Raw genomic sequence first — 135,220 nt, forward strand, 5'->3', positions numbered from 1 at the left:
GAGTAAACCAATAAAGTTTAATCTAATGTCATAAGCCACCAAAATATGCAAGAAAAGCCAAAATTGAGCAATAACGACATTTCACACATAAACATGACAAATGTAGTAAAACGTTATTAAAACCAAGTAAAAAGATAGAAAAACTATGAAAAACTAACTAGAAAACTCCTAAAAATAGCGACATAAATGACACTTATCACCATGCATAAATTATGTCTCATAATTTAAAGTGATCACTCGTGTTGGAAAACTGACCATAATCTAAATTTAAATAAACGATTGGATGTGATAATTAAATTAGGTCATCCGGGTTTAATAATTACCCGTTATGGAAACCTGAAGTTTCATTTGATAATATGTTGACGCTCTCTTAATGTTAGATATATGAAATAAATTGAAGGGCAAGACATAACATTGAGATTGAGCTATATTTGGATTGTGATTTATAATAATTTGTGTTAATGAAAATTTCAAGAGTTAATAGGTTTTTATTTATTTATATATACGAAAGAGTAATGGGTGACCAGAAATTCACCAGAATAACTTATACATTATTGTCAACTATTAGGTGACCAGAATCTCACCAAATACACTCTTTAAGTCTTTAAAGATCCAAAAGATCACCACCTAGTAGAATTACAAGCAAGTGATATATGCTTGTATAACAATTCTTTTGATTGGGGCTATTATATGTCAGCACACAAGAAATAGGAAAAGAAGGAAAAACGCACCACAAAACAATTAATAAGAATAGGCAACATGTAAAATTGCAACAGTAGTAAAATTGTTACTTTTGATAGTATAAGGCAACAATTCATATCTGTTACTTTGAAATAAACCATTAATACTAGATTGCATTGCAACATTTATTAAAGTGTTGTTATAGACTATATAAGACAACAATTGCTTAAAGTGTTGCCTTTCTATCATCTATGGCAAAATTCATAAAAACTGTTGCATGAAAAGATAACAAAACATTCATAAACACTAGTGTCACATGTAATAATTTTCTCGTGACAAGCATACACTTATGCCACGATTTTTGCTACAACAACAAAAAAAATCTAATAGCTAGATTTGCTCATGCCATTGAAATGGAGGAAATTATAGCATACAATAACTTTACTAAATATATATTTACATGACAATTAAATTAGATATCATGAATTAGCCATGTTACTTCGTTTTGCTTTAATTCTAACCTTGAAGATATTTGAAATACCATAAGCACTGATTGATACAAAGTATAATTTTAAATATAATACAAGTTAGAGATCGAATATATTTGAAATATGATCTACTTCTAATAAACACTTAATTTTTTTATACAAATATGCTTTATTTTTTTCCAGTGCAATAACGCCAACAATACAAGAATATATCAGTAGTTATTAGTAGAAATATTTTAAAAGACACCAAAGAAATGCATTAGTTTTATAAAAATCTCGACCCCTATAATTAGAATAAAATAAAGTAAAACCCATAATAAGATGCACGATAATTTTTTATTTTTTTTTAATTTTTCCTTATATATGATTTGCTTCTAATACATTAAATTTATGTTATAAAATTAAGCTTAAATTTTTAGTTTTGTTTGGTGCAATGCGAATGAGTACATATCACTAATCACTAGTTACTACTCACTACTCGTAGTAGAAAAAATAAAAATTAAAGACTTAAGAAATGCACTAATTTTATAAAAATATTAGTCCTTGTAATGTATAGTTATACTCCGTATTAAAACAACATAATTAGAGGCACGTTAATTTTACAAAAAATCCAAGTCCCAAATTCCCTCCCCCACTTCTCAGTTCTCACTAATCATCTACCATGTATAACCGCTACACTGATTTCCCCTCCATCGCCACTGACTCCGCGCCCATGCTGCCTCCATTGAAGATCGGCGACTTCCCTTCTCCATCGCTGTAGAATTCCACTTAAGTAAGTCAACTCCTTCTTTATCTCTTCCATTTCAACAATTGAGCAAGGTTAGGGTTTCAATGATTTTTACCTAGTTTGTATCTTTAATCTTCAAATGACCTCTCACCGACATTTGCCGCCGACCAAATATAATCCTCTTCGTCCCTCTCTCCACATCAGAAAAAGTAATTACAACCAACAGAATATTATGAATTGAACATTAAAAATGATGAAGAATCGAAGTGAAATTCGATGATTTGAAATGAAATTGGGAAATTAGGGTTGATATCAGGAGGTATTTGGGGGAAATTGGGAAAAAAAGGCTCAAACCATATCTCAGTTTGTCAGTTTCACGCCTTTCACAATAAAGTCAGTTTTTTAATTTTCAAATTTCCAATGTTTCATCCATATTCATTCTACTTTTTTCAATATTTAGTTTATATTATCTAGTCGTTAGATTAATTGATTATATAGCTTATGTATGGTTGAATTAGTTTTAAATTTAGTTTTTTGAAGTGATTAGTCGAATTAGTTGTTAGATTTATTGAAAAATGTTTGGATTTCAATTAGTTTGGTAACATTTTGAACCAATGAGGAGCATTATGTCATTTTGTTGGTTGAATTGATATAGAAATCATGAAACTCATTGTAAATGGAGGGTTATGTATTGTAGGGTCTGAATTTGTTATAGCTAATTGAAATTAAGCGTGTTGTTTAGTGGAGGATCCATGCATGTAAAGTGTTAGTTTATTTTACAAGTAAGATACTATATATAATAAGCCTATAATAAATTTTTATTATCGTTGTATACTTGTATTCGTGGAAATGTCATCAATATATGCATTTAGGGACAAGTGAAGCTCTTTGATAATATAAATCCAAGGTTTATATTTATTCAATATAAATAGACTTCGGCTTTATATTATTAAATTGTACTATGGAGTGGTCGACACTCGACAAGGAATTCGACTTTTCTGGTTGTGTCTAATTCTGATAACTGTATAGCCTTTGTAGGTTAATTATTATAACTATGGAGGTATTACATGTCGTTTGATTAGTATAAAATGTGTACCATAAGACCTCTTTGTGGTACGTATTGAAATTTTTGCTAGTATTGGTTTAGCTATTAAAAGTCTCACTTGTCTGATTTTTCATGGTTTATGATTGGGTAAATTCGATGTTGGTCCAACAAGAATCCTAGAAGAATTGTTAAAGTGGGGTTAATTCAAGCTTTATGTTATGTGAAATACTTATGGGTTGTCGTTTGCTTTGATACATTAGTTTTTTTTTAGTTATTGTGTTGACACTTGACAATTACTTTGATACTTAAGTTTATTTTTAGTTCTTGTGTTGACAATAACTTTGATACATAAGTTTATTTTTAATTCTTGTGTTGACAATTACCTTGGGCCTCTTCCTGGCTTGTGCTAAAAATCAAAGGCATTATGCAATGTATACAAAAAAAAAAAAAAAAAAAAAAAAGGGAAAAAAAAAATTAAAAATTTCATTTATTAGTTTACTATTGCAGTTCCAAGATGATTATTGCTTTAGTTGCTCTTTTTTTTTTCCATTTTTTTTCTTGTTGCTAAGTTAGCGAGAAATGGGAGATTCAAATGATAGCAATAGGGGGATGATCAAATTGGAGCTACATTATCTGAAGAATATAATGTAGATGACATTTTAATCGATTACCTGAACAAGTGTTGTTTGAGTTGTTGATGAGTCCCATATAGAAATCAATGACAAATCTCAACTTTATTCTTAAGTTGAAGGTGGCAGGTCAACTCCTAGTTCTAAACAAAGTTGTTGATATTATTCTTCCTGTCCAAACAAGTTGATGATGTTGATATCCCTTTGCCTTCCCTTATTTCCTTTTAAATTTTTTCAGATTTGATTACAATTGGAGGTGCAACTTAAGTTCCAAAAGTTGATGTTATAACTTTAACTAGAGTGAAAGCCTAGTCCTTTGATTACCTTGGCTCTTTTTCTTTGATTATGTGATTGAGGTAAAATAGTGTGTACGTGGGAGTTGATTGGTAGATGTTCATTTTGGTTCATTTTTTCTGTCGTGGTTTAATTAAAAGTTGTTGAGAGACTTTTTTGCTGATAATTAATTAAATAATGTTATACCGTCTAATTTTATTAAATTTAGTTCCCATTGGTTGAAATTTGCTTATGGGAAAAAAATTATTTACATAGCTTAGGGTTGAGAAAATTAAGACTTATTCCATTATACACTTGCCTTTTGTGTTGGTACATGCTTGTTATATGGTTCTCATTTTTTATTATTATCATTATTTTCTTGTAGGAACGAGAACTGTTGGTTTAATGAGTAAAATAGATCAAACCATCTCAAAACCTAAAGCTCTTGCTCTTGTTGCAATCCAAGCTGTGTGTTATTGACTAAAAATTACTGTTGATATCCCTCCATGAGTTGCGTTAACTTGTTTCCATTGTTAATAGGTACCACTTTTGGAACAGCTAGATTCAAGAACCTATTAGAAACTTTTTGGCGAGCTGAAGCTGATAGCCTAAAGTCAATCTTATTTGGGCTCCTCAAGACTAGCTTTGGTACGTAGTTGAGCAGCATAAATAAGTTGAGTATTTGGCTGCATAAATACACAACCGCATAACAATTGGCTTCTAAGTCTTCTTGGTATACTCTTTCATCCATTGGTTATGTTCTATCTACAAAGCAACAGAGTTTCTTAAATTGATATTCCCTTACCTTATGTGCACAAGTTCTTTGTTGATGCAGCTGCTGGTTGCTGTTGGTGCTCGTCATTACTGGTGTTGCCGCTCGTTGTTTCTGTTGCTGCTATGCTCAGTTGCTAGTTGCTTGTTACCTTGTTGCTATTCTAATGTGTATTAACTTTTTTTTTTTGGTACACATGCTACTAATTATATTACTGTTGTGATGTAAACATTACAGTCATTTAATAAATTAAATTTTAATATTTTATTTGCATATACTAGTGTATGTATATCATTAAATTTTTGAAAGGCATCTTATTACTTGCAATAATTATATTAAAAAAAAAAAAGTAGTCAATTCATTTTAGTTTGTTTGATTCGTACTGAATAAGTAATAATTCTAAGCTGTTGCCCTTAAGCTATTTGGCAACACTTTTGCATTATTACTAGCATATAAAACAAGTGAAAAGGTTGTTACATATTATGACATAAGGTTATAATTTTTAATTCTCCTAAGGTGGTAACAATTTTCAGTTGTTGCCTTTGTAAAAGTGTTGCCTTAGGTATCGTTATACCTTGACTTTAAAAACTGTTGCCTTTGAACTAAAATGTGTTGCCTTATAAATTGACAACGGGGGCATAAACTACACTTCATATGTGTTGCCTTAGCTACAAGGCAACACTTTTTTATTAATAGGCAAATGATTTTTCACTGTTACCTTTGCTTTATTTTGTTGTAGTGACGTACAACTGCACCACACATGTCTCCCCATTGACATTGATCTCTAGAAGAGAACATATTATGGAAAATGTAATAATAAATACACATGCAATGTAAAGTTAATAAAGAAATGATTCTTCATTGAATTATTCTCCAAAAGAGATAAAACTTGTTTAATACAAATCTTATAAGAGTTAAATTTTGATTGTGATCCTCCGAATGAAATGAATTTTAACGCTAAGTTGGTATAGAATTAGACGCCCCTATAAATGTGATATTTTACCAACTTAGGGGAAGAAGAATTAGCAAAAGTTGGAAAAAAATCAAAAAAAAAATAAATAAATAAAATAAAATTGATGATCCCCATAAAGGTAGTTTGAAAAGTTATATGCCAACTTTTGTCAATATATTATCAATATATGTTGCACATCTATGATTTGATTTGTATTCAGTTATGACTCATGTCGCATAGCGTTGAAGATACATTTTGGTCATATTATGTGTATATATTAAGATAAAATCTTGCCAATTATACTTGAATCACTACACCTGAAGTGTAAGTTGTATGATCGGTTCCAAAACAAAGATATGTCCAAAATAAAGATATGATATATGGCAAGATAGTGCAGTTAACATTTTTAATAGTGTAATAGTATATAAATACCATAGTGTATGAAATACCCCAAAAGTGGTATAGATATCTGAATTATTACAATAGATGGCCTATGATGTAAGAAAATTTATGATGGTACCAATGAGAAATATATTCAGATATCATTGTCAAAATAGCATGCAAATTAAAATTGTATCTTGAGGAATTATATGATGATACCAGTATATGATGGAACCGATAAATAATACGCATATGCATGATAGAATGGACTAGTGAATAAGGGATCTAAAATATATGTCTATTTTGATGTCGACATAATGATAATCATCAAAAGTTTATCATGGACCAGAAGTCCATGGAATATGGATTTTTAAATCCACATTGTATAGTGTCTTGCATTACTTTGAGTCTTATGTTCATGTGCATGTGTGAGCTATAGGTTAATGGATTACTTATTGCATGCGTAGGAAGTTGTTAGTTGCATTACTCATTGTATATTTTTCTTAACATCTTATCATGATTTTTATATCTCATATTGCATGCACTAGTTTCTATGCAATAATTGTGTTATATTTGAATTTTTGTCAAGATAGTATAGTAAGACGAATTTACAACTTTGATGGAAAATTAGAAAGAGATATTTATATTCCAGTGGCTGGGCTTATAATTGTGATACAATTATATATGACGTCGATCTAATAACATGTAAGAAAAGTTCCCAAAGAACTTATATATGACATATTTAAATATCCAGCCCTACAAATTTTATATTTTAATATTACAATTATTATCAAACTTCTGAAAAGTCTATGTGACTAAATCATTGACATCTCAACTTGAAGTTTGAGCATGTGAGAGTTAGTGAAAGTTACTAATTGTATTCGCAAGAGAAATATTCATATTTTAATATTACAATTATTATCAAACTTCTGAAAAGTCTATGTGACTAAATCATTGACATCTCAACTTGAAGTTTGAGCATGTGAGAGTTAGTGAAAGTTACTATTTGTATTCGCAAGAGAAATATCGTGTAGATTATAAAACGTCTAAATAATAACAAGTAGTTATGCATGAGAATGTTTTATAATGGCCCGAAAGAACCATAATTAAACTATTTAATTACTAATTCACATAAGATAGAACAACAACATTGATAATATGATGATATCACGTGTTGCCATCAAATCATTATTAATTAATCTTTGATCAAATATTGATCTTAGTTTTACTATACTTGATATGACCTCCGGAAGAAGGCAATGTTTCAAGCAATTTTAAACAGATGTGTTGGCATGATGTAGAGATAAACACATGTATTATAATCGCAAGTATGGAGAATTGAAGACATTTCACATATTCACGTGAAGACTTGAAGGAGCAAATTCAATTTAGGAGGACCGAAGATCAAGGAATGGTATTATGCTACATATGAGGAAATACGACCACATTGGATTTATTGCTCTAGAAGATCTCATGTTATGTATTCATCAGGAGGAGAAAGTACGCACTGCACTCTATTTTCCTTGACCACGGTTTTGTCCCACATTGGGTTTTCCTTGTAAGGTTTTTAATGAGACAACATCTTGAGTGTAATCCCCCGTAATTTTGTGAAATTTAAAATTATATTTTAACATATTATGTGAATATTTAATTATGATTATTTATTTACATAGTTTATTTTACTATGATTTAAGCAAATAAATTTAATGTTTATAAAGTTAATAAAATTATTTCACTACCGATATTTTAATCATGAATTATTATGCAAGCCCAACTCATTAATTACTAAGCCTATTCTTTTATTAAAACCCACTCACTTTAAGCCCAAGTAACAATCCTAGTTTTATTAGAACTAGGAAACTCAAAACCGCACTTCTTATTATTTAAACCCACCTAAAATTTTCCACCTTTTCACTCCAAAAATCTCACATTTAAGTGTTGCATGCTTCTACTGCCTTCCTTCTTGTTCCTCCTATTTCACGATCAACAAAAAAAAAAAAACGCTGCTGCTACACCAGCCACCGAGCACTACCACCACCGGCGTCCGCCTGCTGCCGCGCCGCCCAGCACACCTCCAGCAACCCCCGTGCTGTTCTTCTTCTTCTCTTTTTCCTTCTCCCTTCCTTCTTATTTTTCCCCTAATCCTTCATTGTTTTGATAATTATTTTTATGATATTGTTAATTGATATTAATGGTTTAATCATGTGATAATTTATCTTAAATTATGAGTTTTATGAATCTTATTATACACTTTAAAATTTCAGAAATTTTGTTCATAAAATTAGAATGTTAGTTTTCATGTTTTGGGGTTTTAAACTATGTTTCTTAACAAGTTATATAATTAAAGCATGATTATATTGTAATTTACTATGACCATGATGATGTTTAATTCAAAAACAAATTTTCAGTTTTCTGTAATCAACTTCTGATCTCCGTTCTTAATTTTTTTTTATCACGTTTAGATTCTAACTCGTCCGATTTTTACAATAAAATAGTGTTTTTCGTGTGTAAACAACGTTTTAATCACGTTTGGTAGTGGGTACCACACTCTCGTGGCCAAATTCAGCCTCTAAATATGATTTTCGGGCAGTTTTTGATTTTTAATGAAGGTTTAATATTTAAAATAAATTTTCAGATTATTAAAGTTTTAATCTTGGGTTTAAATTGTATTGATTTCATGTGTTTCAGGTCTTTAATTTCATTAAACAAAGGTTGTGGTTATTTTATGATTATAAAGTTTGAAACTTTAAAGTTTAATTGCAAGAATAAATTTTCAGATTTTTGGTTATTGTTTTTGGAGTCTTTAATTACATTGAATTGAGAAATTTTTGGGTTTAAAGTCTACTAACTTTCTATATAATTTATGTAGTGATAAAGATTTCTATATTTTCAAGATTTCATGTGTAAAATAAATTTTCAAATTTTTATAAAGCTCTAAACAAGCTGTAATTTCATGAATAAGTATGTATTTTAAGGTTTTTATGTAGGAAACTTAAAGAAGTATATATAAGCTTTTAATTCTAGTAAAAGGGAAGGTTTTAAAGTGTTGTTTAATTGAGTTTTGAAGGTTTTAAAGTAAGTTAGTATTGTTGTAAATTTAATTGGTTGGGTATTGATTGGACTATTGTTGTTTGGTTTAGTAGAGGACTTCGTAGAAGGTGATTTCTAGTTCCTAAAGTGGCCAATCAACTCATTTACTCAAGGTACGTACAAGGATACGAAAACCTTGACTTTAGAAGCATGTTTAAGGACTTGGAAAACTTAGAATCATGTTAGGAAACTTGTAGATTGGATGAAATTGTTTGGTACTGAGTTTGATTGATGATTAATGTGATGATTGGTTTGTTTCGTGTATGAGAAATGCATATTGATTTTTCTTGTAAGTGTTATTTATGCAATAACTTGCAAGATGAGCTAAGAGGCTAAGGTACATAAATATGTGGAATGAATTATCTTATTACTCGTTCATGTTTATGAATTGGAATATAATGGATAAAGGGAGAATTAAAGTCTTATGAGACGAGGTTGATGATTTGAGGTGCCTTATGCACTTAAGGTGTTTATACACCGAGTTAGTTAAAGGATTTAATAATATATATTGTTTGTCACTAATATATCAAGAATTGAATTGGAAATCTGAATTGTTTGAATGATTGATGTATGATTGGTTGTATTGTTTTGCATTTGAGTCATCACCAAATTTAAACTTGTAAATCACGTAAAGTGCAAAATGGATGAGCAATAAAACTCTGGATTTGTGCACATCTAGAGTATTGACAATCAGGGGTTGGGGTTTACGGGGTATTAGCCGTGTACTTTCTAGAGGCCGTCTGATCTACGAGTCTCTTGTTTACAAATGCTTTTTAAAACTATAAGGAGTTAGATGAGATCTCATACTAGCTATGGCCACGGAGTCGCGCCTTTCTGCCATTGGATGTTTATTGATGTTTCCGAAAGGAGGCATGGGGTTTTTCTTTTATTGATGTTCCGAAAAAGAGCATGGGGAGACAACCTTGTCTATTGCTAAATCCAATCAATGAATGAAATGAAATGAATTATTGCTAGTAATTAGTGAAGTCTTGGTAATGACAACAGTTGAGGAATGTGTTTGAGTCAATAACTAAATTGTGTGTGTTGATTGTTTATTAGTAGCATGCTAGGAATTCTTTGTTATACTTCGTAGTTTGTATGTACTCAGCGTTGCTGATTGCGTGCTTTTGTGTGTCTTTTTCCTGGTCATGGCCTTCGCCTTTTCAATGACCCTGTAATGATCCAATTTTTACACTTGTAATATTGGGGAGCAGATTAATCACAGGTTTTTACATAATCAGATCTTGCATCAAGGTGGTGGGATTTTGAGTGGAGTGTTGGATATTTCCACAGTTTATTTCATTTCATAAGTTTGGATTTAATTTAACTCTGGTTGGATTTATTTACTACATTTATTGGGTTATGAATAAGGGCCTTAATGGTTCCAACTTGTAAGACTAAATTTGGTTTTGATTATTGGTTTTGAAACTTATTGATAACTGAGTTAGTTTTTCCGCTGCTAAATTCTGAACTAGCCTTAACGTTTGAACACGTGGTGGTAGCACGTCAGTAATTCTCTCGCAGATTGTTAAAGGTATTTACAGGTTTTTAAGAGAGAATTATTGGGGTGTTACATTAAGTGTATTACGAAGAATGTTGTACTCTTTTTCCTTTATTAGGTTTTTATCCCACAGGGTTTTTCCTAATAAGGTTTTAACGAGGCACAGTCTTCGATAATGGACATCCAAGGGGGAGTTGTTATGAAATATATTTGTGGATGCCCATTATACCCTTGTATCATTCCGGAACTTTCTAGATTTTAGGGTTTATTATTCTCCAAGAAAATTCTATTAATTGTACTGTATATATTGATGTATACCTCCATCATATGAAATACAAGTAGAATACACATTTTATTCTCTCTCAATCTCTGATGTTTCACCTTTATTTCACAACATTGATGTCATTATTATTTAAATATTAATGTTATTACTGTTGTTTATTTTATTTTATTTTTTTGAAGAAAGTTGATATTATTATTATTATTATTATTATTATTATTATTATTATTATTATTATTATTATTATTATTATTATTATTAGATTTGTTAATTAGTGTTTTTATTGTTATTTATTTTCATTATTTTTTTTTGAAGAAAGTTGATATTGTTGTTATTATTATTATTAGTGTTTTTTTTACATGAACTTAATTAATATGGATATTACCATTCAAAATTGATTAGCAAAACTCTTGGGATAACTAATCAACTTAAATTTAAATTCATTATCAAAATTTTATACATTTTATTTTTTAGATAATGGTTATGTAATAAGAATTGTAATTATAAATTAATACTTTACCCTATTACTGTAATTAGTTACTTTTTTTTTTTTTTTGAAGACTGAAATTAGTTACTAACATTAATGATACTTTATAAATTTTTTTAAAGCAACTAATATTATCACTAGAGGTGTTAATCGAGTTTAGCAACTCCAGGTTGAGCAACTAATATTAATAGTAATGTTTATATATTGCCTATTTCTATAAGATTCGATAGTAATGTTTATATATTAAAAAATATATATATTAACCCATTATGTATAATGTTGAGATCCTATTTAAGGCTTGGGTTATTCAACATTGGCTCAATTTAATAAGTTTGGGCCCAAGTTTGTTTGGGCTTGAATTTCATAACAATATCTAGCCCTTTTTATTTTAGCTATATATAAGGTTACGAGAAAAACCCAGTCTTTTTTGTAATTACCAAGATTGTGGTTATACACTACAAAAACCCAGTTTTCTTGGTAATTACCAAGATTGTGGTTGGACATTAAACTTAGTTTTCTTGGTCAAAACACGTCTCTAGTTGCCTAAACTCGAGTTGAAAAAGCTATAACTCGACTCGATAAGCTCGTGAGTTAAAAAATATTTTATGTGTCCTCTAGCACATTCTAAAATTTTATGTGTTTCTTTTTATTATTATTATTATTATTATTATTATTATTATTATTATTATTATTATTATTATTATTAGGGTATTTTGATTTTTACCACCTTCAAATAACCAAATAATTGAATTTACCACCTCCAAAAAAAAAAAGATTTACTTTACCACCTCATAAAAAAATTAAACATCAGTTTTACCACCAATCACCTCCAACTAACGGATTCCGTCCAAAAATCCGTTAGTGGGGCCTACCTTGCACACGTGTCGCCATTTTATTGGTTAAGTTTTAAAAAAATAAATAAAAAAACAAAATAAAAAATAAAAAATCCCCATCAAGCAACCGATGGTTGCTGCCACCGTCGGGACCCCCACCGCCGGACCGGCTACAACCAGCCCCACCACCTAACCGTTACAACCAGCCCCCACCACCTAACCGCTACCAGCCACCGTCGGGACCCACAACCACCACACCGATTTCGACCTCAAAACCCTAGCCACCACCTAACAGCTACGACCAACCCCACCACCTAACCGCTACCACCGCACCGCACACCACAGCCGCGCCGATTTCGACCCCCTTTCCACCAATTTCCGACCTCAAAACCCTAGTCAACACCTAATAGCTACGACCAACCCACCACCTAATCGCTACCACCGCACCGCACACCACAGCCGCGTCGATTTCGACCCCCTTTCCACCAATTTCCGACCTCAAAACCCTAGTCAACACCTAATAGCTACGACCAACCCACCACCTAATCGCTACCACCGCACCGCACACCACAGCCGCACCGATTTCTACCCCTTTCCACCAATTTCCGACCTCAAAACCCTAGCCACCACCTAACAGCTACGACCAACCCCACCACCATCCAAACCCAGACCAGAAACAACCGCCACCCAGACGCGAAACCACCCCGACTCAAAACCACCACCACCCACCAGAAACCACGCCAGCCAGACGCGAAACCATCGCGACTCGAAACCGCCACCACCCAGACGCGAAACCCACACGAAATTCCGACCAACCGAGGTAGTTGATTTCGTTGCTGGTTGGTTGACATGGAAGATCGGGGAAGATGAAGAAGAAACGTCAAAAATGTGGGTCCTACTAACGGATTCATGGACGGAATCTGGTAGTTGGTGGTAAATTCGATTTTTTGGAAATTTTGGTGGTGGTAAAGTAAATCTTTTTTTTTTTGGAGGTGGTAAATTCAATTATTTGGTTATTTGAAGGTGGTAAAAATCAAAATACCCTTATTATTATTATTATTATTATTATTATTATTATTATTATTATTATTATTATTATTATTATTATTATTATTATTATTATTATTATTATTATTATTGTTGTTGTTTCGGGGTTTTCTGATGTCCTGCGGGAGAGTTACAATTCCGAGACTGGAACCGGACGCCTGTACCTGCAAAACAAACGGATGCTCCGGATGATTGGAGATCCGCCTCCGACGGTCAAGTTAGTACTTGATTAAGGAGTAATTAATGCTGAAATTAAAGTGATTGAGTCTCTCTAGGTGAGAGAGTTTAATGTGTGTAATCTGCGTAATCTCCCTTAATGAGGATTAAGGGAGGTATTTATAACCTCGGGAAACGTGCCAATCTAGGTTTAGGTTAACCTTGGGCTGATTGGGCTTCCCTCGGAAGTTGGGCCTGGGTGGCCGACTTCTCCATTAGGCATGGAGTATGCCACGTGTCATGACATAATAGGTCCAAGGCGGACGAATAAGCGTGTGCCACGTGGCAAGCCCTGAGAGGTCCAATTGGGGAACACTTGGCAGGACCTGATTGGCCCACGTGGCGCATTCCGATTGGTGGGAGCAAAATCCCCTAATCATTTGCCCCTCACAGGTGGCACGTGACTGGTCACGTGTTACCTGTGACAGGTATCGCCCTGTAACAGGCGACGGCCTGCTACAGGTGTCACTCGGCGAGAGGCCGAGAGATTCTCCCGCCAAAATTTTGAATTCTGGAAGTGACCCTTCGCCTTCTCACTTCGCCTATATAAAGGAGTGTTGACTTCGGTCATTTTCACACTTGAAAACTTTGTGAGAGAACATTCGGACCCCTGAACTTGCTCTGACATTTTGGACCCTTTCTACCTACCGCCTGCTCTGACAAGCCGACTGCAAAGGATTTTCAGAACTTCATCAATTGTCACTCGTTCAGGTAACCGTCGGTTCTCTTACTCTTAATTTTCTCTTTACTTTATTCTTTTTTGAAATGGCACCACGGAAGCACACGACACGACCTAGGTTAGTGATCAGCCGGTCACCGGGGACGGCTGAATCTAGGACTAGGAGTGCCGCCTTCCCTTTTCTGGACCCATCTTTGCCCTTTATACAAAGTCCAACTGTATCTGTGTCTATGCAGAGCATGATGGCCAGAACAAAAAAGACTGCCAGGATCTCAAACTCAGACGGCTCCTCCCACAGGGTGCCGATTAGTGAAACATCTGACCAGGTGCCAGATGTGGAAGTGAAACAAAGCGTCTTGAAAGCCGGCAGTTCTGAGGGAGGAGTCAAAGTGACCCCTTCCCATTTTACAGTTGACAATTCTACATTCTCTCCTGCTCCTTTTAAAGGAGAGGAGGCGGGCCCCTCCGGGAGAGGGGAGGAGTCGTCCTCTTCGGACTCGTCAGAGGACGATTCCGAGTCTAGCTCTTCTGGCCATGCTTCTCTGGACACAGAAGAGAAAAACAGTCGCCTACAAGAGGCGAGGCTTTCTCACGCAGTTGAGAAGGGGGACGATTGGGCGGAGCCATCCGCCTCTCACCGAGAGTAAAATACCCCCTACTACTGCACGGTACCTCGGGGCCGGATCACAGCCATGAAAGAGAAAGTGGAGAGCTTTATCGCAAAACACACAATGGGCCCCGACTTTTTAGTGTTCGTGCCGGATCCAGAAGACACAGTCGTCTGGCCGGCTGGGAACAGTTATGATGGCGCCTGCTTTGGCTGCTACGAGGCGGCCATCAAGGCTGGGCTGCGCTTCCCACTACATCCAGCTGTTCAGCGGATCTTGGATGGGTATGAGTTGGGGTTATGGCAGTTAGCCCCGAACTCCTGGGTCAACGTACTCGGCTATGTGGCCGAGTGCGAACTGCACGGGGTAGAGCCGAACTTCGAGGCTTTCGCCCACATGAACTACCTCAGCCGGACCCCTAAGGCAGGCGGTACCGGCTGGTATCAATTGACGAGCCACAGGGGCTACCTCATGACGAGAGGTAAAGCAAACAAATGGAAGGACTGGCGGAGCACCTTCCTTATCATTGAGAGTTCAGACACAGAGCTGAACAAGCGCTTCAACAGGTGGAACAGGAATGCGCCCCTTCTTGCAGGCGGCCGCAGCATGCCGCCTGTTCCCCCCAAGGCTAAGAAAGAGATCCTAGATAAAGGACTCTTCAAAGTGGATTCGAGGGTGAACTCTACTTCAGGGGTACGAGAGCAAGTACCCTGCACTGCGTCCCGAGCTTCAAATGGCTCTACGACGAGTACTTTTTGGCCGCCTGTGGCCTCAGCAGTCGGTGCTCAAGAGGTAGCCGGCCTGTCGAATACTTTGTTGTTCCATGCATTTCTTGTTATGACTTTTATTAACTTTGCTATTTGTTTTTGCAGCGGACGCCATGAGCAAAATTACCGCCTCCAAGATTGCGGCGGCCATGTTGCGGGCCTCCATCATGCAACAGTCTTCAACCGACTCCCCCAACAAGGGGGCACCCTTGGTGGGCTTCGAACCTTTCACCCTCTTTTTGGAGTTGTGTTTATGCATATACTGACTCTTTTCTTCTTTTTTAGACGGGCGCTCCAAGAGCTTCTTCTTCCCAACAGCCGGACCCCAAGGCCCGGAGGACGACTGTTGCGAGCTCTCCTGGTTCTGCTAGGAAACATGCGGCGGCTGAGAAACAGCCGACCACTTCTTCTAAAACTCCAGCTGGGCCACCTAGAAGTATGAAATTATCCTTGTAAATTTTAGACTTGTTCCCTTCTTTACTAGATCTAATCCGTTTGTTTATGCTTGATGCAGCCGGCCCTCAGGAGCCTGACTTGGTCGAGGTGGCCAAGTCTATGATCAAGGTCGTTCCTCCAGCTGAAAGGGAGGCGGTCAGGGGTGTCGGCACCCTTGACCTAGACGGGATTGCAGGGGTCCTTGCTGAGGTATACTTAGCATATTTTTGAGTATTTGAATTCCAGGACGCCTGTTTTCTTTTTTGTTTGGAAACTGACGCCTGTTCCCCTTTTTACTTAGGCCCTGCTCCGAGTGAACGGCCTTCGCAAGCCGCTTGACCGGAAGAACAAAGAGGTAAAGGCTGCAAAAGCTATGGCCGCCTCTGACTGTGATAAGGCAATGTTTCAAATTGCCCAAAATGAAGTTCTGACCATTGATATTCTTTATTATCAGGCGCAGGCTACCGCCGCTATCCGGGCTCAGTTAGAGGCGGCCCAGAAGAGGAATAGCGAGCTGGAGGCGACCATCAACAACCTCAAGGCCGAGCTGAGACCTCTTCGCCAAAAGATGTCCTCATACGAAACCTTGGAGAAATCCTTGGCGAGCGTAAAGGAACTGTTGAGTCCCTTAGGTTTTGATTGATAGTTTTGAATGATGACAAACAGCTAAGGGAAACAGGTCTTTGAAAGTGTTCAATACAGTTGGGGGAACCAGCTAAAATAGAACACTGTTTCCCTAGATAAGTTATTACTTATATGAGATATTTGTTGAACTAACTTATCTTTATACAGGGAACAGTTAGATGATGAATGAGCTATGCACTGGTAGGAAACCAGTATAAACTGTTTTCTCAAACTGCTTTTATGAAAGGCAGTTACTTATTTAGTATTGTACATTAACTTTGTTGAATGTGCAGTATCTAAGTTGATTTCTAAGACTGGAAGCTTGAAAGAATTTTCGATCAACTTAAAGGAAGGTCCTTTGGTCAATAATTGAGTTCATTCATGGAAGCTTTCAAGACTTAACGAATGCATGAAGGAAGACTACACTCAAAGAGTTATTTAGGAACTTCATGTAAATGCTCCGTAGTATAACTTATATAATTGAGTATATAAAGTGCTTTTAGTATATTAAATATCGTTATGAAATTTGGTACAAGGTTTGGAACAAATTTCATAACATATTCAATTCAGGGAACCAGGCCAGGGAACCAGGTTAACTGAACAGATTATTCAAGCTGCCGTTTTTACAAAGATTTTATAAAAAGATATTTTCCGAAAAATATTGATTTAAAATATATCCAAGCAGCTAAGAATAAAGATGATATTTTTGGTTAGCTAAAAACTAGGAAGTATTTTATCTTAAATTGATTTTATCTTGTGATCAAATCAATTAAGATAAATACTTACCATAAATCGTATATATCTTATATGCATGATTTAAGGTAACTAGGGTTTAGCTAACTAACCTATAAAATACATCTTATTCTGAATAATCAGATACGGCTCTCACGCATTTTAATAGAGTTTTATTTTTGAGAGCTAAAAGCACTAATTCAATTATTAAGTGATACACAAGAGCATAATAGTGTTTTAACGTTTTTCTCTATTTGACTTTTGAGAGTTAGATCATTAGAGAGTTCTTGATCTTGTATTAAGTCTTTGACAGAGGGGTTGAAGACTTGGTGAGTGTTTGTGAGTTCAAACACACTAGGAACTTACGAGGGTAAGTTTAGAGCACATTCGGAGTAGAGTGTGGGGTTTACTGGTTCCCGGAGTAGGGAAACAGTAGAGTGTTCTTTGTCTTTATTTTTCGGAGTAGATTAATAAAGGACTTAGGATAGGAGGACGTAGGCCAGAGTTGGCTGAACCTCGTTAAATCTGTGGTGTTCTTTATTGCTTTGTTTTATTCCGCTGCATAAGGGAACCAGCACAACTGGTTCCTTACACATAATCCGAAAAGAAGCAAAAATCGCTAACGATTACTTAACACTCAATTCACCCCCCCCCCCCCCTCTTGAGTGCCCATTGAACCTTCAATTGGTATCAGAACCTAAGCTTCTCGAAAGAGTAACATCTAGAGGAGTTAAGAATGAGTACTCAAGAATTAAGTGCAATTGGTTATGACAACAAGACACCAAAGTTTAATGGAAATAATTATGCTTGGTGGAAGAACAGGATCCAGAATGTTATCATGGGTATTGATTATGAATGCTGGCTCGTAGTTAAAAATGGTCCTAATATCATTCTCAAGACAGAAGCTGATGGGAAACAGGTTCCCAAGAAGGATAGCGAATTGGTCACTGCTGATTACAAGTTGCTGGAGAAAAATGCTAAGGCAATGTCAATTCTACAACAAGCAATAGGTGAGACCGAAACAAATCGTATCTCTGGTTGCAGTAGTGCTAAGGAGATATGGGACACCCTTGAACTTGCGTTTGAGGGAACCAGTGAGGTAAAACGATCTAAAATTGATTTAATCATGTCTAAATACGAATTGTTTGCCATGAATAAAAATGAAAAAATCAATGATTGCTTTCGTAGGTTTATGACTATTGTTAATGATCTTAGATCACTTGGTAAAAAATTTTCTGATGAGGATCTTGTGAGAAAAATTTTGCGTAGTTTAACAGATACATGGACAACTAAGGTAACAGCAGTATATGAAGCAAAGGATCTGTCAACCTTGTCTTTGGAACAGCTTATTGGTTCCCTTATGACTCATGAGATGCTGATTGACTCTAAGTCTGACAAGGAACCAGCCAGAGGCATGGCACTGAAGGGAACAGTAGAAGAAGAAGAAGATGAGATCAGCATGATTGCAAAAAGATTTGAAAGATCTCTTCGTGATCAAAAGAGGAATTTCAAAGGTAAGAGTTTCAAAAATACAAAAAAATCTAACTCTTCCTCACCCTCAGGTTGCTTCAAGTGTGGTGAGAAAGGACACATCATTCGTGATTGTCCAAAATGGAAGGACAAGCAATCTCAATCTGGAGATAAGAGGGCTTTCAAGAATGCCATGATAGCATCTATGTGGGGAGAATCTGACTCAGGATCTGATGAAGAGGAAGATACACCTAGTTCTGATGTTTGCTTAACTGCTTTCACAAACATCAAGGAGAACAGCACTGGTCCGGGAACCAGAGGGGGAACCAGTACATTCAAGAAATGCTTGATGGCTAAGAAGGATGTACTACAAAAACATAAGGTAAACCTTGAACAAATTAGAATAGATATGCATGAATATGATAGAGAAAATATGCTCGCTTGTATAGATTCTTTATTGGATGAATGCTATAAATTAGGTGAAACTTATATAACTGGCAAAAGAGAATTAAAAGAAAAACGTAATGAATGTAAAATTGCTATTGCTAGTTGTGATCACCTAGAGATGGTTTGCCATAACTTGAAAAATCAAGTTGCTGAACTAGAAGTTGAATTGGACAAGTGCAAGGTAGAACTAGGAAGGGCAAGATCTTCTGAACTTGACTATCCGAGTGATGGTGAAGAAGATTTGATCTCCTGGTTCCCCAGAGACTTATCAACTACTAGTGAAGTCCTTGATTTTTCAACAGTCATAAGTAAAGCAAATTCTTGCAATAGAACTTCTCTGTTGAAGGCCTTTGAAACATTGGCTTTCAACTTAGAAAATTCTCACAAAGAAATTGCTTCACTTAAAGCTGTTCAGCCCCCTGGTTCTCCTACTGGAACCAGCATTGATGTCAGCAGTATGATTAATGAATATGAAAGTACTATCTGTAAGTTACATGCTGAATTTAATCAACTAAAAAGTGAAAATCAATCAGTAGTTATTGACATGTCTAATGACCCTATGGTTTTAGATCTTAACTTACAACTTGCAACTTTAAAAAGTAACTTTGAGTTTTTGAAAGAGAAAAACGAGTTGTTAGTTAAGACACTTGAAACAAAAGAAAGGGAATTGCATGACAGTCATAGACATGTGGATAAGCTACTGAATGCACAAAGAACCTTGGACCATCTGACTTCATCAGGAGGAAACAAAGGAAAATTTGGACTTGGTTATACTAGACAGAGAACCAGGACTAACTGGTCTCCCAGAGAAACCACCTGGATCAAAGAATATCAGCGAGGTAAGTATGTCATGACTAAAGAGATGCACGTGTGTTTTCATTGTGGTAAGAATGGACATAAGATACATGAATGTCCAGCTAAGAAAATTAGTGCTAATAAGAACAACAAGAGTGTAATGTATGTGTGGAGAAGAAAGGATCAACAAGATGTTAATGTTGTTGAAAAGGGACCCAAGTGTGTTTGGGTTCCTAAAACTAATGTTTGATTTACTCTTGCAGGCTAGAGTGAAGGGAGACACCTATTGGTATTTGGACAGTGGTTGCTCAAGACACATGTCCGGGGATAAAGATCAATTCCTTTCACTAGTGGCCTTTGATGGAGGAAGTGTCACCTTTGGGGATAACAGCAAGGGAACCATCACTGGTTTAGGTAAGGTTGGTAAGACACTTTCTAACGCAATAAATGATGTTTATTATGTTGAAGGCTTGCAACATAATCTCTTGAGTATTTCTCAATTATGTGACAAAGGTAATAGAGTTGAGTTTCAAGCCAACCTATGTCACATAGTTAACTCACAAACAGGAGAACTTGTATGTGAGGGAACCAGGAAGCATGATGTCTACATCACCTTCTTAGATAAAATCCCTCAAGACAAGTCCATCTGTTTGAGAGCTGTTTCTGACAATAATCAATGGATTTGGCATAAGAGGTTTGGACATGCTAGCCTAACACTTCTAAACAAACTTAAAGCACATGACTTAGTGGTAGGTCTTCCTAACATTAAGTATGAAGCTGATAAAGTTTATTCTGAATGTGTAAGGGGGAAACAGGTCAAAATCTCTTTTAAGCCTAAAACTGTTTTGAGTACCAGCAGACCCTTCGAACTTGTACACATTGACTTGTGTGGTCCCATGAGAGTACAAAGTCGAAGAGGTCATAGATATGTCTGTGTTATGGTTGATGATTATTCCAGGTACACTTGGGTAATGATGTTACACACAAAGGATGAAACGTTTGAAGAATGGGTAACATTGGTGAAACAAGTGGAGAACCAGCTCACCCACAAGCTGGTCTCGGTAAGATCAGACCATGGTACTGAATTTGATAATGCTAACTTTATTGATTATTGTAGGGAACATGGAGTTAATCACAACTTCTCAGCCCCTAGAACACCTCAACAAAATGGTGTTGTAGAAAGGAAGAATAGAACTCTTGAGGAGATGGCGAGGACGATGCTCATTGAGAGTGGTCTCCCAAAGAGTTTTTGGGGAGAAGCTGTTGACACTGCTTGCTATATATTGAATAGAGGTCCCATTAGACCAAAGTTAAATAAGACTCCCTATGAACTTCTTAAAGGTCGAAAGCCCAACATCACATACTTTCGTGTCTTTGGATGTAAATGTTATGTGCATAATAATGGGAAGAATCAACTTGATAAGTTTGATCCTAGAAGTGATGAGGGAATCTTTCTTGGATACTCTTCTCACAGCAAAGCATATAGAGTCTTCAATAAAAGGACTCTTTGTGTTGAGGAGAGTGTCCATGTCATTTTTGATGAATTTAACATGTCTTCTGAGATTGCGCAGGTACAACCTGATGAAGTGATTGGATTGATGGATTTCACGGGGAACCAGTATACTGGTCCCACAGATGAAGTGCAAGCAGATCTAGGCCTACCAAATACTCCACCAGATGATAATGATGAAGTGCCTAGAGAAGAAAATGAAGATAATGAGGACTCTGAAGGGGAACCAAGTCCTGATGGTTCCTCAAATAATAGACAGGTAATGAGTTCAGGGGGAACAGAAGAAGGTACCACCCCTGAACCTGAGGTAAGTAATGATAGAGGAAACAACATGAATGTGAATCCTCCTGGCTCCTCAGAAGAAGAAGAGATTCATGAACATGCTGGTTCCCAACTTAATGAGAAAGCACAAAACAATCTTAATTTCAAAAGTTTTAGATATAAATCTTCTCATCCCGCTGATCAAATAATTAGTGATATAAATAAGGGGATTCAAACGAGAAGAAGTGTTTTTCAAAACTTTTGTGCCTTCTATTCTTTCCTGTCTAATGTAGAGCCTACTGACTATAAAATGGCATTGACTGATCCTGATTGGGTACTAGCTATGCAAGATGAGCTAAATCAGTTTCAGAGGAACCAGGTTTGGCACCTGGTTCCCCGTCCAAAGGAAAGATCAGTCATTGGTACTAGATGGGTCTTTAGAAACAAGTTAGATGACCTTGGTACTATAGTCAGAAACAAAGCAAGGCTAGTGGTGCAAGGGTACAATCAACAAGAAGGAATTGACTATGATGAGACGTTTGCACCAGTAGCTAGGCTAGAGGCTATTAGGATTTTAATTGCTTATGCTGCTCACATGAATTTTAAGCTGTTTCAGATGGATGTGAAGACTGCCTTCCTTAATGGCTATTTGAAGGAAGAAGTATATGTGGAGCAGCCACCTGGTTTTGAAGATGCACTGTTTCCCCAGCATGTATACAAGTTGGATAAAGCATTATATGGCTTACAACAAGCTCCAAGGGCTTGGTATGAAAGACTGTCCAATTTCTTGATGGCAAATGATTACAAGAGGGGAACAGTAGACAAGACCTTGTTCATAAAAACCAGGGGGAAACACTTGATTGTAGTACAAATTTATGTTGATGATATTTTATTTGGTGCTACTAATCAAACTTTGTGTGATGAATTTGCAAATCTTATGCAGAGTGAATTCGAAATGAGTATGATGGGAGAACTAGGGTTCTTCCTAGGGCTGCAGATTAAGCAAACAAATGATGGTATAATGATTCATCAACAAAAGTACTTAAAAGAGCTGCTGAAAAAGTTTGGCATGGAGAACAGCAAAGCTTATGATACACCTGTTCCCACATCCACAAAGTTGGATGCTGATCTTAAGGGAAAAAATGTTGAAGCTACGCTTTATAGAGGAATGATTGGTTCTCTACTTTACCTAACAGCTAGTAGACCTGACATTGTGTTTTCTGTTGGTTTGTGTGCTAGGTTTCAAAGCAATCCAAAGGAATCTCACTTGAAGGCTGTTAGAAGGATACTTAGGTATCTTGTGGGAACAGCAGATCTGTTTTTGTGGTACCCCAAAGGCAGTACCATTGATCTCATTGGATATACAGATGCAGATTATGCTGGTTTCCTAGTTGATAGAAAGAGCACATCAGGTATGGCACACTTCCTTGGCTCTTGTCTTATATCATGGGGTTCTAAAAAACAAAATTCAGTGGCCCTATCCACAGCAGAGTCAGAATATATAGTTGCAGCTTCATGCTGTTCCCAGCTACTGTGGATAAGGAACCAGCTGAAAGATTTTGGTGTTATTTATAAAAGTGTTCCTATTTTTTGTGATAACACTAGTGCAATCAATATTTCAAAGAACCCCGTGCAACACTCCAAGACCAAACACATTGAGATAAGACACCATTTTCTAAGAGACAATGTGGAAAAAGGATTGGTGGAGATGTTGTTTTGTAAAAGTGAAGATCAAATAGCTGATATCTTCACAAAGCCTTTATGTAGAGAGTCCTTTTGTAGGTTAAGAGTCCTTTTAGGTCTAGTTAGATTTTAGGAGTTGGCTTCAATTATTTCCTTCAATGATTGGCTAGAATAGGTATGCTTTTGTACTGATTGTGTATATAACTATGTTGCTTACTTACAAATATTGTGTAAATAACCTAAGTGGATTATTGTTGTATAAGAACAGGAGAAGTTATTTTGAAACATGCTGAGAATAGAATGACTGGTTCAGTACAGGTACCAGCAAGAGGAAACAGCAGTTCAGCTCTGATATGTCATCCGAAAATATTTTATTTTTGGAAGATTACTATAAGATAATTTCTTTTTGCAAAGAATTATCTTATTTCAGTTATTCTTATCCTACAAAGAGGCAAATATATTTAATTGCCTAATTTATAGTTGGTTGATTTTTTTTTTGGTAAAAAGATAATTACCATATTTTAAATTTTCAATTTTTGAAATTATCTTTTCCGTTTATTTTGATTCTCAACCGGCTAGTTTTTGGAATTCATATGTTGTGCAATTAATATAAATACACACTAACACATTGATACAGTTTCACATCACATCATCATTGAATTCATCCTCTCTCTCGTTCAACAGTGGTACCCTAATCACTGTTCACTCCGTTTTCATCTCTCTCAAATTCCTACTAAATTTTGAAGCTTGTTTGCTACAATGGTAAGGAAATCAGCCAAGGCTTCAGCTAAGAAAGGAAAGGAGAAGACTCAAGCAAGTGAGTCCACTCAATTGAAGGAGACCACCATCACTGAAACTAACCCTGCTCCGACTTTATCGAGCAATTCACTTCCTACTACCACAAAGAACCCATCACCAACTCCGTCTCCATCTTCTAAATCTCCCTCACCTTCACCTCCCAAAAATGCACCTTTACCCAAAACCCCTGAGGCTGATGATTCCATCATCAAAGAACCTGCCTCATCTCAGGGGGACCAGCCCAAAAGCGCTGAAGAATTCTTCAATACTGTTGGAGAAAGGGAAGAGGAGGAAGTTAGAAGTGAAGAAGCGGATCTATAGATTATTGGGCAGAAAAAGGGGACTTCAAAACCCTTGGTTCACAGCAGAGTGACTAGGTCTTCCCTGAAAAACATTGGCGAAGTAGTAGTGGAGGAACAATCGATGGATTCTGCTGGTACCAAACGAAAGAGAACAGCACGGAAGTCTACAAGAGGTATGTCAGTAGAATCTCCATCTGTTGGTATGACTGATTTAGGTTCTAGGGTTGTGCTATCTGGTTGTAAAACAGAAGTTGGTTATTTTGATGAAAGTGCCTTAAGTGATGTGAAAGAGTTGTTAGAATATCAAGGTTGGATGGCTTTGTTTGATGTCTGTGATGCTAATATTGATGGTGTTAGAAAGTTTTATATAAATTTGAAACAAATGGTGGATAGGTCGTTAGGATCAGCTGTGAATGATGTTGAAGTAAATGTGTCTGTTGCAAGTTTGGCTGGGTTGTTGAATATACCCAGAGATGGTTTTGATGAGTATTCTGGAGATGGATGGCCCACACTTATTGGGGTCAGTCCAGATGAAGTGCATGACTTTGTGTTTGGAGGGAAAGTTCCAAAGAAAGCTGGAACTTTTAAAACTGGTAGCTTGAAGGAACCAGTGATGCTGGTTCTTCATTCTCTGTGTAACAAGATGATTATTCCTCGAGCACAAGGTAGGGGTTTTGTGCGCATCATGGAAATGGTGCTTATATATTTGCTGATGAATAAGATTAAGATAAATCTCTCTTCCCTAATGATAAACCATATGATGAATTGGTATAATTCCTCCCACCATTCTCTTCCTTATGGTTCTTACATAACTAAGCTTCTTAAAGAGAATAATGTTTCTCTTAGTGGATCAACTACTCCTGTAATAGTGTTTACCAAAGGTATTCTGAAACAAAAGGGGTTGATCATAAGTGCTGGGGTGTTGAAGTTTAGGGAGGAGGAACCAGTAGAGACTCCTAAGCCTGCCAAGAAGAAACAGAAGGCAGAGGAACCAGCAGGTCAGAAGGTTATTCTTAAGAGGCTGGAGAGTCAGGAAGAGAAGATGAGTGCTGTAGGGGATCAGCTTAGCAAGTTAGTGACCTTAGTGGAAAGTTTATCTACTTCGTTTATTATGAGGATGAGCAAGTTAGAGAAACAGGTTGCTGGTAGTTCTGGAATTGAGAAGGAACAAGTTGAGGAGGACCAGCAAACAGACCAGCAGGAAGATGACAATGAAGAGGAGGAGAATCAGGATGAAGCAGTTGAGGAGGCTGACACTGAAGAAGAGGAAGAAGATGATGAAAATGATGATGATGATTGAATCTGTTTTCTTTTTCATTTAGCCTACCTTTATTATATTATATTCTGAATAACTGATTCTGTTGGACTGTTTTTATTCCTCCCAATCCATGAATTTGTTTTGATATGGATTTGGGCTCTATCGTTTACTTTTGATGGTTTGTATTAAACTATGATCTTTATTGTTGGCATGGCTTTACTTTGACTAATCTGACCTTCTTTTGCAGCACTTTATTTGTATAATGGTTGATGCCATTGGATGGTTTAGCACGTTACTTTATGCATAAGAGGCTACTTTTGCATATCTTTTTAATGATGCCAAAAGGGGGAAAATAGTTGAAGTTGAAGCCTATAGTCTTCACTAGTTTAGATTGAGTCGTTTTTGAGTCTTTTTACTTTTACTTTGACTTTATTTTATTTTTTGTTTCTGTTTAGGGAACCAGTTGGCTTAACTGACTTGTTCCATTGAGTCTTGAGTCCTTGAAGTTTTTGACTACTTTCTTTTGAGTATGTTCACAGGTGCAGAAACTTCAAATGTTTGTCATCATCAAAAAGGGGGAATTTGTTGAGTCCCTTAGGTTTTGATTGATAGTTTTGAATGATGACAAACAGCTAAGGGAAACAGGTCTTTGAAAGTGTTCAATACAGTTGGGGGAACCAGCTAAAATAGAACACTGTTTCCCTAGATAAGTAATTACTTATATGAGATATTTGTTGAACTAACTTATCTTTATACAGGGAACAGTTAGATGATGAATGAGCTATGCACTGGTAGGAAACCAGTATAAACTGTTTTCTCAAACTGCTTTTATGAAAGGCAGTTACTTATTTAGTATTGTACATTAACTTTGTTGAATGTGCAGTATCTAAGTTGATTTCTAAGACTGGAAGCTTGAAAGAATTTTCGATCAACTTAAAGGAAGGTCCTTTGGTCAATAATTGAGTTCATTCATGGAAGCTTTCAAGACTTAACGAATGCATGAAGGAAGACTACACTCAAAGAGTTATTTAGGAACTTCATGTAAATGCTCCGTAGTATAACTTATATAATTGAGTATATAAAGTGCTTTTAGTATATTAAATATCGTTATGAAATTTGGTACAAGGTTTGGAACAAATTTCATAACATATTCAGTTCAGGGAACCAGGCCAGGGAACCAGGTTAACTGAACAGATTATTCAAGCTGCCGTTTTTACAAAGATTTTATAAAAAGATATTTTCCGAAAAATATTGATTTAAAATATATCCAAGCAGCTAAGAATAAAGATGATATTTTTGGTTAGCTAAAAACTAGGAAGTATTTTATCTTAAATTGATTTTATCTTGTGATCAAATCAATTAAGATAAATACTTACCATAAATCGTATATATCTTATATGCATGATTTAAGGTAACTAGGGTTTAGCTAACTAACCTATAAAATACATCTTATTCTGAATAATCAGATACGGCTCTCACGCATTTTAATAGAGTTTTGTTTTTGAGAGCTAAAAGCACTAATTCAATTATTAAGTGATACACAAGAGCATAATAGTGTTTTAACGTTTTTCTCTATTTGACTTTTGAGAGTTAGATCATTAGAGAGTTCTTGATCTTGTATTAAGTCTTTGACAGAGGGGTTGAAGACTTGGTGAGTGTTTGTGAGTTCAAACACACTAGGAACTTACGAGGGTAAGTTTAGAGCACATTCGGAGTAGAGTGTGGGGTTTACTGGTTCCCGGAGTAGGGAAACAGTAGAGTGTTCTTTGTCTTTATTTTTCGGAGTAGATTAATAAAGGACTTAGGATAGGAGGACGTAGGCCAGAGTTGGCTGAACCTCGTTAAATCTGTGGTGTTCTTTATTGCTTTGTTTTATTCCGCTGCATAAGGGAACCAGCACAACTGGTTCCTTACACATAATCCGAAAAGAAGCAAAAATCGCTAACGATTACTTAACACTCAATTCACCCCCCCCCCCTCTTGAGTGCCCATTGAACCTTCAGGAACGCCTGGTGACCCAGGAGAAGAGTCTTACTCAGGAGCTCTCGGAAAAGGCCGAGCAAGAAAAGAAAGAGCTGGTCCGGGAGATGATGGAAGACTCTGCTCAAATCCAGCGCATGACTTGAGGCCGCCTCTTCCCCAATGCCGACTTTGCCTCATGGGAAAAAACGTACCGCCAGTGTTCTGATAGATATAATCAAGAGATCCTGGCGGCTGCTGAGGAAGAGGCGTTGGAGGAGGAGGAGCAGGCGGTAGTGGCGCTTGTGCCGCTTGGGGGTAATGCATCAAAGAAGGATGCAGCTGAAGCCGAGTCCAGCAAGAAGAGTGCTGACCAGGCGGCAGCTGCTAATATTGAAGATCTGCCCCCTTCTTAAGCTTTATGTCTTCTTTCCACGGCCTGCGTGCCGTTTGTTTGTATTTACCCGGCCAGGGGGCCGGGGCTCTGAATATTTTGCCGGTCTTTAATGACCGGCTTCTTTTTAATGAATATTTTTGTTTTGCTTCAAATTTGTTTAAGTATTGAATATTCTGATATCCAATTGTACACTATACCGACTGTTTTACATGGCCGATAGTTGTAGACAGGTACGGATAGTTAGTCACGCCGCCTATGCCCCTGGACGACTGGTTGTCTGTTTCCAGGCTAGACGATCAGTCGGCCATTTATCCAATCGGTATTCGAACCATTTTAAAGACTGGATCCCCTTTAGGCAGGCGGTCCTGTCATTTGTAAAATTAATCAAGTAGGAAAGTTGTTTCCTACTTGTCATGCTTTTAGGCTAGAGACTTTAGGCCGTCTAGGCCGACTGTTTCCCGCCATATTTAATCTAGTGTGAACAGGTGCTGTATGAACACCTTTTTAGTTTCATACTAAATTTTTAAGGAGTGACCAAGTAAACATGATTGTTACCTAGTCGCCAAGTAACTGAGTAGTAGAGGTATCAAGCGGTGGGTACCGGTTGTTCCCCTTTATTCGCCAATGTTTGTTGGCTTTTAACTCATAGGTTGTTAACCTAGCAGGAGTAGTGGTTGAGAGCCCCTGTTTGCTAAAAACAGGCGGACGACTCATACCTTTTAGGCTCCATACTAAGTTTGAGGGAGTGACTATGAGTTAACTTTGGTGTTACTCAGTCGCCGTCACTCCTGCTTGAGTAGTAAAGGTACCAGGCGGCGGAGGCCGGCTGAACCTTTTGATTCGCCAATGTTTGTTGGCTATTAACTCAAGAGGTACCCCCTGCATTTATCCCAAGTAATACAGGCGGTCATCTGACTCAGATGCCAACTGCTACCACTGGTTTGGTTAGTGATAGAGTTATCCTTGTCTCATAAACGGCTACGTGGTTGCCCTTGGGGACAGTCGTATAGGTGTCGTGTAATTAGTTTATAGAGCAATGTTCCACCCAAAAGGGAGCTGCTCTCTGCGACGAATTTCATCCGGAGGGATGCCGCCGGACGCCTGCTATGATGTTGGGACAGGTCGAATTAGTTTAAAGATTGGATCAGTTGGCTTGGCGCCTGGACTGATCATTCGGCTTGTGGAATTGGTTAGTTCTTGGTGAACGTAGGTGCTAAGTAAGAGGAGGGTAGTCGCCTGTTTAGGCACAGGGTCGGCCAGGCCCTGATCATTTTTAGCTAAGTATAAGGGGGGTGGCTGTGTGCTTTGGAACCAGTCGGCCCTCTTCTATGGAGAGTAGCCGACTATATATCCAGACGGCATGCCTCTATGGTGATAGAGTAAAATATTCAATGGAGAGTAGCCGACTGTAAAGGTACAGGCGGCATGCCCCTCTTAAGATGAGTAAAATACTCAATGGAGAGTAGCCGACTGTAAAGGTACAGACGGCATGCCCCTCTGAAGATAGAGTAAAATACTCAATGGAGAGTAGCCGACTGTAAATGTATAGGTGGCCTGCCCCTCTTAAGTAAGAATAAAAATTAAACATGGAGAGTAGCCGACTGTTTGTCAGTAGGCATGCCCCTCTTAAGTAAAAATGAAAACTGAGTATGGAGAGTAGCCGACTGTTTGTTAGTAGGCGTGCCCCTCTTAGTACAAAATTGAATATTAAGTATGCAAACTTTTATTAAGTAGCCCTTGACTATTTATATCATTCAAAAGAAATATTTCTTAAGATTATCTGCATTCCAAGTTCGAGGCAACAGTTGGCCGTCTGGTGTTTCCAGACGGTAGGTACCGTCTCTGACCTCTTCACAGATTCAGTAGGGTCCTTCCCAGTTGGGAGTTAGTTTGCTAGACTCATTAGCCCTTCCAACTGCTTCCATTTTTCTAAGTACAAAGTCCCCCACTTTGAGTGGACGCCTGTGTACTTTTTTGTTGTATGATCTAGTCATTCTAAGGCGGTAAATTTCATGGCGCAAGACAGCATTGCCCCTCCTTTCAGGAAGTGAGTCTAATGTCAGGCGCATGGCTTCCCAGTTTGCCTCTTCGTCATATAGCATTACTTGAAGAGTCGGCTCGTAGTGTTCTATTGGAAGAACAGCTTCCGCACCATAAGTTAGGAGGAATGGAGTTTCTCCAGTCGCCCCTTTTTCAGTCGTCCTAATGGCCCAGAGAACATGTGGTAATTCATCCCCCCATAGGCCGCCTGCTCGTTCAATCTTTTTCTTGAGACCGTCTGAGATGATTTTATTAAAGGCTTCTACCTGGCCGTTTGCTTGTGGACGGCCGACAGATGCAAAGTAGTGTGCAATTCCTTGGTCACCCAACCAGCTTTTGAGAACAGGCGTCTCAAATTGGGGACCATTATAAAAAACCATAGACATGGGAACCCCGAACCGAGTGATGACATTTTTCCAAATGAATGAAATTACATCCTTCGTCTTGATTCCCTTTACAGCCTCCGCCTCTACCCATTTAGTGAAGTAGTCGACGACAACAAGTATGTACCTCCTTCCGCCTGTAGCAGGCGTATATGGACCCAGAATATCCATGCCCCACTTAGCAAACGGTAGTGGGCTATGAATGGTAGTGAGGTCAGTAGCCGGACGGTGAATTAGTTTGCCAAACCTTTGGCACTTGTCACATTTTTTCACCATCTCCATCGCATCTGCTTCTAAATTAGGCCAAAAGTAGCCCTGCCGCCTTGCCCGTTGAGCAAGCGTCCTACCGCCTATATGGGAAGCACAGTAACCAGAGTGAAGATCGTCCAGTATCTCTCGCTCCTTTTCTGGAGTAACACACTTTAAGAAGGGTTGAAGGTACCCCCTTTTGTGAAGTTCTCACTTTATTATTTCAAAACTGGTTGCTCGTTTTTTCAGTGCTGCCGCCTGTTGATGATCATCCGACAGGGTACCATTTGTCAGATATGCCCTGATTGGATCCATCCAGGTTGAGCTTCTGTCTAAGATTCCAATAGGTTCTTCCTCAATGCTTCTCCTCTCCATTACTTCCCAAAAAACAGTTCGAGGAGTATCACAGGAGGCGGATGATGCTAATTTTGAAAGTGCATCCGCCTGGTTGTTTTCTGATCTCGGCACTTGGGTCAGATGGAAATCCTCAAGGGAGCCGACTGCTTGTCGGACCGCCTGTAAATACTTGATTATGGCCGGATGGGTTGCTTCGTATTCGCCATTGTACTGACTCACTATCAATTGTGAATCGGAACAGGCGTCTATTTTTCTTGCTCCTGCCGCCTTGCACATGCGGATTCTGGCTAGTAAAGCTTCATATTCTGCCTCATTGAACTAAAGCGTAAAGCATACTCGTACCTGTCGCCCTCTGGCGACTTACATATGACTCCTGCTCCACAACCATTTGAAGTAGAGCTTCCATCCACATATACCTTCCAGACTTGGTCTGTAACTTTAGAGTCAGGAGGACGAGTCATCTCAACAATAAAGTCAGCAAAGGCTTGCCCCTTCACTGCTTTTCTAGGCTCGAAAGTAACTTCGAGGCTCTGTATTTCTATGGCCCATTTGATCATTCGGCCTGACGACTCCATGATGGTCAGTGGCCGCTTGATAGGTTGGTCTGTATACACGACGACTGCATGTGCCAAAAAGTAGGGCTTCAATTTTTTAACAGCCATGAAGAGTGCAAGACCAAATTTCTCCACTAAGGGATACCTCAACTCGGCATTTTTCAGTACATGACTGACAAAGTAGACCGGGAGCTGACAGCCGTCTCTTTCAGCAAGGAGAACAGCGCTTAACGCATGATCAGAGACGACCAGGTACATGTAGAGTACTTCTTTGGGCAAAGGGCTGACCAGCCTCGACAAGGAATGCAAGTGAACTTTCAATTTCTGGAAGGCCGCCTCAGCATCCGGCCCCCATTCAAACCTTGCCTTTTTCTTAATTGCCTGGAAAAAGTATAGGCATTTGTCGCCTGATCGGCTTAGAAATCTTCCCAAGGCCGCCAGACAACCTGTTAACTTCTGAACCTCTCGGATGGTACGAGGCGACTGCATGTCGATGACCGCCTGCACCTTCTCAGGGTTCGCCTCTATTCCTCTCTGATTGATAAGGAATCCGAGAAATTTCCCAGACTCAACTCCAAAGACACATTTCTTGGGATTGAGCATGACATGGTGCCGCCTGAGTGTGGTGAAAGTTTCTCGGAGGTCCGACAGATGATCTTTCTGAAGTTTAGACTTGACAATCATATCATCAATATATGCCTCGACATTTCTCCCAATCTGATCAAAGAACACAGTGTTTATCATTCGCTGGAAAGTGGCCGGGGCATTCTTAAGACCAAACGACATGACCGTGTAACAGTATAACCCCTGATCAGTGACGAAGGCCGTCTTCTCCTGATCTTTCTCCCATAAAGGAATTTGATGGAAACCAGAGTAGGCGTCCATAAAGCTCATCAAAGCATGGCCGGCTGTTGAGTCGACCAGGTTATCAATTTTAGGCAGAGGGTAACTGTCTTTGGGGCACGCCTTGTTTAAATCTGTGTAGTCTACACACATTCGCCAGGTGTCATTCGGCTTTTTAACAAGCACCACATTTGCAACCCAGTCTGGGAAGTAACATTGCCGAATGAACCCTGCATCAAGTAAATTTTTAACTTTGGCGGCTGCCGCCTGACTTCTTTCTTCGCCATGGTTCCGCTTCTTCTGCCGTACCGGCTTCTTTTTCGGATCCACGGCCAAATTATGTACCGCCAGATCAGGACTAATGCCTGGCATTTCATGGACTTCGAATGCAAAGATGTCCTTGTATTCTTTCAATAGTTTGTGAAAGTCGTCACCCAGGTCCCTTAGAGCAGTCGTCCCAACCTTGATTATTTTGTCAGGACGCGAGTCATCTAACATCAGGTCCGTATGCTCACCAGCTGGCTGAGGGCGGAATTCATCTGACCGCTCCTCTGCCAATGATTGCTATTTTCTGTATTTTCTTGCGGCCCCTGTCTGGGATGCCTTTCTCTTCTTGCCGCCTGCTTCTTGAAGAGGCGCACTCTCCTTGACATTGTCAAGGTCTATTTTTCCACCGCTCGACATAGTGGCCATAACAGTGGGCTTGACATCCGAGAGATAGCACTCTCGGGCCATCCTCTGATCTCCCCTTAAGGACCCGACTGTTCCATTATCCCTCTCAAACTTGAGCAACATAAGAGGTGGGATTATAACAGCCTTGGAATTATTCAGGGTTGGTCGTCCCAGAATCATGTTGTAGGCCGAGAGTTCTTCTACTACCAGGAACCGGACTACCATGTGTCGTCCTTCCCCTTTTTCGCCCAGGCGGATGGGTAAATCCACTCGTCCCACTGGGTGGACGACTCCTCCTCCAAACCCTACTAAAGGGTGGGATGCCAGATGTATGCAATCAGTCTGATATTTTAGTTTCGACAGACATTTGCTACTGATGAGATCTGAGGAGCTTCCGGTATCTATGAGGATTCGGCCAACTCTCTGGTTGGCCACTTTACATTCAATAACGATAGGGTCGTCATGCGGCCCTCTTACCCCTCCTAGATCTTCTTCAGTGATGAAAATCTCAGGAAATGAATATTTGGAGGGTCGTTCTTGGTGAACGGAATTTACATCTAACCGTCTGATATTGTCTTTGTTGCCCCTAATAGTAAGGCCGCCTCCTGAGAAGCCGCCTGCAATGGTGTAGACGACTGCATCATCTGTATCGGAGCTGTCGGCCTGTTGATTCTTTTTGGTCGACTGCTTTTTCAAGGAAGTGTTCCCCATAGATTTCTTGACATAAGTGTCAAGATCACCTTGCTCAGCCACGCGGTCCAGATGCCGCATGAGACTGATGCATTCATTGGTGTGATGACCAACATCTTCATGATAATCACAGAATTTTTCTTGGTTCCGATTGTTTGCAGAACCCTTCATGGGGACCGGCTTCTCAATTGAGATCCGTCCCTTGATTTCCTTTAGGATAAATTGGCTATCCTTGTTAAACACATACTTTGGGGAGTATGGTTTGAATTCTTTTTTCTTCTTCTGGGACGGCTGTTTAGAGGAATCAGTTGCCCAGACCTCTTTTCTCTTCTCGTCTTTGTTTGACGACTGCTTCTGTCGTCCTTCTCTTTTGTCGGACCTTTTCCCGTCTGACTGTTTTACCGTACTACAAAGATCAGTCGCCTGTATATAGGCTTCCGCTTCAATCAAGGCCTCTTGAAGAGTCGCCACCCTCTTTCGGACCAAATCAAATTTGAAGGTCGACCCGTCTTTGAGACCTCTGAAAAAGTCAGTATAGGCTACTTCATCCAGTAACCCTTGAATCTGTATTCTCATCAGGTTAAACCGCCTGATGTAAGAACGAAGCCCCTCCTTCTCGCCCTGCTGAATCGTTCCTAAATCAAGGGTCGTCTTCTTCGCAGGGATGTTCATGGCGAAGTTGGAGGTGAATAAGTAAGCAAGCGTCTTGAAGTTATTTACACAACCAGTCGGCAGGTTGCCGAACCATTGTTGTGCGATTCCTTTGAGAGTCGCTGGGAAACACTTGCACCAAGTGGGATCATCCAACCCTTGAAGGTACATCAGGTTGGTGAATGCCATCAGATGGTCTTCTGGGTTAGTAGTGCCGTCATAGGCGCCTACTAATACATTTTTCACTTTGGCCGGCTGAGCGGCTTCAGTAATTTCCTTGGAGAAGGCCGACAGCTGTTCACCAAGTCTAAGCAACCGTAGCTGCCAGTCCATAGGTTGGACATTTTTTGTTGCACGTCCACCAAACGGAGGTGGCTGTAAAAAATACTGTTGTTGTTGTACAAACGGTAAGTTTGGTACCGCCTGGTCGCTATGAAAGCCGGACTGACGGGAGGTGCCGCCTGACTGACTCTCATGATACGACTGAGTATGCCTCATCGAGGTATTTCGCAGACTGTCTTGGAAGTTTGAAGTAGAGGCCGACTCTGACAATCGGTCACTCTTCTTCTGTTCTAGCAGTAGCCGAGCGTCTGTGTATGTTTTCCTCGACCCGTCCGCCTGAATATGACGAACAGGTTTCCTATTTCCTGGAGTAGGAAAACGGTATTTTGTGAAATCAAGGGCAGGTGGCTCCCACTTCCTAGATTTAGGATGAGGGGTCGCCTCTCGCCCTTGAACTGGCTTCCTCTTCCGTGAAGTGGAGGGTTTCTTAGCCGACTGCTCTTTGTCCAGAGCAGGCGGCTTCTTGTTGATCAACTCTTGAATTTCTCCCTTGAAGTCCCTCATGAAGGTCATGAGTTCGTTTCTTGTGATGGGAGCAGACCCATCAGTCGGCTGCTGCCGAACAGGCGGTGCGCCTGCTGGCTCGCTTCCAGTTTGAAGATGTTCCCGTTCCCTCCTTTCGGTATGACGGGTACGTCGGGCCCTTAGGGTCCCGTCTGAAGCTGTGTGAGCTTCAACTTCAAATTCATTCTTAGTATCGTGGTCCGACTGAACTAGAGGGTCGTCCAGGGGACGTCTCTCTTCAGGAGCCGGTACAAACGTGGATGCCATCTCAGAAGTACTCTCCCCACAGACGGCGCCAAAATGTTTCGGGGTTTTCTGATGTCCTGCGGGAGAGTTACAATTCCAAGACTGGAACCGGACGCCTGTACCTGCAAAACAAACGGATGCTCCGGATGATTGGAGATCCGCCTCCGACGGTCAAGTTAGTACTTGATTAAGGAGTAATTAATGCGGAAATTAAAAGTGATTGAGTCTCTCTAGGTGAGAGAGTTTAATGTGTGTAATCTGCGTAATCTCCCTTAATGAGGATTAAGGGAGGTATTTATAACCTCGGGAAACGTGCCAATCTAGGTTTAGGTTAACCTTGGGCTGATTGGGCTTCCCTCGGAAGTTGGGCCTGGGTGGCCGACTTCTCCATTAGGCATGGAGTATGCCACGTGTCATGACATAATAGGTCCAAGGCGGACGAATAAGCGTGTGCCACGTGGCAAGCCCTGAGAGGTCCAATTGGGGAACACTTGGCAGGACCTGATTGGCCCACGTGGCGCATTCCGATTGGTGGGAGCAAAATCCCCTAATCAATTATTATTATTATTATTTGTAAGGTAACAAAATGGTTTTCATTTACTTTTAATACAAAAAAGGTAGATATGCCCAGAACATTCGTTTGTCTAAGGCTGAAACATTTGAGGTTTTTGTTTCTTCGCAAAATTATTTAAAATATATATAATACTTTTATTATTAATATGTGATGCTCGAAGCATTGCCTCAATGATATTCAACTCTTGCTTAAAACTCTACAGTGCGTAGTCGATCTAGGCTTTGATTTTCCACGAGCACAAAGCTGAAATTTTCGAAATGCATCTTCAACCCCTTTATTTCGTTCTGAAATGCCTGAAGAAACGAAATTTGTTTTTTGTAGGAATGATAATGGCTATCATTACTAATACTTAGAGAGAAAGATGTGTGAGAAAAAGCTAGTATAGAGTAATTTTGTTGTGCAAAGAGATTTCTCAAATCACATTGAAAAATAAAAAAAGAAGAGTATCAATTAAAAGTGGTTATAAAAAGAAAAATTCTTGTCAAACTTTTACTAAAGTCCCACATTGAAAAATAAATGAGGACTATGGACATAGAGAAGTTATAAAAAGAGATACCCATGTCTCTTTTGATAAAATATAAGTAACTTGGATCTTTATTGGGTCTTGAGTTATTTAAATATGGGCTTTAATTATTAATTTTGGGCCCAAGTTAGTTTTGGACTTAAAGTCAAGTTTAGCTGTTTGATTTGATCTTATTGTCAAATTACAAAAAAAAATCCCAGTTTTGATGGTAATTACCAAGATTATTGACGGTAGTTACCAAGTTACGGAAAAGTATGATGTTGGTAATTAGTTACCAAGATCTCTTGTTATTGCTAATGTTATTGTTATTATAATAATTATTATTGTTCTTGTTGTTGTTGTTATTATTATTATTATTATTATTACCTCAAAAAGACAAAGTCATACAACCTACAAAAAATTAGTGGGAAGCCGAGATACAATCTGGGGCCCCACTCCTCTAACTATAGCAAATCCTATTCTAGTGAAGATATAAGCAGCAGCATGTGCTCCAATCTCTTGAGTCTTCGAGTACTTCTGGATCCGCTTCAACAAAGCAACCGCCTCCTTTTCTAATTCCCCAAATGTAGAGAAAGAGAAAGGAAGAAAGCCATATCCAATTGCCCAACAACTGGATTCGTACTTGACCCGCTTCCGACGAGCTGCATCAGTCACAACCCGTCCAGGAACAAAACCAGATAACCCAGACTGTGTCAAAGGAGAAGACCCTGTCAAGTCAACACAAACATCGCGACCACGATCCCAAGAATAAAGTAACACAAAGTCATACAACCTACAATAAATAAGTGGGAAGCCGAGATACAATCTGGGCCCCCACTCCTCTAGCTATAGCAAAGCCTACCCTAGTGAAAATATAAGCTGCAGCACGAGCCCCAATGTCTTGCGTCGTCGAGAACCTCTAAATGCGCTTCAGCAACGCAACAACCTCCTTTTCTAATTCCCCAAGCGAAGAAAAGGAGAAGGGAATGAAACCATATCCAATCAGCCGACAACTAGCTTCATACTTCACCCGCTTCCGATGAGCCGCATCAACACAACCTGTCTAGGAACAAAGTCAGATAGCCTTGTCTGTGTCAAAGGAGAAGACCCTGTTAAGTCCACACAAACATCGCGACCACGATCCCGGGAATAAAGTAACACATCAACAGGTCTGAGGGCCCCGTCATTCCCTCCAGACAACCCTATGTCAACCTCCTTTCTTGCTGAAATCCCAGATCTGTAGCAGATATTAACAAGGGTACCCCGGACAGCATTATACCGATGTTTAATACCCACAATACCAGCACACGACACCGCGTGATCACCGAAAATACCCCCAGCAAAAACCCGAGAACAAGCAGAGCATGGCGTTGAGATAGAGAACAAAGGAACACCCATCTGGTAGCACAACACATATCGGTAGGTCTTTGGGTTCATCGTCGGACCCAACCCCGAAATAGGGACTGCCTGAAGCCAAGCAGAGGTGTGATCTCCCTGCTGCGATTTCCACAATGTTGATTGCCGATGAGACAAAGAAAAGGTGGATTCTGCAGAAGCGGTAACCTTTGTGAAATATATATCTGTCAATTTCTTCATGAGTTTAGGGGCAGCGACTTCACTAGGATTACTCATAATGTCAGACTCCACTATTCCATTAAACAGACTCAACGCTTCTTCAAAGGCTCGTCCAAGACCAACAATGCCAGCATGTCGTAAAAGCTTTGTCTGCAACCCGGCAGACTGTAACCGAGAAGAAAAAAAGCATAATGACGAACATCACCTGCGGAATATACCCCGAGCCCTCCAAACGCAAATGGTAAGGTGGCAAGCTGCCATTACCAATCGCCAAACCCAGGCCCCGAAGCAATAACAATACGCTCCAAGGAAGATCGAAGAGCCCCGTCGAAAGTGCGTTGTGCCGTCTCAAAAGCATTAGGGGGACAAGTACGCAATGCAAAGTAGAGTTTAGAAACCCCGTTACAAGCCCTAAGTAACAACAGCTCACACTAAGGATCATCAAGCATAGCAACCTTATCCATAAGCGCAATGGTCTTGGTCACCCTCTGCATCACAAGCTCACCACTAAAACCGTATCGGAACTAGCAGGACCACCAAGCAACTTAACACCACGCAAAGGTCGAGCAATATTAGGTGGAAAGACACCCACAAGCTTGCTTCGAGGGTCTTCTATAGGCCAGAAAACTTCAGTTTTTTCCACGTTAAGATGTAACCCAAAATCAGGCCCTTCTTCCATAATCAACCGCAGAACCTTTCCCACCACCAACGTGTCACCAATAACAGTGTCGTCATCCAAATACCAGGCCTGAAGACATACATCAAAAGTGTCTCTGATTTTACACACCAGGGGTTTTAAAACTAAAGCAAAAAGAAGAAGACCAAGGGGATCACCCTGCTGCACCCCCTGAGACGACCATAAGGTGTGGTCCCCATAATACAACCTAGCTGGATTAGAATAGCAGAATTCAACACATCGCGAAAGACCCGGACAACGACGACGAATTTCACGTAACATGACTGGATGATCAACTAGATTGAAGGCATTTTGAAAATCCACCAACAACATAGAAAGACCAACATCAGAACCACGATCCTCAATCAACCGATTCACAACATGAAGAATCGCCTCACCACCCGAGAAACCCCAACACCAAATTGGAGACCATCAAAATAACTTTCTAAAGACTGCCCAACCATAACAGCACTGACCTTCGAAACCAGACGCCGCCACACAGTACCCACAGCTATAGGACGAATACCACCACCAGGCTTGACAAGTGGTGTAAGAGGAGCACTAGCAATATACTCTCCTAGTTCCAAAGGACATTTTCCAGCTAGAAAGAGCTAGATTAACCACCCCGGAAATAGATCCTACTAACTCATCTGATACAGCCACAGCAGTACCACTCAAGCAATCCATATGGTGCCGAGCACATAAACCATCCCTACCACAAGATGTGCCACGAGGAAAATCCTAATCCGATCCAAAACAACATCAGAAGTAGTAACGAGATGAAGGTCATCAGGTATATCAGGAAAGGATGGAGGTGGAGAAGCAGGGTGTTTAGATTGTAAACTCGCGAGAGTGGCGTCATTATAAGGAGCAACGCCTGAAGAAGAAAGAACCTGGACTGCAGCAGTGTAATGGCCGCCACAAATCTTCCTACGACACTGCCTGACATTACAATCCTCCAAATCAAGATCCTCATCACCAACCACTGAAAAAGTAGGAGAATCCTCTGCCAAAGTATCCCTCACAAGCTGTAAATTACCACCTGGTGCACTCCAAGAACAAATAGCACGGGAAATACACTCGTCTTGATGCCGACGTTTTACCGAAGACCTAGACTCAGAGCTGCTCCGCGGGCAAAATGTTTTAAGGGTGCAAAGAGGTAACACCAACAAAGAGACCCAACTAGAAATGTCATCAGGCCTAGAGATCACCTTATAAAGGGCACCTTTGAGAACCCAAGAAAACCCCAGACGACACTTGGGAGGTATAGACTTCACAGTTTGAAACCCCTTGGAGAACAAACAGTCAAGAAGAGCCACATCAAAAACACAATGTTGATCTTGCACCAAACCACCTATGTGCCCAAGCTAAGCCGGAGAGGAGGGAGCTTGCGGCTTGGAGAAACCATGAAGCACAAAACGAACAATACCATCTCCTTCATCCGGGGGTGACACAATCTCACTCGGACTATGACGACACTTAGTTCGAAGCGTATGCGTTTTGAAGCAAACCCCACACAGCCAAATCCCCATACGCAAAAAACTAACTTCAGCCTTAGTATAAACAGCCAAATTAGAAGTAAGAGAATGCCGAGTGATATCCCGCGCACCGATACAACAATGACGATCACAAAGATGCTTGATCAAAGAACTTATAGTAAGGCCATTCCCACCCCCCATCTTGACAACCACTAAAACCCACAAAGGGACAATGAAACCTCGCGGACATAGCTTCACCACCACCACAACCAAAAACCACAGCCATAAGCACCTTGAAACACCAACAAAAAACCTATACAAAACCACCAAGAATTGCACCAAAAATAGAAGGTACAAATAGACGCTACACCACAAACCCACAAAACTACACCACAAACCCACAAATGCACCAAAACAGAACTCAAAATTGCTCACCAAAATTGCAGCACAGTTGAACACCCGAACAGAAAACTTTGGAAAATGAATACCGAAAAATAGCTCACCAGATATTGAACACCGATAGAAATAGTAATCACCGACAGTAATAGTGATCACCAGAATTGATCACCGACAGAAATGGTGGACACCGACAGCTGATCGCCGAAAAATGATTATCGCTGAATATATTGCAAAACCACCAGAAATATGACTTACGAGCTTGAAAATATCGCAAAATCACTGCCATAGGACGCCGGAATGTTGCCTGAAACACGTCGGAAAGCCACTTGAAACAGCACCTGAAACACGCTGGGAAATTGCGCCTCGAAACCCCCTGAATTTCGCCTAAGTAAAAACCCGAAACCCCCTAAATTTCGCCCAAGTAAAAACCAAAAACCCACCTGACCTGAACTCGCACAACCTGAAATCCGGTAAGCCGCTTGAAACCTGTTGGAAAGACGCCTGAAGTAGCCTGGAAAACGGAAGCTTACCCTACCCTAATCACCCCTAATAGAATCTATTATTATTATTATTATTATTATTATTATTATTATTATTATTATTATTATTATTATTATTTCATTAATTTTAATTATTATTATTATTATTGAGAAAATCAATGTTTATAAATATATACTAATTAACTTGAGCAAATCGAGATCGATTTGGTCAAAACTCAACTAGAGTTATCTCGTTTCAAACTCGTAACCTTTATGAGCACGAGTTTAGCAAGCTAAAAGTAACTCATCTCGCTAATTTTTTTACCATTAATAACACTTAATATCATTAGTAATGACTATCATTACTATCATCACCTCGTTGAGCAAACTAATGACTATCATTACTAATAATTAATATCTTTTTACCACAACTGATATTATTACTAGGGGTTTTAATCGAGTTGTGTAAGTCGAGAACAACTCGGTCAATGCTCCGTCAAAACTCGACTTGAGTTGCCTAGACTCAAGTGGAGCAAGCTATAACTTGACTCGATAAGCTCATGAGTAGCTCGATAATTATTTATATTAATAATTAATAATAACAATAACCACTCTCTTATTAAAAAAATGGGTTTAGGTAATATCCAATCACAATCTTGGTAATTACCAAGAAAACTAGGTTCAAGTAATGTCCAACCACAATCATGGTAATTACTAAGAAGACTAAGTTTTTTTTCGTTACTTTATATAAAGCTAAATAAAAAAAAAAAAAAAAAAAAAAGGGCTAGATAATGTCATAAAGTTCAAGCCCAAACAAACTTGGGCCCAAACTTATTAAATATAGCCAATGTTTGAATAACTCAAGCCTTAATGGAGACGGGTGAAATAGAGACAGCGGAAAGCGGTGAAAAGGAGCGATTGTATACGTAATTTGACATTAGGGTAAACTAAAAAGGCTAAATAAAGTGAAGTTTTAGCCCAAATAAATGTGGGCCCAATATTATTGAGTAGAGCCAATATTAAAATAAACTAAGCCTCAAAAAGGGGCCCAAATTATTTGTGTTTTTGTAAGAGAGGCTTAATGTCCCTTTTATAACCTCTCCATCTTAATATTCCTCTTTTTTTTTCAATGTGGGACATCTTGGTAAGACGTCAGTTTGTTCTTTGTTTTATTTTGCTGGGTTGTTCTTCGTTACTGTTTTTTGTGTTCTTTTCTTTTTCTAATGGATTTATTCCTCTTCTGGATCAAAAAAAAAAAAAAAAAAAAAAAAAAAAAAAAACAATTATACGATACTATCAAAAATAATATTCATAATGAATCTTCTATATACTTTCATGGACCACCTTACATGTATTTTAGGGGTTCATCAGCATACATAATAGCATACACGAGCTTATAATATGCTTTGATTAGATACTATAATTACTGGAAAATCCTAAACTGGAAACCAAAAGAAAGAAAGAAAGAAAGAGCACTAAGGTGATAAATATTATGTTGCGGAAATACCACAACATCCTGCTAATTAGTTTTTCTTTTTAGCAACCCCTCTAATTTTTTATTTTTTTTTTGAAGGGATAATCCCTCTTAATTAATACTATTCATTTACTTTTCAAAGTTAAACTTAAGCAAATCTTTTTTCTTAACAAAAGTACTTTATGCTAGCTCTTTCTCACATATCTTTCTTCATCCTCTTTTAATTACATTATTTCATTTGTTCAATTTTAATCAATATTGTCTACTTTTTACAATAATATTTTATCATCATTGTATTAATTTGCCTTTAAACTTAAAATGGGGTGAGTGATAGACATAAGTTCTAACTTTTCATAAAGGAGGTACCAAATTATTTTTTAACTATTGATATTTTATTTTCATAATAATAAAAAAAATTATGAAGGTGGTTGCTAAATTGGATTAACATCCCTAGTGATAATCTTTATTGCTTACAAAAATTTATAAAGTAATATTAATTTTAGTCAATAGTGAGAACCAAAGTGAATAATAAGAACTAGAAATCAATCTCAGCCTTTAACCATGCTCTATCTAACGGGTCACTAGTTACTCACGAGCTTATCAAGCCGATTTATAGCTTGCTCAACTCAAGTGTAGACAGCTCGAGTCGAAACACTTAAACATTGATTTTATTAGTTGAGTTATAACTTGCTCAACTCGTACTCATTAAGGTTACGAGTTTGAGACGAGACAACTCAAGTCGAGTTTAGACCAAATCAATCTCGATTTGCTCAATTCAATTAGTATATATTTATGAACATTGATTGTTTACTCAACTTATGGCATGCCAATATATAAACGTTGTTTTGCTCATTAATACTTAATAATAATAGCAATAACAAGAAGAATAATTATAAAAAGAAAAAGAAAAATTCATGACAATAATCCGACCTTTAGCCCATTCTTTTTAATAATCCGACCTTTCGATTATTATTTAATAATCCGACCTTTGGGGGTCTTTAACTTTTATTGGTCCCAATCGGTCATGTAATCTGTTATAACAGGTTATATGACACGTGGCGGCCTGTGATTGGTCAAAAAAAAAAAATTAAACCAACCCCCCATCCCTGGCAACAGCCCCTGGCAGCCACTTCCCTTCTCAGCCCCACCTACAAAACCACTTCCTCCCTCTCCCCACCGCCAAAATCGCTACCCCTTCCCCGTAACCCCCTCCCATCCCCCCACACAGCCACCACATAAACCCCTCCTCCACGCCCATAAACCTCAAGCCGCCCTTCCCCCCCACCTAGAAACCCTAGCGGTTAGGGTTTTTGATGGTGGGGGAGGGGTGTTTGGAGGTATTCGGGAGTGATGGAGGTGGTTTAAGGGAGTTCGACCATTTAAGGAGATGCGATGATGGGGGAGTTCGATAAAGGAGGGAATTGAAGGAGTGCGGTGGGAGGGTGGGTCGCGTCACCGGCGTGGGGGGGGGGGAGGAAATCGACGCGCAGGAGAGGGGGCAAACCGGCATAGGGGGATGGTGGTTCTGGGGTTTGGGTGGTGGTTCTGGAGTAAGGCGGTTTTCGTGGTGGTGGTTGACGATGGGAGTAGGCTAGCTGGTGGAAGGTTATGGCTGGGGTGGTTTTTGTGGTTGACCTTGATAGGATCAACGATTTTGGTGGCTTAGTCGGTGGTGGGGGTTGCTGCCAGGGGAAGGGAAAATGGAGTAGGTGGCTGGTTGGTGGTGGGGGTGGTGGTTTGGGTGGTGGTGGGGATGGTGGTGGGCTGCCAAGGGAGTGGCTGCCAAGGGATGGTGGTGGCTGAATTATTTGTGTTTTTTAATTTTTTTTTTTTTTTTTTTTTTTACCAATTATGTAGTGACACGTGTATTTTAAAACAAAAAAAAAAATTTACCTCTTTAACCGGTTTCTGGTCAAATGGGACCAATAAAAATTAAAGACCCCCAAAGGTCGGATTATTTAAAAAGAATGGGCTAAAGGTCGGATTATTGTCATGAAATTTTCCTTAAAAAAATGGTGTGAAGGGGGCATTATGTACTTGATAAAATTAAATCCTAGGATCTAATGCGCTGAATAAAAGTTTTAAGCATGAATTAAAATGTCATTGGGAGAATGCTTTGACCGTGATGTATTTGTAACAAAAATGATATATACTCTGTATAATGTTATTTGAAAATGTCATTGGGAGAATGCTTTGACCGTGATGTATTTGTAACAAAAAAACTAATGATATTAAGTGTTAGTAATGATATTCATTAGTTTGGTAAAAATAATTATTAAGGTGAGTTACTTATATCTTAGGGAACTCGTGCTCATCAAGGTTACGAGTTTAAAACGAGACAACTCAAGTTGAGTTTTGTCCAAATCCATCTCAATTTGCTCAAGTTAATTAGTATATATTTATAAACATTGATTTGCTATGAGCAGAATAATTATAATAATAATAATAATAATATGAGAAGAATTTAATAATAATATTATTAATAACAACAACAATAATCATAATAATAATGACACTAATAGTAATAATAGTAATAACAACAATAATAACAATAACAAGAACAATAATAATAAGTATAATAATACTCCGCAACCAATATTACCAAAACTTTTGAGATAACTAATCAAATTTAATTTAATATTTTTATCATAATTTATACATTTTATTGTTTAGATAATGGCTATGTAATTATATGTTAATACTTTACTCTAGAATTGTAATTAATGACTAACATTAATGATACTTAAATTTTTTTGTAAAACAGCTAATATTATCACTAGAGATGTTAATCGAGTTGAGCAACTCGAAGTCGACTTGGACAACGCTTGGTCAAAACTCGACTTGAGTTGTCTCGACTCAAACTGTTAACCTTAACGAGCATGAGTTGAGCAATACTAATACCAATAAAAAATTAGTTATACCAATACTGATACCAATAAAAAAAAATTAACAAGGATATTTTATTTTTCGCAATTAAATAAAAATATTATTGAACTACTCATGAGCTTATCAAGCCGAGTTATAGCATGCTTAGCTCGAGTATAGGCAACTAGAGTCGGGTTTAGACCAAGAAAACTGGGTTTGGGTAAAGTTCAGCCACAATCTTGGTAATTATCAAGAAAATCGGGTTTAGGTAATGTCCATCCACAATCTTGGAAATTATCAAGAAAACTGGGTTTAGGTAATGTCCAACTAACCATAATCTTGGTAATTACCTAAAAAACTGGGTTTAGGTATGTATTATCCATGGACATAAGTACTAATTGATAAATTCTCTCTACGGAAATACAAAATTAATTTATATGATTTTTGATTTTCATAATTAATAATAAAATTACCAAGCTATTCACGAACTTATTGAGTCGAGTTATAACTTGCTTAACTCATTCTCGTTAAGGTTAACAGTTTGAGTCGAGACAACTCAAGTCGAGTTTTGACCAAGTGTTGTCGGAGTTGACCTCGAGTTGCTCAACTCGATTAACACTCCTAGTAATAATATTAGTTGCTTCAAAAAAAAATTATAAAGTATCATTAATGTTAGTCACTAATTACAATTATAGGGTAAAGTATTAATATATAATTACAATTGTTATTACAAAATCATTCCCTAAACAATAAAATGTATAAAATTTTGATAAATAATTTAAATTTAAGTTGATTAGTTATCCCAAAAGCTTTGCTAATGAATTTTGAAAGGTAATATCCATATTAATTAAGCTCATGTAAAAAAAATATACTAATAATAATAATAACAATATCAACTCTCTTCATATAAATAAAAATAAATAACAATAACAAAACTAATTAACAAAACTCATAATAATTAGCTCGAGTATAGGCAACTGGAATCGGGTTTAGACTAAGAACACTGAGTTTTAGTAATGTTCAACCACAATCTTGGTAATTACCAAGAAAACTGGGTTTCAGTAATGTCCATCCTCAATCTTGGTAATTACCAAAAAAACTGGATTTTTTTTCGTAACTTGATATATAGGTTAAATAAAAAAGCTATATAATGTCATAAAGTTAAAGCCCAAACAAACTTGGGCCCAATGCTTGACTAACCCAAGCCTTAAGTAAAAGCTAAGTTATTCTTACTACTGAAAGAGAGGCTAAGTTTCTCTTTTTATAACCTCTCTGTGTCAATACTTTCTATTTATTTTCAATGTGGTACATTTTACTCAACACAAAATTACTCCATATGAATAGTTTTTTCTTCCTCCTTTATCCCATTACATTGTTTCATTTATTCAATCTTAATCATTCTTGTCTACCTTATACAAAAATATTTCATCACCATTTAATTAATTTCACATTAATTTAAAATGTGTTAGTTGTGAACATAAGTAATAGCTTCTCTCTATAGAGGTACCTATACAATAAAATTTATAAAATTATTAAATTAAGTTGATATATATCTATCCCAAAAGCTTTGTTAACCAATTTTAGATGTTAATATCCATCATTTTTCTATCTCATCTTCTTATTACATTATTTCACCTCTAGTGATAATATTAGTTGCTTTAAAAAAGTTTATAAAGTATCATTAATGTTAGTGAGGACTTTAGTAAAAGTTTGACATAATTTTTCTTTTGATAACCACTTTTAATTGATACTCTTTATTTTATTTTATTTTCAATATGATTTGAGCAAATCTCTCACACATATTTCTCTCCACTCTCCCCATTACATTGTATCACTTGTTCAATTTTAATCATATTGCCTACTTTGTACAATAATATTTCATTAATTTTCCTTAACTTTTCTCTAAAGAGGTACCAAATTATTTTTTAACTATGATATTTTATTTTCATAATTAATAACAATAATTATCAAGCTACTCACGAGCTTATCGAGTCAAGTTATAGCTTGCTCCACTTGAGTCGAGTTTTTACGGAGCATTGACCGAGTTGTTCTCGAATTACACAACTCGATTAAAACCCCTAGTAATAATATTAGTTGTGGTAAAAAGATATTAAGTACGGAGTATTAGTAATGATAGTCATTAGTTTGCTCAACAAGGTGATGATATTAATTATTTAAGGTTAAAAAAAACAAAAAAGGTTAATTAAATCTTTAACTATGATTAGAATTTTACAATTTAATTAATAATTAAAAATAAACCACCACCAACACCATCATCACCACCGCACAACCAACTCCACCGACTGCGAATTCCCACTGGCGATCAGCCCCACCTTCCCCTGCCGGCAGGGCGTTCATCGCAGCCCGTCGCAGGCCTGAGAAGAACAACACCTTCCCCATCGCAGGGTTCCATGGTCGTGGGTTTCGGGTTATAATTAGGGTTTAGGCGGGTCGCCGGCGGTGTCGGGGTAAGGGGAAAGCCGATCTGATGTTCACCATGCCGGCGGTGGGAGAGGGTGGGGCCGGTTTTGCTTTTAGAGAAGGTTTTGGGGATCGCCGGAGATGGCGGAAAGCAGGGAAAGGGCGGTGGTAGGTCGACGCCGGCAGAGGGGGGTGGTGGGTTGGCTGGGGAAGAGATTCGATCGCCGGCGGTGGGTGGAGAAAGCTGGTTGGTGGTTGCCGGCGTCGGTGGTGGCTGGGATTTCGTTCATTTTTTTCCAGAAATTTTTTATTTTTTTTCTGATTAATTTCTATTTTTAAAAAGATTTTAAAACATTTTCTAAAATCATTTAAATGATTTTTGCTAAAAAAAAACAGAGGGCCCACATTTTTTTTAATGGTGTATAGTGTGCCACCTAAAATAGCTTAGGGTGATCAAAACTTATTTGATCACCTTAGAATTTTCATTCTACGTGGGTTGGGCCTCACGTAATATAAAAAAAAAAACGGATTTTGCATTTTCTATGGCTTTTTATCCTAAAAAGCTGGTCTATTTGCTAAGTAACAGCCATACACTGATTATATCAATTATCACTATAAACAGCTAATGCTAAGTAAGTTAACAGACATTACTTCTAACTCTAGAAAATGTCAATGAATCAATCTGAATGAACCGTGTGAAGAAGCAAGATAGAAGTCCTTTCAGAGTATACATATTGCTAGCATAACCTGTAAAAATTATTTCACAGCATAATCTGTATAAAAACACAGAACTTATTCGTGTAAAGAAACAAGAAAGAAGTCCTTTCAGAGTATACATCACTTTGACTTTTATACCATTCACATATCATGTTTGACTTAATTTTTTTATTATTATAAAATAAATAAATAAATGTTAATATATAATATATCATTAGATTAGTCACAATATTTATTTTCATAATTTAAGTTTGTTACAATTTTTGCTAATAACCAATTACAGATATTAATGGTTAAATTACGTCTCAGCAAATTTACCACTCAATTTAAATAAAAAAAAACAAAAAAAAAAAACAGAGGGAGTAATATATTCGAAAATGTCATGCTCTTAGTTTAATGTTAATAGTTTGTGTATAATCGTATAAGTAGTTAAGTACCAAGTACTAAGTAGTATTGTGTCAAAAAAAAATAAAAAAAAATGTACTAAGTAGTAGGCTTAAGCTAGGTTGCACGGACACGCCACTTGGCAGGCGTGTCCGAGTCGACACGCGTGTCGGATACGGACACGCGGTGACACGTGTCCGACACGCAGAAAACCGTGTCCGTTTTTTTAAAAAAAATTCTGATGCACGGACACGGACCGTATCTCCCCAGACACGGTCCGTTTTGTAATGGACACGCACAAATCCTTTTCAAGCCCAGCTTCCTTCATTCTCTATCACATTCTCACAAAAATTGAAACCCTAACTCCCTAAGAAATACCCAGCGACAACCACACAGCCACTCAGCCCGTTAGCTGTCGCTTCACCGTCGCCGGTTACTTATCACCGTCGTCCGTCACTCGTCACCTGCTGCTTGTGCTCGTCTTCTCTCACCGTCGCTAGTCACAAGGACTCAGTGATTCACAACTCAGAACTTTCTTCGTCCGTTCGTCGCCGCTCGCCTGCTAACTTCGTCGTCGCTCGTGACCGACATTGTTCGTCCTCAGTCACCACCCACAGTCTCATTGTCGCCCGTCGTCCGTCATCAGCCACCAGGTATGGTTCTCTACTTTGTTTTTTTTTTTTAAAATTCAATTAATTTTCTGAAATTTAATTGCTCCTTCATGTATACATTCAATTTATTTAACTTTAATTTGATTAGAATCAGGAACAAGTGTACATAATTGATCCTTCATGTATACATCCTGTATACTGTAATGTAATTTGGGAATGAACAACTGAAAATTTGATTTTTGATACTTTGATGTATACTGTATAATTGGCTAGTTGCTGGACTTGTTGGACTCATTTAATTAAACTTTAATGCATTTGATATGATCATGAAGAACTGAAATTGTATTGTTGTCTTGCTGATATTGTCAGGAATGTCTTCTAGTTCCTCTGCTTCATGCAATGTCAGTGGTAGTAGTAATTCATTTGAGTCTATGAAAGACCCCTACCCTTTGTGGAAGTTTGTTGTTAAGGGTGATAGAATATTGGGTGGTGGAGGAAATTATAATTGAAAATGTAACTTTTGCGGCGAAGTTAAAAATGGTTCATACACTAGAGTGAAAGCTCATTTGCTAGGTGAACAAGGGAAAGGGATTCAAACTTGTAATAAAGTGAAAATTGATGACCTTGCTAAACTAAGAAAGCTTCATCGTGAATCCGAGGATTATAAAAAATCTTTGTTACCAAAAGTTCCACCTTTTTCAAATGAACGCATATCTTCTCACACATCAACTAAAGCTACATCAGTGAGACTAGGTTCAGCTGATAATGTAAAGAAGAGGAAATCAAACAATACAATTCCCGATGCTTTTAATATGAAATCTCTTGACAAATTGGATTCTGAAATTGCTAGGATGTTTTACACAGGGGGGTTGCCTTTTAATCTTGCTAGAAACCCTTACTATGTTAGTTCATATACAATTGCTGCCAATTCTAATCTCTCTGGTTATAAGCCTCCTGGATACAACAAACTTAGAACAACTTTGCTTTGTAAAGAGACAGAAAATGTGGATAGGTTATTACAACCTATTAAAGCCGCATGGAAAACAAAAGGTGTTAGCATTGTTAGTGATGGGTGGAGTGATCCACAAAGAAGGCCTTTGATTAACATTATGATTGCTTCTGAAACGGGTCCTATGTTTATGAAAGCTATTGATTGCTCGGGTGAGATTAAGGACATAGATTTCATTGCTACCTTATTAAGTGAGGTGATTGATGAAATTGGAGATCAAAATGTTGTTCAAATAATCACAGATAATGCAAGTAATTGTAAGGCTGCAGAGGAATTGGCTGAGGGTAGGTATCCTTATATATATTGGACACCATGTGTTGTTCATACACTTAATCTTGCAATGACAAGCATTTGTGCAGCTAAGAATGTGTTGAATAATGTTGAAGTATATGATGAATGTCATTGGATAATAGAAGTTCATGCAGATGCCTTGTTCATTAAAAATTACATAATGAATCATTCGATGAGGCTTTCAATGTTCAATAAGTTTTCTCCATTAAAACTACTTTGCATTGGCAATACTCGTTTTGCTTCAATTGTGTGCATGCTTAAAAGGTTTAAACTCCTTAAAACATCACTTCAATCAATGGTTATTAGTGAGAATTGGTCCTTATACAAGGATGATCAACGCGGGCAAGCCTCACATGTAAGGGAAAAGATTTTGGATGAAATATGGTGGGAAAAAGTTGATTACATTCTTGATTTCACATGCCCAATCTATGATATGATTAGGCTTTGTGACACCGACAAATTTTTCTTGCATTTGGTTTATGAAAGATGGGAAATTATGGTTCAAAAGGTGAAAGATGCCATCTTCAAGAAAGAGGGTAAACTAGATTATGAAGAATCTACCTTCTTTAACGTAGTTAAAGGGATTCTTAGTAGTCGTTGGAGTAAGGGTAGTACTCCACCCATTCATTAGCACATTCTTTGAATCCAAGTAAAGTTTTACTTATTTAATTCATCTTTATTTATTTTTCCTTGTTTTTTATTTAATTTCTTATGGCTAATCTTATTTTGTTGTTAAAGATTTTACACGGAAAAATGGCTTAATGAGGTCTCGGGACGAGTTGCTCCAAATGCCGACAATGAAATTTCCACACAAAGATTACAATGCTTTCGAAGGCTTTTCCAAAGTCCCGATGAAAGATTCAAGATCAACACGGAATTTGCAATATTTTCACAAAAATCAGAGAGGATCTTTCTCAACATTGATTGTATGCATGATATGGCTTTGATGGATGATAAAAATTGGTGGGCAACTTATGGTTCCCAAGTGCCTATGCTTCAAGGTTTGGCTTATAAGCTATTAGGTCAACCTTCTTCCTCTTCTTGTAGTGAAAGGAATTGGAGCACCTATAAGTTTTTCATTCTTGCACTAGAAATAAGCTTACTCCTAAACGTGCTCAAGACTTGGTATACATTCATAACAACCTTCGATTACTTTCTAGGAGAAGTGAAGAATACACCAAGGGGAGATCTAAGTTGTAGGATGTGGGTGGAGATGAGCATGACAACCTAGGAGATGTTGGTATTGTAGAGATGGCCGAGCTCTCACTTGATGAACCCGAGATGGAAAATATGATTTTTGATGATACTTGGTGATGGTGAAGAATGAAAATATTAGTACTTATGTTTATTTTATTTATGATTTGTAAAACTATTATTAAGACATGTATTTGGTTTGATGGTTTCTTGATATGTATGCGACTATGTTTGTACACTTTATTTATTTACTTGTTCTAACAATATTGTGTGTTTTGAGGCTAATTATTTAGTGTTTTATTGAATAGGTTGTCAAATTCTTGTTTTTTTTGATATATTATATGCCTTGTTATACGCCGTAGTCGTGTCCCTATCTTAGGATTGCCGTTTTCCCGTGTCCGTATCGTGTCCGTGTCGGTATCCATGCAACATAGGGCTTAAGTGCTTTTAGCAACTTGGTGGGCCTGGTGGTTCTCGTTTCCTTTTGTCCTGGTTTATTCTTAGGCTTTTGTCTCCTGGTACTACATTTTAGGCTTGTATTAGTACTAGAAGCTCGCTACTTTGGACTGTTGTAAAAATGTTTAAGGCCTTTTAGGAAATTGTTATTACCTACACCCCACTATAGTTAGTAGTACTACCTACACCCCCCTTCCCTACCTTTTCATGTAACTACTATCTTGTTGAACAAAATATTTTTTTGAAGAAAAAACGGGGAATAGATTAGGTTAGAGTAGTAGAGTTTCAGACTCAGGTTGGATGCCCGTAGGCGATCCCAAAATATAGCCATGGCTATTAGTTTGGTGTTCAAAAGAAGCTAAGTCATGTTGTAGAGCATTAATACAGACATTTGGAGGAGTTTCTAAACTACAAATCTGATACATTTGGAATTGATCTCCTCTAGCATGCTTAGCAAGGATGTCAGCCACTTTGTTCTTTCCCCGCTCTCCATAGTTGATGGTGACTTCATGGAGAAGCTCCAGCTGCTGCCTGCAGTTAAGAATAAAAGACAATAAAAGATTAGCATTATGGGAATTAATGTCTTCTACTGCTGCCTTGAACAAAAAAATTTACTCACATTTTCTCTCTCCTCAAAATTGTACCTACTACTACATTTTCTCTCTCCTCAAAATTGTACCCACTTTTCACTCCACTTTCTCTCTCTTAAACTACTAAAATCTCTCAAATTTCTCTTAAAAAAAAATCAAAATTCGCTTAGATTTCAATTAAAATATTAGATTTAAAAGATGAACAAATCTAGGAAATTTCATCAAAAGAAAGGTCAAAAATCAAATTGTAAGTTATTTTTGTTTATTTTTTGAAGAAGAAAAAGTTGTAAAATCCTAACTTTTTGCCTTGTTTTTCTAGTTATTCTCTCTACATATACTATTAAATTTCAGTAATAGTAGTTCATTATTCTTATAATTTTTATCTAATAATGATTTCTTATGATTATAGTAGAATGATGTTTGGTATTATCTATTTCAAGTTGATTGAACTTGTGGTGTGTGTTATTAGCTTGTAAAATTACTGGACAAAAAAAATTAAAAATATAGTTCAATTGCCTTAATATAATGGACAATTTGAGCTATTTAGTAGGATCATAGAAATGTAAATTTAGTTCGTCGTGGAATTTTTTTTATTTTCTTATAAATGTTCATTTTCATTTTAGTAAATATTCATTTATATATTAGTATATGTTCATTCACATATTAATAGATTATCATTAAAATCTTCATAGATGAAATAAGAAATTTCAATTAGAGTTTGTGATTTCTCATAGTTTTAATGGAAGTGATTCTTATTATAACTATTAAATTATGTTATAAGAATTTTTCATAATTATAACATAATTTAATTAAAATTAAAATTGTTATTCGGTGAATTTTGGCTAGTACATTTTATCTATCATAAATGTTCATTTTAGAGACTTATGTTCATTTGTAGAAGAATTAATATTCCAATTATAATTGGCAAAAAAAAATATTCAAATTATAATAACTAAAATTAAAGACAAATTATCAATTAGATTTATGAAATTGAACCATCAATAATCATTTATTATTACTTATTTTGTCACTAAAAACTTTTATATGACTAATTTTGGCTAGTAAATTTTAATCTATCTATTGTACATGTTCGTTTTAGATAGAATTCATGTTCATTTACGATCATTTTCTTAATATATATTCTTTAAATTTGATACGTGTTCATTTTCGTTGCATTACATGTTCATTCTCATATTGAAAAATGTTCATTCTCATATTGAAAAATGTTCATTTGCAATTTAATACAATATTAATTTTTATATCTAAGCATATTCATTTTATACTTATTCATTCTCATATTAACAGAGATATATTTGTTAAAAATTTTAATACTTGTTTGTTATTAATAAATTGTTCGTTCTCGTATTGAAGATTTTCATTGGACTTTTGGTAGATGTTCATTTTTATGTTGAAAGATGTTCATATAAATTGTAATAATTGTTCATTATCATATTGAACTATGTTCATTTTCTGGCAATGTGTTCATCTTTGTTTTTCTAAATGTTTATTTAATTATCCTGTTTTATTTATAGTATATTTTGATTGTTCCTAACATCTTTCTTTACAATACTTTGATCTCTTATTACATAGGATAATGAAATAAAAAAAAAAGGTGAAGACAATTATGTATATATTGAGGAAAAGATATGTATAAGTTAAAGGAAAACACAAAAGTATCATAAGAGTAAAAAGGGTATAACTGTATGACAAGGACGATGATTCTATATACTTTTTATTTATAATAAATGTATAGATTGAAAGACAATAATCATTTTGTAAGGCACATAAATATGATATGTATACTTTTTAAGTTTAAGATTTTCACTTTTTTTTTATTGTTTTTAAACTTAAGCATGTGTACATTTGAAAAGTTAAAAGAGTTCTTTTTAATGCTTAAGAAACAATGACTATATATTGATTTAAAATGATATTATTGTTACATAATATATGTATTTAGTGGATGCCCATTATACCTCTATGATTATTCTAGGATATTCTAGATATTAGATTTATTATTCTACAAGAAAACCTAATTGTGTGTGTGTATACATACATATATATATATATATATATATATATATATATATATATATATATATATATATATATATATATATATATATATACTCCCATATCATTCAGTAAAAATATAGATCTATTCTCTCCTCAACTTTCTTCCCTTTCTCTTTAATTTTATAACACGTTATTAGCACCAGATCTAGCCAACCGAGCAAATTATCAAGGGAACTTGATAGTCTCAATATTAGCAATATCAAAGCAACCATAAAACTCAATACGACGGATTCATTTGATTGATACCGCAAATATAGATGTTGCCAAAAGGTACGCTTATATCCCTTTTGACGATATGTTAAAGTCATAGTAGTAGTTATATATGCACTTTTTGTACATAAGCCACAATCAAAATTAGATGATATAGCGTTAATCGATTGAGTGGATCACCTAGAGAGTTAGTTCTCATAGTCAAAGTTCCACATATGATTTATAAGTTCTTCAATTAAATTGTTTTAAATAATTTCTTGATTGATAATATCTACAATGTTAATAATCTTCGATCTGCTTTAAGCGATATTATATACGGACAATGATATTCATCCATTGAAATTGCATAATAATGAGTTAATGACCATTAAGCCTCCTCATATCTACTTATGTTTGTTGTTTTGTTTTGCTCCACATCATAATCTATTTATGTTTGTTGTTTTGTTTTGTTTTATATATTTTTCCTGAGCATATTATATAGTCAAACACAATTAATTTCATATACTATATTTAATTGACTCGATGTTTAAGATTAAAATAGTTTTGTATTATTCCAATTCACCTGCCTTCAGCCTCATATAAACAACAATATTTATTTATTTATTTTGGTGTCTTTCAAATCATGTCATAATCTTGATCTCATTGATACTCGTATTTGATAATTTTTCATAATTGATGGCATCGTTGAATGATCAATTGTTTAATTTCTTTTACTTATTTATGTTAATATTAGCACATAAACATGTAATTGTATTTCTAATTAGTTTTTGTAAATACTTAATTTGTGGTCAAAGTGGTTAGCACACCTTAACAATAACTTCCAATATTTTTTTTCCACCTATATTGCAGCTTCTGTTATTGCTACTTACGGTTTGCACTATGTTTATAAATACATGTGATACTTCTCTAAATAAAGTAATCAAAATATATACTTTTCTATCTACTTTATCTTTCTATCCTATTCTCTTAAATCTTATTATAGATCCATAATTAATCAACTTATGAAAAGATTAATTTGGTTTTGCGATTCTATGATTTCCTTGATTTAAGTTTTGATCATAAAGGTAGAATTGTTGTCAATGTTTTGACTTGACTTGATTGAGAGTATTTTAGGAATGAGAGAATTAAAGTGTTTGCTTATGATCTATATAAAGTTCATTAGTTCAATATTTGATACAAGTATTAGATTTGTTTATGTGTGAATATTAAATTTCAAAAAAAAAATATTTACTTATTTTGTGCTGAATTTACATGACAATACATGAAATATAGCAGTCGATTTGTTACATGGTAGAGATGATTGTTTATAACGAGGGCTTGCTTTATTAAAGTGTATTTCTCAGTTTAGAGTAATTAACGAAATAAGTTGGCACGTAGTTGCTAACAGTAACAAACATGTTCGTTTGATATTAGTGAAATAGTGGCCATGTGATTATAGTTGCTTATGAATGAAGATTTTATTGAATATGCAACTTATATTATACATACTGTGATATAGCATAGCCTTAACCATAAAATAAGAAGGTATATATTTATAACACTATTGACAAACATGCAATGAGAGAATCTTCTAAATATCTATTAATATATAAGTCAAAATATAGTCATGTGGGGTACAAGAATATCTAATTTTTATAATTTTTGCTAATGTATAATTAAAGATATTATCAAAATAAAACGTGCATTGGCATGCGTGCTAAACTGATATGGGTAGAACATTATTTAGAAACGGAGGGAGTATATAATATTTAATCAGTATAAATTTTATTTTAGTTTGATAAATATTTTGATACTATGATAATAAATTGAACATGAAGTACTCGAGCAATTGTATAGGCTTGAAGTTTCTTATATTTTAGAAGGATCAAAATGACCTATAAATGTCCAATAGTTTCTAAAGTATGTTGATTTGTTTTTCTATCATTTACGAGACTAATTATATGAAGGGAAAGAATATACAAAAGTTTTTTTTTAGTAGTTAATATATTTTTTCATTTGGATGGATATTAAAGATAATGAATCCTAGATGAGTGTTGATAAATAACTTATTTACTCATTATTTCCAGAAGTGAATGAGAATTTATATGATTAAAAAGAAAATGTTTGCATGATGATTATAATTCATGTAATAGTTCATAAGGATTGCAAACATGAGTAAATAATATTCATTTTAGAAAATAAATAATTTTATGAGTTTAATAAGAGGTTGAACATATCATTATATTGTGAGAAACTCAATTGAAAATGTATCGTCATATATGCCCACATTTTTTATATGAAGATTCCATAATTGGGCAAGAGGAACAAGAGTTTTATATGAATAATTTTACTCTGCTTGATACATGCATGCATTACTAAAAGAATTTATGACTTAAAATGTGCAAGAGATTTAAAGATTGTTGGGCGAACATTATACCCCATATTGCAAGCATTAGGGGGAGATAGTAGTTATTCGATTATTTTATGTACTTACACATGAATAATAAAATATATTAATGGTCAGTTTCATATATACATTAGCTTAAATATAGACGACTTATTTAATAGAGTGGCCACATGTTAATTAAATATTATTGTGAAATGATACCATCTTGAAGATGGATATAAATAAATGTCATTGATCATATACCAATTGTAAATGCTCCGATTAAAGTTGATGTCCCAGAAGGACAACACCAAGCCAATTGCCGATGAACCTATATCACGCCTGAAGCGTGATGATCAATAGGTTCTAAAGATAGTTCAATATCTTTGAAAAAAAAAGGAGCAACTATTGACAATGACAAATTTGAGGAAGTGATACATCCCATTCAATTTCTAGAAAAAAAAAATCACTTTTAGAGAAATTCATATGTTCCATGATTATACTAAGACTCCAGAAGAGTATGAAATGCATGTCCAACAAGGTTAGCATGTATCAATATTATACTTAATACTCCAACAGATCGAGTATGAGTTACTATTGGATCAAATATTAGTTGATTGTCTTGCCAAGTGTAGAAAAAAAAAATATATGTTAGTATTCTTATATCACATCATATTCATGGCCATGCATAAATATATCTAGTAAAGTGATCACTAGTGTTGGAAAACTGACCAGAATTTACATTTGAAAAGGTGATTGGATGTGATAATTAAATAGGTCATTTGGGTTCAATAAATACCCATTATGGAAACTTGAAGTTTCATTTGATATGAAAGAAATAATGTGCTGACGCTCTCTCAATGTCAGATATATGAAATGAATAGCAAGACATAACATTGAGATTGAGCTATATTTGGATTGTGATTTTTAATGATTTGTGTTGAAGAAAATTTCAAGAGATAATATATTCGTTTTGAATAAATTTTCATACGAAAGAGTAATAGGTGACTAGAAGTTCACCAGAATAATTAATATGTTGTCACATGTTCGTGACCAGAAGCTCACCAAATACAAGTTGTATGTGGAAATTCTGAATATTTAATTAGTATCATATTTAATTAGTATCATATTGTCAAGGTTTCTAGTGATCCAAAAGATCATCACCTAGTAAAATTACAATCAAGTTTATATTTGTATAACAATTCTATTGATTGGGGCTATTGTATGTCAGCACATAAGAAATAGGAAAAGAAGGAAATTCAGCTGCACAACATATGTCTCCTAATTGATATTGAATTATTGATCTCCTGAAGAGAACAAATTATGAAAGATTTAATAATAAATTCATATGCGTTATGCAATGTATAGTTAATGAAGAGATTTTTCTTTAAAATTGCTTTCTAGAAGAGATAAAATCTTGTTTAATATAATTCTTCTAAGAGATAAATTGTGTTGATTATGATCCTCCCATGAAATGAATTTTATTGCAAATTTGTATACTAAGTTGGTGAAGAATTGTGATGCCCCTATATATGAGATATTTTACTAACTTAGGGGGAGAATTGGAGTAAGTTGGAAAGAAATTAATTAAACTGATGTTCCCTATATATATAATGGTAATTTAAAATGTTTTCAAGCCAACTTTCGTCCATATGTTATCAAGATATGTTGCACATGTATGATTTGATTTGTATACCGTTATGACCCTTCTAGAAGCATACAGAGATACATTTTGGTCATATCATGTGTATACATTGAGATAAAGCATACCAATTATATATACTTGAATCACTACACCTGAAGTGTAGATTGTATAATCGATTCCAAAATAAAGATGTGATATATGGCAAGATTGTGCAGTTGACACTTTTAATAGTGTAATAGTATATTAATATCGGGTATATGAAATACCCTTGAAGTTGTGTAGATATCTGAATTATTATAATAGATGACCTATGATGTAAGAAAAGTTATGATGGTACCAATGAAAAATGTATTCAGATATCATTGTAAAGTAGCATGCAAGTGAAAATTGAATCTCAAATTATATTATGATACCGGTATGTGATGGAACCGATGGTTATTATGCATATGCAGAAGGGGTGGACTTAAAATAAGGGATCTAAAATTATTGTCCACCTTGATGTCGACACATTAATAACAATCAAAGCTTATCATGGACTAGAAGTCCAACGAAATGTAAATGATGATGATCATAAGTTTGTCATGGACCAGAAGACCAAGCAAAAATATTGATTTCTAAAATCCACACTGTACAGTGTTTTGCATTTTGAGTCTTTTATGTGCATGTTGAGTCATAGGTAAATTATCATTTATTGCATGTGTAGGAAGTCATTAAATGCATAATTCATTATGCATAGTTTGTTCAATTGCATCATCCATATATGTCATGAATTATACATTTCATATTACATATTCTAGATTTCATACAATAATCGTGGTATATGTGAATGTTTGTGTAAAATATGGTATGACGAGTTTACAATTATGATGAAGGCTTACAAGAAGAAATTTATACTCAGATGCGCTTATAGTTATGATTAAATTCTATATGATGACGATTTAATAACATGTTATGAATCATGCTTCAGAAGTTCTCGAAGAACTTATATACGATTTATTCAAATATCTAGCCCTTCAGTTTTTATATTTTGAATATCATAGTGTTGAAGTTATTTTCAAACTCCCGAAGAGTAATGATAACTAAATTATTGACATCTCAACCTGAAGTTTAAGTATGTAAAAGTTAATTAGATTTTGTATTCATTAGAGAACACTATTACAAAATGTCTAAAAAAAAATAACAATGAGATATTTTGTGTTGCAATCTTATAGTGAGAATAAACTTCTTATGATCCAGAAGAATCACGAGCAAGCTATATGATTACTTACATTATATTACTAATAATTTATAAGATTGTACAATGATGTTGATGATATTATAAGTTGCCATAGATTATGATCAATATTTGATTATCAATATATAGCTACTCTATATGACCTCCAGAAGAAGGCATAAGTTAATGGTTATGGCAACTTGAAACACAAATATCAAATATATAAGATTGGTAAATGGAACACATGTTTGTATTATTTTCACAAGTATGAAGAAATGAAGATGTCTCTCATATTGAAGATTTGAAGATCAAGTTCAATTAGGATCAGCTATTAAAAATCGGAATGTTTGTTATCCTACTACAAGTGCATTGTGCAAGTTACCCGAAGGCGTCAGATGACTTGGAAGATCTCAAGCTATGCATTCATCAGGGGGAGAAAATATGCGTTGCACTCTTTTTTCCTTAACCATATTTTTGCCCCATATTGGGTTTTCTTAGTAAGGTTTTTAATGAGGCAACATCAAAAGGCGTATCACGAAAGTGTTGTACTCTTTTTCCTTCACTAGGTTTTTTATCCCACAGGGTTTTTCCTATTAAGGTTTTAACGAGGCACACTATTCGATAATGGTCATCCAAGGGGGAGTGTTATATAATATATGTATTTAGTGGATGCCCATTATACCCCTATGATTATTCTAGGATATTCTAGATATTAGATTTATTATTCTATAAGGAAACCCTAATTGTATCATATATGTGTATATATATATATATATATATATATATATATAGCTATATAAATATGTATATACATATATATATGTATATATATATATACATATATACATATATATATGTACTCCCATATCATTCAATAATAAGAATATAGATATATTCTCTCCTCAACTTTCTTCCCTTTCTCTTTAATTTTATAACAATTATAATTGTAATTAATTGATTTTATTCTACATTGAAAGATATTTTTTTCAAACAAAGCCTATTAATTTAACTAAATAATAAGACAAATTAATAAGAAAAACTATCAAAACTAAAAATGAAAAAAATATATTAATTAGAATATACCACGTCGTATTAACAAGATTAAACATTTAATGTTATAAAATTGAACATTTAATGATACAAAATTGAACATTTATATATATAAAAATGAACATTTTATATATGAATCAGATTCCGAAAATTATACGATGATGTCATTATAATAGAAGGGGGTCCAGATAGAGCTACCTACATAGGGGTGTAGGTAAAAATTTGTACTAATATATTTCCGTCGTTTTGTGTAAAAAAAAAATAGAAAAAATGTTCTCCCACAAGTCCAGTGATATCCTTAGTTATTTTTTATAAAATAACATTCATGTAAAGGAAACCAAGTGTATTGAGTAACTCAACTTGTATTGTTAAGGCTTGGTCATCTTATGTTTCTATCCGTTTTACCTACTATTAAAGATTGTTTATGTTTTTTGAGCTTGAGTTAATGTATACCAACAACTGGGTGTTATTTGCTCTTTCGTTCTTTTCCCAAGCTCAACGGGAATGGAGATCTAAAGCCAACAAAGTTATGGTATGTCCTACAACATATTCGAAGGGAAATACTTGGATTTTCAAGTCGGCATTTTAGTGTAAGGATGTTGTTCTTAAGTTTTATTTGTACTCTTTGTAACGTTGGAGCTAGTAAAGCTTACTTCGTAGTTTGTAATTCTTTATTTCATAAATTAAGCTCATGTCAAAAAATAAAAATGAAGAAAAATTATACAATTTGTATGACACGTTAAGCATCCATAATTATTAAATCTAGAGCTGGCAAAAAGTCGTGTTGTTTACGTGTTTGGTCTCGTGTCAATTTCGCGTTATTCTCAAAATCTATTAAAAACTATGTAAAATGTAGGATATAATTACCACATAATTTGACCACTTTATCAAAAAGGGTTGTGTTTTCTCTCAGTAACTTCATGTTCATGTAGTGTCGTGTAAGAGATTGTCAGCTCTACTCAAAATTCCCATGAATTTTTGGCCATCTTGTTTGGTTGACATTAAAAAAAAAACAAAAATAGAGGAAGTTACAATTCATGGGAATTACTATTTCTCACAAAACATGAAAGTTTATTTACGTTCACCCATCCTTAATCAATCACAATTCCTATGATCTACAAATTCCCACGTGACAACTAAACACATGTGTTATCCCTATGAAATTTATACTCCGTAAAAGAAGTAATTTCCCATGCATTATAATTTCCCATAGGAACTTACTTCCTACGTAGTATTATCATTTATATCCATTCAACCATGCCCCTTTGACACAGCAATACCAAAAGTTAACGAACATACACGTGGCATTCCTCATTGGACAGCAACAACAAAAACTGCACCCTGAATGGTCGAATTCAATGAAGAACACGTCGGTTAGAAGCGTTTTAAATGACTCACGGTGAGACGCTTAAAAGGCGTCTCACAAGAGTTAAAAAATCATTTTGCTGCACTTTTAGAGACGTTTCACTGGGCTGCCAAATAATACCACTAAAGTTTTAGTGGTACAAAATACACTATCAATGATACAAAATACATTTATAATGGTACTTAAAAAATTCCACTAGAGGTCCAATGGTACAAAACATGGAGTACACTCTTAGTGATAATGGTTTATATTATTTTTTGTCTCTTTTGCACGTGGATACATGCTTGCAAAAAAAAAAAGTGGGACCCACAACAACTTTTTCACTCTTCCTTTCTCTCTCTACCTTGTACCTTTCCTATTTTTTTTTTTAATAATTGTGAGTTACAAAAGTATAGGCTCACCGAGAGCCGTTACTACCTCCTCTAGGTTAGAATGAGGATTTCTCATCCTCTACTAAGTAGGGTCCTCTTGGACTCTACCTAACCGACACTTTTGGCGTTTTTAGGTTGGTATTATTTTTAATGTCGTTGGTATACCAATATAACCAAAGCAAGCTTAATTGGTATTCTTCTTTGGTACCAACAAACTCCTTATTGGTATTTCCTTTGATACCAATGAACTCTTAATTGGTATTTCTTTTGATACCAACGAACTCTTAATTGATTTTTCTTTTGATACCAACTAATCCTTTATATGATACTAACTAATGTTCACTTGTTTATTCGATTAATGACTTTTAACGGTACTAGTTATCACAACTCTACTACTTATACATCTCAATAAATTATTTTAACAGTTTAACAGCCCACCATGCTTCACAATAATAATTTATTTAACTAGAGAGTTTTGACCAATACCTGAACTTAGTCGACAATGGAACCTCCGGCGTTCTGAGCTTCCGGCTTTAATTTACCAAGGTAGCTAACCCAAACCTTGTCTTCCTTAGATCAAGATTAGACCGTAATCTCTAATCAAACAATTTTTACTGTGTCTATGATCGAACTTCTTAAATAGAAAGATAACCCATTTGATATATAAGGTTCAAGTGGATAATGTTCCCTTCTTGAACAAAACTTTTATTTAACTTTGAAAAGATTACAACACTCATATATTACAACAAACAAAATAAAAGCTTAAACAGACATAAGCTGAGCTAGAGTTTTCTCTATTTTAAGAGAGATGGAGAACCAATCTGTCTCTTTGTTAGGTTTTCAGCAATTCTACACAATAAGAATTACTTAAAAATGGTGGAACAAAACCTAAGTAGTGTATAATTCAATCAAATCATACAATAATCAATACTAACCAAAGTATTACAATCCAAGCACTAAATAAACAATGTAATCAGAAATTACAACAAAAATATTAATGTGAAAGATACTAAAACTTGCCTTTACTCTAAGCCAATGAAATCAACAAAAACAAGAGAATATTATGGACCACGTGAGTTTTCAATACCGGATACTTGTCTAAGGCGTGTAAACACTTTCCTAAAGTGATTATTTCCCCCACCACGGTGCTTGGGTTGAAACCGGAAAGTCACTTTGAGATACAATAGACAACACTACAATCTTTGCACTAAGAATTGTAGTAAGATGATCAAATTCTCAAAAATTAACTTAATTGATAGAGTTTTCTATAAGAGATTGCAAGTTTCTTAGAGAAAAGTGTGAAGAAAAGTGAAATATTGGAGAGGAAATTAGAGAGCAAAAAACCAGAACACACGTTCTTCTTTTAATTTCACAATTAAAAGAATAAACGAAATCGCAACTGCCAGGTGGCGCGGGCGCTCCCAAGGAGGCGCGGGCGCGCCCCAAGGAGGAGCGGGCGCTCCTCACAAAAACTGCAAAATTTCTGAAGGAAGACAGTGAGGGGCGCGGTTTAGGCGCGACCAGGACGCGCGGGCGCGCCAACCAGGACGCGCGGGCGCGCCATCTCACCCTTCCAATTTTGCCAATTTCCAGAGAGGTGCGCGGTTTAGGCGCGCTCTCTGCGCAGCCGCGCCTAACTTGCGCGGGCACTCCTTCATGGTCGCGATCGCGCAAACCATCAACACTCTAAATATCTAACACTCTTAAGGTGAGTATTTTTCTCTAGAGGACTCTCTAATGCTTTCAGAGGAATTCTCTAGCTAACTCTTCCAACTTTGCCTTCACTTCTTTGCCTAATTCCCTTTATATAGGGGAAGGCTCACAAAGGTCGCCGACACTTTCTATGGCTTACAGAAAATCATGACTCAGCAAGTGAATATCGTTCACTAATTTTCTAAAGATTCTTTAAAATAAATAAAACGTGCTATAACAGTAAAAGCAGATACATTATTGCTAGTGTGGTGTAATACCTCGTATTTTTATACGTATTTTAATATAAATAAGTATTTCTTAAAGTATTTAAATAATTCGAAATGAATTATTTATGGTTTTTCATTAATTTAAAAAGAATTATTTTATTTAAAAGTTTATTTTTAATTATTTAATAATCTTGAAAATATTTTATTTCATAATTTGGAAATATTGGGGCATATTATTTTATAAAAGGAAATTTTAAAGTCAATGAGTTTTTAAAGAAAGCCAAAATACTAGTTTGACTAGGAAAGTGGTCATTAAGGGTAGTAAAGGAATTTTAAGTAGGAGGGTTATTGAGAGAGGGTATATATATCCATCATATGCTTAAGGTGGAGTGCACCCAAAGGTAAACTCTCTCTCTCCTCTTATTTTCCTTTTCCCCTTAATTTTTCCCCTTCCCCTTTATTTTATTTTATTTTGTTTCAATCACCACCCACATACACACCATCACCGGCCGGCCACCACCACCAGCGCACGCCAGCAGCGGTGGCCACCGGGAGGGCGTGCGGCAGCCGCCTAGCCGTGGTGGTCGTGCGCACCATTTAAAAAAAATACTTATTCTTTTTGTTTTTAATTTAATCTACCCTTAATCTAATTATTGTTTTTGGGTTTATGATGATTGATGATAAGTATTTTGTATATAAATTTTCAAATTTAGTTTTTTGAATTAAAAAGGCCCAAATTGAAAACCCTAGGTTTCTAAATTAATGTTTATTGATGGAATTTGATTGTGGTTGATTAAAACTATTGAAATTAATGTTTTTAAACTAAATTACAGCAAGTTTATAAGTTTTTATAATTTTGAAATTTTTATATATAAGCTATAATTATGTTTCTTGAAAGGATTTTTAATTACCCATTAATTGGGAATAAAAGTAAGGGTTTTAAATTAAAATTCAGCTTATTTTAGAGGGTTTATGAGTTATTTAAAGAGGGTATATATTGCTGAAAATTTGTGTGAAAGAGGTATTAATACTTCTTTGTAATATTGGTTTGTATGAGACTTCCAAGTGAGTGATTTTATTTAGTCGTGGCGATTTTGAGATCATATTCAAGGTACGTTCGCGTATTTGGTAATTACTTGAATATGTAGAGGCATGCTAGGCTTTGTTTAATTAATTCCAAGTAGTATCATGATAGGTGTTAGTTGGAATTTGTTGATTGGATTGACGTTGGTAAATGATTTTGTGTTGTATGAATTATTTGTGATGAATTGGTGATTGGAATTAATAATGTTTTCATGTTGATTATGAACCACACTTTTATTATTGGCATGATAGAGAGCATGTTAATTAAACTAAATGTTTAATTTGGTTTGGAATATGAAAAGGGAATTTTATTATGGTTCATATAATTTTTATTAGTGCTATAAGCATGAGGAAGGAGCTATTTAAGTGTCTAATTACACAAGGATTAAATTGTATTTTGGTGCCTATGTGCATTTAAGGTGTTTCCAACAGCGAGGGATAGGATTTGTGGTGCTTTATGTGCTTAAGGTGTTATTTAACACCGAGGTAGTTTAAAAAGGATTCAACATTAAATTTATGTGGTCACTAATTATTCAAGAATTAAATTGGTATGTTTGATTACTTGAATGAATTATAATGTTTGATTGTGTTATGGTTTGAGAGTCATCACCAAGTATAATAATATGTAAAGCAATGTAAAGTGAAAGAGATTACGCACCAAAACTCTTGGAAACGTATATACCTTGAGTATGAACTTATGGGGGGAGTTATGTGACTTTATATTTGACCATAACTTCTACTGGAAGTACAGGACGCTGTATATTCCTTTTTATTATGCGTAGGAATTCCGCCACTTACGAGTGGTTCTTTTATACTGGCACGGTTAGCTCCCATGTTAGTACCCCTTTATTGGGGCAGGTTAGGGGGAAACCCGTTCGATGCGTAATCAAGCTAAATAATTAGACTAGTTAATTGTCTAGTTAAGTGTTGAATGTCTTGTATCCTTGTAAACAGGTGCAACACGATAAGTTGTGTGTTGATAGGATGAAAGCATGTTAGTGTGTTTTATTACGCCTATGTACTCAGCATTGCTGACTGTGTGTTTGTATGTTTGTTTGGCCTTGTCTTTACCTTGGCCCTACGACGACCCATTTCTAATGGCGAGTAGTGGGGACAAGTAGAGAGAAGCTTTTCAGGTGATGAAGCATATTCATGATGGGCATGAGTGAAGAGCGAATCATGCTTAGTTTCCATAGGAATATGATGTGTTTTTATTTGCTTTGAAAATTATTTATTTTATTATGCTCATGAGACTAATGTAAAGGTTTTCAGTATATTTTGGTTTTGAGGGCCTATAATGGTTCTAAGTTGTAGGTTGACTTTGTTTGACTTTACTTTCGTTTGGTTTGACTTTTAAAGTTGACTTGTTTTAAATGGTTTTAAAGATAGTCTTCCGCTGTGTGAGTCTTTGATATTTGCCTTAGCCGTTTTCACGGTGGCGGTAATGTCTTAGATTTTCCTAGTTCGTATATTAAAAGGGAAAAATTTGGTATGTTAAAGGAAAGGAATTTCTAGGGTGTTACATGTGGGCTCAGGACTCCATCATATCTTGTACACCACCTTCATTGTCCTTGTTGTCTTCATAATGGACATACATTTGGTTGTCTTCTTCTATATCGAGATCCATCACACATTTGGCAGCATAGGATTCATCCCATGTGACAAAGATCTCCAATAAGTGCTCTTTTCCCTCCAAGGATAAATATCTCCCAGCTTCAACTTGTTCAAGATAATCATACACTGATTCACCATGTAATACTTCTTTCTCTAAATAATTTATTAACCATTGTGGTGCTACTATTGTAGTATTTCCCCCATGTATTATGACTGGTGGTTCTTTCTTTATCGCTATAAACTAGTTAAGATATTGAGCAATATAGAAAAATCCATAAGCTCTTGCTTCTGTAGGATCTTTTACTCGTCTCTGCTGGATACAGATTGGATCTTTGACTTTGCGATGAACATCTTCAAACATGATTAGGAAATGTGGAGAGTTAACTTTTCCTTCAACCATTTCAATGTTTGCACTTTACACTTGAACTTGTTCAGCTCTTCCTTTATATCTTGTTGCTTCATAAATTCTCCTAAATACATACTTCTGGAATTTTGTGAGTTTCTCAAAGAAAGTAGTATTATCATCAGGAAATGGGACAATACTAAGAACCATTCCATAATCCCAAGCTTTGTAGTGCTCCGCCACATATAGTGCCCTCCATTCTGGAGAATGTGGATGAATTGACACAGTACCCACTCTGGAATTAGTATTGAACATTATTCTACTTCCCCATATATCATAAACATCATACAACTTTTATGACCTTGAAACAACTAAATCGTACCAGAATCTAAAATTGTTATCTTTTATATATATTATTTAGTATAATATCCTGAATATCAGGAACGAGTCGCAGGATAATGACCATTACTTCGTACATTAGGAACCTTCAAACTGCTACATGACAACTTTTAATCAAACCATCTCGAGATCTCCTTTTTGATGAAACAATCATGGCCTCCATTAAGCCCAAGTAGAGGGTGAAACCCGCTCCATTGCTTTATCAGTTTCTTCAATAAGAGTTTTTCTTTCTGCCTCCATCTTTTCTAGTTTATGGGTAGGAGGTTTTTCTGATGTCTTGTGCTTCTTCGCCATTGGCTAATTCTCTAGTCAAACTATCTGCCAAAGAATTCTTTGATCCCTGAATATGTTCAACAGTAAACGAAAATTGGTTAAGCCATAATTGTCAACGCAGCAGTCTCCCTTGCGCTTGCATATTAGACAAATTCTTTTTAACAAAACTAAATATTCCTTTATAATCGGTTCTTATTAAGAACTGTTTAGGAGCTAGAAGATTAAGAACTTCTCGATCCCTCTAATGACTGCAAGGATTTCCTTTTGCATTGTTGGATAATTTAACTCAACTTTATTAAAACTTCCACTACTGTATCTGCAAAGTCTTTCTCCTTCTTTGATTTTTAACACAGCACTCCAGTGCTCATTACTAGCATCTGTTTCAAGTAGGGGTGAGCACGGATCGGATATCCGATCCGAAATTGGATTTCGAATCGAATATCCATATCCGAAAAATCAGATATTTGATATCCGTATCCAATTCGAAATTTTCGGATATCCATATATTCGGATATCCGAAATTTTCGAATCGGATAGTTCGGATATCCAATATCCGACCCATCTAATAATATGGGTTTTTTTTACAGTAGTAATATTGTTATATTACTTAATTAATGGCAAAATTTATTGTTTTTTAAGGCAAATTGATACTTCATACGAGTATATATAAAATTCTGAAGAGTTAATATTAGGCCTATCTTAAATTCTAAAAGAAAAAAAAATTCAACCAAAAAAAATAAAATAAAAAAGAGAGATATACATTTCATCTTTTTCCTGTATTGACAACCATGACTGCAAAATCAAACTCATAATTACAAGCTACAAATATTCATATAATTTGAATCTAATAACCCATAAATTTTAGAATATAAGTGTACCACAAATTTTAGAATATAAAATCAAAGATCAACACTACTAATTGAAAGAAGAAACAAAAAAAAACCCAAATGACAAAAATCAAATATTAATTTGGTATAAAATCTAAAATCAAAGAACCCAGAAAATCAAAGAACCGCACTACCTGGTTCGCCGTGACGCTCCTCCTTATTCTCGCCCTGATCGTTATTCCGATGATCCTGGTTCATCTTTTATCTCCTTTTCCAGATCTAATTCTGTTTATTGATTTGTCTGTTTTTATTTTACTTAATTAATGGAAAAATTTAGGAACACCACCAGCCTAATCAACAAATCAGCCACCGCACCGCAACAACCACCAACACCACCAGTAAGACGCACCGCCAGTCTTGCCCACCAACACCACCAATTTCTTCTCGATGCCGCACAAATTCCAGCAACAATATCGGCCAACAAATACATCAATTTATCATATTGGGAGGTGCGGAGGATCGCGACGGTGGGGAAGGAGGAGGCAGAAGGGGAAGCAGCGGGGTTAGGGTTTAGGGAGGGGCTGGGGATCGCGACGGCCGGGGAAGGTAAGGTTAGGATGCGCCTGTCGGAGAAGGAGGATGTTGTCGTCGATGGGTTGCCGCAGTCAGGGGGAGGGGGAGGCGGCTGTGCGGTAGGGATGAAGGTGGTTTTGGTTTTTTGTTTTTACTTGAGAAGATGAAGAGGAGAGAGAAAGTTAGAGAGATAGATGAGAAAGGGAGAGAGAAATTCAGAGCCTCAGAGGCGGTGGGGGGGGGGGTTTAAGGGAATGATTATTAATTAGGGTTAGTAGATTTGGGCCTTGGGCCTTTGGGGAGTATTTTAATTAACCAAACAATACTTCACCCACAAAGTAATACATAACAATAAGTGTTTTTTTTGGATATCGGATCGGATATCCGAAATCCAAAATTTGGATATCCGATATCCGATCCGATATCCAAAAAATCCGGATTGGATATCCATAATTTTCGGATCGGATGTGGATTGGATCATCGGATTTTCGGATCTTCAGATAGTTTTGCTCAGCCCTAGTTTCAAGGATTAAATCATTTTCACTAGTAGGTAGTGTTAGTACAGGAAGATCCTTACACATAACTTTTAAATCTTGAACAATTTTGGAATCACTTTCCTTCTAGTTCCAACTTATTTCTTTCTTGAGTTTTTGTTGTAATTGTCTTCTTAATAGAGCAAGATTTTGTATGAAATCAGAAGCATAGGTTAAACATCTAGAAATCTTTCTAGTTGTTTTCTATCTTCAATTTTATCTCGGAATTTTTCAATCTTTTCCATAATATGTTTTTGCAATATAATTTGTCCTGCTTTAATTTCTAATCCTAGAAACTCAATTTCTTGTTTAGCATAAACACATTTATCTTTTCCAAGGATTATACCGTGCTCAGCACATGTTTGGGTTACAGCTTTAAGATCATTCTTATGTTGTTCTAAATCATTTGAGAATATTAAAATATCGTCTATGTAAACCAAACAACAATGATTAAGTTCTCTAAAAATATTATCCATTCTTCTCTGAAATATTTATGGAGCATTTTTTAATCCAAAAGGCATTACTAACCATTCATAATGCCCTTAAGGGGCACTAAATGCAGTTAATGGAATGCTTTCTTCTTCCATTTTAATTTTCCAGTAGCCACTCTTACAATCCATCTTAGAAAACCATGTGGCTCCTTGTATTTTATTAAATAACACAGTTTTATTAGGAATGTAATAGCCATCAAAGACAGTATTGTCATTTAGTTGTTTATAATTAATGACCATTCTAGCTTTACCTCTTTTTTCTTCTGTATGATTCCTTACCATGAATGTTGGACTATTATGAGGACTCTTGCTATTCCTAATTAACTTTTTATTTAGTAATTCTTTTATTTGTTCATCAAATTCCAATATATCCTGGTAGGTATAAACCATTTGTCTTACTCTAATAATCTTATTAGGATTTGTTAGAATTATCTTAGCAAATGCCTTATTCTTTTCCCAATATTCTAATGGATTTGTAAAATATAATTTTTCACATAACTTTTCTTGTTGCTTACTTATCTGATCTATTAGTGATGAATCACACTCAGAATTTCTAAGTGCAACCTCTCATTGTGTAGGTGTAACCCTATCACCACGCTGGCTGCGCATAAATTCCATAGTCTGATGAGTATATGCCTTGTTATTTTCTGTATAGGAACAGAATGACCATTAATAGTAAAGATTATTTGATTAATGGTTTGAGTGCATGGAGAGTATAATCTTTGAAAATTTTATCATATCATGACTAGGTTGATCAGTTGCCCATAAAATAGGAATAACACATTGAACTCCTCCAATTTCTATTCCGTATGCATCATGACACTATTATTAGCAATTCTAACTTGCATAGGATTTTTAGCATTTTTCCACAAGAATTCTAGAAATAATGACCTTTTTCCAAAACATGTAGAACAACCGCTATCAATATATGCACATAATTTATATTTATTATAATCTTCAATGCATATATCAGTTGGAATATAAATGCTATTAGGATTAGTACTGGATATTTCATTACAAGCTTCCATTTGCATATTAACTTCATCTTCATGTACTAGTTCACTCACAGTTTTGGTTTTATATCCAATTACCTTTCTTTTATCAATAAAATTATTTGGATCTTCATTTATCTCTAAATTGGAACATGAACCAATATCTATACTATGCCTTGCTGGTTGCTTTAAGGCTTTCTTAGCTTCATATTTTTCATTTAACTTTTTTATTAAAGCTAATATTTCTTCTTCATCTTCTTCGGGTTTTTCATTGACTTGTTTTTTCATCCTTATTATAGTTGAATTTTGTCTACTTAGACTTGGTGTTCTAAGACTCAAACTTTTCTGTATTTTAGGATTTGTAGTTAACCCAATATGAAGTAATCATGATTCATCTATTAACATCTTACTTGACCTATTTTTTACTGTAAGATTCATGAAGAATTCTTCCCATGTTTTTTCAATTTCTATTTCATTAGGATTTACCTTTATAGGGTTAATTTTCTTCTTAGGACCTCCTCCTTGCTCATATTTCTGAGCATCTACTATTTGTTTCTTGAAAGATGAATATATAGTGTTAACCAACTTATAGACTACCTTCCATCTTAGTTGTATAGGTCGAGTTCCTTTATGCATGTTTACTCCATCAGTTAATAACTTGATTGCTAGAAACTTTGGAGCATATGAATCTTCTAAGCTCACATAATATCTAGGTTCACATATATAACTTACAGTTCCTTGACTTAAGCTACAAGTGATACCATTAATAATCTGCTCATAGAACTCTTTATGTCTAATATCATAAACAAAGCTTAAACATTTAACATTTTTACCAAAATCTTGTAAAAGAGTTATGTATACTTGCACTGCACCAATACAAATATAACTATAATTTCCTTTTTCTTTATGGTTCTGAATGCTTTTCAGTTTATGATATTAATTTCTGCTGCTTTTTTTTCACAATCCTCGATTACTATACTTCCTTCCATTTCTTCACATACATATTTAGTTCTAGTTTTAAAGAAAAAAGTTTTAAATATTTTATCTTTAGTAATCTGGGGAAAATTCCTACTTTCTTTATTCATTTGGTCTAGGTCTTTATCATCAATAGAATACTCAGGTCTTTTCAGTTGACCTATAGTCATTTTACTTTTATCCTCATCGTCATCTGATTCTGAGTTTTCTAATACTTCCCCTTCCATCATATTATTTATTTCTTCATAATTTTCATCTTAAAATTCACTATCTTCAGGCTCTTCATTATACTCATTTTCCTCTTCTATGATTTCTACTATTCCTTTATTATTACTTAAAGCCAAATCTAAAGCCTCGTCTTCTGGTATTTCTATGTGATCCCTGTGGTTAGCTTTCTTGCATTCATTAGCATAATGTCCTAATTCTCCACAAGACCAACACTTGCATGTTTTCTTTTTTTTAAGATAATATATTGCCTTTCTGAAAAACCTACTTGGTTTTCTATATTTATGTTTATAGTACTTCTTGTTATAGGTTTCTCCTCTTGAGCTGTCAAATTTATTTTTCTTATAATTCCTTCTCTTATTATAGTTTTTTCTTTCACATCCGTAGTTATTTGGGAAATCCCAACAAGTGAGAAATTGTCTCTTCATTTGTTGAGTTCTAGCAACCTCTCTACATTTATTTTCAATCCATTTTCTTAGAAAAACAATTCTATTACCTAGGGCATCCCTAGCTAAGAATTTTTCTTTCCATTCTTAATATTTTTCACTAATTTCTTTATTAAGAGGACTTGGTAATTTATCGTAGAATATTCCAAGATTTGTTTCATTTTCACCAATTTTATAATAATATGTTTCAAACTCCATAATGTAATTTTCGACATATTTCATATTACAGATGGACAAATTACTTAACTTTCTCTGATATTCCATTCGTTTTTCATTAGGATCAGTTCTAGGACCAATGAATTCTAACTCAATGTATTGGCGTAACTGTCTAAACATTCTAGTAGGAGATTCACTAGCTTTTAATGTAGTTTTGACTTCTTCATCTATACCATCATACCAGTCTTCTACACAGCCATAGAAACTATGTTCGATATAATTTAAGAAATTTTTAGAAATCTATTCAGTGTTTAAATTGAGTACACTACTCATGCTCTTTTTCCACTGATCTAAAACATATTGTCTATCTCTTACTCCATCCAACTTAAGCTTATAGCTAGTTTGACTTATGGGTTCAAGAGTTACTTCTTCTTGTTTGGGAATTTGGTTAGGCATAACCTTGACACTAAACCGGGTAGTCTTCCCTGGTATGCATCTTGGTCGTGTGCAACTTCCTTCTCCTTAATATCTAGGTATTTGGATAACATTGTTTACATTAATATTTTCATTAATAATTTCTTCTCCAACATCATTATTATCCATTACTCTTTTACCTAGTTTATTTTCAATCTTTTGTTGGACAACTTCTATAGGCAAAAAGTCTAGATCATTTAACTTCATTAATCTCATTTGTTGATATAAATCTTCCTCTAAAGTAACATAATTATTTTCCTCTCTCAAAATCAATCCCTTTTTCAGAAATTAAGTTCATGATTTCGTTTAGCTTATCAGGGTCTTCTTTATCAAACAAGATTTGCAATTCGTTAAGCGTTTTCTCCTGAAGATGAGGGCTCATATTTAGTTTCTTTATTCTTTTCTTGGTTATTAGTAGGTCTTTTAGGGAGTGATACCGTAAACTTTTTATGTTTATCTAAATTCTAAAATGGATATTTATATTTATAAGGAACAATTTTTTCTTTACTAGGTGATACTTCTTTAATAAATTGATGTCTAACTTCGTTTGTTAAAGCAAGTTGTACTTGTTTAACTCGTTTTTTTAGATCAATTACTTTTTTTATTAATATCAGTTGTGGTTATTGATATCTTATTTTCAATATTAATACAACGAGCATGTATATTGTCAACTTCAGATCTTAATGCACCAATTTGATCTACTATATAATTAAGGACTGGGCCAAAATTAATAGTATTTTCAGGAATATGATAATAATGCTTAAAATCAGGTTTCTTACACTCAGTAGAAGGCCTAATATTCTCCAATTTACTAATTATTAATTTAATTAACAACTTATTTTAACTTTTAACTGTATGGCTCTGATACCAATCGACGCAACTAGGCTACCATCAGATTCAAAAACAGACTTGATTAGGATACCAACAATATAACAATATATACCAACAACAATACTTGTTAAATATGATACCAACCGCAGTACTATAACTATACCAATTTATCGTAGGATGGTATTTAGATACTACTAAGGATGGTATAACCTATATATCTCGTTGGTACTGAATTTTAGTATACTGATAAGGTACTCTTTTTTTTTTCTTTTTGTCAAATTACAGAAATGACCTTAGTTGAGTCCTTTTTGGAGTATAGCTAGTTGAGGCTTAGAATTTGTGAACTGCTAAACATCGCCCGCAAATCTCTACATAAAGCCCACAAATTTTAGGTGAAGTGACACTTTTGCCCTTATATGTCAAAAAAAAAAACTCTCACACACTCTCATCTTCTCTCTACTCTCATCACCTCTCTCTAAAAAAAAAAAAAATTCAAACTACAATGTCGAGGCAGCAGCGGAGGCGGAGGGAAGGCGGTTATACGGTGGCAAGGTATATTTTTTTTAAAAATTAAAAAAAAAACCTCGAAGAGGCGGGGCGGCTGGGCAGGACGCCGTGGCCACGGTGGTGGTGCCCACGCCAGACGCCAGCCCCACGGCAGCGGCGGCTGGGCGGGACGCCAAGGCCACGGTGGTGGCGTCTTGCGTGGGCGCCGCCGCCGCCATGGGGCAGGCGTCTGGCTGGGACGCCGCCTTCCTTTTTTTATTTTTTTATTTTTTGTTTCTATTTTTTTTGTTTATGCTTATATTTTTTTTATTTCAGTTTTCTGTAAAAAAAAAATATTTTTTTTTTCAGAATTTTTTTTTTGTTTATGCTTATATATTTTTTTTTCAATTTTTTGATTATTTTTATATTTTTTTTTCAAATTTGTTTATTTTTACAAAGACTCTTTCAGGAGAGGGACAACATGACGACTGCATCAGGCAGAGCAGTTATTGATGATATAGAACGGGCCCTTGTGCAGTGGCAGTGGGCCTCAAAGAGGGATTACTGATCTATTGACAGTTTATTTATAGAACATTTTGTACATTATCATAGTAGTTTGTAAAATCTGACATTATCGTTTAAGTTTGTAACATTTGACATTATCATTTTAAGTTTTTAACATTTGACATATTTTTTTTTAGTTTGTAAAGCGCAAATACTAATTAGTATGCATGCAAAATATAAATTTAGTCAAAATTAGAATACAAAAAATAAATAAGTGGAATAAAAATAGCAATAAAAATAGCCTTGTTTATTCTCTCGAACAGTGTATCCAGAGCAGAGGTGGAAGAATCAATCTAGTCCTTCAAAGCTCTATGAGCGCTCTCAACTCTACATGTTGTAGTGTTTCCAAAATGAAGAACTTGGTTTGTCCAATATTTGACAAACTTTTCCCTGTGAGGTATCCACTGCTGTGTCACATAGTTTACCACTGCCGGACACCATTGGTACGCATCCTTGAAGTTATCCAAGGCTCGATCGTACTCTGCCTCTGTGGTAACTTGCAGGATCTTCCGCTACTTACCATTTACCAATCTCTCTGCTGAATCTAAATTCTTGTTGAAAAAGTTGTAGGCTTTGACTTTCACATAGTTGTTGATGTGCCATATGCACAGTAAATGCTTCGATTCTGGAAACAGCTCCGCTATAGGGGCAAAGAGACCTCCCTCACAATCACTGACGATGGCTGATGGCTGAACATTAGGGTCGATGTAGTTTCTCAACTTCTCCAACACCCAATAATAACTCGCACCCGTCTCATCCTTGATGACTGCATAACCAAGCAGAAAGTTCTGGTTCGTTGGAGCCATCCCAATCATCTCAACCAGTGGGAACTTGTACTTGTTTGTCTTGTATGTTGAATCGATCAAAATCACAGATGGCCAAGACTTGATCATATCAGCACAATCAGGATGCACAAGGAATAAATGAGTCACCTCAAATGTCTCTTCATCAGAATTAAACCAGAACAGGTAACCACGTGCTTGTGCCTGGTGTAGAAGCTGCTGTATAGGGTTCCTTCCCTCTGACCGTTCAAACCTCAGTTTCTGTCCGACGTTGTAGATCTGTCTTCGGTTTGGCTGGTCTTCAGGAAATTTCTCTAACACAGATGCTAATATTTTAGCAGGCTTCACTTGAGCATCACTCATTTCTTTGACAACTAGTTTTGCAGCAGGACTTAGGTCGCTTAACTGTCGATGACCCACTTCATATATTATCATCTCATGGTTGTGATACCCCCATTTAGAGTGACCCTTCACTTCCCAACCGTCACGACTTTGGTGTTGTCGAACCTTTACTCTGAACTCACACCCACAACCTTTCCACTTTGTATCAAACCGATTCGATGTATTAAAAATCTCGTTCTCCCTTTTGCGATAACGGTCGCATCTCAAAATGCGATCCATTCTACCATCCCGTTGAGATTTATGAGTTGCTACTACTAAACAAAAACCAGATCTAATTGCAACCTATTTTTGCCAATCAATCGTTTGTTGAGCATCTTCGAAGGGACCATCATGTACAAAAATACCACTATAATCATTTCCGTCTCCACCATAATGTAGGGTTTCGTAGTGACCCGACACTACGCGGAAGGAAACCCACCAAGACCCGCCCCTTAATTAAAGAAATTAAACAAGCATAATAAACTTAATCAAATAAGATTAAGGACAAGAATTATACCTTTGACGCGTGCTTCGCTCCCAAAGAGCTCTTACTTCAAAATCCTGAAAAGACGAGATCTCCGACGGATCGTACCCTCGACCCGACCCGAGCGTCCTAAGTCTTGAAGGTTAGTCAAGACCCGGACAAAATAACTATGAGTTTTACGAATCAAAGGTTTACTCTTTTCTTAGAGTTGCCTTTTTAATTTCACTCAAGGTTGTCTCAAATCCCAATACCAAGCTTGGTATTTATAGGGAAATGATCCCTTGATTCTCATTCCCCAACCAATGTGGGAGAATGTTTTATTTATCAATTAATTTATTTCTAAAATAAATCAATAAACAAATGCAATCACAATTCGACAAGTGTCAAGGAGGGAGAGAGTATTAGGTGAGGACCATGGAGAGGTGGGGGGACCAATGCCTTGGTCCCCAAGGCTTTCCCAAAGCCTTGGTCCCCACTCTCCTCATAAACCGCCTCACCCTATCCTGCTGCCCAGCTGCCAGCTAGCGTGCCAGCTGGCTGTGCCAGCTAGCCCAGCATGCTAACACTAGCCTAGCAGCATCGCTGATGCTTGCTAGTGCGTGCTGGCGCTGGTGCTAGCGTCCAACGCATCATCGTTCCTCGCATGCACTACTACAAATCCCGTCCTTTTGAAACGCTTTTTTCCATCATTTACGGCATTGAAAAGCGTCGCCATTTTTTTTCTCGACGCTTTATAAAAGCGTCGAGAAAAAGTGAGTCAAGAAATTTGCGACGCTTTTTCGTGTCACAAGTCTCGACACCTTTTTATGTCCCAATATTTTGTGACGCTTTAAATCGTTGAGAATCTCGACGCTTATCTATGTCCAAAACAATATACGAAGCGTCGATATTTGCAGGATTTGGCGCACTTTCTCAACTTTTTCGACGCTTTTTGCTGTCTAAAAGCATTAAATTGGTGACGCTTTTTTTTGTCTACAGTTTCAAACATTTGATATTCAATATTTTGGGACGGCTTTTTCGTCTATATTTTCTACGTTAGGGACAAATTTTCTTGTCCATATTATTTAAAAAAAATATCTAACATATATTTAACAAAAAAACGTGAGTCTCAATGAAAAAAAATACCAAATAATTGGGCCAAACTTTTTTTTTATTTCATATAGGTATATTATAGTATATGTACGATATCTCATAGTAACGAGATTTCTACTACAACAGATATAATTCCAACTTATACTTCATACGTGACTAGTTGTAGTGGAACAAATCTGCTCATTCCTTCTCAAAAAATCTTCAATCAATCTCCAATTTAGCTGCTCCTTAATATACTTGCAAGAGGGTGTAAAGCAAAGTTCATGATGAATGGAGGAAGAAAGGAAGAGTGGAAGCAACTGCCCTTGAAGGATGCCTGATGTAAAAAAAAAAAAAAAAAGAAAAAAAAAAAAAAAAAAGGTTAAAATTATCAACCTTATACCTACAATCCTCAAATAGAAGTAGCTGCAGCAGGGAAGGAAGGACGAAGCGACTCAAAATTCCTTCCTGGACATTCTTCCCCGTATACCTTGACACCACTAGCAGCATAAGAGCCTAGACCCACCTTTCTAGCAATAGTTTCTTTATAATGAAATGAAGCAAAGGCTTTCAAAGCTCTCATGCACTCATAAAACAATTCAGAATCCTGCACCAAAACAAGGTAGAGGAACAGATGCATCAATGCCTGGTATATAAATAAGAAAACAAAACTTTATCAGTGGTTCTCCAACTATACTGAAGCTTATAATGGCAGCCCTGCTAACAAAGTAACAATGAGATCTAGAAAAATTTCAATCCAAGATAAATACCTAACTTATTGGTGTATGCTTGCCTAACATAAAATGACATTCATGATATTCCAAAGTTAAAGCAAGCTATAAAAGCTGGTTCAATAATATTCTTTTGGCCAAGTAAGTTTGTAGCATATCATATGTTATTGATAAAAAAAAGAACATAAAAAAGAAAACATATATAGTTATCATTATCAATCCAACAATTGGACACACCAAATCAATACTGATAGAAATCTGATCAAAAAGGCAAACTCGCCCAAATCAAAGGGTTAGTGTGCGCTATCCATGCTGTTGTGACTCCGAACACAGCACCTTTAGATGTACCTTCAGGCTTTAGTCCTTTATAGGTATGTTTTTGTGTAAGACCCAAATGAAAAAAGACGTTTGAAGAAATCAGAATCACAACCTCATGAAAACACTACAATGAGCAAATGCAAAAGATACATTTCTTTTCATGGAGAGAGGAAAGCTAAGGGAATAAGAGAGGGAAAGTTGTAGTTTCACACCTGAAACTTATGTAGGGCCAGACACTCATATCCAAAGTTTGAGTTAACAAAGTTTTTGATAAACCTATATAAAGAAGACAGAAAACCGCACATCTCAATAGAAAACAGTAGTTAAAATATAATAAACATCACCAGCTTCAGAGCAATCATAGGGGGGATGTTGCACTTAAACCCCTCTTACATGGAAAATCAATTCAGGGCATATTATTTATTTCTTACTTAAACATTATGTCATATATACATATAATGGACATGGGATTGCATCAACCAAATCATATAGTTCAATATTCAATTCAATGGATATTTTAATAGAAATGGAAAAACTAGTACCTTACTACCTTTACCTTGTCGGTGTATGTTCAATAGAGAACTAGTTTACTTGTAAAGTTGTGCAAAGTACAGCAAGCTTATATATATGAGTGTGTATACTTTGGATAGTAACTGTCCTGTACTTGAAGTATTAGATTATAAAAGAAATATACGAAGTATTGCTCAGGGTTACTGTATGTGCTAGGGGGATTTTCTACATTTGCTTACTAGGATTCTTATTGTTTTGTTATTACAATTGAAGATTTGGCCTCTACTCCAAGCTGACTTATTAATTTGAATCGTCGTTACTTATCTTTTTTTTTTTTTTTTTTTCTCTTCAGTTTTTTTTTTTTTTTTTAAATCAAAACCAGAAAAAGTGGTTTGTACTTTGTTGTTGTTAGTAAACTAGATTCTATGTAGTTATGATTTCATTATAAATCATATCTCTTTTAAAAACAAAATAACAAAAACCGGAAAATGTGTTTTTGATACCAAAAGACCCTTAGCAAATAAGTTTGGATCAAGTTTCTTCACAAGTTGTTTAAAAGCATTTAAGATTAATGACAACCAATAAAGTATTGGCTTACTTGATAAGGTTTTTACCTCATATTCTAAAGGTTTGAGATTTAAATTCTACCAAATGAGAGTACTTGGACGTATGAATTTCCTTACCTTCCCCTCTACTCCTAACTCTTAAGTGTTTGGCTCGCAAATATAAGACCAAAAAAATCACGAGGGTTGAGGTCTAGTTAGGGATTTCCGTATCATTTAAAAAAAAAAATAATAAATAAAGCTCAATGACATCGTTTTGCTTGATTAAAAGTTTGGGACCTTGATATAAAAGTGAAGTGTGAATGTGTGGTTTTTTATTCTTGTTGCCTACCAAAGGCTATGTTTTCCACAACTTAAATAAGGTGTTTTAGTAAGTTTTAATTTGATTTAACTTAACTTTCACCGCATATGTAGACTAACATATAATTTTAAAAAAAACACTATTAAGTGGAATCTTTTAAGAGTATTTGTAATTCATAATTTATATTAATACATAACCACAAATATTGGTAATATCAAAACACAAATACTCCATAAGATTTGGTCTAATCAACTAATATAATATGGTATGATACTAAAGATATTAAGCAACAAGATTTTTAACTAAGTGAAGAGAATATGCCAAAATCCTCCAAATTTCAAACTCCGTTGAGTTACTTGATCTCAAGAATTTAATTGGTTAATAACAGTTACCTTGATTTTGTTATTACATGTAGCAAGGAAAACAAAAAAGAGTATGCTTATCAGTATATAAGCTGCTAATTAATCTGCTATAGCAGATACAAGTTATAAAATGAAGTTAAAAAAAAAAATTAATAAAAGCTTCTCAATATGGAAGCTCATAATTAAAAGGCGGCTCCTCATATACTAATATGGATGCCTATATATAAATACATAAGTTGAAAAGATTAAGAAAAATTAAGATGAAAGAATATTCTAAGTAGGACTACGGACTACCTATTCACTCTTCAGAAGTCCTGAAAAACTAAGCAAAAACAAACTGAAGAGAGAAATTAATAACATGTAAAATTTGGCTCAAGCTATCAACAGGTTGATCTGGCGAAGAAGAAGGGATGGGCGATTTTACCAGAGGGCCAGGACAGCTCCGCAAAAAATGATCTAATCACATAGCAAAAGAATGTACCAAACCTCCATGATCAGACTCGCTACTGGTGCTATCAATTCTAGCATGTTGCAAAGATGGATTACCATTGGGAATTTCAACACCCTGAATAAAGAGAAACAGGTCTCTTACTCGCCCAGTATCTGAGTTATGCTTACCTTCCCAGCAGCCTCCTGGGAATCTTGTCTATTATGTGCTCGCTTTCCTATGTCAACTTCAACTGATATGGTTGCTTGAGACAAATCTACCCCAGAACTCGGCAAGCTCGTGTTAGCGTACTCAACAACCTGTTCGAAATTTATATCCATTCAAGTTACTAGAAAGAAAAAAAAAAAAAAAAAAAAAAACAGGAGAATGAATATTTTATACATACAATCAATCCCTGAAATCATTTATTCTCTCAAAAAAGTTGCCAAAATAGGGATAAACTTAATCTGCTGATCAGCAAACTGGGTACCTTAAACATTATCATGACTTAAGAGAAAACTCAATTACTGTTCATTTATTTACAAGAAGCCATGCTTGCCCCCTCATAAACCTTCTACAGTTTCAAGAACAGAATCCTTAATTCTCACTTAGTGTACAAAAATGGTTATGCATAATCTTCAATCATCTTTGATACAAAGTGTCGTGAAATATTCCCTAATTTAATCACAGAACATCTACAAATAGAGTTTATGATTACTCACCCCTGAGAGTATACGCTTGAGATATTTATTGCGCCACCTTCACGAGCCAGCTCTTGATCTTTCAGTTTATCGGTGGCAAGAGATGGCTCAGATGCGGAAGTTCTACCTTTCCATAACTGCTATTGAGGGAATGAAGCATTGCCTCCCTCAGTTGGAAGCCTCACAGGAGGTGGTTCAACAGCACAACTATTAATGATAGGAGCGTGGATATCATGCTGCAGTGGTGGAGAAATTGATCCTGCTTTATTAGTTTTTCCAGGCTGCTGATCAACTGTCTTGACATTGATAGCATTGATGATGCTACATTCTGTTGGGGTTTGGGGATTGCACAGGACATTCAATGAAACAGCAGGAGTAGCTTTCTCATCAACTTTGGCACCAAACATCAACACAGGACTAGCATTCACTGCTCGAGACTGATCAACAAAACTCTCAGTTGCCCCATGGCTATTTCTCTGCATCAAACATATGAAAAATGAACAATGGTTTACTTAAAAAGTCTCTATAATACTTCAAAACACACAAAAAAAAAATAATAAAATGAGTACTAAGGCCTTGTTTGGTAAATGAATTTTTTGCCAACTTTCTCGGTGCCTAATGATTAATGACTTTTTCATGTGGTCAAACAATCAAAAAATTTGTTAATCTTTTGGCCTTTCAGCCAAAATGCAAAAGTTAGTTTGAGTAACCTTTTGGGGATGGCTTTTGGCTTTTTATCCTAAAAGTTGGTCTAGTTGCTAAGTAACAGCTATACATTGATTATATCAATTATCACTATAAACAACTAATGCTACATACCTTAACAGACATTACTTCTAACTCTAGAAAATGTCAATGAATCAATCTGAATGAACCGTGTAAAGAAGCAAGAAAGAAGTCCTTTCAGAGCATAATCTGTATAAATCCTTTCAGAGCATAATGTCACGACCCACACATTCCACCCCGCACTAGGGCCATTAGACGGGAGGCAACAATCGTGGCCAGGGGGAATGCCCTTGGTGCGCACTGGCTAGGCTAGAGACACCCTCCCCCTATAGAGCTTTATATTGCTCCAGTGCTGTCACCCTAGTGAACACCCAAGTGACAGTAACACAATAATGGGCTATTTGGGGACCCAAATGAAGTCCGATTGAGCCCAAATTTGGGGGTCCACCATTTTTAGGCCCAATGAACATCATGGTGGTATTAGATTTTGAAGGAGAAGTCCGGAAGGTTCCAGAATACTCAAGGAGACTCGAGATGCATCCGGAAGCTTCTAGAACCTCCTAGGACATCCTTGAATCATCTGTAAAATCTAGAGTTGAGTAGATAATTCTAGAGCCTTGTACATAGAGGGAATGTACTAAAGAAATGTATAGAATACTCTAGAAAGGATTAGATCTATAACCCTCCATTTGAGGAGGTTAGTGAAGGTTCTAGGCCATGCTTAGAACACTATAAATAGGGGACTTGACCTTCATTTGGAGGCATCTCAGAAAATACTTGTAAACACTCTCTCTCAAGCTATCAAAGCATTCAAAATATTTATATCCTCTTGTGTTCTCAACATTCCTTAACTTTCGTTGCACACTCTTGCTTGAAGCGTTTCGGGGTTAAGCCTTGACTAGCATCCGAGGGAGGGAAGTTAGTAGGCTAGCGTGCATAAGACTAGGGGAATTAGTCAGCACGTGACAATAATCTGTATAAAAACACAGAAGAACTTACCAATGGATTCAACTTGGGTGGTTCACTATTCCATCCAGGGTATGCCCCTTCGTATCTATTTACCTTTTCTTGTAGATACTGAATGTATTCAATGACCTGCATAAATACAGATATCAGAGGGTATCCTAGACAACACTATGTCAGATAAGAGAAGGTCTTTGTGCTCATACCTCTAACAGAAATGATGCCTTATCTCTCTTCTGGTCACTGTGAGGAATGAGTTCTCTCAACATGTGAAATCTGCAAAGGCAAAAAATAGGTATCAATAAGACAGTAACTCTTGGGACAAACCTACAGTTATCGAAAATCAAGTATCAAATTCCTGATAAACCTTGATCTAATTAGCCTTAGAACAGGAAGGTAAGTTATGTAAAGAAAGCCTACAGTTATAGGAAAGTAGACTATATATGTGGAGCACTACTGTAGTAGTACTCTGAGTCTCTGACCCACAACAATCACTTCAACCAAAACTTATATCAATACTTCATCCAAAGAGAAAATTTGAGAGTTACAACACTTGCAAGTATTCAATTCTATGTATTTTATACGAGCCTATTTTTGTACCCCTTTCATATTAGCTGCTTCTCTGCATTTACATTGACTAAACTAACCTTGCCATCCATACCCTCCTGTCCAAACCAAAGTCCTATTGTACATATTAGTGTGTCCAAAATTCCATGATGAAAAAGCGCTTGTGCAAGCAAACTGTATTCAACTCAATTGCGATTGTACCAACAATAAATCCTCCCTCAGTTTCATATTTTTCCGTTTAAATGACATGGAGATTGGTATATGAAGAAATTAAAGTAGGAAGTGACTTCAAGAGACAATTATATTGTGACACCCTAAAATACGAGTAAGGCTATTTAGAGAGATAGTTCTCCAGCAAACTGTACGTGATAGAGGGGACAATTAGGTAGTTACACTTACGTGAGATTTACTGCCCTTCCTCTCTCTAGTTCACTGGTGAGCTAAGTTTACTAGATAGCCTTTTATTTCCTAATATATACATAAGAGGTTTAATATCTGATGGAGTGGTACATTGATGTGAGTGTAACCTCCAATCCCCATATAAAGCTTTGAAAGCATCACTATGACAACAAGCATCATGCTTGCGGAGGTCTGTATAGTATATTACCTTTCTACTTCATATGGGTCCTCTAAGTTGTCTTGTATGCCAAACTAAAACATGAACACAATAATTATTATTGGACTAATGTCTAGATAGTAAATTACTTATATTGTATCAATCTGCTATGCAATGTTTAATCTTAGTTGGAAGAATGAAATAGACATTTACCTTTTACTATGTTTTCATCCCCCAAATTCTCTTTCTCTTTATTTCCCTTTTTCACAGTTGATTCATCCCACAATGTGAAACCACTTCCCGTATATGAGCTACAATTTGAATTGTCGTCGTTTTTATCATTGCTGGTTGCTGAAGCCACTAAGAAGATATTCTCCTCTGGCTTAGGCACCCTTGGATTAAAATAGGAAATGTGACTTATACTGTATGTTCCAATCCCACCAGGCAATACATATTCAACTACTGAAGTAGGAGGAGCTGCAGATGGAGGCTTAACATCTATATCTACCAAGTTATCTTCCTTAGTACCAGACTTTTCTTCTCCTTCAAGTGGTTGGAGGAAAGTATGTGTTTTAAGCAAACCTCCTGCTCCTTTCAGAGTTGAAAATACAGATTTAGTTATACACTTAATCACTTCTCTATATATTGAATAAATAGTTAACTATTACTGCTGTTTCTTTTATTTTAACAGTAATGTTATAAAGGAAAATCAAACTCTAATTTGAAAAACAAAAAGATTTGAAGCGAAATTAAGGGTTACAAACAAAGTTTTTGGGTTTAGAGTTGGATTACTTGATAAATTTTGAAGTCTGAACGGGAATTTTACTTTGTTAAGAGTCAGATTGATTACTCAATGTAATGTGAATAGGGGTGGGACTTTTCAAACCGAACCGTGAAACTGCCCGTTACCGAACCGAACCATCACGGACCGAACCGTTTATAAACCGATAAATTTAAACCGAAAATCGAACTGAACCGTACAATATCAAACCAAAACCGAATCGAACCGCTTAATGTCAACCCGTTACGGACCGTAAACCGATAACAAACCAAACTGGTCAAAACCGAACCGAATGCTTTATAAACCCGTTATTGACCCGAACCGTTTATAAACCGAAACCGTTTAAACCGTAGAAAAAACCTTTTTAAACCGAACCATTTGTAACCCGCTAACCGTTTAAACCGACCCGTTTATGAACCGAAACCGTTTAAACCGCAGGAAAAACCGTTTAAACCGAACCGTTACAATCCGCTAACCGTCTAAACCGAACTGCCATAACCCGTTATTGTTCTTTTGTTTTTTTCCCCGTTAAATTTCTTCGTTCAGCCTTCAGTGGAAGTCAGATACACCTATTGTTTGGGTGATAGGGTCACCCATTTTGGGCCTTGCTTAATGGATTCTCAAGCCCAATAAACCAAACAAGCTAAAGTCAATGCAAGATCAGTCCATAAGCCAAACAAGCTAAATTCTCAAGTGTTATTTAGTTCTTTTATTTAAGTTTAGTTTTAGTATAAATACCCTCTTTTTTTTTCTTTATTATTTTTTTTTTTAATGTAGATATTTCTAATCCAATATATATATATAAAGTAGGCATTTTTGGAGAGCATTTGGAGCGCCACGTAAAAAATATACTTATTTTGACCAATAAGAAGAAAGATTTGTATTTTATTTTTGAATTAAAAGATTTTACTTTATTTTTCCAACTATTTTTTTTAAGTGAATTTATTTTGGTGACTTGACCTAAACTTAACCCGACCCAAACTAACCCGACCCGAAATTGACCCGAAAATTAGTAATTAAAATTGACCCTACCCGAATTGACCCGACCCGAACTTGACCCTACCCGTACGTAACCCGAATTGACCCATCCCGACTTAAACACGACCCGAATATTTGCTGACCTGAAATTGACCCGATAGAATCCGACCCGAATGACCCGTTTGCCAAGTCTAATATAGGCTCACTTTGTTCGAAATTAGTTGTCAAGTACTCATATTTATTCTACCTTTGATAATGTACTCATATTTATTCTACCTTTGATAATATATAGGTCTTGAACACATGCTATAATTGACAATGTCCATCAAAGTCTATGAAATATAACGTTATATTGATATTATAACAATCCTAAACCCAACAAAGGTTTTTCTCGTAACCTCAGCAAAAGCACTTATAAATAAGAGACTTGCAAATTGCAGCACCAAGAAGAACCTAATGTATTCATTAAAATGAAAGATCAAGAAGGAAAATATTAAGAAGAAAAGAAGGGGCGAAAACTCTTAGGTAAGGAGGTTCATCATGTATTCATGTTACAGTGGGCACAATAGAACATCCTTGACCGAACAAAATTTTACAACAATCTTACTAAGAATTTCTTAGATTTTGATCTTCTGTTCTTCTGTTAATGAAGTTGGAAACAAAACTTCGAAGGTGACATAGAGATCACCTTTCTTGTTGCTCAAATACAGTGGCATTCCTTCTCCTTTAAACTTCCTCACTTCCTTGGGCTTTGTAATACTGAACATCATTCAGAATTTGCTAAGTTAGTGTCTCGACAATCATAATAATATTTGGAAAAATTCAAATGGTTCGGCTAATCAATTCACAACGACTAAAAGTATTTATATTATTTCAATGCTGTGGGTGAGCTGCTAATCTGCTTTTGCCTTTTGGTTGTTGTCCCTGCTGAGTTGCTTCTGCCTATATTGTTGCCTGCTTCTCTGCCTGAGCTGGTTCCTGCCTCCTGCCAGCTTGAGGTGTTGTGTTGCTGCTTCAGTATTGTTGCTGCCTTTTGTGTTATGAACTTATGATAAGTTTTATTGTTGTTGTTTCTTATGCTTGCTGTTTTAATTTATCTTGAATCATCGTTGCTCTTGTCATTTATGTTGAGACTTCAATGTATATGTACTTGCTGGCAGCATTTTTCAAGTTTTAAGTTAAAACAGCCATTGCTCAGTGATGATACGATAAACGTAAATCTGAGAGCAATTTTTAAAAACAAAAATTAGTTCTGAAGTTAATTGGTTGAACTGATGTTTTGTGAGCTGCTTATCTGCTTTTGGTTGTTGTTCCTGCTGAGTCCCTTCTGCTTATATTGTTGCTTGCTTCTGATGAGTTGCTGATATGTTGTTGCCTGAGCTGGTTCCTGCTTGTTGCTGCTATTTCTTCTGCTCTTGGGTGCTGTGCTGCTGCTTCAAGATTGTTGCTGCCTTTCGTTTTTAGGAATGTTTTTTTTAGGTTAAATTTTGTTATTAGGATAATTTATTAATTTATGATCATATGTAAAATGTAAATCCTTAACTTATTTATTTTTAATGTAAAATGTAGATGAAATGTATTTTTTTGGAATAATTAAAGTTATTTATTTTAAATTTATATTTATTGTTACCTTTGTTAAATTAAAGTATATATATAATAATACTAGTATGTTACATTTGATATTAATTAAAGTAAATAAGTAATCTAAAACGACATTATTCATATTAATAATGTCGTTGGACTAGGTGATATAAACCGTTGTATAAATTCACTAGTAGAAAAAACTAAATAGGCACCCCCCTATGGCAGCGGTTCATGAAAACCGTTGCCAACTAAAATGAGCGCCAATTAAAATTTCAGAGTTGGCAACGGTTAACGGTTGCCAAATGTTTCTTTTTTTTTAAAAAAAATAAATAAATAAATATGTTAGAGTTGGCAACGGTTAACCGTTGCCAAATACTTATTTTTTTGTTAAAAAAAAAAAAATTAAAAGGGGTAGATCTGGCAACGGCCAATTGTGAAAAAAAAAACTCGGTTTTTCCTTTCTCAAGCCTCCTGTATACTCCCTCCTGTTCTTCGTTCTTCTTCAATTCATTAAAAAACATTGACGCGCGTTTTCCCTCCCCCCTTCTTCATTCAGCAACTCCCCTCTTTGTTCCTCCATTGAAGTGCTGCGAGCTTTCTCACCTCCGTTGAAGACAATACTCGCGTCGTACTCCGGCAATAACTCCCTCCATTGAAACATCTTCAACCGAAGGTAAGTAGCAATTAGGTTTTACTTATATACTTCCATTGATGAATTCGTTCGACTTTTTGGTGGATTTAGGGTTTCGAATCGTGTAATGTTGTTTGATTGATTTGTTTTTTTCAATTTGGTTGTTCTTTGTGGTTTTCGGCTTCTGGGCTATTTGGGTTTAAGGAATTTAGTTTTGATAGTTTTATGGGTTTAGGGTTTTAATTGCTGTGCTACATTGTTGGCAATTTGTGTCATTTATGTGCTTCAATTAATCTATGTTTGTTGAAATTTTGAGTTAATGGTCAATTTGGAAGCATGATGATACGGCATTTCTGCAATGTATATTGATTTATACGATCTTTTCGTGCTTAGTGATGTTCTTACCAGATGACTAGTTGATGCATCATTTTGATTCTATCTTTGTTGATTTTTTTTGTTGCTGGTTATTGCCTACAATATTGAAAATTGTTGAATATTCCAAAGAAGGGAAACTAAGTATGAGCTACGAATACTAAATTAATGGTTTCGGATATGATTCATGACGCCGAGGAGTGTGAATAAATTGTGATTGTTGCATTATATTTTATTTTGGGTTTAGTTGTTAGCAAAAAAAAGTTTGAAGCAGTTTGTTAATTCTTACAAGGGTACTCAATTTAAGAAGCTAGTTTGACTGTAGTTATTGTCAATTTATCATGGTTGGTGTGGATGATACTTGTTGAATTTGCTTGTTTCTTATCCTATTTGTATAGAGTATAGATATCACAATCCCGATGGTTAAATTTGAAAATTATATATGAAGTGCTAGTGCTAGTGTAAATTCATAATGGAATATATAAAAATTTGTGTATTGGTTAAAAGTGTAATTGACTGAGATGCCAGGTTGCTTAGTATGAAGTATATCTTAACTTTCACCTCCTGTTATCACTGAGACATTGTAATTTGTTTTTTTGGAAATAGGCTAGTTTTGTTGCTAATGCTGCTAGTTACAAAGTTGTGATGTCATATTTTTTATGCTGTTTGTAGAAGATAATTTTGTAGAAGAAATGGGCCGAAGGCTCTGAAACCAACTCCAGTTATAGTCCGATGCAAGTAAGGCATTTCATCTGATATCTTTCTGAAATTTTGATCTTTGAGTTGACATTCTTGACAAAAAATGTGTTTATGAACTGCATATAAGATATGTGCTTTACATTCTTTTGGTTCTTCTATGGAGTTACAAGTAGATAAGAGTTTTGATTTGGGATTTGTTTTGCAACTCTCGTAAGATAAGCAATGGAAACATGTCCACTCTTCACAACATTTTAATATTGAAGGGGGTGTGTTACACTGAACTTATTCTCTTAATTAGATATCATATCCAATGTGAATATACACGAGAGTGGATAGTGAATTCAGTGGCAAAATTAGGATGTTTATTTATCTATCTGTAGTTTCAAGAAGTTTTTCATTCCAGTTATATGTGAATGTTTATTTGATTGATTGCCACTTTGAGAACAAGGCTATTATTGTTCACTTAAAATAGGATGTTTCACAGGAAATATTGTCTCAATCACAGTTCTTTATCCATGAGAAGGAGCCAAATTGAATTTTCACACACTTTTGTTTAATTTTCTAATATCTTTTGTGATTATGTGTAAATGATTACCATTCACTTGTGCAGAAATATGATGTTTTGTTTGAGAGGAATGGAAAACAAGGGAGCTTTTACCTCCAATCGAAGGTCATTCCTACTAACTAACCCCAATTATTATTGAGCCATTTATGAGTTCAATAGACAAGAAATATAGAAAATAGGCATCCTAGTAGCCAAAATGGCCTTACTTGAGCCATTTTGGTTGAAATTGCGTTCCAAGACCACTTACTTGCTCTTTTCTTGTAATCTCAAACATTAGGCACCTATAACTAAGTGATAATGATATGTCTTAACTAGTTATGATTTCAATATACAAGAATTACAGAAAATAGGCATCCTAGTAGCCAAAATGGCCTTACTTGAGCCATTTTGGTTGAAATTGCGTTCCAAGACCACTTACTTACTATTTTCTTGTAATCTCAAGCATTAGTCACCTATAACTAAGTGATAATGACATGTTTTAACTAGTTATGATTTCAATATACAAGAATTACAGAAAATAGGCATCCTAGTAGCCAAAATGGCCTTACTTGAGCCATTTTGGTTGAAATTGCGTTCCAACACCACTTACTTGCTATTTTATTGTAATCTCAAGCATTAGTCACCTATAACTAAGTTATTATGACATGTTTTAACTAGTTATGAGTTCAATAGACAAGAAATATAGAAAATAAGCATCCTAGTAGCCAAAATGGCCTTACTTGAGCCGTTTTGGTTAAAATTGCGTTCCAAAACCACTTACTTGCTATTTTCTTGTAATCTCAAGCATTAGTCACCTATAACTAAGTGATTATGACATGTTTTAACTAGTTATGAGTTCAATAGACAAGAAATATAGAAAATAGGCATCCTAGTAGCCAAAATGGCCTTACTTGAGCCGTTTTGGTTGAAATTGCGTTCCAAAACCACTTACTTGCTCTTTTCTTGTAATTTCAAACATTAGGCACCTATAACTAATTGTTTATGACATGTTTTAACTAGTTATGATTTCAATATACAATAATTATAGAAAATAGGCATCCTAGTAGCCAAAATGGCCTTACTTGAGCCATTTTGGTTGAAATTGCGTTCCAAGACCACTTACTTGCTATTTTCTTGTAATATCAAGCATTAGTTACCTATAACTAAGTTATTATGACATGTTTTAACTAGTTATGAGTTCAATAGACAAGAAATATAGAAAATAGGCATCCTAGTAGCCAAAATGGCCTTACTTGAGCCGTTTTGGTTGAAATTGCGTTCCAAAACCACTTACTTGCTCTTTTCTTGTAATCTCAAACATTAGGCACCTATAACTAAGTGATTATGACATGTTTTAACTAGTTATGATTTCAATATACAAGAATTATAGAAAATAGGCATCCTAGTAGCCAAAATGGCCTTACTTGAGCCATTTTGGTTGAAATTGCGTTCCAAAACCACTTACTTGCTCTTTTCTTGTAATCTCAAGCATTAGGCACCTATAACTAAGTTATTATGACATGTTTTAACTAGTTATGAGTTCAATAGACAAGAAATATAGAAAATAGGCATCCTAGTAGCCAAAATGGGCTTACTTGAGCCGTTTTGGTTAAAATTGCGTTCCAAAACCACTTACTTGCTATTTTATTGTAATCTCAAGCATTATTCACCTATAACTAAGTGATTATGACATGTTTTAACTAGTTATGAGTTCAATAGACAAGAAATATAGAAAATAGGCATCCTAGTAGCCAAAATGGCCTTACTTGAGCCGTTTTGGTTAAAATTGCGTTCCAAAACCACTTACTTGCTATTTTATTGTAATCTCAAGCATTATTCACCTATAACTAAGTGATTATGACATGTTTTAACTAGTTATGAGTTCAATAGACAAGAAATATAGAAAATAGGCATCCTAGTAGCCAAAATGGCCTTACTTGGGCTATTTTGATCGAAAATGCGACCTAAACCCTTATATTGCTATTTTCTTGTAATTTCATTCCTTAGTCACATATAACTAAGTAATAATGTCATGTTATTATTATGACTAAGTATGAGTTCACTTACGTTTTGTGTATTATTCCAAGTTTTGTTCGGGTCATTCCTACTAACTAACCCCAATTATTATTAATTCACTTCTATTAACTCACATTTTGTGTATTCTAAGTTTTGCAAGGGGCAAACAGGACAGCCATACACGAGCGAGGAACTCCATGTAATTCGAGAGATGTTGGCGACCTACATCACATTTAATTTGTAAATATCGTTTACTAGCTAGCTACTTCATCAATTCTAGCCTTAGCTTACTAATTATGTACTATACATTATTATAACTAATTAAAATTGTTTGTAGGTAACATGACACATTTTTCTAATTAATATCATCTCTTGCGATTGTTATTATTATTTATGTTTTGTTAGTAATAATACTAATTATTGTTACTATTATAATAATAATTATTATTATTAATATTAAATATTATAATAATAATTATTATTATTTAACATGTATATATTATTATTGCAGCCAAAAAAAAAAAAAATACAGGTCAATGGCAACGGTTAACCGTTGCCAATTTATTTTTATTTTTTTTTAAAAAAAAGGCGCCATTGTAGTTGGCAACGGTTAACCGTTGCCAACTCAAGCAATTGGCAGCGGTTAACCGTTGCCAATTGCTTGAGTTGGCAACGATTTTGAACCGTTGCCAATTATTTTGGGATTTGGCAACCCTCAAATACGCAACGGTTCAAAACCGTTGCCTTTGGGGGGGGGGGTTTGAACCGTTGCCAATTTGCTCTTTTCGAGTAGTAAAACCTAAGCCATTTGATTAGATCTACATTTATTAACGTTAATTGTATTTATTTTAAATTTATATTTATTGTTATCTTTGTTAAATTATATATAATAATACTAGTATGTTACATTTGATATTAATTAAAATAAATAAGTAATCTAAAACGACATTAATAATGTCGTTGGACTAGGTGATATAAACCGTTGTATAAACTTAAGCCGTTTGATTAGATCTACATTTATTAACATTAATTGTATTTAGGTTGTAAATAATTCAATTTGAATTAAGCAGTTTGTAATCGGATCAGTTTAAACAGGTTGCGATTCGAAAACAGTTCGATTTTAACGGTTTAACGGATTATGGCAGTTCGGTTTAGACGGTTAGTGGATTGTAACGGTTCGGTTTAAACGGTTTTTCCTGCGGTTTAAACGGTTTCGGTTCATAAACGGGTCGGTTTAAACGGTTAGCGGGTTACAAATGGTTCGGTTTAAAAGGTTTTTTCTACGGTTTAAACGGTTTCGGTTTATAAACGGTTCGGGTCAATTACGGGTTTATAAAGCATTTGGTTCGGTTCCCTTTTGGTTTGGTTTTGACCAGTTTGGTTTGTTATCGGTTTACAGTCCGTAACGAGTTGACATTAAGCGGTTCGATTCGGTTTTGGTTTGATATTGTACGGTTCAGTTCGATTTTCGGTTTAAATTTATCGGTTTATAAACGGTTCGGTCCGTGATGGTTCGGTTCGGTAACGGACAGTTTCACGGTTCGGTTTGAAAAGTCCCACCCCTATTCACATTACATTGAGTAATCAATCTGACTCTTAACAAAGTAAAATTCTCGTTCAGACTTCAAAATTTATCAAGTAATCCAACTCTAAACCCAAAAACTTTGTTTGTAACCCTTAATTTCGCTTCAAATCTTTTTGTTTTTCAAATTAGAGTTTGATTTTCCTTTATAACATTACTGTTAAAATAAAAGAAACAGCAGTAATAGTTAACTATTTATTCAATATATAGAGAAGTGATTAAGTGTATAACTAAATCTGTATTTTCAACTCTGAAAGGAGCAGGAGGTTTGCTTAAAACACATACTTTCCTCCAACCACTTGAAGGAGAAGAAAAGTCTGGTACTAAGGAAGATAACTTGGTAGATGTAAATGTTAAGCCTCCATCTGCAGCTCCTCCTACTTCAGTAGTTGAACATGTACGTATTGCCTGGTGGGATTGGAACATACAGTATAAGTCACATTTCCTATTTTAATCCAAGGGTGCCTAAGCCAGAGGAGAATATCTTCTTAGTGGCTCCAGCAGCCAGCAATGATAAAAACGACGACAATTCAAATTGTAGCTCATATACGGGAAGTGGTTTCACATTGTGGGATGAATCAACTGTGAAAAAGGGAAATAAAGAGAAAGAGAATTTGGGGGATGAAAACATAGTAAAAGGTAAATGTCTATTTCATTCTTCCAACTAAGATTAAACATTGCATAGCAGATTGATACGATATAAGTAATTTACTATCTAGACATTAGTCCAATAATAATTATTGTGTTCATGTTTTAGTTTGGCATACAAGACAACTTAGAGGACCCATATGAAGTAGAAAGGTAATATACTATACAGACCTCCGCAAGCATGATGCTTGTTGTCATAGTGATGCTTTCAAAGCGTTATATGGGGATTGGAGGTTACACTCACATCAATGTACCACTCCATCAGATATTAAACCTCTTATGTATATATTAGGAAATAAAAGGCTATCTAGTAAACTTAGCTCACCAGTGAACTAGAGAGAGGAAGGGCAGTAAATCTCGCGTAAGTGTAACTACCTAATTGTCCCCTCTATCACGTACAGTTTGCTGGAGAACTATCTCTCTAAATAGCCTTACTCGTATTTTAGGGTGTCACAATATAATTGTCTCTTGAAGTCACTTCCTACTTTAATTTCTTCATATACCAATCTCCATGTCATTTAAACGGAAAAATATGAAACTGAGGGAGGATTTATTGTTGGTACAATCGCAATTGAGTTGAATACAGTTTGCTTGCACAAGCGCTTTTTCATCATGGAATTTTGGACACACTAATATGTACAATAGGACTTTGGTTTGGACAGGAGGGTATGGATGGCAAGGTTAGTTTAGTCAATGTAAATGCAGAGAAGCAGCTAATATGAAAGGGGTACAAAAATAGGCTCGTATAAAATACATAGAATTGAATACTTGCAAGTGTTGTAACTCTCAAATTTTCTCTTTGGATGAAGTATTGATATAAGTTTTGGTTGAAGTGATTGTTGTGGGTCAGAGACTCAGAGTACTACTACAGTAGTGCTCCACATATATAGTCTACTTTCCTATAACTGTAGGCTTTCTTTACATAACTTACCTTCCTGTTCTAAGGCTAATTAGATCAAGGTTTATCAGGAATTTGATACTTGATTTTCGATAAAAACTTTTGCTGCATTCCAATTTTTGATAATAGGGAAGTTGTAAAGTTCGTCTCTGCAACTATTGCATTTTTATAAACTTAACTAGATTGTGAGAAATCCCTTGATTATTTTGATGGACAGAGTCAACAATAAAAATGGGGCAATGGCCTTTGGATCGGCCTTCACAGTCTTCTTCCAACCACCGCAGCAGTGTCAGCCCTCTTTCGTCTTCTCAGTCAGTGACTTACCCTATTTATATTTCTGTCATCCTCACCCAGAAACTATGTCCAACTGATAGGAAATTGGAAATTTTATAGGGCAATTATTCAGAAGAGTCAAAGCTTTATGGAGATGATCAAATCAGCAAAGTGTCCTCATTCAGTGGAGGAAGAGGTTGAAGAGGATTTGAGCCTAAAAAAGGAAAGCAGCTCTTCTCTAAATGGTTAGTATTCTGCTCATTGTAATAGGAGTTGGCTTGTATTTGGCATCATGAATGTCTTTATCTCTCTCTGTCGCTTTTTTAATTGACACAGAAATGCAGTTGTAGATGAAATTTGTCTTTGAAATTATGTTCTCTTGATAATACAACCCTTTTCTGATTAACTTCATGGGATATAATTAAATCTCATTCAATCAAGATATAAGAGGCTCTAAGAATTTGGTGTCCCAAGAGTTACTGTCTTATTGATACCTAATTTTTGCCTTTGCAGATTTCACATGTTGAGAGACTCATTCCTCACAGTGACCAGAAGAGAGATAAGGCATCATTTTTGTTAGAGGTATGAGCACAAAGACCTTCTCTTATCTGACATAGTGCTGTCTAGGATACCCTCTGATATCTGTATTTATGCAGGTCATTGAATACATTCAGTATCTACAAGAAAAGGTAAATAGATACGAAGGGGCATACCCTGGATGGAATAGTGAACCACCCAAGTTGAATCCATTGGTAAGTTCTTCTGTGTTTTTATACAGATTATGCTCTGAAAGGATTTTTTCAGGTTATGCTAGCAATATGTATACTCTGAAAGGACTTCTTTCTTGCTTCTTTACACGGTTCATTCAGATTGATTCATTGACATTTTCTAGAGTTAGAAGTAATTTCTGTTAAGGTATGTAGCATTAGCTGTTTATAGTGATAATTGATATAATCAATGTATAGCTGTTACTTAGCAACTAGACCAACTTTTAGGATAAAAAGCCAAAAGCCATCCCCAAAAGGTTACTCAAACTAACTTTTGCATTTTGGCTGAAAGGCCAAAAGATTAACAAATTTTTTGATTGTTTGACCACATGAAAAAGTCATTAATCATTAGGCACCGAGAAAGTTGGCAAAAAATTCATTTGCCAAACAAGGCCTTAATACTCATTTTATTATTTTTATTTTTGTGTTTTAAAGTATTATAGAGACTTTTTAAGTAAACCATTGTTCATTTTTCATATGTTTGATGAAGAGAAATAGCCATGGGGCAACTGAGATTTTGTTGATCAGTCTCGAGCAGTGAATGCTAGTCCTGTGTTGATGTTTGGTGCCAAAGTTGATGAGAAAGCTACTCCTGCTGTTTCATTGAATGTCCTGTGCAATCCCCAAACCCCAGCAGAATGTAGCATCATCAATGATATCAATGTCAAGACAGTTGATCAGCAGCCTGGAAAAACTAATAAAGCAGGATCAATTTCTCCACCACTGCAGCATGATATCCACGCTCCTATCATTAATAGTTGTGCTGTTGCACCACCTCCTGTGAGGCTTCCAACTGAGGGAGGCAATGCTTCATTCCCTCAATTGCAGTTATGGCAAGGTAGAACTTCCGCATCTGAGCCATCTCTTGCCACCGATAAATTGAAAGATCAAGAGTTGGCTCGTGAAGGTGGCACAATAAATATCTCAAGCGTATATTCTCAGGGGTGAGTAATCATAATGTAATCCCCCATATTTTTCTTAGTAAATATTAATTATATATTTTTATGTATACGATTATTTTCAATAATTTTATATTTATATAAAAAAAAAAAAAATTTGGAAAGATTTCACAAAATAAAAACAATAACTTACATTTCAATAGCATTTTACTCACTATTGGGCTAAGATTACCATTCTAATTCTACAAAAATAAAAGAGCCCAAACCCTCATTTTTCTAATTAAGTAAACTTCTCCTAAAACCCTCCTACTTCCCTCTCCTTATTACTCCTCTACTGCTTCCTCCTTTCCCCATCCACAATTCACGACACTCACAAAAAAAAATTAAAAAAAAAAAAAATCGATGCTGCCCCTTCGTTGCTGCTGTCGCCTGCGCTGCTGGTGTCGCCGCCGCACTGCTGCTGCCGCCGGCGACCCGTCGCTGCTGCCCGAACCACCAGCCGGTTTCCTTTCATTTCCCTTTTCTTCTATCTTCCTCTTTTCTTGTTTAATTTCTGTAAAGATTTAACCTTCATATGAATTATTGATTTGATTATGCATATACATGATGAATATTGCAAATTTATTGAGTCATGTTGCGAATTTGTTGAGTTTATGATGTACTAAGTATATGATTAATGTCAGATTTTATTAGCTACGAAATTAGGGTTCAAAAATCGTGATTTTCGCAATGTTTTGGGCTTAAACCATGAATAATTGATTTAACTAATTACTTTGTATATAAATATGGTTCTACCTTTAATTTTCGATGATTATATGTAATTTTCAGATTTTCAGAAAAGCTGATTTTGGGTTTTAAATGTTGATTTTTCATGATTTTGGGCATAAAACGTGAATGATTGACTTAATTACTTACCTTGTGCTTAATTATGATCCTAACCTTAATTTTTGATGAGTAATAATTTTCAGATTTTTAAGAAAGCTGAATTTTTGGGCTCAAAGCAGGAAGATTAAATTATTTAATTATAGTATGTATAAAATTATGTTTAAATTCAATTATCTTGATTATAAACTAAATTTCAGATTTTAACCTTAACTTTAAATAGCTTTAAATCATGGTTTTATGTCGGATTTCAAGTTCTCAACATACTAACGTAATATATAACGATTGTTTCAAGTAAAAATGTTTATGGGGTTGTTTTATAAGCTTAAAACGAATTTTCAGATTTATAACACCACTTTAAAGTTGCTGAAATTTTTCCTGTAAGCCATATTTTTATGATTTTTAGCATATAAACCCATAGTTGAAGTACTAAATTATTAACTTTGGCTATTGGGAATAATTTAAGAGCATTATTTCAATGATTTAAAGGATTTTAAAATAGTTTGGTATTGCTGTAAAATATATTGCTTGGGTAGTAATGGAACTGTGGTTGTTTTGTTTAGGAAGGGACTTCGTAGAAGGTGACTTTTAGCCTTAAAGTGGCCAACCAATTTGTTTACTCAAGGTACGTACAAGAATACGAGGAACCTTGATTTTAGGAGCATGTTTAGGGACTTGGAAAAAAACCTAGAATCATGCTAGGGAACTTGTAGAATTGGTTGGAATTGTTTGGTAATGAGTTGTTTGATGATAAATGTGATGGTTAGTTTAATTCATGCTTGAGAAATGTGCATTGATTTTTCCTTATGAGCAGTATTTATGCAATAATGTTCAAAGTGAGCTTAGAGGCAAAGATATAATGAATTCTTTTGATTACTTGTTCGTTTATATTGAAATGGAACGAGTAAAGGAAGAATTAAAGTCTTATAAGACAAAGTTGAGAATTTGAGGTGCCTTATGAACTTAAGGTGTTTATACACCGAGGTAGTTAAAGGATGCAATAATAAATGTTGTTTGTCACTGGTAAATTGAGAATTTAATTGGAAACTGGAATGATTTGATTGATTGATGTATGATTGGTTGAGTTGTTTGCATATGAGTCATCACCAAATTTTAAACTGGTAAATCACGTAAAGTGCAAGAAGGATGAGCAATAAAACTCTGGATTTGTGCACATCTAAAGTAATGACAAACATGGGTTGGGGTTCATGGGGTATTAACTGTGCACTTTTCAGAGGCCGTCTGATCTACGAGTCTCTTGTTTTAAATTCTTTTAAAATTATAATGAGTTAGATGAGATCTCATACTAGCTATGGCCATGGAGTCGCGCCCGTCTGCCATTGGATGTTTGATGTTTATTAATGTCTTCCGAAAGGAGGCATAGGGTTTTCTTATTTAATGTTCCGGAATGGAGCACAGGGGGACAACCCGGTCTATTGCTTAATCCAATAAAATAATGAAGTGATCAATGCTATTTAAATAAAAACTTAGTAATGAGTAACTATGGAGTCATGTGTTCGAGTCAATGATAATATTGTGAGTGTATGGAAAGTTTGTTAGTATCATGCTATTTCGTAACTTGTATGTACTCAGCGTTGCTGATTGCGTGCTTTTGTGTGTTTTTCTTTGGTCATGGCCTTCGCCTTCAATGACCCTGTAATGATCCAATTATTACACTTGTGATATTGGGGAGCAGATTCATCACAGGTTTTTGCATAAACTGTCTTGCATCAGGTTGAGTGGAGAGTTGGTTAACCAGTTAGCTTATTTCATAACACAGATTGAATTTTATTTTGGTGTTGGTTCCATTACTTCCTATTTTACTGGATTTTGAATAAGGGCCGTTATGGTTTCAATTTGTAAGACTTTGATTTTTGACTTCCAATTTTGAAACTTATATTCTTTTTAAAACCAAGTTAGTTTTCCGCTGCTGGTTTCTGAAACTAGCCTTAACGTTTGAACACGTGGCGGTAGCACTCCAATAATTCTCTTACAGGTTATACAGGTTTTACAGGTCTTACATGTTATACAGATTATACAGGTTATACAGGTTATCACAGGTTTTTAAGGTTTTCTTTTAGAGAGAATTATTGGGGTGTTACAACTCTATTTGTAGATGTTTTGTGATTAGATTAGGGAATATTTCACGACACTTTGTATCAAAGATGATTGAAGATTATGCATAACCATTTTTGTACACTAAGTGAGAATTAAGGATTCTGTTCTTGAAACTGTAGAAGGTTTATGAGGGGGCAAGCATGGCTTCTTGTAAATAAATGAACAGTAACTGAATTTTCTCTTAAGTCATGATAATGTTTAAGGTACCCAGTTTGCTGATCAGCAGATTAAGTGTATCCCTATTTTGGCAACTTTTTTGAGAGAATAAATGATTTCAGGGATTGATTGTATGTATAAAATATTCATTTTTTTTTTTTTTTTTTTTCTTTCTAGTAACTTGAATGGATATAAATTTCGAACAGGTTGTTGAGTACGCTAACACGAGCTTGCCGAGTTCTGGGGTAGATTTGTCTCAAGCAAGCATATCAGTTGAAGTTGACATAGGAAAGCGAGCACATAATAGACAAGATTCCCAGGAGGCTGCTGGGAAGGTAAGCATAATTTAGGTACTGGGCGAGTAAGAGAAATTTTTTAACACAAATGTTTCTAATATTGTGATTAAATCTAAGCAAAATACCTGTTTCTCTTTATTCAGGGTGTTGAAATTCCCAGTGGTAATCCATCTTTGCAACATGCTAGAGTTGATAGCACCAGTAGCGAGTCTGATCATGCAGTGAAGAGGCTCAAGACAGGCTAGATGTTGGGAGGTTTGGTACATTCTTTTGCTATGTGATTAGATCATTTTTTGAGGAGCTGTCCCATCCCTTCTTCTTCGCCAGATCAACCAGTTGATAGCTTGAGCCAAATTTTACATGTTATTAATTTCTCTCTTCAATTTGTTTTTGCTTAGTCTTTCAGGACCTCTGAAGAGTGAATAGGTAGTCCGTAGTCCTACTTAGAATATTCTTTCATCTTAATTTTTCTTAATCTTTTCAGCTTATGTATTTATATATAGGCATCCATATTAGTATATGAGGAGCCGCCTTTTAATTATGAGCTTCCATATTGAGAAGCTTTTATTAATTTTTTTTTTTTTAACTTCATTTTATAACTTGTATTTGCTATAGTAGATTAATTTGCAGCTTATATACTGATAAGCATACTCTTTTTTGTTTTCCTTGCTACATGTAATAACAAAATCAAGGTAACTGTTATTAACCAGTTAAATTCTTGAGATCAAGTACTTCAACGGAGTTTGAAATTTGGAGGATTTTGGCATATTCTCTTCACTTAGTTAAAAATCTTGTTGCTTAATATCTTTAGAATCATACCATATTATATTAGTTGATTAGACCAAATCTTATGGAGTATTTGTGTTTTGATATTACCAATATTTGGGGTTATGTATTAGTATAAATTATGAATTATAAATACTCTTAAACGATTCCACTTAATAGTGTTTTTTTAAAAAATTGTATGTTAGTCTACATATGCGGTGAAAGTTAAGTTAAATCAAATTAAAACTTACTAAAACACCTTATTTAAGTGCTTGTGATTTTTTTGGTCTTATATTTGCGAGCCAAACACTTAAGAGTTAGGAGTAGAGGGGAGGGTAAGGAAATCCATACCTCCAAGTACTCTCATTTGGTAGAATTTAAATCTCAAACCTCTAGAATATAAGGTAAGAACCTTATTAAGTAAGCCAATACTTTATTGGTTGTCATTAATCTTAGACCACTCTCAATGGTGAGCAAAAAAAATGCTCACCCACTCTCTCTCTACCCACTTTCTCTCTCAACAAATCAATTTTGCTCATGGGCAAATTTTTTTTACATTTCCTCTCCCAATGGTGAGCAAAAAAAATGCTCACCCAACACTATCTCTCTCTTACTTTTTCAATACCCCACCATTACTTTCTCTCTCCTACACAACACTTCTTTATTTATTTATTTATTTCATTTATATTTTAACAATGTTACTCCAAATAAAAAAAAAACTAATTCAAATTTGTGTAACTTATTTTTTTTATTTTTGTCTTTTTTATCGTTAAAATTTGTCGTAAAATTAAGTACGTTATATAAAAAAATTGTAAAAAAAAGCTCATAATTTTTTAAATGTTTTTATTTATTTTAAAAGCGGTACAATACTAGAGAACAATTACATTTGCAATGTCATGCGTATTTAAACTTAGGAAATAAAATAAACACAACAACTAAAAAATAACTCGACTGCGTACGGAAAAGTAGCTACGCCATAGTACTTGGCTTTATTTAAGTCGTCTAATTTCTCCCTAATTACGTGGCCCGTATCGTTGCCAAATATGTTCGACTAAATCACGTTTCAGAGATAGATGAATTTCTCTGTCACGGAGGGAAGCTTTTCGCTGTAGAAATGCGTTGAAGTCAAAGTTGGTAGGTCGGCCTACGTTGAATTCAAACGGTGGCGTTGTAGATGTTGATGCTGGTGTTGATTCTTGTTGATCTTCATCGTAGAAGGCTCTTAGAACTTCGGCTCAAGTGTAGTTGTGGCGCTCATCTTCAACAATCATGTTGTGCATAATGATACATGCTTTCATTATGTCTCGCAGTATGTCCTCATCGTACGCCAGTGACGGTTTTCGTATTATTGCAAATCGAGCTTGCAAAACACCGAATGCTCTTTCAACGTCCTTTCGAGCAGCAGCCTGGTGGTCAGCGAACAATTTATCTTTTTGAAGTTGAGGGGTTGTGATACCCTGAACAAAAGTTGCCCACTTCGGATAAATACCGTCGGCTAAGTAATATGCCATGTTGTATTCATGGCCGTTAACGGTAAAATTTACCGGAGGAGCTCGACCATGCAGAACCTCATCGAACACTGGGGAACGGTATAAGACATTTAGGTCATTACAAGATCCAGGAATCCCAAAGAAGGAATGCCATATCCATAAATCCTGATCTGCAACGGCTTCCAGTATTAGCGTTGCTTTCTTGTTCCTACCGGCGTACTGCGCTTTCCATGCCGTTGGACAGTTCTTCCATTCCCAATGCATGCAATCAATGCTGCCTATCATGCCCGGAAAACCACGCAGTTCATTTTGATGCAGTATTCTAGCCAATTCATCAGCTGTAGGGTTTCGCATGTACTCGGTTCCGAACTGCTCAATGACACCGGTACAAAAACGTTGAAGGGCAACTCGAGCGGTTGACTCACTGATCCGAACGTATTCATCCACGGCGTTCGCAGCCATGCCATAGCCTAACATTCTTATCGCCGCTGTACATTTTTGCAGAGGTGATAAACCTAACCTTCCAGCTGCATCCCTACGCTGCTGGAAGTACACATCACCTTCAACGACCTTGTTCATTATACGTACAAACAAAGGTCGTTGCATACGAAATCTTCTTCTAAATTGGGTGGTGTTGTACACAGGATTATCGGAAAAGTAATCATTAAACAACCTAGCATGTCCGATTTCCCTATCTCTTCTATTCGTACCCCCTCTAGGTTTTTTTGAAGAGTGTTGGGATTGTGTTTGGGGCATGAGGACGGATAGGGGTTGGTATGTGAAGAGTTCATCAACAAGTTGGTCATATTCTTCAGTATTTGAAGAAGATGAGCTTGAACTTGAGCTTGATGATGGTCTAGAATACATCTCGTATTACTATTGTTACTTGATGAAGGGGTGTGGTTGTGGATATGTGCCATGCCTACTATATATAGCAAAAATATCAAATGAATATGTGGTTACAAATCTGAATGACCACACCAAGTAAAGGAATCAAATTTTCAACCACGGAATAGGTATACTATGCTAGTCGACAGTGACAAGTCTTGAGTGCAATAATGTCGGTATCAATGGCACAAAGGTAAAGCATAATGATAAAGTTAATATAGCAAAACGTGGTTGTACAATGACAAAGATTTATTGATATTATGTCGGTATCAATGACACAAAATTAAAGCAATCTGATAAAGTGAAATCAGAAAAATGTGACTACACAATGACAGAGATGTAAAGCAATTATGTCGGTATGAATGGCAACTTAAATCAACTTGTTAAACAACTTGTCATTCAATATTGGAAAATCAGAATACAAGTGTACATCTTTCTTACATTGAAATTAACCACACCACTAATACAACTTAAAAATAAAAGACTAAATTGCGCTTAATAAATAAAAGACTACAACCAAACATGCTTAAAAGCCTTGTAATTTACCCAGTAAAAAATTCTTGTACGACTCTTCTTCGGGAGTGAGTGGCGTAGGCGAATTCTTCATAGCTTGCACCATATCAAACCAGGTTTTCATCTTATGAATGTCAAGTTCCTCCCTTTTCCTCTGCTCCTTGTCTTTTTCAATTTTGATCCTCTCTTCCTTCAGAATGGCCTCCCTCTCGCGAATTGTAGCGAATTCCTTCATTCGTTCGCTAAGCTCAGACGAACCACTTTTTGTTGCTACTGCTTTCCCTTTACGCTTCGCCTTTGCTTTCTTGACACCCTCGGGTCGCTGTAAACCGCCAGATGAAAAACCATACATAGGGGTTTCATCCTCTACATCATATCTGGACCTCTTCCCACTTCCAGCACTACCTTCTTCCTCAGCATCACAAGCGGCTTTTCTTTCCTTCAATAACATTGACCATCTCAGCTTTGGTCTCCACTTTGGATCCTTGTTAAGCATTTCAATTGCGTGAGGAAAAGTGAAATTGCGACCTTGGGAGACATGAAAAAGCTTCGCCGCACTTTTCATACGATCAGCTTCATTGTAACCACTCCATCCCTCCGGAAGTCTACCTGCTTCATCATAGCAAGATATCCATTGCAGTGTGTCCGCTGCCAACCTTCTCCAGTGCGACGTTAGACTCTTAATAGGTCTTGGCGGAATTATATGCGGCTTCTGCGTATGCAAAGTTTGGTATGCTGCGTGTACGTTGCGCCATAGGCTAGTTGCTTTTTGGCTTGTACTTTTAATAGCATCCTCGCTAATCTGCAAGTACAACCCAATCAGAGCTTCATCTTCCGCAACAGACCAAATACGGGTAGCTCGTGCAGGAACCTGGTTGGGTTCCAGTATGCGAACTGGTAGAGGAGGATACTGCGGCGTCTGTGGTACGCTTTCCTCTTCGCTCTCATCGAAGAGTGTGTTACTACCAAGATCAGTTTCAGGTGTACGATCTTCATTAGCAGGGTTTTGTAGGGGAACCTCAGTGGGTGTCTGCTGTAGTGGAGGTGGTTGCGAAGACATATTTCCCATTCTTTGCAAGAACAATTGAAACTCGGGATTAGTTAGGAAATCATCACTAAAACCCGAAAATTGTTGACGGAAATTTGGGTTGTTTGGATCCATTAAAAGATTCTGCATCAAAAAACAAAAGATAAATATCGTTACAAACATTTACTCAAAAAACAAATTAAAATGATAACAAATCCAAAAAAATATCAACAACTTTCTTCAATTGCATAATGCAATTACATTACATGCCATACAATATTTTTTTTTTCCTCACAAAATAACATATATACTAATTTTAACACATAACTACAGTACGTATTATGAAAAATAATTAACCAAAACTTGCAACACTTTAAGAACTATAAATTTAGAAATTTATTGAGAAAATATACACAAATTTGTTTAATTACATAATGCAGTATAATTTCGTGGCCTATAATATTGATTGTTTTTCCAAAAATCACATATATACTAATTTTATTACGTAACTACATTTATATATAGCAAAAAAAAATTAACCAATAATTGCAACACTTTAATAACTACAAATTTAGTTATTTATGGAGAAAATATACACAACTTTGTTTAATTACTTAATGTATATTAATTTCGTGGCCTATAATTTTTTTTTCCATAAAATCACATATATACTAATTGTATTACGTAACCACATTTATGTATAGCAAAAAAAAAAACCAATAATTGCAATATAACTACAAATTTAGAAATTTAGAAATTTATGGAGAAAATATACACAACTTTGTTTAATAACATATTGCAATATAATTACATGGCCTACAATTATATTTTTTTATAAAAAAAAACACATATATACTAATTATATTATATAATTGATTTTTAAAATTAAAAAAAAAATATTTACCTCAATATGGCTGAATTCCAACAACAATATTCTTCTACAAATTAAAAACACTTTTAAGAAAATTAAAATGTGGAGGATTTAAAGTGTTTTTACGAAATTATATCAAAATATATCAAAATGCATGTCTATTTATAGAGAATTTAATTTTATGACCGTTGGTAATTTTTTTTTTTTTTTACAAAATATATTTTTTGGAAAATAGCTTATAAAAAAATAACCGTTGCAAACGGCTACTTTTTTCTGATTGGCTACTCCCCTGCAGCTGCCACGCGTCACATCATCATTTGCTGCCCACCTGCACGCGTCAGCCGCACCCACTTTTTTTTTTTTAAATTCCGGAAACTCAAAACGACGCGTTTTGAGTTGCTTTCTTTGAGGCAGCTTCACAAAACGCGTCGTTTTGATGGAGATAAGGCCGAAATTTTTTGAGTGCGTGTGCCAGGTGTGGGCCCCACTTTATTTACTGTTCATCTAAAAAAATGCTCAAGTTTTGAGCTTTTTTGGTTTTGCTCATGAGCTTTTTTCCCCATTTTAACAAATGCTCACCATTGCAAGACTTGATCATTTTTTTTCCTCACCAAAAAAGCTCATGAGCAAAAAAAAAACTCACCATTGCTAGTGCTCTTAAATGCTTTTAAACAACTTGTGAAGAAACTTGATCCAAACTTATTTGCTAAGGGTCATTTGGTATCAAAAACACCTTTTCCGGTTTTTGTTATTTTGTTTTTAAAAGAGATATGATTTATAATGAAATCATAACTACATAGTATCTAGTTTACTAACAACAACAAAGTACAAACCACTTTTTCTGGTTTTGATTTTAAAAAATAAAAAACTGAAGAGAAAAAAAAAAAAAAAAAAAAAAAAAAAAAAAGATAAGTAACGACGATTCAAATTAATAAGTCAGCTTGGAGTAGAGGCCAAATCTTCAATTGTAATAACAAAACAATAAGAATCCTAGTAAGCAAACGTAGAAAATCCCCCTAGCACATACAGTAACCCTGAGCAATACTTCGTATATTTCTTTTATAATCTAATACTTCAAGTACAGGACAGTTACTAGCCAAACAGTTGCAAACTCACATAAGAATACAGCTGGGTAAAATTTCCTTGCAAACGAAATATATTGTATAATTATTGTAAATAATTTGATTGTATGAATAAACAGATTATATAGATTAAGAAACTAAATTCAGCATTCAGCAACCAGCTTTAGAAACATGAATTCACTTCTAAAATGCCAAAAAAGTACCTAATCCTTCAAAACATCATACTAATAGAATAAGTTAGAATTTCAGAACTGCATCAGTGCACAAAAGCTAGATCAGGATAAGTTAGCTAGTTAAAAGCTATTACAAAAGAGTTACTGGAAGTCGATAGCTTAGAAAGATGATAATATAAAGAGGGGAGTACTCTCCAGTCTCCATTACAGTCCGTAATACTTAGTAACCAGAAAACGCTGCAGAGGAAAAGAGTAGGAACTTCAAGCAGAACAATCAGCCAGCCACGCCAAGGTGCAAAATAAAACAACCATCCTAAACCCCAAGCTGCAAGAATCTGCCAGAATTGAAGAAAACGAAAAAGAACAGAAAGTTGAGCATAAGAGGGAATTGCCAAATTTTTAAAAACATTGTTAACGAGTGTATCTTTTAAAAGATTCCCTTAAAACCTCATAATTCCAGATGCAGCAAATTTTCAAGCAAAAAACATAGTACATGATAACACTGTCAAAACTACTCTCAAACAAGCGAGACTTGTGCGTGTGAATGGTTGGGAAGGTACATTTTTAAAGGATATACATAGTATAATCAATTTAAAAAAAATCCATGATAACACTCTCAAAACCAATTTCAAACAAGTGAGACTTGTGCATACAAATGGTTGGGACACCTGAGAAGAGCTAACACCATCCCTCCTAACAATCTAGTATCACATAAAACTAGGAGCCAATGAAACCAACAAGCTCTCTTAGTAGAACCTTTAATACAAATCCTATTTGAAAGCTCACTTTGCCGATTGAAATCTGGTAGTAGAACCCTTAATCCAAGTTCTAACCATTATTATGTTGGTTGTGACTATTATTGAACAATTTAAGAAGAAGCCTTTTATTAGCAGCTGGTTACCAAAATCCAATTACACACACAACAAAAGATCCATTAATTAAAACCGGTAGCTATAAACTATCAGAACAACCGAGGATTAGCAAGTTATCTGATTCTGATTTCATTGATTCTTCAAGCTATATACAGGTACACACAATTCAACATTATCAATCAAGTAGCAACCAGCAAAGTTTCTGCACTAATTTAACTACAACATGCATTAGAATTTAGAATGATACATGTAGTGGCTATTTCTTTTTCGATTCAAAATAACATACTGTATAAAAACCACCAGGTAACAAATCGATATTGATTTATCGGACGAATCAGAATTCACCACCAGTGATCTCGATCAACAAAACATCTAAGCTTCAAGTGAAAGGTCATTAGGAAACCGTGATTTATACAAGAATGACATACAAACTATATAGCTCTGTTTTAAGCAATGAATGATTTCAGAATGTATAAAGCTCTTCTATATGTCAGTTCAAGGAAGAACTTGGAAGGTCACATACATTTTAATTAAGAAGATATGGTTGAAAACTCTTAAATGCAAGATACAAGTTGTAACAAAAACACCAACAATCTATAGAGATTCAAACTTGTAAAAGAGACAATGTCCAACAAAATTACTAATAATGCACAAACAAGTGTAAGATGAAACAACAATAAAGCATTTATCAATATCAAAACTTAGGTATCAATATATGAAAGGTAAAGATAGTAGTAATATTTAAAATAATTAATAATAAAACAAAGATACCTCAAAGTAGCAAAGCAGGCCCATTGAAAAAGTGGCCAAGGTGTGGAACTCTAAGGAAAAACTTTCTTTCCACAAAGACATCCAAGAAGGTGGAGTATGCAGGATGATCATGGATATCAGGCAATTCTCCAGAAATCATCTTATAGATAAGTTGTTGAGAAGACGGGGATATCTTAGTAGAGAAAAACAATACAAGTAGTACATAACAAGCTGGAAAGTCATTGTGTGAGACACTGGAACAAGCATTGTGTGAGACAATGGAACAAGCACACATTCTAATGACATTTTCTTGTATCGACTTCAAAGGAATAAGCACATTCCTAAGCATGGGTGGATAAGGATAAGGAAGAATGTCTTTAAAAATAACATGATACAAAGATTGCCTTGCATAAACGGTTCCATCAGGGGTGGCTAGGTACGCACAGGGCTCAATTAGAAGACTAATGCCAACATACAGTTGTCTACCATGCTCGTCGAGTCCGAAGCAGGGCAGACCCGAGGGTATAGTCATAGGGAGAATATTGATTAAATGAGAGGTCATGTTGTCTGAACAATACCATTCTTCTTTGATTGTATCAAAACAAAAACATTCTTTAGATGTTTCAATTGCAAAACAATGACCAAATACAGCATGTGCATAAATGACAATACCCAAACCAGCAGCGAAGAAAGGAGGAACTGGAAGGGTTCTCCATTCACCGATTTTTGAATCAAAAACCTCAAAAGGAATTTCAGATTGTGCATAAAAACCTCTGTGTACAAAGCGAGAGGTGAAGGACATATAGATTACCTCCAATCTCTTCAACAATAGGACACGCTTTACCGGATTTCATCCTAGGAATAGTAGCATCAGCTAATTCAATTCAGATATCCTTAATATCACCATTAGGACCACTAACTTCTGGAATTAGCTTATACACCTCTCTCGAGGCATGCGTAGAACAATATGGTGCCGAAGGATCCTGTAATTCCCCACCAATTAGAAGTATATTTGAATCAGAAGTCGTTGAACATGGAAGCAAAACCCTAGAAGAAGGAGAAGAGGCAGTCTTGAAATTAAATTTGGTTGAAGCCATACCTAAAGGCAGGACATCGGAGGTGGCGTGAATGTTAGTACTCCACGCCACCTCCGCCAGTGGTGGGTCATACGATAATTCTAAGCACTTCCCACCGTATTTCTCCTCCGTTTTTTTCAAATCGGTACAAAATAGATTGAACTCTGAACCCAGAAATAAAAACCTCTCTTCTTCTATTTCTCCCTCCATCGTCCTCCTCCTCTTATGGCTCTCCATCTCCGTCTCCATGGTTGTGTTTTTTTAACTTATATTAGATAAAAAGATTGAAATCGAGAGAGAGAAAAGACAGAATACCAGAAGAATTGGAGGAGGTCAAGGGTCGAAATTGAGAGAGGCGGAGTTGAGAGATCGGGCGTCGGAAAGGCAAGGCTAAGGCAGAGGCGTCGAGCTTGGCGATTGATAAATTTACCCGACCCTAAAACATGGAGTTACATGTGTAGTAGGTTTTTAACTTATATTAGTTGAAAGATAAACAAGGGAAATCTTCTTTGATTGTAGCAATCAAGGATCCTGATCCATATGAAATTGTCAAAACTCTAATTAAGGTCTAAATATATTTTTTATTTATGATTTATTTTTCTTTATTTAATTAATATATATATATATATATATATATTTCTTTTTTGGTGCAATTTTATTTAATTTTACATGCTTAAGTACCGTGCTATGCACGGTCTTTACAGAATTTTTTTAAATAAATGTCAACCTCAGTTAGTATTACAATATTTCAGGAAAAAATGATTATTTTTTTAAATATCAATAATATAAATTGAATATTATACCTATACTATAACAAATACATCAAAGTTAGTGCTGAGCGATATCCTGTTCACCCTATTTAGTTGACAAAATAATTATTTTCCATTTAATTACATAACTCTCATAACAAAACCATATCAATAATTTCTACAACTCCCGACGATATTAATGTGAATCCAAAAGCACATTTAATATATAAATGTTCCAACAAACTACAGGGTAAAGAATGTCAAATTATTAAAGAAATTATAAGGAGAAATTCCATACCTGTCGACAAAAGACACCCGTGTAAGCTGAGTTATTAGAAAACTGAAATCACTGGGTATGTTGGAGCCAAATGAAGATTTTGCAATATTACTCAAACAATTCCCAAGATACTTGTAATCTTCACCGGTATCTTTAGAAGGCCAAGCTAATTTTACATCACTTAGCATTCCTCTGCCTCGACACATCACCAAACGACATACGGAGTCATCGTTCAACCTTCCATGACCCCCTTTGTCGATGAGAAAATGCATACAGCTCAAAATCTCTCTTAGATTTGTGAGTTGTTTTTGAGACAGATTTCCACTTCCACTTCTAGCTCCTAGACAAAAGGGGGTAAATTGCTCAAATATAAAACAAGTTTTATCTTCAAACTCAAAAGAAAGTTTTGGTTCAACAACAACCGAAATTGCATTATGAAGATGGTAGAGGTCTTTAGATCGTTGAAAGGATTTAATCTCTTGATCGTTGGTAGTGAGACACACTTTAAGTGTGACTTTACCGAAATGTATCAAATTACAATTGTAATATGATACCGATTCTGAATTGAAATTAGGACGGGTTCTTCCTCTAAATCAAATTCATCTTTGATTAGAGACTGCCGGAGCTCATCGACGGTGGGAGGGCGAAAACATGTCATTCTGAAAATTAAGTTACATTATCAATAGATTAAGCAAACCACAATTGCTTCAAAAATCCAAGTTAATTATACACACTAACTACATAATAAAGTATAGCTAAAACACTAATAGTGAGCTTAGCACTGAACATATACAAATTCAAGGCAATTATTCAAAATCCTAATCACTATACCCAATTGACCAATTCTAATATCAATTTCAAAAAATCAGAAATGCAATTATCCAAACTAATCAATTCCAAAAAAAAAAACCAGAAACCCTAAGTTCTTAACCCCACTAATTTCATAGATTAAATACGAATCATCAATTTTACTAGCCCATCGTCAATTTATAATATCAATTTCAAAGAAAAAAAATCAGAAATTCAATATTATCAATTCCTAAAAAAATCAGAAGCCCTAACTCCCTAATTTGATAAATTTAAAAACAAATCAACAATTTCAAAGAACATACACACTAATTGACTAGATTAAATAACATAAACAACTCAATTAAGCACAAAATCAACCCAACAAGTCAACAATTAGTGTATAATACGAAATTAAAAACTTGAAAATCAATTAAGTAATGAAGTTACCTATAAGGCTGTAGGAGTGGAGGCCCTGAGGCAGTAGCTGGAGACGCTGTGCGGCGGGGCGGTGGCTGGAAGGTGCGACGGCGGGGCGGTGGCTGCGGTGTGGCTTTCAATTTGTCGAAGAGAGAGAAGAGAAATGTTATTGTTCTTTTGTTTTTTTTCCCCGTTAAATTTCTTCGTTCAGCCTTCAGAGGAAGTCAGATGCACCTATTGTTTGGGTGATAGGGTCACCCATTTTGGGCCTTGCTTAATGGATTCTCAAGCCCAATAAACCAAACAAGCTAAAGTCAATGCAAGATCAGTCCATAAGCCAAACAAGCTAAATTCTCAAGTGTTATTAAGTTCTTTTATTTAAGTTTAGTTTTAGTACTAGATGGAAGCCCGTGCGATGCACGGTTTTTTCATATAAAATTTTTAATTATTTGTTTATGTATGGCATACTTAACCATATATTAGTATACTTAATATATGGATGGCTTTGGTTATTTTTGGAGATGATGAAAAAAATTCCAATGCATAGATTTGATTTTATATCGCAACAGTTTTTCATTTATTGGTAAACATATTGATTATTTTATATAAATGCAAGGATTTAATTTATATCAATTTCAGTTTGGCTAACATTTCACGGTTCAATTTATCAATTGATGTAGTAGGTTGGTTGTGGACGAGGTTGGTGATTCTATCGAAATAAAAGATATGGTAAAACAATGAATAATGATTTAGGATTTAAATTATTAGAGATTTATCATTTCACATTAAAGGTTTTATATAACGGAAAAAATATCATATTTACAATTTGTTTATATTTAATAAATTCATTATAAATTATAGTAAAAAAAAATTAAACTTTTGTAATTTTGTCTGAAATTATTAAATATAATAAATCAAATAATTAAAAATCTTAGATGAAAAAACCGTGCATCGCACGGGCTTCCATCTAGTACTAAAACTAAACTTAAATAAAAGAACTAAATAACACTTGAGAATTTGAAAACAATTCAGAATATTTGAGCAAGAAAGATAGAATAGCTTGAGTTGTGTGGAAATTTGAGTGAATTGAAGTGGGTATTTATAGAAAAATTTAGGGGGATGATCATATTTTTTTGACCAAAATGTAGCCGTTACACCTAAAATATAGCGGTTAAGTTTTTAAAAATCTACCCGTTGATACAACATGTCAACAAAAACATATCATAGAAAAGAAATGTAAAAACCATATCACAACCACTTACATAAACAATAACCGTAGCAAACTCATGGTATACGTGACAAACATCATGATAGAAGTAAACAATGCCAAAATAACTTACAAAGTTACATCACATAATACTCTTTGATGCCAATGGAATAGTTCCCCCTTGAAAACTCAAGCTAAAGACTATTTATAGTCTTCTATTATAATGAGGAAAATGGGCAAGGGAGAGGGCTCTCCGAACAGGCTGCCGCGCCCTCTCCAAGCTGGGTAATAAGTTCGCCAGACCCAGATAGCCGCGTCCGCGGGGGTAAATGCCGCACCCGCGGGTCTTCTCTGCCGCGCCCGCGGCCATTAACGCTGCGCCCGCGGCCCTATGTGTCACGCCCGCGGCTGGCCATCTCCCAGCCATCTCCAGAATCTGCTTCATAGTTCAGTAACCCCCTGCCCGCGCCCGCGGCTAGCTGGAGCAGCGCGCCCTCTCCTTTGTGGCAACTCCTCTTCCATTAGCAAGCTTCCTTAGCATCTCCATTTCATCTAATAATCCAAAATTCACCCACGACTGCTAGGAGCTATCAAAACACACAAATAGAAGGTAAAGAGTAGAAGAAAAGATAAAAGGGAAGGGAAAACACGAGAGGAAGCTGAAGTAACTAAAATAGAAGTAAAAGTGATGAGAAAAAGCATAAACAAGTGACAAGTCGGGGGAATTTTCTAATGAAAGAGGGTGAAATGGTGGCATGAATGCCACTCATCAAAATCCCCCACACTTGCCTTTTGCTTGTCCTCAAGCAAAACAAATAAAAGAAAGACAAAACAAACACTACAAAGACAAACACAACATGGCAAGGCTTAGAAAAGCAACATCAAATTTCAAGGTGGACAAATGCTTCATTCGGACTCAACCATGATAAACAAACGTCAAAGAATACTAGCCCTTCTCAATTACATGATGCATGCACGCTTCAAGATGATAATGGTTGCAAGAGTCAAGCCTAAGTTAAGCATAGAGAACTAATGAGTCATTCTCCGCCCTAGTCCCCTCTAAAACGGTCCGTGTTCTCCCCACTAGTTTCAAATCGTCCCCCTAGATGGCTCCTCATGATTCCACGAAGGAACTAGAAAAAGATTCATTTTGAGGAGGTAAAAGATCATCTCGACATCTCAACTATGCACGCTCTCTCCATAGGGTTGAAAATCATCTCCCTCCACCGGTTATTGACCACGCACTCCTAAACTCTAAGGGTCTTTATTAGGGTTGTAATGACGTGGCTCAAGGTAGAGGTAAGGAGAGCATTTGAAAAAGTGGTGGCAAGTCCTAAGTGAAGCAAGAGAATGACCAACTCTCTTAGACTAAACTCAAGAAACAACCACAACTCAAACGAACATCCGTCATTTCGATTTCGATATATTACCAACCTTATTCATATATATACAATTTTTTTTTTTTTTTTTTTTTTTTTTTTTTTTTTGCATTTGCATTTGCATCACTCTTCTTAAGCTTTTCTCGCATGCTCATATTCAAGCTTACATTTCAAATCTTTGTTCCAAGCCCACTCTCCATTTAATTCATGCTCATGATCACAACACTCATTACATTACCCTCACATGCCAAATGCTTCACTAACTAACAGGGTTGGTAAAACATAGGTCATTAGGCTTGTAATGCGGTTGAGACAAGAATGGGAAACATTAGGCTCAAGGTGGTTGGCAAGAAGGTTGATGCAAAATGGAAAATCGAATTTGTAACTAAATAAAAGAAAACATAAACAAAAATGAGAAATGGTGCCCTTTTCCTCCCCTAAAAGTGCTAGGTCACGATCTCGGGAGCTAGTAATCAACACAAGGATTTAAACATGCATAGTTGAGGATCCTAAAACGCCGCTCAACAAATTGATGTAGGCTTGAACAAATTGAATCTCACAAGGGACAAGAAAGGTAAGCAAATACCAACTAGAGGGCTTCAAATCCACTACAGGGAGCAACTCCATCTTACCACATCCCATGAACTAAGGGTTCAAACGCCCTCACAATTTCTTACCCTTGCTACCTTAGCTACGGCTCGTCTAATTCAATCAAAAGCAATCTCAAAACGTGCATCTCATCACAAAGTTAAGAAAAGACAAGCATTCTAGGGCGCATCATCACGGAAATAGAGTCCAAATGTATCAAGCAAATTCCAAATAAAAAAAACAACTATATCATCATGCCATGGTCATGTTTGCCACACGAAAGAAAGTGAGAACAAAACAAAAGAAGGAAGAAATCAAAGAGGTTCAAACATGAGGCATATAAATTCAGAGAAATCCCAATCGACATACAAGTGATCGTTCGATATCAATACCAACGATCCCAGGTTCCTTGGAACCGCATGCAAACATCCTTGAACCTCAACTCCTTCCTAAACTAAATCCTAAACTAAATACAACACAAGAAAGAAAAGAGAAAGTAAAGGAGAGATCTCACCCATGTCTCTTGAAGAAAAGAATAGAGCAACCTTGCAATTTACCATTTCTCCATATGTTGCTTCCAAATTTCTTCTAAGCTACAGGTGAGAGAAAAGAAAACAAAACAAAAACTAGAGAGAGAAAAATGTTAGTAAGAGAGAGAGAAAAATCCGTAAACTCAAATATTTGGGTATAACCTACTACCCAACACATCATTATCATCATCAAATCATCATCATCATAAAGATAGACATCATCAACAACTAACAACAACAATGCTACCAAAAGCTTACCAACAACACCCCAAACCCCTAGAAATTCCCCTGAGTCTTAGGTGCCTTCCCCACACTTACCCAAAGCATTCCCTAACACTCCCTTTTGACTCAAACACCCCCCCACACTAGAGTAAAGCATCGTCCCTGATGCTTCACATACACATGGAATAAAAGGGAGGGACCACACAGGGAGGGAACAACAGACCGAGGGGGGACTATTGGCCACTAGAGCCGGCACCACTGTCATCCGCACTCCAACTATCGTAGGAGAAACCCGAGGGGGGGCCATAGGGGTCCCAACCTCCGATGTAGCCGGGAAGCCACCCATAATGACCCTTGAAGATGTCAAGTTGGGGTGCGGACAACTGGTCATATGGCTCGGGTTGGACTAGGGGCGAAGGGTGAGAGGGATGAACGTAGGGGTAGTTAGGGTCACCCCGATAATCACTCCCACCCGAATCCCGGTAGTCATAATGACCGGACTCGTCGGGGAAATCACGTCTTGGCACATTAGGGTCCGAAGGACCCTGCCAATAGGGGTATGTAGGTCGGTTATCACCCCCCCAAGATGGCACGAGCCCTTGTTGGGCCGGCACATAAGGGTAGTTAACTGGGGGAGTGATATCCCATCTACGTACACTAGCATCGTATAAAGCGTCAATTTGGAAAGAATGGTGTTGTTGGGTGGCGAACATACCTTGCATGCCTAGTTGCATGCTTTCCATTGAGCCCGCATCGCCGCCAATTCTTGTTGGTAGTCAAATTGTTGTTGATTTTGTTGTTGTTGTTGTTGGTATCTTCCTTGCCTTTGTTGAAATTGTTGTTGTTGTTGTTGTTGACTTAGAGGGACGACCCTCTCCTCGTTCTCATCCTCCTCATGACCAAAACCTTCTCCAGACCCTTCACCCACCTCCATCCTTGCACTAGGGAGGATACCCGAATCCTTCTTTACCCACCAAGGGTAATTAACCCCCTCCCTCGTGAAAGAAGTGAACTCCGGCTTTGGGAGGAAACAATGATGCTCGTGGGAGACTAACAAACTCCAAGTCCTCCCTCTATCCTCCGTATCTGCTATGAATTTTTATTGTTTTCAGCTGCTCGAGATCGAGCCAGATATCACTTCCGTTACTCTTCCCCACGGGGGTGCAAGACTCCAGCCTATCCATATAGCCCAATTTCTCGGCTATCTGAGTGATCATCCCACCAAAATGGATCTCCCCTTTCTTTGTACCCGAGAGGACACCTTCAACGCACTTAGTAAATAGATACCCGAAGTTCATTCTATGCCCCAACTCCGGCTGCGTAGCTAGCCATAATATTCGGATTTCCTCAGTTGTAATCTTTCCCAAGTCCTGTTTATTAAAAACCATGTACCCGAGGATTCGATGTAGAAGTCTGATGGCTGGGTGCATGATTTGGCTGGCCAAGGAATACTTGGAGTTGAAGGCGTCCATCCTTGAGATGACCTTCCACCAATGAAGGGGTTCATAAGCATGAAGGCCCTCATGCTCGAGGAAGAACATATCAGCGTTCGGGTTTAGGTCCAACAATTGGTTAAATTGGCGGAGGGTGAGGGTTTCTTTTTTGTTAAAGAGTTGGAAGAAGATGGTGAGGTCCTTATCTCCCGTGGCATGACACTCAAAAGAGGCAAGGAACTCAAGAGTGGGTTCCTTGTAGGTTCGGTAGGCACTTGTCACAAATGAGCCTAACCGAAGATTGTTGAATAAGAACCAACAATCGTCGTCAATGCTGAGCTTAGTGGTGCAGGATTCGTGGTAGTGTTTTGTGGGTCTCAATTTTCTGTTTTGGAGGTTGTCATAGATGGGTTTGTGGTTTTTATTGTGGAATTTGAGGGGTGGTAAAGGTGGTGGAGCGGTTTGTTCATTTGGTCGGGGGGGGGGGTGCGGATGATGAACCTTGAGGTTCCTTCCCGCTCTTCCTCTTTTTTGAACCAAAAACCATGATTACCAACACCAGGATACAATCACCAAGATACACTCCTCAACAAATCACAACAACAACGCATCACAACAATTCTCCGAAATCAATCAACCACCACAAAGATCACACCTCGAAGAATCACCAAACACAACCCATAACCAAGCAATCTATGTCATCAAACAACTAACACAAACAACAACTCAACAATTAATAATGCTTAATATGATGAATGAATACAATATAGGCATGCAAATATCAAAATTCCCACATGAAAATCACAAGCACAAAATTTTCTCAACCAAGGAACTACTTAAAATTCAAAGGAAAATTAGAGTAAGAGAGAATATATACCAACAACGAATACCAACAATTACTCTAACTAGCCTTTGAAGGAGAAATCAAGCACACCTTCAAGAACCCTTCAATAGCGGAAGCAAATCTCGTTCAAAGAGGAACACCGAAATTAGGGGGGTTTTAAAGGGTGGAATTTCAGAATTTGGTGAGAAAATTTGAAGGAAAGTGAGGGAATTTGATAGAATTTGATGAATTGGGGTGAAGATTTGATGTAGTTTGAGTTAGGGTTTGAAAGGGAGTGAAGTTTAGAGAGAGAAAGGGGCGAAAAATTCTGATTTTAGGTGTTTGAGTCACGGTTTGCTGCTGAGAAAATCAGAAAAGGATCTGCAGACCCGCAGGGCCGCGCCCGCGGGTAGGAAGGCCGCGCCCGCGGGTTTTCCAGTCCGCGCCCGCGGGCTATTGGGTCGCGCCCGCGGGCTGGCATCTCCAGTTTCTGATATTTCTGAAGCGCTGCCTGCCGCGCCCGCGGGATGGAATGACGCGCCCGCGGCTGCGTCTGTCCGCGCCCGCGGGTCTTAGGTGCCGCGCCCGCGCCCTATTCAAGCCATCTCCTGGGCATCTCTTGTTTCCCTTGGGATTCTGAGATGGCCCTGTCCGCGCCCGCGGGTCTTAGGGCCACGCCAGCGGGCCTTGATGGAGCGCCCTCTCTAGGCCTTCTCCTAGGCATCTCCACTTTCATTTCTTCCTTTCTGCTTAACTTCTCCAAACCAACTTAGTAGACCAAATCCTTAAAGATTCAAGTACCTATTAGAAGAGCAAAACACACATAATAAGATTCTAAAGAAAAATCATCCAAGATTGGTAAAACAAAAGAAACACAAAACCAAAAGAGTTGAGAACTCGGGTTGCCTCCCGAGAAGCTCTTCTTTATGAGGTCATTAGCTTGACCATAGTACATCATCATCAAAAGGGTGGCTTAGGATCCGATGGATTGAGCCTCATGCACTGAATTATGCCAACTTGATCATTGCAATGGTAGAGCTTCAAATGATGGTCGTTGACCATGAACTTGTTCCCTTCCGCCTCCAACTCAAAGGACCCGTAAGGAGTGGTCCTCGAAACTGTGAAAGGCCCCGACCACTTGGACTTTAGATTTCCGGGAAACAATCTAAGCCTAGAGTTGAATAACAACACCTTGTCTCCAACCTTGAAGCTCTTGTTCCTTATATGTCGGTCGTGCCATCTCTTAGTCCTCTCCTTGTAGAGCCTCGAGTTCTCGTAGGCGTCGTATCGGAGTTCCTCCAGTTCATTGAGCTTAAGCAATCTCTTCTCACCCGCCAAGGACATGTCCATGTTAAGCTCCTTGATCGCCCACCAAGTCTTATATTCCAATTCAACTGGTAAATGACAAGCCTTGCCATAGACCAACCGGTAGGGGGTTGTGCCAATGGGGTTCTTGTATGTCGTCCTTAAGGCCCAAAGCGTGTCATCAAGCTTGAGAGACCAATCTTTTCGAGACTTGTTCACCATCCTTTCAAGAAGGTTTTTGATCTCTCTATTGGACACCTCCACTTGCCCTTGAGTTTGCGGGTGGTAAGGTAGGCCAACCTTGTGATGAACCCCATATCTTTTGAGAAGAGCTTCGAATTGTTTCTTGGCAAAATGAGAACCACCATCGCTGATTAGCACTCTAGGAACCCCAAACCGTGGAAATATGACCTTTTTGAGAAGCTTGAGCACAACTTTGTGGTCGTTGGTGGGGGAGGGTATAGCTTCAATCCATTTAGTCACATAGTCCACCGCCACCAAGATATATTGATTTCCACAAGAAGAAACAAAAGGACCCATGAAGTCAACACCCCAAACATCGAATGTAATGGCTTCACTTCCAAAATGTTTTGTTGAGGTATTTCATCCCTTTTGGTTATGCCACCACTTCCTTGGCATTTGTCACATCTTGAGACGAACTTGTGGGCATCCTTGTGCATTGTTGGCCACCAAAGAAGAGATTGAGAGATCTTTGCCACGGTCTTTTCTACACCTCCATGTCCTCCACACGGCAATGAGTGGCAATGCTCAAGAACTCCTTCGATCTCGTGGTCCGGGACACATTTCCGAAAAAGGCCATCTCCACATTGCTTGAACGAGTAAGGGTCATTCCAAAGTACCTCCTCACTTCCTTGAAAAATCTCTTCTTTTGTTGAGAGGAAAACTCCGGAGGAACAACTCCACAAGCGAGATAGTTTGCTATGTCCGCGTACCAAGGGCTAGACGTTGAAGCCATAGCCATGAGGGTCTCAAATCCTACCTCCTCATTGATTGGCACATCCTCCTTATTCTCAAAAGGAAGCCTAGACAAATGATCCGCTACATAGTTCTCCGCTCCCTTTTTATCCCTCATTTCCATGTCAAAATCTTGGAGCGAAAGAACCCAACGGATGAGATGCGGTTTTGCTTCCTTCTTGGTCATGAGATAGCAGACTGCCACATGACCCGTGTACACAATCACCTTGGAACATATAAGGTAGGACCTAAACTTGTCCATAGCAAACAAAACTGCAAGCATTTCCTTCTCCGTTGTCGTATAGTTCTTTTGAGCCTCATCAAGCGTTCTACTTGCATAATAGATGACATGAGATCTTCCTTCTTTCTTTTGCCCAAGAACTGCACCTACTGCAAAATCACTTGCATCGCACATTAGCTCAAAAGGTAAGCTCCAATCCGGAGCTTGCACAACGGGGGAGGAAATGAGAGCTTCCTTGAGCTTTTGAAATGCCTCAAGGCAAGCCTCATCAAAGTTGAACACAACATCCTTTTTGAGTAATTCGGTCAAAGGTTTGGCTATTGATGAAATTTTTTTGATAAACCTCCGGTAAAAACCGGCATGCCCAAGAAAGGTTCTCACTCCCGTAACGGAAGTAGGAGGGGGAAATTTTGCAATCACCGAAACCTTGGCCGAATCAACTTCAATGCCCTTTTTTGATACTTTATGGCCTAGGACAATACCTTCCTCGACCATAAAATGGCATTTCTCCCAATTTAAAACCAAACTTGTCTCTTGACACCATTTCAAAACTTTTTCAAGATTATAAAGACATGTGTCAAAAGACGAGCCACCAACACTAAAATCATCCATAAAAACCTCAATCTCATTTTCAAGCATTTCAGAAAAAATGGAAGTCATGCATCGTTGAAAAGTTGAAGGAGCATTGCATAACCCGAATGGAATTCTTCGGTATGCAAATGTCCCATATGGACATGTAAAAGTAGTTTTCTCTTGATCACTTGGATGGATAGAGATTTGGAAAAATCCGGAATATCCATCCAAGAAGCAAAAGAAAGCATGATGGGAGAGTCTCTCCAACATTTGGTCCATGAAGGGGAGAGGAAAGTGGTGTTTCTTAGTGTTTTTGTTCAACTTCCTATAATCAATGCACATCCTCCACCCGATCACCGTCCGAGTGGAGATTTCCTCTCCTCCTTCTCCCTTGATAATGGTCATTCCACCTTTCTTTGGAACCATGTGAATCGGGCTAACCCACTTGCTATCGGAGATAGCATAGATTATGCCCGCTTCATACAATTTGAAAATTTCTTTCTTAACAACCTCTTGGAGGTTGGGATTCAACCTCCTTTGAGGCTCAATTGAGGTGGATTGATCATCCTCAAGGTGAATACGATGCATGCACAAAGAAGGGCTAATACCCTTGATATCATCAATGCTATACCCTATCACATTTCTATATTTCTCAAAACAACAAGCAATTTTTCCAAATCAAGCCCATCAAGGGTAGCATTGACAATAATAGGGTATTCCCCTTCATTTCCAAGATAAGCATATTTCAAAGAAGGTGGAAGGGGTTTGAGTTCTACCTTGGGAGGAGGCTTGGAACTCTCCTCCAATTATTCCTCCACTAGTTCGAGCTCATCATCCCTAGGATCATCCTCTTCCTCCTTTTTGGCTTCTTCAATGGCCATGACAAACTCCTTTTCTTCTTGAGAGTGGTACTCTTCTTCGCATGTAAGAGATTCAACTAGTGGATCTTGAGGGCTCATCACAACCCTTCCCAAACGATCTAATTCTTCATTCACAACATCAAACCTATAGCATTTCTCAACCATGGGGGTCTTGAGCAACTTAGAAAATTCAAAAACAATTTTTTCATCGGCTACCTCACATGTAATGGTGTTGTTCTTGCAATTAATTACCGCCCCCAAGGTCTTAAGAGCTTCACGGCCCAAAATCAAGGGAGTATCCACATCTTCCTCCATATCCATCACTACAAAATCACAAGGCACGTAGATATGCCCAACTTGAATAGGGACATCTTCAAGCTCACCACAAGGTAGCTTCACCGAACGGTCGGCCAATTGAATGGTTTCCCTTGTGGGGATCATCTCAATATTAAGCTTTTGAGCAATGGATAGAGGGATCAAACTAACACTTGCTCCAAGATCGGCTAAGGCGCCCCTAGCTTCCATGTTCCTAATCTTTACCGACAAAGTGAAACTTCCCGGATATTTTTGCTTATTGGGCATCTTATGTTGAACAAGTGCACTCACTTGATGGGGGAGAGTGATAAGCTCATCATTAAGCTTCCTCTTGTTGTTGAGAATGTTTTTCAAGAACTTAGAGTATGAAGGAATTTGTGTGACAACCTCAATGAAGGGGAGGCTTATGTGCAAGTTCTTCATCACACTTAGGAACTTTGCAAATTTGTCATTCAATTTTCTCTCTGCAAGTCGACCGGGAAAGGGAACCGGTCCATCAAGATTTCTAGCCTCACTAGAAGTTGAGGATGTCACCACATCCTTGGACTTCTTTTTCTCCATACTTCTCTCTTTCTCATCAACCTTCTCTTCTTCAACTTCTTTATCTTCACTCACACTCTCTTCTCCTTCCTTCTTTTCCTTGCTATCCCCCTCCTCGGGACCCTCATAGGATGTGCCCCATCTCAATGTGATTGCCTTGCAAGAGTCGGGTTTCACAATTTTGGAAGGGTTGGTTTGTGATTGTCCGGGTAGAGTAGAAGATGAGTTGAAAGGAACCCTCTCGGCCAATTGAGCTAGTTGTGAATCAACCATCTTGTTATGAGCCTTGACCTCTTGCATTTGTTGATTCATGGCTTGAAGTTGTTGAAGAATTTGGGTTTGAGTAGAATCGGGTTGAGATGCTTGCTCTTGACTCCTTTGAGTCGCTTGATTTTGATTGTTGTATTGGTGTTGATTATTGTGTTGGTGGTTTCTTGGGTAGTTTCCCCTTGGGTTTTGGGTTTGGAATGGAGGTGGGTTTTGGTATTGGGGGTTGGAGTTGTATGGTCGTTGAGCTTGGTGATTCCATTGTTGAGGTTGGGTTGCAAATTGTGGTGGTTATCTCCAAGCTAATCCACCGCCACCTCCCCTATATCCATCTTGCCTTGTGTTATAAGCCGCTACATGCTCCGGGCTCAAACCTCCACAATAAGATGTATCGTGGTTTGTGCCACCACAATTTTGATAAGAGAAAGAATTGACTTGGGAGGATCTTGCCCCACTATTGACACTAGTATTCAACTTTGCAAGCCCTTTTGTCAACAACTCAATTTGATGTTGCAATTGATCAACTTTCTCCAACTCATATTTTCCACCCTTCTTTGGTGCATTCCTCCTTCTACCACCCCAAGAGTAGTTCTTCACTACCTCTTCAATTGTTGCTTCAACTTGATTTTGAGGGAATTTAATCAATTGTCCACCCGCCCCCGTATCCAAGTTAGCTCTAGACATAGGTTCCAAACCATCGTAGAAGAACCTCATGAGCAAGCTTTGATTGTATTCATGATGAGGACATTCTTGAACCAACTCTTTAAACCTTTCCTAAGCTTCACTAAGACTCTCATCCGCTTCTTGTTCAAATGATGCAGTCTTCCTTCTCATCTCGGCGGTCTTTTCTTCGGAAATTAACCTCTTCAAGAATGCCTTGACTACCTCCCTCCATGTCGTGAGAGAGTTTGGCTTGACTTGTTTGAGCCACTTCTTTGCCCTACCCGAAAGAGATTGTCGAAATAGATGCATTCAGATGTATTCTTGAGAAACTTGATTGGTTTGTATCATGGCACAAAGCTCGAGGAATCTATCAAGGTTCTCAATAGGATCTTCACTTGGAGAACCCGAAAATTGCTCCGCTTGAACCATTCTAGTGTATTGAGGATGAATGGTGAAATTGGTTTCCGTGACGGGTAGCAATATCCCTCCGGTGAGCTCATAATCCTCCGGATTACCGAACTCACGAAACAAAATATCATTCTCTTGCCTTGCCATTTCCTCTCTTTGAGAACTTGAAGACCAAGAATCACTCTCACTATCAAAAATAGCACCAAAACCTCGCCCCTCTTCTTGATAAAGTCTCCGGACTTGTCTCAAAGTGCGGTCGATTTCGGGGTCAATGTAGTGAGTAGGAGGTCCTTGAGATCTCCTTTGCATCCACCAAAGCTAAGCAAACAATTAGCAATAACTAGCAAGATAGTAAGGAACAAAATAAAAAAGGCAACAAATCCAAAAATAACACAATGAAAGTGCAAAACAAGCCGTCTCCCCAGCAACGGCGCCAAAATTTTGGTCGGTGGATAATAGGTCGTTACTACTACCTAGATCAAAATATACAATTTTTATCTCCTAACCTAACTCTATCAATTTTAATTTAGATAGTGGCAAGTTAGGGTCAAATCCCAAGGAAACGGGGGTATTGCACAATCAATACGAAATCTAGGATATATGGCAAGTAACAAAAAGGGGTATTATGGTTGTTGTTAAGAGTTCAATGACAAAACTTTCTACCAAAAGAGATTAAATTAAACCCAAAATAAGAAGGTTAAACTAGACACTCTAAAACGAAGATGAATAGCAAGATTATAGGGATAATAATGGCAAAAAGCACTAGGGAGAGGGGGTTCCAATCATGACCAACAAGACACTAATGAAAATCAATAAGGAAATACACCAAGGAGTTCAAACTCTACTCAAAGCAATTCATTCTCATGCAACTACTCAAAGCAAGTTGATGAAATAAATCAACCCTAAGCTTGATCATTCTCATGCATCTAATCTAGGACTAAAACATTGGGGTTATAGGTGCACACAATAACTCCAAGCATATTTAGGCACAAATCATCAACTCAAGGTAAAATCCAATCAATAATCAATAGGAACTCAAATAAACATGATTTTCACCCCCTTCCCTAGCTAAAAATCTAAGCTAGAGAAAGGATAATAGCTATGACAACTAAGCTAAACATAAATTCAATACTAACACAACCTAGCATGATTCTAAGTCAAAGAGAAATCAATGAAACTAATAAAGCATAGAAATTTATGAGGAAAATATGAATAAGAACAATAAATCTAAGTACAAGAGAAATAAGAGAAAAGATTACTATTATAAATGTTGAAGGATTACCCAATCATCAAAGTTGTTGCAACAATCTAGAAGAAAGCTCGAATATTTGATTACAAAGATTGAATCTTGAAGACTAAGTGTTTTTTCTCTCTAAAAGACATGCATTTTCTCTCTCAACAAAGTATTTTGATGCCAATGGAATAGTTCCCCCTTGAAAACTCAAGCTAAAGACTATTTATAGTCTTCTATTATAATGAGGAAAATGGGCAAGAGAGAGGGCTCTCCGAACAGGCTGTCGCGCCCTCTCCAAGCTGGGTAATAAGTTCGCCAAACCAAGATAGCCGCGCCCGCGGGTCTTCTCTGCCGCGCCCGCGGCCATTAACGCCGCGTCCGCGGCTGGACATCTCCTAGCCATCTCCAGAATCTGCTTCATAGTTCAATAACCCCCTGCCCGCGCCCGCGGCTAGCTGGAGCAGTGCGCCCTCTCCTTTGTGGCATCTCCTCTTCCATTAGCAAGCTTCCTTAGCATCTCTACTTCATCTAACAATCCAAAATTTTCCCACGAGTGCTAGGAGCTATTAAAACACACAAATAGAAGGTAAAAAGTAGAAGAAAAGATAAAAGGGAAAGGAAAACACGAGAGGAAGCTAAAGTAACTAAAATAGAAGTAAAAGTAATGAGAAAAGGCATAAACAAGTGATAAGTTGGGGGAATTTTCTAATGAAAGAGGGTGAAATGGTGGCATGAATGCCACTCATCAAGTGCATATTCATATTTGTCTCCTTCAGGAAACTAACATATAATTCCTACACCACAGCCGTTCATAGTAGAGCTCCCATCTAAATACACCTTCTAAACCTAATCCAAGTTCTCCGTCTCTACCAGACGTGTCATTTTAACGATGAAGTCAGCAAACGCCTGACCCTTCACCGCCTTTCTTGGTTCAAAGGTGATTTCCAGACTTTGAATTTCGATAGCCCATTTTATCATTCGGTCGGATGACTCTAAGGTTGTCATTGGCCGCTTGAGGGGTTGGTCCGTGTAGACCACCACCGGATCTGCCAAGAAGTATGGTCTCAACTTCTTGACAGCTTTGAATAGTACGAGGCCAAAATTTTCAACCGTCGAGTATTGGACCTCTGCATTTCAAAGAATGTGGCTAACAAAATAGACCGGAAGCTGGTTGTCGTCTCTCTCAGCAAGGAGAACAGTACTAAGAGCATGATCTTAGACGGCCAAATACATGTAAAGTGTTTTCTTAGGCAAAGGGCTTACAAGCCTTTACAAGGAGTGCAGATACTCTTTCAATTTTTGAAATGTCGCCTAAGCGTCATCTCCCCATTCAAATATGGTTTTCTTCCGGATGGCTTGAAAGAAATAGAGGCATTTGTCACCTGACTGGCTGAGGAATCTCCTCAATGCCGCCAGACAATTGGTTAGCTTTTGTACTTCTCTAACAGTGCGGGGTGACTTCATGTCAATAACCGCCTGTACCTTATCTAGGTTTGCCTCTGTCCCCCTTTGATGAATAAAAAATCCGAGAAACTTCCCAGACTCAACACCAAAGACACACTTCTTGGAGTTGAGCATAACCTTATACCGCCTGAGTGTGGTGAAGGTTTCTCGGAGGTCAACAAAGTGATCCGTCTGTAGCTTGGATTTGACAATCATGTCATCAATGTACTCCTCTACATTCCTACCAATCTAGTTAATGAAGACCATATTAATCATGCGTTGGAATGTAGCTGGCGCATTTTTCAAGCCAAACTGCATCACTGTGTAACAGAATAACCCCTGATCAATGACGCATGCCGTATTTTCTTGATCTTTCTTCCACAAGGGTATCTGGTGAAAGCCTGAATAGGCGTCCATAAAACTCATCATGGCATGTTCGGGTGTAGAGTCGACCAGACTGTTGATCTTTGGAAGCGAATAACTATCCTTCAGACATGCCTTGTTCAGATATGTGTGATCTACACACATGCGCCAGGTCCTATTTGGCTTTTTAACCAAAACATCATTGGCTACCCACTCGGGAAAATGACATTGTCGAATGAACCCGGCGTCCAGCAACTTTTTGACTTCGGTAGCTGCCGCCTGACTTCTCTCCTTGCCATGATTCCTGTTCTTTTTCCTGACAAGCTTTTTCTTCGGGTCAACGACGAGTTTGTGGACAACAAGATTCGAGCTGATGCCTAGCATCTCTTCCACTTCAAAAGCAAAGATATCTTTGAATTTTCTCAACAGATTTTGCAAGTCTGCCCCCAATTTTGCAAAAGCAATCGTCCCCACCTTTACAATTCGTTCCGAACGTGTCTCATCCAGAACGATGTCAATGTGCTCGTCAGCCGGCTGGGGACAGAGTTTGTCTGACCGTTCTCCGGTCATTAATTACTATTGCTTCTTTTTCTTGACAGACACCAGCTGGTCGACCTTCTTCTTCTTGCCGCCTGCTGGTGGGACAAACTCAGACTCCTTCTCTTCATCCAAGTCGATCGTCTCAGATTCCCGACCGACTGCAGTAGGCTTGACGTCTGAGAGGTAGCACTCTCGGGCTACGTTCTGATCTCCTCTCAGAGACCCGACGCTGCCATCATCTCTTTCAAACTTCATCAGCATGAGGAAGGGGACTATGACGACCTTGGATTTGTTTAGAGTCGGACGGCCTATAATGAGATTATAGGCGGTCAACTGCTTACCATCAAGAACCAGACGACCATATTCCGCCCCTTTCACTAGTAGAAAAAATGACAAAGGCACCCCACCTTTGGCACCGGTTTTTGGAAACCGGTGGTTAAAAAAACGGGCGGGATTGGAAAACAAGCTTTTGGCACCGGTTCCAGCTAAACCGGTGCCAAATTATCTTTTTGGCACCGGTTTTTTTTTTTTAAAAAATAAGGGGAGAAAGGGATTTGGCACCGATTCGAACCAAACCGGTGCCAAATCTATTGTAAAATAAAAAAAATAAAAAATAGGATATACTACTCTTTCTTTCTCTCGCTTTCATTTCCTCAATCTTTCCTCCTATCTCATCTAATCTGCCTCTCTCTCTCCTCCATTGAAGCGTACTCTAATTTCTCCATTGAAGGGGCTTCTGAGCTTTCTCTAAGCACTTTCCTCAAACTCCTTCTCTCTCCTTCTCCATAACCGCCACTTTCCCTTTCCTTTCTTCTCTCTTTCGATCTCCTTCTCCTTCTCTCTTTCTACAATATTGGAGGTTAGGGTTTCTGGGTTCGTCTATTTTGAATCAAATCGATGTGCGTACGTCTTCAACAACAACAAATTCGAATAAATTTTGAACCAAAAATCAGAAATTCGAGGTTAGGGTTTCTTGGTTATTTAGCTTTGCGTTATATTTTGGTATTTTGGTCCAATTATTCATTTTGGGTTTTTTTTTTGGTGTTTTTTGTTGTTTGAGTTATTTCAGTTGAAAACCCTAGTGATTTTGGTGTTGTTTGTATGTTTGGTTGTTTTATCGGATATGCTCAGATCTTTGTCGTGATTGAGCTTTTTAGTTGATCTGGACTTTGATTGATGTGCTTTGTTATAGATTTGATTGGAAATTTTGTATAATTGAGTGAAGTTGAGTTTGGTTGATTCACTGGAAATATGCGATTTTTAGGGTTGCTAATTATGCTTGGTTATTGATTTTTATTAGTAGTTAAGTTGAGTTGGTGGAATTTATTGGAATTTGCGAATTGGAAGTAGTTTAGTTTAAGTGATACTGAATTATGATCTGTAAATTCAGTGAAATTAGGACGAATTCTACCTTTGTTTGAGGTGAAACTGAAATGAGTTGGTGCAATTCATATGAACTTAAGTTGATACTTTTGATTCTTAATTTTGTAAAACTAAGAAATTTTGTTGGATTTTATAAGTTTGGAGTGAAGCTGAGTTTTTATGCTATTTACTGGGATTTGCAGCTTCCAACTGGCTTTTTCTTATCCTCATCTTTCTGTCATTTAGTTTGAAGTCATGTGCTCAGGGTTTCGAATTGTTTCTACATGTGATCAAGGAATATATTACTGCTTCGAGAATGAAATACAGAGGTAGCAGGTGAAAAGATGAAACTATTAGAATGAGATTAATTATTAGAACTTATGAAACAAATTTCTTATAGTACTCATAATAAGAATGCTTTGAATTGCCAGTACATTTTTAATTTTGTCTTTCGGGATCTTAAGGGTCAATGTAATCACGGTATGATAACATAAGATCATGTTTATAGAATAGTTGATTACATAGCTCTGTTACTTGGATCCTTCACATGAAATACACAAGTCTTGCCTAATGTAACACAAGTACCCAAGTTCGAGTATTGTCAAGCGGAAAATTGACAATGTAGCTAAATGTAATCACCAGCAAAAAAAAAAAAAATGTAACTAAAAGTTTTGCGTTGGTAAAACTTGTTTAATTCTCGATTTTGATGTTCTGTCTTTTCTGTGTGATTGATAACTTGTTATTTTGTATGATTTTAGAGTGATTTTGAGACTTATAATTGTGAGAAATCAATGCGTTAGTTCACTAATTACTCTATTTTTATGCATTTTTTGTGTATCATATGCTTCACGGGTTTGCTAGTGTTTTGGTGCATATTTAGGTATAAATATGGCACTTTGCAGCTTTTGGACAAAGAAGAAAAAAAGTTTGAGACAAGAAGAGGAAATAAGGGAGCTATGGAAGAATGAAAGAAGCAAGGAAAAGTGTCCAAGAGTGAAATAAGAGCATTTGGAAGGGTTTTTTCCTTAAGGTCAACTTCAAATGACCATAACTTTTTTTCTACTCAAGTTTTTGAAGTGATTCAAATTGGAGATTAAAGTTCATCTCAAGATCTTTCTAACGACTACTTACATGCCTTATTCCAATGAGTAATGAAGAAGTTATGACCTTTCAAAACGAAGGTATTTTGCCAGTAAAAGCTGCACGTCCGTGCCAATTGATGCACGTCCGTGGCTATTGATGCACGTCCGTGCAAGGTCAGGCAGTAGCTGTTGTTCTCATTTTAACAAGTCTGCACGTCCGTGCAACCTTTGGCACGTCCGTGCCAACCTGTAGACGAGCCTATTATTGGTTTCTCCGTCCTTTTACTTGGGGGTTATATAATATCCCTTTAGCTTCATTTGTAGGGGGGGATCTTCTTAGTTTAGTTTTAGCTTAGGTTAGGGTTTTTAGAGAGAGAAACTCTCATTTTCTAGAGAGAGAAAGTGAGAAAAGCTTGTTGAAAGCTTGAAATATGAAGAATTGAAGGAAGGAGACTTGAAGATTTGGATACTCCTTGCAATATCAACGAGAATTTCTTACTCTCTCTCTCTCCTATTTTGTTATTCTATTTACTTATTTTTGTACCTTTTCATCCTTAATTACTTGTTTATGTTAGATTAGTGTTTGATTTTATGTTCTTAGTTGTTAATTCCTTTAGTTTTGCAATTTATTATGATTTGTGAGTAGTTCTTTTACTTGGAATGGTTGAAACCATTGATGAATTCACAAATACTTGTTTGTATGTGTTGATTTAGCTAATGTGGGATGTTAATTAGTTGAGCTTAAGTGGTTTCATTTTTAGTTCTTGTAAGTGGCCATTGCTAGAACTATTTATCTAAGCTTTCTCAACGAAGGATCGAGAGATGAACATGAGTTAGCTCCCTTATGCTTAATTGACTTAAAATGCCATGAGAATAGGAATTTCTAGTCAAGGGAATGTTTATGTCATCGTGATTATGCTTTACCACTTGTTTAATGCTTTGTAACCACGAGAGTAGGTTATATTCATGACTCAAGTATTCCCTCTAGCTTGAGAGAGTAGTTGGGTGCCTTAGATGACTTCCCCTAATTTATCCCAAATTGCTATATCTTGTATGTTAAATTGTAGTTTGTGAATGACTTAATTGGTGGATACCTTCCCAAGATCCTTTTTATTATTGTTTGTAGTTTTTCTTCATAACTCAAAACCCAAAAAGACTTGACTTAGCTTATCACAAATCGATATTTGTTAGTGCTCTCCTTAGTCCTTGTGGGATCGACCCTTACTTTCCCTTTCTACCCATTAGAGAGACCAAGTTAGGTTTTTATATTTGGTAGGCTCGACGACGGCCTATCAAATTTTGGCGCCGTTGCCGGGGACTTCGGTTGACATTGTCTAATTATTGATTAGATGAGTCTAAGTCTTTGTACTTATGACGATTTGATATCTCTTAAAGTATTCTCATAGGTCTATCCGGTACAGTTCCAAACTAGTACCTGTGCAAATGATTTATGACTATCATGTCCTTGTAGCACAAGAAACGGTGCTATAAATCATACTACATACTAATCTCAAGTGGTCATTATTCGTCCATCGTTTAAATGACCTCGATTAGGGATAATTTTCGATTAAAATATTCAATGTTCACTTAACAGGTGTTTCTTTATCCAAGACATGGTCTTGATACCCTATTTTGAATATTCTCAGTAATCGAATGGACTCATTATTTAATTGTAAACCACAATTAAATAGATATGGAGTAATCACAAATTTGCAGAAAATTTAATTGCTCCAAAATTGAATGGTTCAACATAGTGTTTTACATTAAGACATCGAGTTTAATTAAAACACCTATACAGGGAAATCAAAGCCAATCTCCAATATTCTTGATTCCCATTGCCTCAACGTTCTTGTTGTGCTTCACTTGAGACAAAGGTTTAGTCAGAGGATCAGCTACATTGTCGTCCGTTCCAATCTTACAAATTCTGATTTCACCCTCGGATTTCCATTCCCTTATCATGTGAAATCTCCGCTTGACATGTTTGACCTTCTGATGTTCCCTTAACTCCCTGGCCTGAGAAATAGCTCCATTATTATCACAATAGAGGTCTATTGGACCCTTAATTGAGGGTACAACACCAAGTTCACCAATGAACTTACGAATCCAAACTGCCTCCTTAGCCGCTTCCGAAGCTGCCAAGTATTCGGCTTTAGTTGTAGAATCTGTAGTGGTGCTCTGCTTAGCACTCTTCCAACTAAACGCTCCTCCATTAAGGCAGGATATGTACCCCGATTGCGACTTGGAGTTATCTCTTTCAGTCTGGAAGCTCGCGTTAGTATAATCTTCAACAACCAAATCATTACGGCCACCATAGACCAGGAATTTATCCTTATTCCTTTTTAGGTACTTTAGGATATTCTTGGCCGCAGTCCAATGCGCCTCTCCTGGGTCTGATTGGTATTGGCTCGTAGCACTCAAGGCATACGATACATCCGGCCTAGTACATATCATGGCATACATGATCGATCCAATAAGCGAGGCATATGGAATCTGACTCATTCTCTCTCGCTCATTAGGTGTCTGTGGACACTATTTCTTGCTGAGAGTTATGCCATGGGACATGGGTAGGTGCCCTCTCTTGGCCCCTTCCATGTTGAATCGTGCCAGTACCTTATCTATATAAGTACTTTGGCTCAATCCAACCATCCTCTTAGATCTATCCCTATAGATCTTGATGCCCAATATGTACCGTGCCTCTCCCAAGTCCTTCA

The 135,220-nt window shown here is 36.5% G+C and overlaps 4 protein-coding genes, 2 long non-coding RNA genes and 3 pseudogenes across 8 annotated transcripts; 4 read left to right on the forward strand and 5 right to left on the reverse strand.

The window, feature by feature from the left end:
* The first annotated feature begins 1,603 nt into the window (after window positions 1-1,603).
* On the forward strand, window positions 1,604-4,899 carry LOC110684787. Its single transcript, XR_002503821.1, has 3 exons — window positions 1,604-1,941; window positions 4,384-4,576; window positions 4,679-4,899. It is a non-coding gene; the product is annotated as an uncharacterized LOC110684787 (long non-coding RNA).
* A 39,524-nt stretch (window positions 4,900-44,423) lies between these two features.
* LOC110684870 lies at window positions 44,424-51,744 on the forward strand. Its single transcript, XM_021861309.1, has 3 exons — window positions 44,424-44,574; window positions 50,183-50,284; window positions 50,387-51,744. The coding sequence occupies exons 1-3, from the start codon at window positions 44,424-44,426 to the stop codon at window positions 51,742-51,744; spliced, it is 1,611 nt and encodes a 536-aa protein (XP_021717001.1).
* A 27,911-nt stretch (window positions 51,745-79,655) lies between these two features.
* On the reverse strand, window positions 79,656-82,024 carry LOC110684788. 2 transcript variants are annotated; one of them, XR_002503822.1, is made up of 3 exons: window positions 80,830-81,132; window positions 80,095-80,175; window positions 79,656-79,905 (listed from the first exon to the last, which is right to left on the reverse strand). XR_002503822.1 is itself a non-coding variant. In XM_021861215.1 (3 exons), the coding sequence occupies exons 1-3, from the start codon at window positions 80,920-80,922 to the stop codon at window positions 79,807-79,809; spliced, it is 309 nt and encodes a 102-aa protein (XP_021716907.1). In that variant the 5' UTR covers window positions 80,923-82,024; the 3' UTR covers window positions 79,656-79,806. The 2 variants fall into 2 exon arrangements, 1 of the variants encoding a protein (XP_021716907.1); XM_021861215.1 differs by having other exon boundaries at window positions 80,059-80,175; window positions 80,830-82,024.
* A 364-nt stretch (window positions 82,025-82,388) lies between these two features.
* LOC110684871 lies at window positions 82,389-88,819 on the reverse strand (annotated as a pseudogene).
* Window positions 88,820-90,009: 1,190 nt separating this feature from the next.
* On the forward strand, window positions 90,010-94,269 carry LOC110684789. 2 transcript variants are annotated; one of them, XR_002503824.1, is made up of 4 exons: window positions 90,010-90,309; window positions 91,312-91,377; window positions 91,949-92,008; window positions 94,050-94,269. It is a non-coding gene; the product is annotated as an uncharacterized LOC110684789 (long non-coding RNA). The 2 variants fall into 2 exon arrangements; XR_002503823.1 differs by lacking the exon at window positions 91,949-92,008.
* A 767-nt stretch (window positions 94,270-95,036) lies between these two features.
* On the forward strand, window positions 95,037-103,139 carry LOC110684872 (annotated as a pseudogene).
* Window positions 103,140-104,417: 1,278 nt separating this feature from the next.
* On the reverse strand, window positions 104,418-105,539 carry LOC110684873 (protein ALP1-like). The gene has a single exon (XM_021861311.1). It carries the CDS (start codon window positions 105,537-105,539, stop codon window positions 104,418-104,420), a length of 1,122 nt encoding a protein of 373 aa, XP_021717003.1.
* A 547-nt stretch (window positions 105,540-106,086) lies between these two features.
* On the reverse strand, window positions 106,087-107,235 carry LOC110684874 (glutathione S-transferase T3-like). The gene has a single exon (XM_021861312.1). It carries the CDS (start codon window positions 107,233-107,235, stop codon window positions 106,087-106,089), a length of 1,149 nt encoding a protein of 382 aa, XP_021717004.1.
* A 1,945-nt stretch (window positions 107,236-109,180) lies between these two features.
* LOC110684790 lies at window positions 109,181-112,545 on the reverse strand (annotated as a pseudogene).
* Window positions 112,546-135,220: the final 22,675 nt, after the last annotated feature.

Source organism: Chenopodium quinoa, unplaced genomic scaffold (assembly GCF_001683475.1).
Source record: "Chenopodium quinoa cultivar QQ74 unplaced genomic scaffold, ASM168347v1, whole genome shotgun sequence".
Classification (NCBI taxonomy): domain Eukaryota; kingdom Viridiplantae; phylum Streptophyta; class Magnoliopsida; order Caryophyllales; family Amaranthaceae; genus Chenopodium; species Chenopodium quinoa.

Excerpts from the sequence above, each read along its gene's own strand:
- LOC110684873 (XM_021861311.1), bottom strand. The coding sequence starts at position 105,539 with ATGTATTCTAGACCATCATCAAGCTCAAGTTCAAGCTCATCTTCTTCA.
- LOC110684870 (XM_021861309.1), top strand. The coding sequence starts at position 44,424 with ATGGCTGGGGTGGTTTTTGTGGTTGACCTTGATAGGATCAACGATTTT. Across the intron at positions 44,575-50,182 it reads GGGTGGTGGTGGGGATGGTG|GAATGTCTTCTAGTTCCTCT; the intron begins GTGGGCTGCCAA and ends TGATATTGTCAG. Across the intron at positions 50,285-50,386 it reads GTGGAAGTTTGTTGTTAAGG|GTGAACAAGGGAAAGGGATT; the intron begins GTGATAGAATAT and ends CTCATTTGCTAG.
- LOC110684788 (XM_021861215.1), bottom strand. The coding sequence starts at position 80,922 with ATGTGCGGTTTTCTGTCTTCTTTATATAGGTTTATCAAAAACTTTGTT. Across the intron at positions 80,176-80,829 it reads TGGCCCTACATAAGTTTCAG|GATTCTGAATTGTTTTATGA; the intron begins GTGTGAAACTAC and ends GTTTTGGTGCAG. Across the intron at positions 79,906-80,058 it reads ATGCTGCTAGTGGTGTCAAG|GCATCCTTCAAGGGCAGTTG; the intron begins GTATACGGGGAA and ends TTTTTACATCAG.
- LOC110684874 (XM_021861312.1), bottom strand. The coding sequence starts at position 107,235 with ATGGATCCAAACAACCCAAATTTCCGTCAACAATTTTCGGGTTTTAGT.